General features: G+C 42.5%; 4 protein-coding genes and 1 pseudogene across 7 annotated transcripts in view; 3 read left to right on the top strand and 2 right to left on the bottom strand.

Moving 5' to 3' along the window:
* Positions 1–36,355: 36,355 nt before the first annotated feature.
* On the top strand, positions 36,356–40,271 carry LOC121576061 (perilipin-2). Of its 4 annotated transcripts, none has more exons than XM_041889355.2 (8): positions 36,356–36,591; positions 36,772–36,809; positions 37,059–37,254; positions 37,389–37,471; positions 37,582–37,828; positions 38,119–38,240; positions 39,177–39,242; positions 39,572–40,271. In XM_041889355.2, the coding sequence occupies exons 1-8, from the start codon at positions 36,504–36,506 to the stop codon at positions 39,968–39,970; spliced, it is 1,239 nt and encodes a 412-aa protein (XP_041745289.2). In that variant the 5' UTR covers positions 36,356–36,503; the 3' UTR covers positions 39,971–40,271. The 4 variants fall into 4 exon arrangements, with proteins under 4 accessions (XP_041745289.2, XP_041745291.2, XP_041745288.2 ...); XM_041889357.2 differs by having other exon boundaries at positions 36,373–36,572; positions 38,119–38,303; XM_041889354.2 differs by having other exon boundaries at positions 36,373–36,576; positions 38,119–38,303.
* A 35,969-nt stretch (positions 40,272–76,240) lies between these two features.
* On the bottom strand, positions 76,241–79,867 carry LOC123484444 (annotated as a pseudogene).
* A 9,485-nt stretch (positions 79,868–89,352) lies between these two features.
* Positions 89,353–128,073, top strand: LOC123484447 (alkaline ceramidase 2-like). Its single transcript, XM_045214809.1, has 4 exons — positions 89,353–89,401; positions 98,050–98,191; positions 124,246–124,383; positions 126,798–128,073. The coding sequence occupies exons 2-4, from the start codon at positions 98,097–98,099 to the stop codon at positions 126,985–126,987; spliced, it is 423 nt and encodes a 140-aa protein (XP_045070744.1). The 5' UTR covers positions 89,353–89,401; positions 98,050–98,096; the 3' UTR covers positions 126,988–128,073.
* A 6,258-nt stretch (positions 128,074–134,331) lies between these two features.
* LOC123484451 (cerberus-like) lies at positions 134,332–135,122 on the bottom strand. The gene is made up of 2 exons (XM_045214814.1): positions 134,862–135,122; positions 134,332–134,778 (listed from the first exon to the last, which is right to left on the bottom strand). Exons 1-2 carry the CDS (start codon positions 135,117–135,119, stop codon positions 134,494–134,496), a joined length of 543 nt encoding a protein of 180 aa, XP_045070749.1. The 5' UTR covers positions 135,120–135,122; the 3' UTR covers positions 134,332–134,493.
* A 7,932-nt stretch (positions 135,123–143,054) lies between these two features.
* LOC123484450 (tetraspanin-5-like) overlaps positions 143,055–144,179 on the top strand; it is a gene marked incomplete at its 3' end in the record, with an annotated part of 5,772 nt that continues 4,647 nt past the window's right edge. The window contains exon 1 of the mRNA XM_045214813.1: positions 143,055–143,363. Coding sequence (XP_045070748.1) covers positions 143,280–143,363 — 84 coding nt within the window. The remainder of the gene's footprint in view (positions 143,364–144,179) is intronic.

The following is a 144,179-nucleotide window of genomic DNA, read 5'->3' as shown; positions in this document are numbered from 1 at the left end:
CACCTTGATTCGACCTGGCTGTGTGGCATGGCGCATTGTCCTGCTGGAAAAACCAATCCTCAGAGTTGGGGAACAATATCAGAGCAAAAGGAAGCAAGTTTTCTTCCAGGACAACCTTGTACGTGGCTTGATTAATGCGTCCTTCACAAAGACAAATCTGCCCGATTCCAGCCTTGCTGAAGCACCCCCAGATCATCACCAATCACCAAATTTCACAGTGGGTGCGAGACACTGTGGCTTGTAGGCCTCTCCAGGTCTCCGTCTAACCATTAGATGACCAGGTGTTGGGCAAAGCTGAAAAATTGGACTCATCAGAGAAGATTACCTTACTCCAGTCCTCAACGGTCCAATCCTTATGGTATTTTGCAAACCTCAGCCTGGCTCTTCTTTGCTTCTCATTGATGAAGGGCTTTTTTCTAGCTTTGCACGACTTCAGCCCTGCCCCTAGGAGCCTGTTTCGAACCGTCCTCGCCATGCAATTCACTCCAGCTGCCGTTTGCCATTATTTTTGTAGGTCACTTGATGTCATCCTACGGTTGTTGAGTGACATTCGAATGAGTTGGCGGTCATCCCGGTCAGTAGAGTCGTTTTCGCCCTCTGCCGGTCTGTAGCTTTGTTGTCCCCAATGTCTGCTGCTTGACCTTGTTCTTATGAACCGCCGTCTTTGAAATGTTAAGGATGGAAGCAACCTGACGCTCACTGTATCCCTCTGCCAACTCTTTTGGCATGCTCAATAGTTATTTTTTTGATTAATATTACTTTTGAGGTATTAGCACTGTTTTTGCCACATCCAGCTGGTCCTATTGCAAGAGGATAGTGATGACCACAGCAGTGGTTTTTATACTTTTCCTCGTTAAATAAGATTTGGGTCAGGTGATCACCTAATCAGTACCTAATTCAGATGAATGAGGTGTGCCTGTGTTGTAATTCAACAGACACTGGAATGGAATAGCTGTCATACATGTAGAGATGCTGATTTAAGAAAACAATTTAGTGGTCTCTTAATTTCCAAAAGAAATTAGACCCATTGTATCAAATTAAAGTTTATTCATCGTATACATACAGTGGGGAGAACAAGTATTTGATACACTGCCGATTTTTCAGGTTTTCCTACTTACAAAGCATGTAGAGGTCTGTAATTTGTATCATAGGTACACTTCAACTGTGAGAGATGGAATCTAAAACAAAAATCCAGAAAATCACATTGTATGATTTTTAAGTAATTAATTTGCATTTTATTGCATGACATAAGTATTTGATCACCTACCAACCAGAAAGAACTCCGTCTCTCACAGACCTGTTAGTTTTTTCTTTAAAAGCCCTCCTGTTCTCCACTCATTACCTGTATTAACTGCACCTGTTTGAACTTGTTGCCTGTATAAAAGACACCTGTCCACACACTCAATCAAACAGACTCCAACCTCTCCACAATGGCCAAGACCAGAGAGCTGTGTAAGGACATCAGGGATAAAATTGTAGACCTGCACAAGGCTGGGATGGGCTACGGGACAATAGGCAAGCAGCTTGGTGAGAAGGCAACAACTGTTGGCGCAATTATTAGAAAATGGAAGAAGTTCAAGATGACGGTCAATCACCCTCAGTCTGGGGCTCCATGCAAGATCTCACCTCGTGGGCCATCAATGATCATGAGGAAGGTGAGGGATCAGCCCAGAACTACACGGCAGGACCTGGTCAATGACCTGAAGAGAGCTGGGACCACAGTCTCAAAGAAAACCATTAGTAACACACTACGCCGTCATGGATTAAAAATCCTGCTGCGCCGCCAAGGATCCCCCTGCTCAAGCCAGCGCATGTCCAGGCCCGTCTGAGGTTTGCCAATGACCATCTGGATGATCCAAAGGAAGAATGGGAGAAGGTCATGTGGTCTGATGAGACAAAATAGAGCTTTCTGGTCTAAACTCCACTCGCCGTGTTTGGAGGAAGAAGAAGGATGAGTACAACCCCAAACACCATCCCAACCGTGAAGCATGGAGGTGGAAACATCATTCTTTGGGGATGCTTTTCTGCATAGGGGGACAGGACGACTGCACCGTATTGAGGGGAGGATGGATGGGGCCATGTATCGCGAGATCTTGGCCAACAACCTCCTTCCCTCAGTAAGAGCATTGAAGATGGGTTGTGGCTGGGTCTTCCAGCATGACAACGATCCGAAACACACAGCCAGGGCAACTAAGGGTGGCTCCGTAAGAAGCATCTCAAGGTCCTGGAGTAGCCTAGCCAGTCTCCAGACCTGAACCAAATAGAACATCTTTGGAGGGAGCTGAAAGTTAGTATTGCCAAGCAACAGCCCTGAAACCTGAAGGATCTGGAGAAGGTCTGTATGGAGGAGTGGGCCAAAATCCCTGCTGCAGTGTGTGCAAACCTGGTCAAGACCTACAGGAAACGTATGATCTCTGTAATTGCAAAAAAAGGTTTCTGTACCAAATATTCAGTTCTGCTTTTCTGATGTATCAAATACTTATGTCATGCAATAAAATGCAAATTAATTACTTAAAAATCATAATGTGATTTTCTACTACACTGGCTCTGACGCTCGTCGGATGTGGCAGGGCTTGAAAACTATTACAGACTACAAAGGGAAGCACAGCCGCGAGCTGCCCAGTGACACAAGCCTACCGACGAGCTAAACCACTTCTTGCTCGCTCGAGGCAAGCAACACTGAAGCATGCATGAGAGCACCAGCTGTTCCGGACGACTATGTGATCACGCTCTCCGTAGCCGATGTGAGTAAGACTTTTTAAGCAGGTCAACATTCACAAGGCCGCAGGGCCAGACGGATTACCAGGACGTGTACTCCGAGCATGTGCTGACCAACTGGCAAGTGTCTTCACTGACATTTTCAACATGTCCCTGACTGAGTCTGTAATACCAACATGTTTCAAGCAGACCACCATAGTCCCCGTGCCCAAGAACTCTAAGATAACCTGCCTAAATGACTACCGGCCGTAGCACTGACGTCTGTAGCCATGAAGTGCTTTGAAAGACTGGTCATGGCTCACATCAACAGCATAATCCCAGAAACCCTAGACTCACTCCAATTTGCATACCGCCCCAACAGATCCACAGATGATGCAATCTCTATCGCACTCCACACTGCCCTTTCCCACCTGGACAAGAGGAACACCTATGTGAGAATGCTATTCATTGACTACAGCTCAGCATTCAACACCACTAGTGCCCTCTAAGCTCATCACTAAGCTAAGGATCCTGGGACTAAACACCTCCCTCTGCAACTGGATCCTGGACTTCCTGACGGGCCGCCCCCAGGTGGTAAGGGTAGGTGCAACACATCTGCCACACTGATCCTCAACACGGGGGCCCCTCAGGGTGCGTGCTCAGTCCCCCTCCTGTACTCTCTGTTCACCCATGACTGCATGGCCAGGCACGACTCCCAACACCATCATTAAGTTTGCCGACGACACAACAGTGGTAGGCCTGATCACCGACAACGATGAGACAGCCTATGGGAGGAGGTCAGAGATCTGGCCGTGTGGTGCCAGGACACAACCTCTCCCTCAACGTGACCAAGACAAAGGAGATGATTGTGGACTACAGGAAAAAAAAGAGGACTGAGCACGCCCCCCATTCTCATCGACGGGGCTGTAGTGGAACAGGTTGAGCTTCAAGTTCCTTGGTGTCCACATCACCAACGAACTATCATGGTCCAAACACACCAAGACAGTCGTGAAGAGGGCACGACAAAGCCTATTCCCCCTCAGGAGACTAAAAAGATTTGGCATGGGTCCTCAGATCCTCAAAAAAATTCTACAGCTGCACCATCGAGAGCATCCTGACTGGTTGCATCACCGCCTGGTATGGCAACTGCTTGGCCTCTGACCGCAAGCACTACAGAGGGTAGTGCGTACGGCCCAGTACATCACTGGGGCAAAGCTCCCTGCCATCCAGGACCTCTATACCGGCGGTGTCAGAGGAAGGCCCTCAAAATTGTCAAAGACTCCAGCCACCCTAGTCATAGACTGTTCTCTCTGCTACCGCCCGGCAAGCGGTACCGGGTGCCAAGTCTAGGTCCAAAAGACTTCTCAACAGCTTCTACCCCCAAGCCATAAGACTCCTGAACAGCTAATCATGGCTACCCGGACTATTTGCACTGCCCCCCCACCCCATCCTTTTTACGCTGCTGCTACTCTGTTAAGTATTTATGCATAGTCACTTTAACTCTACCCACATGTACATATTACCTCAACTAGCCGGTACCCCCCTGTATATATAGCCTCCCTACTGTCACTTTATTTTACTGTATATATAGCCTCCCTACTGTCACTTTATCTTACTTCTGCTCTTTTTTTCTCAACACTTTTTTGTTGTTGTTTTATTCTTACTTTTTTGTTTAAAATAAATGCACTGTTGGTTAAGGGCTGTAAGTAAGCATTTCACTGTAATGTCTGCACCTGTTGTATTCGGCGCATGTGACCAATAAAATTTGATTTGATTTGATTTCTGGATTTTTGTTTTAGATTCTGTCTCTCACAGTTGAAGTGTACCTATGATAAAAAGTACAGACCTCTACATGCTTTGTAAGTAGGAAAACCTGCAAAATCGGCAGTGTATCAAATACTTGTTCTCCCCCACTGTAGTTTATACCCCGCTGTAGCCTATGCAATGAAATGCTTACATGCGGGCTACCTCAACAGTGCAGTGAAATATAAAAAATTGCAAATTAAAGTAAGTTACTGATGCCAAATACCACAAAATGAACAGGAGTGAGTAGTAGTGAACACTGATAGCTCAACTTTTCATGGTACTTATCTCTACTCATTAGTTTACATATGTAGCAGTCATACCATCGGTCTGTTTTTAACCAAATCATTTTTCTATATTTTGTCCCCCCTCTAGAATCAAACTTACACTTTTGGGTTCACAATGTGTTTGACAAAATTATTTTCATACTTACAAATCAGGTCACGCTACCAAACATCCCTGCTAAAACATACCGTAGGTCTGTCTGCTGCCTTTTCGTTGTCACAGCCTAAATGCCAATCACCAAACGAGGGGAATAATGCAAGTGTGGATTAAATCGACATCAAAAGGCTGCATTCTGCAATGGGGACAGGAGTAATATAATGGTAAACAAAAATAATATCAAAACCCAAACCCTTGCAAGCAAATAATTTTAAAGCGAGAGCAAAACTCTATGACAAAGAATTGAACAAGTTATTTGAAAGCGAATGCAGAAATCGTTTACAGTTACAGTAAACTTTCCCAACAACCAAACCTATTGAAATTATTGTGCCTCGTTTAGAGGGGCGTATGTAATATTCATGTGACAGCATACTGAATTGTAATTGGATACATTCTACTGTCGTATCATACAGCGCTATGATTGGTTAAGACCACCCAGGTGGTGAGGTCATCTTCAGATGATCATGGCCGGAGACACATGAACATGCCAGTTATAGCTAGCTAATAAAGAGCTAGGTTTACAAAGATCCTGTCGTGCTGCATTTTATTATTTTGTACAAAGCATACAAAACAAGACATGGTGTCAGAGTAAAAGGACTAAAAATATGGATTTGGGGGTCTACAAATCTACCCGATGCATGGCGTAAGTTCAAACAACATGTGGAGCTAATGTTCACGGGTCCTCTGAAGGAAAGAGGAGAAGAGGAAAAGTGCAGTTACCTGCTCCTTTGGATCGTTTACAACACATGGACACTTAGAGGCTGAATCAAAGGTACTGAAAACATACTACGATCGTTTTGAAGCATATGTTGTGCCGAAGACAATACAATTTTCACTAGGTACAAATTCCATGAGAAAGTACAGGGAGCTAGCGAACAGTTTGTCACTACGCTGCATCTGTTTGTTAAAGACTGTGATTATGAAAACAAGGATGAGATGGTCAGGGACCGTATTGTATTTGGAATACACTCACCGCGAGTGAGAGAGAAACTTTTGAATGTTGGGTCTGAACTAACGCTGGACAAAGCTATCGAGCATAGCCAGATCTCACGAGCTAGCACAGGTTCAGATGAAAACCATTTCAGGCGGCAGCCACGACAAGCAGTGCACGCAGTCAGGCAGACATCCAAGCACAACTCCGGTGCCCATAGAGCATGTTTCAGAACGGAGAGAGACAGACTCCAAACACCCCAAACGGTGAATATTGTGGATACAAAGTGCATGTCGAACAGGGAAATTGCCCAGCTAAAGGCAAACGGTGTATTAAATGTGGAAAATTGAATAACTTTGCAAAAGTGTGCAGAGTTTACCGTGGAAAAACAGTACATACAGTGAGTGAAGAAGAAATGTCAATCAAAGAGTCAAATGCTGATGAACTGTTTATTGATTCATTGACACAGAAAAGTCAGATATCAGAGACAGAGCAAGCCTTTGCTGACATTGAGATAGGAACACAAGGCACAGAGCTAAAGTTCAAACTAGACACTTGTGCACAAATAAACATTATTCCTCTGAATACGACCCTGCCTTACAGGAAGCGCTCAGGTCCTAATCCAGGCACTTGTCATCTCCCGTCTGGATTACTGCAACTCCTGTTGGCTGGGCTCCCTGCCTGTGCCATTAAACCCCTACAACTCATCCAGAATGCCGCAGCCTGTCTGGTGTTCAACCTTCCCAAGTTCTCTCACGTCACCCCGCTCCTCCGCACACTCCACTGGCTTCCAGTTGAAGCTCGCATCTGCTACAAGACCATGGTGCTTGCCTCACGGAGCTGTGAGGGGAACGGCACCTCCGTACCTTCAGGCTCTGATCAGTCCCTACACCCAAACGAGGGCATTGCGTTCATCCACCTCTGGCCTGCTGGCCCCTACCTCTGCGGAAGCTCAGTTCCCGCTCAGCCCAGTCAAAACTGTTCGCTGCTCTGGCACCCCAATGGTGGAACAAGCTCCCTCACGACGCCAGGACAGCGGAGTCACTCACCACCTTCCGGAGACACTTGAAACCCCACCTCTTTAAGGAATACCAGGGATAGGATGAAGTAATCCTTCTACCCACCCCCTATAAGGTGAGATGTACGAATTTGTAAGTCGCTCTGGATAAGAGCGTCTACTAAATGACATAAATGTAAATGAATATACCGAAGCTTGACATCTGAGTCCGAGCTACAGCCCACCACGCGTAGACTGACTGGTTATGGTGGTGAACAGCTCCCAGTAAAAGGCACATGCACTTTCAAACGCAAATACAAGGAAAGTGACATGATGTTGAACTTTTACATGGTTGACACTCGAGCACCTGCAGTGCTAGGTCTTAAAGCATGTTTAGACATGGACTTCATCAAGCTAGTTTTATCAGTGACAGCACCAGTAGAGATAGAGAATGTAATGGAGGAGTTTGCTGATGTTTTTACAGGAATAGGACTATTCCCAGGAGAATGTACCATTCACCTTGACCCAGACGCAACCCCCTGTGGTCTACCCACCGAGAAAAGATTCCCCTTGCTCTCCGCGCCCGTCTGAAGAAAGAGTTGGAGAGCATGGAGCAATCTGACATCGTCACCAAGGTTACAGAACTGACGGATTGGGTCAACGTTTTAGTGGTGGTGGAGAAACCACGCACAGGCAAGCTCAGAGTATGTCTCGACCCAAGAGACTTGAACAAGGCTATCAAACACCCCCATTACCACTTACCAACAGCATGTGTACGAAAGCCTCGACGGAGTTGTGGAAATTGTGGATGACATCCTTGTCTATGGTCGAACCAAAGAGGAACACACGAAACCTCAGCGCGATGCTGCAAAGGTCTAGTGAGAGAGGAGTCTGGCTCAACCCTGAGAAGAGCACAGTCGGTGCTACAGAGGTCAGCTACTTCGGACATCTTCTCACATGAATGGAATCAAGCCAGATCCGCATGAAGATCTCAGCCATAAAGGAAATGGCGCCACCAAAGAACCGCACAGAGCTGGAAACAGTGCTTGGCATGGTCAACTACTTAGCCAAGTTCGCACCCAGCCTCTCCAATGCTAATGCACCCCTGCGTCAGCTGCTAAAACAGTCCAGTGAGTTCCTCTGGGACAAGCAACACGACATCGCTTTCCAGAAAGTGAATGACTTCATCACGAGAGAACCAGGACCAATCCTTGCTTACTACGACCCCAACAAAGAGCTCAAACTCCAGGTGGACGGCGTTGAAGTATGGACTAGGTGCAGTGCTACTGCAGGAAGGAAAACCCATCGGCTACGCTTCCAAATCTCTCACAGACTGTGAAATCAATTACACTCAAATCGAAAAGGAGCTGTACGCCATTCTGTTGCGTGTAAGCGTTTCCATCAGTATGTCTATGGACGACAAGTCATTGTGGAATCCAACCACAAGCCTCTCAAGTCAATCATGAGGAAACCGTTAGCCGCAGCCCCACCAAGGCTACAGAGAATGATCCTTCAACTACAAAACTACGACTTCACAATCACTCACCGTTCAGGCAAAGACATCCCTGTCGCAGACACACTCTCCAGGAAGTTTCTTACCTACAAGGACAGCAGCTTCAGTGAAGGCATGGATATGCAGGTGCACACTGTGTACAGCAACTTACCAGTTAGTGACACAAAACTGAAGGAGATCCAAGCAGAAAAAGACACAACTCACTCAGCTGAGGAAAGTCATACAGTCAGGATGGCCTGAGGAGAGAAGAAAATGCCCTCAGAGCGTCTCAGAGTTCTGGAACCATCGTGACGAACTATCACAGATCAACGGAATCATTTTCAAAGGAGAGGAAATCATCATTCCTACCAGTCTCAAAGAAGAGATTTTGACAAAAATCCATGCTGGACACATGGGCATGGAAAAGTGCAAACAGAGAGCACAGGACATTTTGTTTTGGCCGGAATGTGCAAACAAATAGAGAACATGGTTGGTAAATGCCCCACCTGTCTTGAACGACGCCCTTCAAACACCAAAGAGCTAATGTTACCTCACTGTATCCCAGACCAACCCTGGCAGGTCGTGGCAACCAATCTGTTCATCTGGAACAACGAGGACTACATTATAACAGTGGACTACTACAGCAGATACTTCGAACTCGACAACACCACATCTGCAGCTGTGATACACAAGCTGAAAGCAGAATTTGCCAGGCATGGCATTGTAGAGACTTTCATATCTGACAATGGCCCCTGTTACAAATCAAATTAGTTTGAATCCTTCACAAAAGCATGGGAGTTCACACAAGCCACCACAAGCCCACATTACCCTCAAAGTGCCTTGCTGAAAAATCTGTTCAGTTTGCTAAATCACTCATGGACAAAGCAAAAGCAGACGAGAGAGACCCCTACCTCAGTCTCCTTGAATACCGCAACACTCCAGTTGACAACTTCAAATCACCAGCCCAGCTGTTGATGAGATGCAGACTTCGCTCAATCCTTCCCAGCTCCAACCAGCAGCTGCAAACTGAGGTCGTCAGCTACAAGGAAATGCATGCAAAACGTGCAGCCAGCAGTCGTCATCCAACCAGTTGACACTGAACGTTCATATCACGTTTGCACCGCAAAAGGAGCGGTGTACCACCGCAATCGTCGTCACCTACTGAACACAAAATAACAACACTGACGAGATGAACTGTTGAAAGAGAATGGGATGGACTAAACACACAACACAACACAACATTCACCATACTTACCTGCAACACCACAATAACTGTTGACTGACACAGAAGCATGCTCAGCTTCATATCACACAAGGTCAGGAAGAGAGGTCAAGCCTAGAGCTGTCCTAGACCTGTGAAATGTCAAAGGGTTTAGGCAGATCGCTGCCCTAAAAGAGTTCCGGACTGTAAACTTGTTATTGAAAAGTTAACTTGAAATGCTTTGGTATTGTATTTGTTTGAAATGTTGAGATGTCATTGCTACAGTGAAAAGCTGAGTTGCTGAGAAATGTTTGTTCTAAAAGTAACAGTATGCTGAATCATTGTTTCAGAGTCTGTTATGTTGACGCAGTTGGTGCAGTATAAATGGTTACTTACCTCGAGTTCAAACTACAGAGCATGTATTCAAAAGAAACACTTAAAATATGTAGAACATTTTCCTCTTTTTTTTTTTAAGAAGGGGGATGTAATATTAATATGTGTCAGCATACTGAATTGTAATGCATTCTACCGTCATATCATACTGCGCTATGATTGGTTAAGACCACCCAGGTGGTGAGGTCATCTTCAGATGATCATGGCCGGAGACACATGAACATGCCAGTTATAGCTAGCTAATAAAGAGCTACGTTTAGAAAGATCCTGTCGTGCTGCATTTTATTATTTTGTACAAAGCATACAGAACAAGACAGCGTAGGCACATTTTTGGAGTGACTGTTCGTCTTAACCCAATCAATGAACATGATATAAAGGCTTTTTTCAATTGGCTACTTAACCAGACAGTCTGACTTCACCACTACACCCCAAATCTTTCCCCCCTGTGCCCGCATGTTCTAAACATGGTGAACCAGTTTCCAACACCTGTGCCGAACTTTGGGTAACAGGTAATTCATATGTTTACCTAAGTAGTTACATGGTTTGTCATTAAATGTATTAGAAAGACATCCTTCTAATATCCGTACATTATTGACCGTGACTGACAATTTTGAAGTACGTTAGCTTAGTTGGCTGGCTTTGGTGTCAGACTAGCTAGCCAAATGGAAATGGAATAAATCGCAAGACTGCATGTCTGTAACGTTACAACTAGCCACTGCCAGCCGTAGTGAAAGGATTGCCCAGAGTAAGTGAGTGAGTGATGGGGTGAGTGAGTGTGTGCGTGTGAGAGTGCCATACAATAGCGACAACACTAAATAGCTATTCCCAAAACAATACCTGTAGCCTAGATCCAATCTTGCCTGATACCATGAAATGTATTGTATAAAGATACGCTTAATATACTGAACAAAATTATAAATGCAACATGAAACAATTTCATTGATTTTACTGAGTTACAGTTCATATGAGGAAATCAGTCAATTGAAATAAATAAATTAGGCCCTAATCTATGGATTTTACATGACTGGGAATACAGATCCAAATCACATTTTATTTGTCACATGCGCCGAATACAACAGGTGTAGACCTTACTGTGAAATGCTTACTTTCAAGCCCTTAACCGACAATGCAGTTCAAGAAATAGAGTTAAGAAAATATTTACTAAATAAACTAAAGTAAAAAAATAAACAGAATAAAATAACAACGAGGCTATACATAGGGGGTACCGGTACCAAGTAAATGTGCGGGGGTACAGGTTAGTCGAGGTAATTTGTACATGTAGGTAGGGGTAAAGTGACTATGGATAGATAATAAACAGCGTGTAGCAGCCGTAAAACAAAAGGGAGGGGGCTCAATGTAAATAGTCCGGGTGGCCATTTGATTAGTTGTTCAGCAGTCTTATGGCTTATGGCAAAGTCTTATGGATCTTTCGGTCACAGAGACCTTTAAAAAAAATGGGCCTTAGGATCTCGTCACTGTATTTTTGTGCATTCAAATTGCCAACGATAAAAATGCTATTGTGTTCATTGTCCATAGCTTATGCCTGCCAATACTATAACCCTACCGCCACCATGAGGCACTCTGTTCACAATGTTGACATCAGCAAACCGCTCGCCCACACAAAGCCATACACGTGGTCGCAGGTGTGAGGCCGGTTAGACCTACAGCCAAACACTCAAGAAGAAGGTCTGATATCATTATTACTGAAACAGGATACAAGTGGAAAATATAAAGATCCAGTCCAAAATTCTAGCAAAATGTATAGGGCATAGAATTAAAAAGGTATTGTCGGACATTATTCATTCTAATCAGACAGGTTTTTTACATGGGCGATACATTGGAGATAATATAAGGCAAGTACTGGAAACAATAGAACACTATGGAAAATCTGGGAAACCAGGCCTACTATTCATAGCAGACATCGAAAAGGCATTTGATAAAGTACGACTGGGGTTTATATATAAAATCCTGGAGCATTTCTATTTTGGTCAATCTCTTATAAATTGGGTTAAAATCATGTGTAGTAACCCTAGGTGTAAAATAGTAAATAATGGCTATTTCTCAGAAGGTTTTAAACTGTCAAGAGGAGTGAAACAAGGTTGTCCACTATCGGCATATCTATTCATTATTGCGATCGAGATATTAGCTATTAAAATCAGATCCAACAATAATATCAAGGGATTAGAAATCCAGGGCTTAAAAACAAAGGTGTCATTGTATGCTGATGATTCATGTTTTCTTTTAAATCCACAACTTGAATCCCTCCACAGCCTCATAGAGGATCTGGATACATTTTCGAACCACTCTGGATTACAACCAAATTATAATAAATGTACTACATTACGTATTGGATCACTAAAAAATACAATTTTTACATTACCTTGTAGTTTACCAATAAAATGGTCTGATGGTGATGTGGATATACTCAGAATACATATCCCAAATGAAATATATCTCACTCCAATACATTTTAATAGAAAGTTAGCAAAATTATATAAGATCTTGCAAAATTAAACGGGCCTATTTATATAATGAATATGAATTCGGAGAACAGAAATTATTAAATATTAAAGCATTAGACCTATCACTAAAAGCTTCAGTCATACAAAAATTATACTTAAATCCGAACTGGTTCTCTAGCAAACTAGTAAGATTGTCTCACCCAATGTTCAAGAAGGGACTTTTTCCCTTTATTCAGATTACAACCCCCTCACTTTCAGGTATTTGAAAAGGGGAATAATCTCCCAAATATCACCTATTTCTAAAACAAGCCATAGAAAGTTGGTTACAATTTGGATTTAATCCTCCAGAAATGACAGAACAAATATTGCAACAAATATTGTGGTTAAACTCAAATATACTAATTGATAATAAAAAAACATTATTTTTTGAGAACATAAAAAAAAAGGTATAATCTTCGTAAATGATATTATCGGTAGAATTGGTGGAGTTATGCAGCTAACAAAAACATATGGAAATGTCTGCTCTACCCAAAATTAGAACCAAATAATTGCAGCATTACCACAAAAATGGAAGAGTAAAGTGGAAGGAGGAAAAGTAAGGAACTTGTCTGTCGGCCTTGCATTAAAGAACATTGGTTAAAGAAAATTGTGATAAATAACAGTTTTTATCAGTTTCATTTAAGGACCAAAAGATTGACAGCCGTCCCATGTAGAGTGCAAAATAGTTGGGAAGAGATTTTTAACGTACCAATTCCATGGCATAGTGTTTATTACATTTACATTTTAGTCATTTAGCAGACGCTCTTATCCAGAGCGACTTACAGTTAGTGAATACATATATCTTTTTTTATACTTGCCCCCCGTGGGAATCAAACCCACAACCCTGGCGTTGCAAACGCCATGCTCTATTAACTGAGCTACATCCCTGCCGGCCATTCCCTCCTCTACCCTGGACGACGCTGGGCCAATTGTGCGCCGCCCCATGGGTCTCCTGGTCGCGGCCGGCTGCGACAGAGCCTGGATTCGAACCAGGATCTCTAGTGGCACAGTTTGCACTGCGATGCAGTGCCTTAGACCACTGCGCCACTCAGGAGCTTTATGAACTGATACGCAAAACAACGCCGGATTCAAAACTTAGAATTGTTCAATTAAAATAATTCTATAAAATTCTTCCTACCAATAGAATGTTATTTGTATGGGGGATACAATCTTCCCAGCTCTGCAGATTTGGCTGTGAAGAGACAGAATCATTAGATCATTTGTTTGGGTACTGTCCATGTGTAGCTTGTTTCTGGACACAGGTCCAGGAAAGGCTGAAGGATTGCAATATTTGCATGGAGCTGACCCTGCAGATAGCACTACTGGGTGATCTGAAAAGTCATAGTCAATCGATCAATAATATAATAATACTTTTAGCAAAAATGTTTATTTTCAATTCACAAACTGTAGAAACAATGTGAATAGAAAGGTTCAGAACTTTTGTAAAACATCACAGTACAGTTGAAAAATATATGGCAAATAGAAATCCAATATGGATGGTGTTAAGAGATAGATGGGAGGTGTTGAATGGAGCTGAAGGATGGGACTAATAACAACAACAAATAACAACAAGATAACTAGTGTAAGACATGCTGTGTCCATAATAAGTATATAGGTTATATATTGTGAGCTTTTGTGTAAGAGTACAGTTAGAAAGATATGGCATATAGAAGCATACCAGATGGACATCATGAAAATGATCGGAGGAAGTTCAGGAGTAAAAACAAACAAAATATAATTATTGTAAAATTGTCTGTGTCCATAAAATGTATATAGTATGTATAAGCATGAAGTAGAGGCCTAAGCATTGTTGTTCACTAGTTTACTCCAATTAGGGAAGGGATGGTGGGGTTGGAAAGTAATAAAGGAAATATATATATATATTTAAAGGATATGTATGTATATATGTATGTATATGCGTATATGTATGTACAGTGAGGGAAAAGTATTTGATCCCTGCTGATTTTGTACATTTGCCCACTGACAGACATGATCAGTCTATAATTTTAATGGTAGGTTTATTTGAACAGTGAGAGACAGAATAACAACAAAAAAATCCAGAAAAAACGCATGTCAAAAATGTTATAAATGTATTTGCATTTTAATGAGGGAAATAAGTATTTGACCCCTCTGCAAAACATTACTTAGTACTTGGTGGCAGAACCCTTGTTGGCAATCACAGAGGTCAGACGTTTCTTGTAGTTGGCCACCAGGTTTGCACACATCTCAGGAGGGATTTTGTCCCACTCCTCTTTGCAGATCTTCTCCAAGTCATTAAGGTTTCGAGGCTGACATTTGGCAACTCAAACTTTCAGCTCCCCTCCACAGATTTTCTATGGGATTAAGGTCTGGAGATTGGCTAGGCCACTCCAGGACCTTAATGTGCTTCTTCTTGAGCCACTCCTTTGTTGCCTTGGCCGTGTGTTTTGGGTCATTGTCATGCTGGAATACCCATCCACAACCCATTTTCAATGCCCTGGCTGAGGGAAGAGGTTCTCACCCAAGATTTGACAGTATATGGCCCGTCCATCGTCCCATTAATGCAGCGAAGTTGTCCTGTCCCCTTAGTAGAAAAACACCCCCAAAGCATAATGTTTCCACCTCCATGTTTGACGGTGGGGATGGTGTTCCAAAGAGTTCAATTTTGGTCTCATCTGACCACAACACTTTCACCCTGTTCTCCTCTGAATCATTCAGATGTTCATTGGCAAACTTCCGACGGGCATGTATATGTGCTTTCTTGAGCAGGAGGACCTTGCGGGCGCTGCAGGATTTCAGTCGTTCACGGCGTAGTGTGTTACCAATTGTTTTCTTGGTGACTATTGTCCCAGCTGCCTTGACATCATTGACAAGATCCTCCCGTGTAGTTCTGGGCTGATTCCTCACCGTTCTCATGATCATTGCAACTCCACGAGGTGAGATCTTGCATGGAGCCCCAGGCCGAGGGAGATTGACAGTTATTTTGTGTTTCTTCCATTGTTCCAACTGTTGTCACCTTCTCACCAAGCTGCTTGGCGATGGTCTTGTAGCCCATTCCAGCCTTGTTTAGGTCTACAATCTTGTACCTGGAGAGCTCTTTGGTCTTGGCCATGGTGGAGAGTTTGGAATCTGATTGATTGATTGCTTCTGTGGACAGGTGTCTTTTATACAAGTAACAAACTGAGATTAGGAGCACTCCTTTTAAGAGTGTGCTCCTAATATCAGCTCGTCACCTGTATAAAAGACACCTGGGAGCCAGAAATCTTTCTGATTGAGAGCGTGTCAAATACTTATTTCCCCCTCATTAAAATGCAAATAAATGTATAACATTTTTGACATGCGTTTTACTGGATTTTTTTGTTGTTATTCTGTCTCTCACTGTTCAGTGGGCAAACTTACAAAATCAGCAGGGGATCAAATCACTTTTTCCCTCACTGTATGTGTGTGTGTGTATTTATGTATATATATATATATATATATATATATATATATATATATATATATATATATATATATATTGCGAGAAAATAAATAAAGAAAACATATGGGGGATTGGAAGTGATGCAGATAATTACATTGATGGAAGTTACAATCTATCTGCAATATTAAAGCTGATCTACCCCCTAAAAAAATCTCTAAAACGACAGAGGCAACAGTCTGGTGGACATTCCTGCAAGTCAGCATGCCAATTGCACGCTCCCTCAAAACTTGAGACATCTGTGACATTGTGTTGTGTGACAATACTGCATGGTGTTTAATCAGCTTCTTGATATGCCACACCTGTCAGCTGGATGGATTATCTTGGCAAGGAGAAACGCTCACTATGTCACGCCTACTCCCGCTCCCCCTCCCTGGAGCTCGAGGGCACCAGGCTACCCATCATTACGCACACCTGTCACCATCGTTACGCGCATCAGCGCTTCATTGGACTCACCTGAATTTCATCACGGCTTAATTACCTCCCCTATAGCTGTCTGTTCCTCTGTTTGATCCCAGTGTCAGCGTTAATGTTGTTTCGTTTTCCGTTGTCCAAACACTGTCAGTGTTTTGTTCCTGTCTGTTTTTTCAATAAATGTTCCTCCCTGTACTTGCTTCTCGTCTCCCATCGTCTGTCCTTACACACTATCAGGGATGTAAACAAATTTGTGCACAAAATTTGAGAGAAATAAGCTTTTTGTGCATATGGGACATATCTGGGATCTTTTATTTCAGCTCATGAAACATGGGACCAACACTTTATATGTTGCGTTTATATATTTGTTCAGTTTATAATTTTGAAGTACGTTAATTACATAGTTTAGTCAGCTGTCTTAAGGGGTCTGACTAGCTAGCCAAATGGAATGAATGCAAGACACTACATGCCTGTAACTAGTCGCTGCCAGCCTGTAGCTAGCCACTGCCAGCCATAGGGTTGTCCGTATGTTTTTATTAAACCAAGTCACGTCGAAATAAGCCATTGTGATTTTAGTCCCATCACGAATGTCTCCAGTTAACTAGATAGGTAACATTACATGTATCCACCATGACACGATAATACTCTTACATCATGAGATTGAAATCACATTTCGCCCTTTATGGACAGCTACTTGGTTTACGGAAAGCATATGTTCAAACTAGTCATACATATACAGTGGGGGAAAAAAGTTTTAGTCAGCCAAAAATTGTGCAAGTTCTCCCACTTAAAAAATTTGTAATTTTCATCATAGGTACACACATCAACTATGACAGACAAATTGAGAAAAAAATCCAGAAAATCACATTGTAGGATTTTTAATGAATTTATTTGCAAATTATGGTGGAAAATAAGTATTTGGTCAATAACAAAAGTTTCTCAATACTTTGTTATATACCCTTTGTTGGCAATGACACAGGTCAAACGTTTTCTGTAAGTCTTCACAAGGTTTTCACACACTGCTGCTGGTATTTTTGGCCCATTCCTCCATGCAGATCTCCTCTAGAGCAGTGATGTTTTGGGGCTGTCGCTGGGCAACACAGACTTTCAACTCCCTCCAAAAGATTTTCTATGGGGTTGAGATCTGGAGACTGGCTAGGCCACTCCAGGACCTTGAAATGCTTCTTACGAAGCCACTCCTTCGTTGCCCGGCGGTGTGTTTGGGATCATTGTCATGCTGAAAGACCCAGCCACGTTTCATCTTCAATGCCCTTGCTGATGGAAGGAGGTTTTCACTCAAAATCTCACGATACATGGCCCCATTCATTCTTTCCTTTACACGGATCAGTCGTCCTGGTCCCTTTGCAGAAAAACAGCCCCAAAGCATGATGTTTCCACCCCCATGCTTCACAGTAGGTATGGTGTTCTTTGGATGCAACTCAGCATTCTTTGTCCTCCAAACACGACGAGTTGAGTTTTTACCAAAAAGTTCTATTTTGGTTTCATCTGACCATATGACATTCTCCCAATCCTCTTCTGGATCGTCCAAATGCACTCTAGCAAACTTCAGACGGGCCTGGACATGTACTGGCTTAAGCAGGGGGGACACGTCTGGCACTGCAGGATTTGAGTCCCTGGCGGCGTAGTGTGTTACTGATGGTAGGCTTTGTTACTTTGGTCCCAACTCTCTGCAGGTCATTCACTAGGTCACCCCGTGTGGTTCTGGGATTTTTGCTCACCGTTCTTGTGATCATTTTGACCCCACGGGGTGAGATCTTGCGTGGAGCCCCAGATCGAGGGAGATTATCAGTGGTCTTGTATGTCTTCCATTTCCTAATAATTGCTCCCACAGTTGATTTCTTCAAACCAAGCTGCTTACCTATTGCAGATTCAGTCTTCCCAGCCTGGTGCAGGTCTACAATGTTGTTTCTGGTGTCCTTTGACAGCTCTTTGGTCTTGGCCATATTGGAGTTTGGAGTGTGACTGTTTGAGGTTGTGGACAGGTGTCTTTTATACTGATAACAAGTTCAAACAGGTGCCATTAATACAGGTAACGAGTGGAGGACAGAGGAGCCTCTTAAAGAAGAAGTTACAGGTCTGTGAGACCAGAAATCTTGCTTGTTTGTAGGTGACCAAATACTTATTTTCCACCATAATTTGCAAATAAATTCATTAAAAAATCCTACAATGTGATTTTCTGGATTTTCTTTTCTCAATTTGTCTGTCATAGTTGATGTGTACCTATGATGAAAATTACAGGCCTCTCTCATCTTTTTAAGTGGGAGAACTTGCACAATTTTTGGCTGACTAAATAAATGTTTCCCCCACTGTATGATTGTATCTGAATTACCCTTAGCAAAATGTTCTGGACTAGCTATCTATTTAAGCTTGAGACATTCAAATTTGGTCAAGTCGGTTAATGCTTTTCCCTTGTCCCTATATCCAGCTAATGTTGACTTTGTATTCAGCAGAGAGACTATTCAGAGGTGGTTTCGGCTGCACACAGCCTAATCTCTGTGCTGACCCAGACTATTAATCATGGTCAGAGTCCAGTGCCACCTCATCAGCAAGCTCAGGTGCATCAATTGCATAGTCAGGGCGGCAGGTAGCTTAGTGGTTAAGAGCGTTGTGCAGTAACCGAAAGGTCGCTGGTTCTAATCCCCGAGCCGACTAGGTGAAAAATCTGTCGATGTGCCCTTGAGCAAGGCACTTAACCCTACTTGCTCCTGTAAGTCGCTCTGGATAAGAGCGTCTGCTAAATGACTTAAATGTCAAATGTAATGTCAGGGGCATCAGCAGACAGAGGTGCAGGGACAGACCCAGAGACAATTGCATTCCTCCAGTAACCAGGAGATGGCCAGGTGCATATCAATGGTCCCAGAATACAGGAAATGTGTCATTTTGCTGTCTATACCCAACCCATCATGGGGTCTTCCCACTGTTTTGACGTTGATAAATTCATCCAATAATCTGTAAATTATGTATTATTTTTCTCATTATCATCCCTCGCTCTCGCTCTTGCTCTCGCTCTCTCACTCTGAAACTGTTATGCATCCCAAGTTGGTAGTTCTTAGTTTGGTACTTTACACATATGCTGACACAAAATAAGATTAGAAGATATGCTCTCTCTGATACATAGTGACGCACACTTACAACTCTCATATACCTCTTTTCCACTTCCCTAAACTGTTTCTCATTACAATTTTGAGATCAAATAAACTCAAATGTAGACTTATCAATGTGAATTTTGCTTTCCGAACCTCTTCTGGAGGCAGGCTGCCTCTGGAAAAATAAGAATAAACCCTTCTTCCAGAACACCAGGCAGGACTACAAAGGCCTGGAAACCTTTTATTTTCAGTGTATACCTCCTACATAAGTTGTACAACTTCCTGGATGTCCTTCAGAAGCAGTCAAATCTCTGCAAGAGTCTCTTTGTCCCTGGGTAAGATTGCACCCGTTTGTGAATTTGTTTTATTACTAGTTATGTTGTATGTCAGATATATTTCTAAATTTTATTTATCCTTTTTCAACCGGATGCTGACTACGTAGTCAGCCTCATAGCTCCTGAAATGAGCGGAAGAGGAACCTCCAGGACTGCCAGAGAGTCAGATAATAAACTACATTCAGGACTTTGTTCAAGATGTGGAAACTGCAGGTGAGCCTCAACCTTGTATTTTTTGTTGTTGAAATTGTCAACATTTGGTCATAAACCAACAGGGTTGGGATGATAACTGATAATGTGTTCAGTTGCTGATTACCAGTTTATAATGGTAAAATCTATTGGATTACTCACTCCAGTAACATAGTCCAATTACTTTGTTACTTTTGGCTTACTTGCCTTCAAAAGCCATAGACCATACTATGAACACAGCACTGTTTTTCACATTGATGTTGACATTGTCACTATCAAAAACACACACCTGTAACTGTGTGTTTCAGGAGGAATGGAGGAAAAGGAAGCAGCAGTGCACGGTGAACAAGTAGGGGAGGAAGAAGATGGACAGAACTGAAGCCATCCAGACTAACAGTTCCCACTGTCCCTAAAGTTATTCAATGGCTGACGGGTCAGGGGCACAAGCCACTACTGCTGTCTGAACAGCAGGCCTTTAGAATTGTCTTCAAATTTGATCATGAGTGTCAAGTCTGAATGCCAGTGCACACCCTATGCTACCCTACAGTCAGTGCTTGCTCAAACATAATCACATTCCCCATAGCACACCTGACCTCTTATGAAGATTTTAAAACCATCATGATACAAGCCATCACATCCGGTGGAGCATTCCACAGTCGGGGGATTTGATTATGCTGTGCCGCAGGACACTGCTCGATGGCCCATGAATTGTTGGTCATGTTGTCAACAAGGCAGCATGGTGCATCATAAACGGAAAGCTTAAAGATCATTTACAGTGGGGAGAACAAGTAATTGATACACTGCCGATTTTGCAGGTTTTCCTACTTACAAAGCATGTTGAGGTCTGTAATTTTTATCATAGGGTACACTTAAACTGCGAGAGACGGAATCTAAAACAAAAATCCAGAAAATCACATTGTATGATTTTAAGTAATTAATTTGCATTTTATTGCATGACATAAGTATTTGATCACCTACCAACCAGTAAGAATTCCGTCTCTCACAGACCTGTTAGTTTTTCTTTAAGAAGCCCTCCTGTTCTCCACTCATTACCTGAATTAACTGCACCTGTTTGAACTCGTTACACTGTATAAAATACACCTGTCCACACACTCAATCAAACAGACTCCAACCTCTCCACAATGGCCAAGACCAGAGAGATGTGTAAGGACATCAGGGATAAAATTGTAGACCTGCACAAGGCTGGGATGGGCTACAGGACAATAGGCAAGCAGCTTGGTGAGAAGGCGAACAACTGTTGGCGCAATTATTAGAAAAATGGAAGAAGTTCAAGATGACGGTCAATCACCCTCGGTCTGGGGGCTCCATGCAAGATCTCACCTTGTGGGGCATCAATGATCATGAGAAGGTGAGGGATCAGCCCAGAACTACACGGCAGGACCTGGTCAATGACCTGAAGAGAGCTGGGACCACAGTCTCAAAGAAAACCATTAGTAACACACTACGCCGTCATGGATTAAAATCCTGCAGCGCACGCAAGGTCCCCCCTGCTCAAGCCAGCGCATGTCCAGGCCCATCTGAAGTTTGCCAATGACCATCTGGATGATCCAGAGGAGGAATGGGAGAAGGTCATGTGGTCTGATGAGACAAAAATAGAGCTTTTTGGTCTAAACTCCACTTGCCGTGTTTGGAGGAAGAAGAAGGATGAGTACAACCCCAAGAACACCATCCCAACCATGAAGCATGGAGGTGGAAACATCATTCTTTGGGGATGCTTTTCTGCAAAGGGGACAGGACGAATGCACCGTATTGAGGGGAGGGATGGATGGGGCCATGTATCACGAGATCTTGGCCAACAACCTCCTTTCCTCAGTAAGAGCAGTGAAGATGGGTCGTGGCTGGGTCTTCCAGCATGACAACGACCCGAAACACACAGCCAGGGCAACTAAGGAGTGGCTCCGTAAGAAGCATCTCAAGGTCCTGGAGTGGCCTCAGCCAGTCTCCAGACCTGAACCCAATAGAACATCTTTGGAGGGGGAGCTGAAAGTCTGTATTGCCCAGCGACAGCCCCCAAAACCTGAAGGATCTGGAGGTCTGTATGGAGGAGTGGGCCAAAATCCCTGCTGCAGTGTGTGCAAACCTGGTCAAGACCTACAGGAAACGTATGATCTCTGTAATTGCAAACAAAGGTTTCTGTACCAAATATTAAAGTTCTGCTTTTCTGATGTATCAAATATTTATGTCATGCAATAAAATGCAAATTAATTACTTAAAAATCATACAATGTGATTTTCTGGATTTTTGTTTTAGATTCCATCTCTCACAGTTGAAGTGTACCTATGATAAAAATTACAGACCTCTACATGCTTTGTAAGTAGGAAAACCTGCAAAATCGGCAGTGTATCAAATACTTGTTCTCCCACTGTAGGTTTTCTCGAGAGTGTGAGACGTCATTGGTCCCAGATTTCTGTCTGTTTCAAGAGGAGATTCACGTCAGTCAGTCATTCAGATGCACCATCGTATACATCTTGTCGTGGAAATTCAACACCAGGGACACCTGAAGTCAAAATTAAATGAATAATGATTTATTATTAGCAAGCTGGAGAGGTTCCAGCAAACTTAATGTACCATAGTACCGTCGGTTGGGACCTCAGCCAGGGCAGTCCCGTTAGTTCTGTTATATACTGCTTACACAGACAAGTTATATTTGCATGATTTACATACCGTATTTTCCGCACTATACGGCCACTTAAAAGCCTTTAATATTCTCAAAAAACGACAGTGCGCCTTATAATCCGGAGCACTATATATGGATCAATTGGTTAATTGGTTGATCCATACTGGTTGTACACGGCGCTCAAGGCGCTCTGTCAAAATGTTTCAGTATGAAAAAACAATAAAAACAATTTAATAATAATGAAATGTTTCAGTACGACTGGTAAACTACAAAGCCGCACCGCTTGCAGCATTACGGCTACCGTAGTCAGTAAACTACCGGTACTGTGCTTACTCACAGTCCCACACCACTTGTGTGTGTATAAAGACCCCAAAATGGCACCTTTCAAGAGACACGCTTACGACGCAGAGTTCAAGCTCAAGGCTGTCGGTCACGCAGTAGAATATGGGAATAGAGCAGCAGCGAGATAATTCAACTATTAATGAATCAATGGTACGGAAGTGGAGGAAGCAAGAAGATGACCTGCGCCAAGTAAAGAAGACTAAACAGAGTTTCCGAGGGAACAAAGCGAGATGGCCACAGTTAGAGGACAAACTCGAACAGTGGGTTGTTGAACAGAGAGCAGCAAGTAGAAGGGTCTCTACAGTCACTATTCGAATGAAAGCAACAGCGCTCCTCTTTCTATTCTGGTTAGAGCCAGTTTGCGCTGTTCTGTGCAGGGAGTAGTACACAGCGTTGTACAAGATCTTCAGTTTCTTGGCAATTTCTCGCATGGAATAGCCTTCATTTCTCAGAACAAGAATAGACTGACGAGTTTCAGAAGAAAGTAATTTGTTTCTGGACATTTTGATCCTGTAATCGAACCCACAATTGCTGATGCTCCAGATAGTCAACTAGTCTCAAGGCCAGTTTTATCACTTCTTTAATCAGCACAACAGTTTTCAGCTGTGCTAACATAATTGCAAAATAGAATGTTATTTATATGGGGTACAATCTTCCCAGCTCTGCAGATTTTGCTGCGAAGAGACAGAATCATTAGATAATTTGTTTTGGTACTGTCCATTTGTAACTTGTTTTTGGACACAGGTCCAGGAGTGGCTAAAGGATTGCAATATTTACCTGGAGCTAATCCTGCAGATAGCATTACTGGGTGATCTGAAAAGTCATAGTCAATCGATCAATAATATAATAATACTTTTAGCAAAATAATTATTTTCAATTTACAATCTGTAGAAACAATGAGAATAGAAGGGTTCAGAACTTTTGTAAACATCACATCACAGTACAGTTGAAAAATATATGGCAAATAGAAATCCAATATGGATGGTGTTAAGAGATAGATGGGTGGTGTTTAATGGAGTTGAAGGATGGGACTAATAACAACTAACAACAACTAATCAACAAGATAACTAATGTAAAGCATACTATGTCACATAATATATATAGGTTATAGGTTGAGAGCCTTTGTGAAAGAGCACAGTTAGAAAGATATGGCATACCGAATGGACATCATGAAAATGATCGGAGAGGTTGAGGTTGGAGGAAGTTCATGAGTAAAAACAAACAAAATATAATTATTGTAAAATTGACTGTGTCCATAAAATGTATATAGTATAAATAAGCTGGAAGTAGAGGCCTAAGCATTGTTGTTCACTAGTTTACTCCAATTAGGGAAGGGGTGGTGGGGTTGGAAAGTAATAAAGGGAAATATATGTTTTTTAAAGGATATGAATATATATAAATGTATATATATGTATTTATATGTATGTGTGTATATATATATATATATATATTATTTGAAAAAAAAAAACATATGGGGGGATTGGAAGTGATGCAGACAATTACATTGATGGAAGTTACAATCTATCTGCAATATTAAAGCTGATCTACCCCCACAAAAAATTAATTAAAATAAAAACATAATTGCAAAAGGGTTTTCTAATGATCAATTAGCCTTTTAAAATTATAAACTTGGATTAGCAAACACAACGTGCCATTGGAACACAGGACTGATGGTTGCTGATAATGGGCCTCTGTACGCCTGTGTAGATATTCCATTAAAAATCAGCCGTTTCCAGCTACAATAGCCATTTACAACATTAACAATGTCTACACTGTATTTCTGATCAATTTGATGTTATTTTAATGGACAAGGACATTTCTAAGTGACCCCAAACTTTTGAACGGTAGTGTATAAGTCCCCCTCTCTGTAAATGTACATTCTGCCAGTGTCGGTGTGTACTAAGTTGAGGGTCTTAAATTCGAGTGATAGACTCAACGTGAAGCACTAGGGACTTTCATTCTAAATTTGGGTTGGATAATTTATCAATAGTTGTAGTTGTAATTATGACTCCGGAAAGGCGAGAAGGAGAGACAGAGCGCTGCCCCTAAACTGTGAGAGCACAAAGTGAGGGGATGGTACATTGGTCATCCTGCATACGAGTCCTTGTTGTAGGCTGCAAACAAGGTCACATCACAATACCGTCTCACAAATGCTGCTACAGCCTCATCTGGAATGTGGGGATTGTACATGTGCACAGTTATAGTGCGGAAGTTCCTTTTCTAAAGGCATGTCATGGTAAGAAGTGACAGTGGCCTTGCATTTGCTCTGGCATACAGTCCATTGCAGTGTGACACTTTGCCTCCATGTAAAACATTACATCATAGGACTCAAGTGAGTTCCCTTGCAGGCTAAAGCTCCCAATAGCACCGACCTTGCAAACATGTCTCTGGTCATGATCATTGGACTCCTTGTCCTTCATAGAAAAAGCTAACCGTGTTGTTGGCCATATATCCGGCATCTCCTGTAGAAAGGGGCTGCCGGGAGTAGAAATGGGTCCCTCGGTAGCAACTACCTGATCGACTCGTCACACTAATGTCTCTAAGGCCTGGTATTGAAAAGTGTGTTAGTTAGCCGGAAGCTGGAAGTTAAAAGCTGGAAGTTAGCCAAATGGCTAAGCATGCGTAATTGTGTGAAACCATAAAGCCAACTGAAAACCCTGGCTCTGGATTCCTCTTTTCTTCTTCTGTGGGTGTTTTGACAACTCGCAAACTAGGAGACAGGGTTTTCAAATGGCTTTACTGATTGACATAAGTCCACCTTGCCATTGTTTGAGACCCATCTTCTCTCTCTCAGTGCCTCTGCCCAACTGAGGCAGCAGAGAAGCTTGTGGTTCAAAGGCTGGCTGTTGGGTACTACTAACACATGTCCAGAGTGCATAAGAGGAGATTAACGTGACTCAACGGTCAGATAGAATTTTACTGCAGTCATGACTGCCGGTGTGGCGGTAATACTGCCACCGCAACAGCCCTAGAAGCCATGCTACTAGCTTCATGCCATGAATATGCATAGCCATCTCGAGACAACTCCGATATACATTTTTATTTTTTTAGTTGCCGGGATGTCAGGTGTCCTACTTATATCAGTACACTCGTAACAACTTAAGCATTACCAAACTTCTATTCGATCAAATAAACCTCACATAGCAAATAAGCCATACTTTTTTTGTTGACCAAATTCAACACTCTCTCATTGACCTTCAAACAATAACTCCTTGCTTGGTGGTTTAACAGCGGTTTGCATAGAAAATAGATGCAACAATTGCCTTCTAGGGTGCATTTCAGAGGAGGCTGGTGGGAGGAGCTATAGGAGGACGGGCACATTGTAATGGCTGGAATGGAACATATGGAACGGTATCAAACACAACAAACATATGGAAACCACATGTTTGTCTCCATTACATTTATTCCATTCCAACCATTACAATGAGTCCATCCTCTTAAAGCTCCTCCCACCAACCTCCTCAGAAATGCACCCTAGAAGGCAATTGTCACATATATTTTCTATGCAAACTTTTTAAATGTCTACAAAAAAATCACTGGTCAAGTTAATGAAAACATAGCTATTGTTGCAAGGTTGCCCACATACACCCATATTCATATAACAGACATTGGCCTGTTGAAGGACTGTTGAAGTGTGTGCGTCCAACCCGTGCATGTATGGTTCCATTTTGCCCACGCATAAAAATAATGAAACTGGTGGAGCTATAATGGATATTATTCTACAAAGGAAGATCATTAATCCAGAAATGTATGACAGGATTACTGTTGAAAACACATATTGTAGCCTACTGTAGGCCAACCTTTTGTACCTTTTCATTATTTACTGTATGGCTTGAGAACGTTTTTTATGCTTTTATACAGGAATTTCATATTTCCACTGATTTTATAAATTATCTTATTTGTATGGTAATGATGTAGCATTTCAACCACAATGCATTTTTTCAGAACACATTTCTTTTATTCTTCCACTTTGAAATAAGTATTGTTTTTATTACATTTTACATTTTAGTCATTTAGCAGACGCTCTTATCCAGAGCGACTTACAGTTAGCGCATACATTATTTTATCGAACCCACAACCCTGGCGTTGCAAACGCCATGCTCTACCAACTGAGCTACATCCCCTTTTATCAGGAACTAGTGTTGGTAATAAGGCTCTAGTCAAGGCTTTAGAGTTCCTCATATAAAATGTCTCAGTCAGATTGTTAATGTATTGTCTTCAATTTGCAGATCTTCAAATTACCTCTGAATACAAACAATAGGCAGTATATTAGGCATTATATTTCTGATGCAAGAAATAGCCCTGAACTCATATCTGTGATCTTTTGGCCTGGTACCTAATGGGTTATTTTGCCTCTGCGTAAGATGGCCGATCTGACCGGTCTGGTCTTGGCAATGTGGCTGGGCTTGGCACCGGTGGCTTTGGCAGTGGATGGATGTGTCACGCCCTTGTCTCCTGCCGACAAGTATGTGGACACCTGCTCGCTTTCCACTAGATGTTGGAACATTGCTGCGGGGACTTGCTTCCATTCAGCCACAAGAGCATTAGTGAGGTCGGGCACTGATGTTGGGCGATTAGGTCTGGCTCGCAGTCAGCGTTCCAATTCATCCCAAAGGTGTTCGATGGGGTTGAAACTGTTGCCACAATGTTGGAAGCACACAATCGCCTATTTGTATTTGTATTTATTAGGGATCCCCATTAGCTGCTGCCAAGGCAGCAGCTACTCTTTCTGGGGTCCAAACATATTAAAGCATTTACATTGCATATAAAACCAAATATAAAACAGTACATCATATGGCATTATTACACCACTACCTATCTACAATACAAAATGTTTAATACCACCAATCAACAATATCACAATATCGCATGTGTCTATACCCTTGTGTGTGTCTCTTCACAGTCCCCGTTGTTCCATAAGGTGTATTTTTACCTTTTTTATCTGATTCTACGGCCTGATTCAGTTACCTGATGTGGAATAGAGTTCCATGTAGTTATGGCTCTATGTAGTACTGTGCGTCTCCCATAGTCTGTTCTGGACTTGGGGACTGTGAAGAGACCTATGGTGGCATGTCTTGTGGGGTATGCATGGGTGTTCAGCTCGTCAACACCTCTTACAAAAACAAGCAGTGATGAAGTCAATCTCTCTTCCACTCTGAGCCAGGAGAGACTGACATGGATGTCATTAATGTTAGCTCTCCATGTACTTTTAAGGGCCAGCCGTGCTGCCCTGTTCTGAGCCAAATGCAATTTTCCAAAGTCCCTCTTTGTGGCACCAGACTACACTACTGAACAGTAGTCTAGGTGCAACAAAACTAGGGCATGTGGGACCTGCCTTGTTGATAGTGTTGTTAAGAAGGCAGAGCAGCGCTTAATTATGGACATACTTCTCCCTATCTTAGCTACTGTTGTATCAATATCCTTTGACCATGACAGTCTACAATCCAGGGTTACTCAAAGCAGTTTAGTCACCTCAACTTGTTCAATTTCCACATTATTCATTACGAGATGTAGTTCAGGTTTAGTGAATGATTTGACCAAAATACAATGCTTTTAGTTTTGGAAATATTCAGGACTAACTTATTCCTTGCCACCCATTCCGAAACTAACTGCAACTCTTTGTTAAGTGTTGCAGTTATTTCAGTTGCTGTAGTAGCTGACATGTATAGTGTTGAGTCATCCGCATACATAGACACACTGGCTTTACTCAGTGCCCTGGGGAATTCCTGATTGTACCTGGATTATGTTTGAGAGGCTTCCATTAAAGAACACCCTCTGTGTTCTGTTAGACAAGTAACTCTTTATCCACATTATAGCAGGGGGTGTAAAGCCATAACACATTTGTTTTTCCAGCAGCAGACTATGATGGATAATGTCAAAAGCCACACTGAAGTCTAACAAAACAGCCCCCACAATATTTGTATCATCATTGTCTCTCAGCCAATCATCAGTCATTTGTGTAAGTGCTGTGCTTGTTGAAAGTTTGTTGTCAATTTGTTTACAGTAAAATAGCATTGTATCTGGTCAATCACCATTTTTTCCAATAGTTTACTAAGGGTTGGTAACAGGCTAATTGGTTGGCTATTTGAGCCAGTAAAGGGGGCTTTACTATTCTTAGGTAAGCGGAATGACTTTTGCTTTTCCATCAAAGTTGTCAGACCCTGGTGGCTTGTCATTGTTACTAGACAACAATCAATAGACATAATTCATAATTACAATGCTTGTCTTTCATAATTTGGTCAGATATGCTTGGATGTGTTGTGTCAGCAATTGTTGCTGGCATGTCATGCCTAAGTTTGCTAATCTTGCCAATAAAAAAATTATTAAAGTAGTTGGTAATATCAGTTGGTTTTGTGATGAATGAGCCATCTGATGATTCAATGAATGATGGAACTGAGTTTGCCTTTCTTCCCAAAATGTCATTTAAGATGCTCCAAAGCTTTTACTATCATTCTTTATGTCATTTATCCTTGTTTCATAGTGTTGTTTCTTCTTCTTTTTATTCAGTTTAGTCACATGATTTCTCAATTTGCAATACGTTTGCCAATCGGTTGTGCAGCCAGACTTATTTGCCATTCCTTTTGCCTCATCCCTCTCAACCACACACATTTTAAATTCCTCATCAATCCACTGGGATTTAACAGTTTTTACAGTCATTTTCTTAATAAGTAACTGGAATAAGCAATTTCATAAATGTGTCAAGTGCAGTGTCTGTTTGCTCCTCATTACATTCCACAGACCAACATATATTCTTTACATCAACAACGTAGGAATCACTACAAAACTTATTGAATGACCTCTTATACACAATATTACGCCCAGCCTTTGGAACTTTGGTTTTCCTAGATATGGCTACTATATTGTGATCACTACATCCAATGGATTTGGATCTCTGCAGCATTAGCCTAGAATGTCATTGTATGCTGTAGCGTTAAGATTTCCCTAAACTGGAACTAAGGGGCTTAGACCGAACCATGAAAAACAGCCCCAGACCATTATTCCTCATCCACCAAACATTACAGTTGGCACTACGCATTAGGGCAGGTAGCGTTTTCCTGGCGTCCGCCAAACCCAGATTTGTCCGTTGAACTGCCAGATGGTGAAGCGTGATTCATCACTCCAGCCAACACTTGGCATTCCGCATAGTGATCTTAGGCTTGTGTGTGGCTGCTCGGCCATGGAAACCCATTTCATTTGGGTTCCTGGATCCTTTCACAGCATTATAAGGCTGCATTGAGACAATTACTTATCAATGACCCAAGCCCAGCCCAGCATTGAGACAATGACTTATCAATGACCCAAGCCCAGCTCAGTTAATCCCTACCATTGTGTCGCTGAGTTGTCATAATGCTTCAGAAAATTTACATTATCCCAGGGGCGTTGGAAGACACAATGTAAGTAACCTAATTTATGTCCCTCTAACTGCCCTGAATGCCTCTGCTGATCTTTTGCATGCAGTAATCATGTGCCTATGAACCAGAGTTATACTGTTAGCACTGAAGTGGTGTGCCCTAGTAGGATGTCCACTGTGTGCAGCTCACCCTGCACTAACATAAATAACATGAGCATGTCTACTTCTGCTAAGCTTCCCAGTAAAGCAATGAAAACAATCAAGCATCCCAGGAAAGTGCTAAAAATAGCCCAAGTTAACATATGAAGCTTAAGAAACAAGGTTCATGAAATCAATAATTTGCTAGTAACAGATTACAATCATATTCTGACAATCTCTGAAACTCACATAGATAATACCTTTGATGATACAGTGGTAGCAATACATGGTTATAACATCTACAGATAATACAGAATTCCAAAGGTGGAGGAGTTGCGGTTTATATTCAGAACCACATTCCTGTAAAGCTTAGAGAGGATTTAATGTTAAATACTGTTGAAGTAATATGGCCACAGGTTCATCTGCCTCACCTAAATCCCATTCGGGTGGGAAGCTGCTATAGATCACCAAATGCTAACAGTCAGTATCTGGATAACATGTGTGAAATGCTTGATAATGCATGTGATATCAACAGAGAGGTATATTTTCTGGGTGATTTAAATATTGACTGGCTTTCATCAAGCTGGCCACTCAAGAAAAAGCTTAAAACTGTAACTAGGGCCCGCAACCTGGTTCAGGTTATCAGTCAACCTACTAGGGTAGTTACAAACAGCACAGGAATGAAATCATCAACATGCATTGATCACATCTTTACTAATGCTGCAGAAATGTGCTTTAAAGCAGTATCCAAATCCATCGGATGTAGTGATCACAATATAGTAGCCATACTGTATCTAGGAAAACCAAAGTTCCAAAGGCTGGGCATGTTGTTGATGTAAATAATATGTGTTGGTCTGTGGTGTGGAATGAGGAGCAACCAGATGCTGCATTTGACACATTTATGAAATTGCTCATTCCAGTTACTAATAATCATGCACAATTAAGAAAATGACTGTAAAAACGGTCAAATCCCTGTGGATTGATGAGGAATTGAAAACATTTTATGGTTGAGAGGGATGTGGCAAAAGGAATGGCAAATAAGTCTGGCTGCACAACCGATTGGCAAACGTACTGCATATTGAGTAATCAAGTGACTAAACTGAATAAATATAAGAAACTACTCTATGAAACAAAGATAAATGACATAAAGAATGATAGTAAAATGCTTTGGAGCACCTTAAATTAAACTGTGTTATGGATTTACACCCCTTGCTACAGTGAGGGAAAAAAGTATTTGATCCCCTGCTGATTTTGTACGTTTGCCCACTGACAAAGAAATGATCAGTCTATAATTTTAATGGTAGGTTTATTTGAACAGTGAGAGACAGAATAACAACAACAAAATCCAGAAAAACACATGTCAAGAATGTTATCAATTGATTTGCATTTTAATGAGAGAAATAAGTATTTGACCCCCCTCTCAATCAGAAAGATTTCTGGCTCCCAGGTGTCTTTTATACAGGTAACGAGCTGAGATTAGGAGCACACTCTTAAAGGGAGCGCTCCTAATCTCAGCTTGTTACCTGTATAAAAGACACCTGTCCACAGAAGCAATCAATCAATCAGATTCCAAACACTCCACCATAGCCAAGACCAAAGAGCTCTCCAAGGATGTCAGGGACAATATTGTAGACCTACACAAGACTGGAATGGGCTACAAGACCATCGCCAAGCAGCTTGGTGAGAAGGTGACAACAGTTGGTGCGATTATTCGCAAATCGAAGAAACACAAAAGACCTGTCAATCTCCCTCGGCCTGGGGCTCCATGCAAGATCTCACCTCGTGGAGTTGCAATGATCATGAGAACAGTGAGGAATCAGCCCAGAACTACACGGGAGGATCTTGTCAATGATGTCAAGGCAGCTGGGACCATAGTCACCAAGAAAACAATTGGTAACACACTACGCCGTGAAGGACTGAAATCCTGCAGCACCCGCAAGGTCCCCCTGCTCAAGAAAGCACATATACAGGGCCGTCTGAAGTTTGCCAATGAACATTGATTGAACACATGAACACATGATTCAGAGGAGAACTGGGTGAAAGTGTTGTGGTCAGATGAGACCAAAATCGAGCTCTTTGGCATCAACTCAACTCGCCGTGTTTGGAGGAGGAGGAATGCTGCCTATTACCCCAAGAACACCATCCCCACCGTCAAACATGGAGGTGGAAACATTATGCTTTGGGGGTGTTTTTCTGCTAAGGGGACAGGACAACTTCACCGCATCAAAGGGACGATGGATGGGGCCATGTAACGTCAAATCTTGGGTGAGAACCTCCTTCTCTCAACCAGGGCATTGAAAATGGGTCGTGGATGGGTATTCCAGCATGACAATGACCCAAAACACACGGCCAAGGCAACAAAGGAGTGGCTCAAGAAGAAGCACATTAAGGTCCTGGAGTGGCCTAGCCAGTCTCCAGACCTTAATCCCATAGAAAATCTGTGGAGGGGAGCTGAAGGTTCGAGTTGCCAAACGTCAGCCTCGAAACCTTAATGACTTTTTGTTGTTATTCTGTCTCTCACTGTTCAAATACAATGTTGTCAGTGGGCAACGTACAAAATCAGCAGGGGATCAAATAATACTTTTAATAAATACTTTTTTCCCTCACTGTATATTGTGGATAGAGAGTTACTACAGTGAGTGAAATCACTGCAACACTTAACAAAGAGCTGCAGTTAGTTTCAGAATGGGTGGTAAGGAATAAGTTAGTCCTAAATATTTCTAAACTAAAAGCATTGTATTTGGGACAAATCATTCACTAAACCCTAAACCTCAAATAATGGCTGCAGCTAATGGGGATCCTTAATAAATACAAATACAAATGAAGCTCCCGACGAACAGTTATTGTGCTGACGTTGCTTCCAGAGGCAGTTTGGAACTCGGTAGTAAGTTTTGCAACCTAAGACAGACGCGCTTCAGCACTCCGAGGTCCCATTCTGTGAGCTTGTGTGGCCTACCACTTCGCGGCTGAGCCGTTGTTTCTCTTAGATCTTTACACTTCACAATAACAGCACTTACAGTTGACTGGGGCAGCTCTAGCAGGGCAGACATTTGATGAACTGACTTGTTGGAAAGGTGGCATCCTATGACGGTGCCACGTTGAAGGTCACTGAGCTCTTCAGTATGGGCCATTCTACTGCCAATGTTTGTCTATGGAGATTGCATGGCTGTGTGCTCGATTTTATATACCTGTCAGCAACGGGTGTGGCTGAAATAGCCAAATCCACTAATTTGAAGGGGTGTCCACATACTTTTTGCCATGTAGTGTACATTCTAATACCCTCCATTCACAGAATGGAAGACACAGCTTAGGTTTTTAAAAATCCAACACATTAATGCTGATATCAAATGACTATGGAATCCATTGTCACACATTTTGTAGATGCAGAAATCAAATTACTATGGAATCCAGCCACTTGTGATCAGTTAAATTGTCAGACAATTTACATACTGTACCAGCTAAGAATAATTCTAAGAATTTTCTTTACATATTTACTGTTCATGTTATGTAATGTAATGTGTTCTAATGTGTTCAATTTATTTGGAATATTGCCGACCATGCTGCTATCTTGTACCAGATCTGTCATGCAGAAGAGATTTCTATCTCAATGAAACTAACATGAGGCAGAAACTAACACAAGGTTTAATTTTTAAAAAGATTACATAAAACAGTCACTCAGACTCTGGATGATTGCAGCCAAGGCCATTCACACTGTTCTGTGTTCTCCATAGATTAGTCTCTCGGAGAGGTAAATCAAAATACATGATGAACACAGTCAATTACATTTACATTACATTTTAGTCATTTAGCAGACGCTCTTATACAGAGCGACTTACAGTTAGTGAATACATATATATATATATTTTTTTCATACTGGTCCCCCGTGGGAAATGAACCCACAACCCTGGCGTTGCAAACACCATGCTCTATCAACTGAGCTACATCCCTGCCGGCCATTCCCTCCCCTACCCTGGACAACGCTAGGCCAATTGTGCGCTGCCCATGAGAACACAGTGGGATTACTGTATATGAGAACACAGTGAGAACACAGCACATTCAATGGATAGCAGGAAAAAGTCAAGAACCCTTTACACTACACAGAGTGAGCATACCACCAAAGCACCAATAAGATTAAAAACCTTGGCAGAAATTCTGGTGTGCTTATGCCTACATACAGCATGGATGCCACACCATACCCCTCCTGCAAGAAAGCACACAAACCACTTCTAACACCAATGTAAGTAACACTTCAAGGGATTGGGGCAGTGGGGCTCATTCCAGGGACCCTAACTTATAAGGCTTGTACACTCCTTGTGCCAATTGTGTATAGTGCCTTCCATATAAGTGGGTTTGGCATGGCTCCATATGGCAAGGGACTCTACAATATGAACACTTTATAGGTGCCATAGTTTGTTAAGAAAACACGTTATTGTTTATTTTGTTTCGGTAGCATTATCCCAAGCCTATCTATTAAGCTATCATATATTAACTGCATGTCAACTGCATGTCTGTATCCTATATTGTGTTACCGTAGAAGGCCTTCTACTGTGTAGACCTAATTAATTGACTGAAACGAACCTGAAGGTGGTGGTATTGGACATGTGACCCTCCAATAGCTTGTACTTTTTTGGACACCCGAGGAGCCACAGTTCTTTTAGAGTGGAACTTGTCACCGTACTCTGTGCTCACAAAAAATAGTTGTTTAATCTTTGCAACTTGACAAGAACATGAATAAATATGAAAATAACAATTGAATGGGTAAACCTAATAACCAAAGAACATGAACAATAACATGAACTACAAAATTCTAATTATAGACTGCGATTGCATAAACCATTATCTGATGTAGCCGTGGTTAGGCTGTGTTAGGAAGTGATGTCACTCCTAAGAGATGATGCAAAGATACATTTAGAAAATTAATTTGTATTGATGTAAATGTACATTTACCGGCATGACCATAGTAGAAAAATAATTTGTCCCACAACACAGAATTGTAATTTGCCAAAGTGATCTTCTTTGATAGTTAGCCTACCATGCATAGCCTATCTCGTTCACTTTCTCGGCACAAGGCTACTTGAAAAAATACTTACCCGCAGGTTCAGATCTGGCATAAGCACTGGGTCATCATGTTTACACCATCTGAACGAGTCCCAGTGTCCTCAACAACATTGGAGGGGGTAGGTCAGGTGGGCATTTATATCACCTAGGAAGTTCTAAAGTATGGAATTAGATACTATTTCCTAAGCAAATAGCCTGCAAATAATAAGTTAGCCCACATTTCTTCTCTAGCCTATAGCGTAATTTTAGTTTTAGGCAATTTGTGTGTTTAAGACCAGGAAGCGCTGATGATGTAATAAACGGATGGCAGTTTATAGCGCGACTTATGACGTGGTCTCACATAAATAAATACAACTCCCAAAAGTTTAAACGTTTTCAAGGTTTCTTACATTACACTAGCTATTACTTTTTATACAGGCTTTTATTGTCTATCTGAAAGCCTTCGATCCTCTGAGTAAGAAATAGAGGACAGACAGGCTATGGACACGAAGAATGCGGACGTCTTTCCCGTGATCAGCACCATGTACAGCTCCTGCATATCCCCGTTGGCGATAGGACTAGGCTACCTTGTAATTTTTCACATGGAGACAGGTGAAATGAGACATTCATAAAATATGAACTTAAAATGATTAGTCTAAGCCTACGTATGATATAATTTAAGTGGCAAGCAAAAAACAAACACACACATAGTAACACACACACAGTAATCCTTCAAAGTGTGATTGACATCGCGTCTGTGTGTGTGTGTGTGTGTGCGTGTGTGCATGCGCGCGCATCTCATCCATCTTCTTCCTTTCCTCGTCTACGCTGATTCATAGTCACTAATTAGGGGGGGAAACAACAGGTGAAAGCAATAGCCTAATGAATATATATCAGGAATTGGGTTTCAGCTGTCGCATTTAATTCATAGGACCGATAAGGTAAAGGAAAGGACACCACTTTGTACCATAGAGATCCAGCCTGTGTGCGTTTTGTTTGCTATTAGCCTGACATATTATTGTTGCTGTCCAATTCTCCTATGCCCTATCGTCATTACGCCATGGTGCAAGGGACATCGCAAGAAAGAATGTGGTTTTACAAAGAACAGGCAGGTAAATGTTTGGCAGGTGAATGGACAAAGCAACAATTTCTAAAGCAAGTTATTAGTAATTAGTAATTTTGCTCAGGGGGCACATGAAAAGCGTTTATACTTTGAACCATCTCCTTTCTCATGCAACTCTGAAATTAAATGGATTTGTAAAATATCAATTAACAGTTAAATAACCTAATCTATCTTTAATTAATAGGGCGAAGTATGATGCCTGGGAATCATAACTCGAGTCCGGTTGGTTCAATTGAAATTCTTGCCAGACAGCCACTAAGCCTACACAGCACGTTCCCTATGTTTTGTATTCCTACTACTCAACCATGTTCTAGCTATATTAACTGCTTGCTTAGTGTTCGTGAGAGCACTGATGACCTAAAGTAGCCATACCCAGTGAAAGTGTTTTGCATTGGTTGTAGGCCTTTGATTGGTCATAGGTATTTTTATTAGTCATGACTTGTGGTCACAGTTTGCTATGTTTCTTGACAGAATGTGATCTTTCGTTTGGCTAACCTCCCCATGGTTAGCTCAGCGTGTGCACTCGTATCTGTCTTGTATTGTGACACCAAGAGCAACCACCCCTACATCAGATCGTTGTGTAAGGTGGTGGAGATTAGTGTGATGACCTTAACCTCTGTAGCCTGTAACAGTGCCACCCCCATCATCATTAAGCTGGAGCCCCAAAGTAAGTACATTGATGCTCTGTCACCTTCTTTCCACTGTTTCCACACTTACAGAATCACTTTGGTCCAAACCAGGGCTTGAATTGTGACAATTCTGTCTCACACCAAATCCAACCCCTCTGCTGTGCTCCCACAGTTTCCATTGTGAATGATCTTGCATGTAAAGGCCTAGATAAGCTTGAGAGTACGTTGCCAGTGCTTCAACAGCCTTCACAGCAGGTGAACTCAATCTCTATGTCCCAATCCTTTTATTTGCTGTCTTTTTGTGTTAAATATATTTAACATTACTGTAAGAACTGTCTTTGTGCTCAATTCTCATTATCACCCAGATTGTTTCAGATGTGAAGAATATAATGATGGAGGCCAAAGATGCTGTTGCTGTCCGCGGCGCAAAGAACTGCATGTATTACACCATGACTGGAATGGTTGCGATGACAAAAGGCGCAAGTGGTGGCAGAGTCAACGTGGTGTCCCTGGAGCATGCGGTCCAGCTGGTTAGCGTGGGACTGGAATCTGCACTGAGCCTGTCAGAAACCCTGGTGGACCAAGCCCTTCCTCCGACCTATGAAGAGATGGGTGAGTGGGGCTAATGCTTGGGTGTGTTCATTAGTGGCACACCATAGCAAAACACAAAATATTTCGCAACGGACACACTTTACTCCAAACGCTCTGCAACATGATGTAAAAGTGAGGGGCTATTTACACATGCATATCAAAGTGTAATCCACAATGTTTTGCACCTTAAACTATGGTTTTCCAAGGCCTCTGGTAACTTATACTGACAGACATAAAGGGCAACTGAAAGCTGATGTGTTCTTCTGTAACCTTCCATCCCTCATCACACTGACTTGTCGGTCTGTCTTTAGAAGACGAGGTAAAGACTGTGAAGGGCTTTGATGTTGCCGCCGCCAGGCTCAGCTCTCCTGTCCGACTGGTTTCCCTCACTGTCAAGCTGTGTAGACGAGCATACCACCAGGCAGAGGAGAAGGTGCGCTCTGTCAAAGTCTGTGGTCAGAAATCCCTCAACTTGCTTCAGTACACCATGAACTTGGTAAGCCTGGTAGATGCTTAAACCAGTGTTTTTCTAGAAGTCCATTTGGGAGAGGGACCCACCCACTGATGGGTTTTGGTAGCCTATTAGTTTCAGGTCAGTTTGGGGTCCTGGCTTGATTCAATTTGCTGATGTCAATGTTGTGAACAGTGCGCCCCATGGTGGGGTTATGGTATGAGCAGGCATAAGCTACAGAAAACGAACACAATTACATTTTATCGATGGCAATTTGAATGCACAGACGAGATCCTGAGGCCCATTGTTGTGCCATTCATCCGCCACCATCACCTCATGTTTCAGCATGATAATGCACGGCCCCATGTCGCAAGGGTCTGTACACAATTCCTGGAAGCTGAAAATGTCAGTTCTTCCATGGCCTGCATACTCACCAGACATGTCACCCATTGAGCATGTTTGGGATGCTCTGGATCAACGTGTATGACGGCGTGTTCCAGTTCCCTCCAATATCCAGCAACTTCGCACAGCCATTGAAGAGGAGTGGGACAACATTTCACAGGTCACAAACCACCTGATCAACTTTGTGACGGAGACGTGTTGCGCTGCATAAGGCAAATGGTGGTCTCGAGATACTTATGGTTTTCTGATCCACCCCCTTTACCTTTTTAAGATATCTGTGACCAACAGATGCATATCTGTAGTCATTTGAAATCCATGGATTAGGGCATAATTAATTTATATAAATTGACTGATTTCTTTTTATATGAACTAACAGTAAATCTTTGCAATTTGTTGCATGCTGCGTTAATTTTTCTTCAGTATAGTTGTCCTCCAATTATCGTATTCTTGAAATTGAAACACTGTACTTTGATTGTAAACTGACCATTATGCTTCTGATGGAATTGATGTGTGCAGGAAAATCTTGGCGCCTTGGTGGAATGGACTAGTAATGTTCAAGAGAAGGAAGACAAGGAGACCGAGGTATTATAAAATCTATTTACTAATGTACTGTGTTGGTGGACATGAGTCTTAAAAGCTGTGATTACTTTTACAAGCTTGCTCTAGGGGTTCTCAAATGTTCCTTCCCTAGAAATTGGATCATATTCATTATCTATTCAAGTGGCTAATTGAAAAATCCTTACTGAAAACATGTCAATTCCGGTACTGCAATGTTAAACAAAACAGAATTGCACTCAACCATGCTGTTGACAGTTTCCCAGACCAAGCGTTGGCTATATTCACTTGACACGTTCGCTTGCATGGTTCAGCTCAGTACCACATAAAGCAGTACATAACCTCTGTTTCTCCAGCGGGTGGTTATCCACAGCCTGGAAGTCTCTCCCAGTGTGAGTCACCAGCTGCAGAGCAGCTGTCTGAGCCTGGCCTGCAGCCTCCAAAGTCTCCCCCGCCACCTCCAGCAGCAGGCTGTGTGTGTGCTGCTTTCTGCCTCACAGATCTTACACAACTTTAGTTCCGCTGACCCCCACCCGGGCATCAGACCTCAGGGCATAGTGAGCGGTTCTCTGGATGCCATCCTGGACTACCTGGTCCACAACATGCCCCTCAATTGGCTGGTGGGGCCCTGGTACCCTCGGACGCCCCCCATTACGCCAAGAGCCCAGACCAATGGTCGAAGGAGGAAGAGGCCTGCCAAGAAAACCGGTGTTTTTGACCATAAGTGTACTGTCACACCCTATGAACAATATTGATGTGGTTTGTGTTGGGAATCAGTCGTCTCAGATATAAGTATCCTTCTGAAATGTAGTGGTGTCTGTTTTTTTATTAATATAATATTGGTCTAACACACAGCATCATGTTAATGCATTTGACCTGTGGGCATCTGTTCACATTTTCTAGACTTGGGTCAATAGACTCCGGTAAGGTCACAATCCATTTTGTTTGGGGTTTCTGTCACTGCTGTACTGCAAATCAATGTGTGGATGGCGCTGGAATTGTATGTTTCATGCTGTGGAAAGAATATGTTAAACCACAATAAATGACAATGCAAGTTATTTCCTTTGGCCTTGTCATTCATGGTTTGGTGTTCCTAAATGCTATTGTGATATCAAGATGACGTACTGCAATGCAACTAAATAAACAAAGAAATACCCCGTTCTAGGGCGACGGCAAAGACCATGACCCAACGTGAGTGCCCCAATGTACAAAAAGTGAACCTGTCAAGACTGACAACATATCCTTGTACTCTGTGTCATTGCCAAACCTGTTTTGCTTGACAATGGAGTAAGCGAAAGTATAAAAATCTGGGGATCAGTTAGGCACTTTCCTCACCTGGTTATATAGGTCTTTATTGGATACTAATTGAAAGGAAATGACAAAAACCAGCAGACTCACGCCTTACAACTGCGTTTCACACCCCTGCCTTAATGCCATAGTGGCCCTTCAAGTAAGGCATACTGTATAAACCCTTAAACTGCTACCTGGGTAATGTTCTGAGGCTTACTCTGTGCTCCCAGACTAGTGTGTCGGGATGGGGTACTGTGAAGGTAAACATGTATTTGAGTTCACACCGGTCAACCATATGATGATCATGGGAGATAAATGTGAAACTGGTATCTGACAGGTTCTTGAAGTGGAGCTTCCTTGTCCAGATTAGTTAGTGCCAAAGATGGAGAAAGACTGGCTGACTGTGATACAAAGCGAGTGAATGCTGAGACCCCAGTTGGGATATCTCACTGAAGGGAAGACTTAATCAGTTGATTCGGTGCAGTCATGATAGCGGGTTCCACTAAACTACCATATGGAATTGTTTTAAGATGGTCATACCAAGGATCATTTAGCTATGTGATTTTGAATTTTAGGACCCCTTTAGGTATCAAAAACAGTGATTTGATAACATTGAATTTGGCCGTGTGTGTGTATATATAGTGTAGCAGTATGTGGACACCCCTTAAAATTAGTGAATTCGGCTATTTCGGCCACACCCCTTCTCTGACAGGCGTAAAATCAAGCACACAGCCATGCAATCTCCATAGACACATTGGCAGTAGAATGGCCTTACTGAAGAGCTCAGTGACTTTCAACATGGCACCGTCATAGGATGCCACCTTTCCAACAAGTCAAAATTCTGCCCTGCTACAGCTGCCTCAGTCAACTACATGCTGATGTTGTGAAGTGGAAACGTCTAGGAGCAGTAACGGGGCTCAGCCGAGAAGTCGTAGGCCACACAAGCTCACAGAATGGGATTGCAGACTGCTGAAACGCGTAGCGAGTAAAAATAGTCTGTCCTCGGTTGCAACACTCACTACCGAGTTCCAAACTGCCTCTGGAAGCAACGTCAGCACAAGAACTGTTCATCGGGAGCTTCATGAAATGGGTTTCTAAGGCCGAGCAGCAGCACACAAGCCTAAGATCACTGTACGCAATGCCAAGCGTTGGCTGGAGTGGTGTAAAGCTTGCCCCCATTGGACTTTGGAGCAGTGGAAACACATTCTCTGGAATGATGAATCACTCTTCACCGTCTGACGGACGAATCTGGGTTTGACGGATGCCAGGAGAACGGGGCTGTTTTTCATGGTTCGGGTTAGGCCCCTTAGTTCCAGTGAAGGGAAATCTTAACACTACAGCATGCAATGACATTCTAAACGATTCTGTGCTTCCAACATTGTGGCAACAGTTTGGGGAAGGACCTTTCCTGTTTCAGCATGACAATGCCCCCGTGCACAAAGTGAGGTCCATACAGAAATGGTTTGTCGAGATCTGTGTGGAAGAACTTTTTTTTGATCCAAGATGGCGTAGCAGCGTGGTCGTGGTTTTATTCATTGTCCTAGTGTAAATATCCCGTTTCTAGTTTTTTTTGTCTTTTGTATATATTTCTCAATTTTACTTTTCATTCTTTAACTAAATATACTTTCCTGCAACCCGCCTCACCCAACGTGGAAAGGATTCTATTATTTCTTTATAACTTTCATCAAGAACCTTAAGCTGAAACTAGTTTAGCTGCAACTGAATGGCCACTTGCTATTAGTCACCGTTAGCGTCTTCACCATTGTCCGTGGCCTACACTATCCACCAGCCAGCTCTAACTCTAGCCTGGACAATTCGTCGGCCAGTCTGCACAGCGTGCTATCGACCCAGAGCTTATCGGACTTTCTGCCGGAATCACTGGACCCTAGCGCCGGATCATCGCAACCAGCTAGCTAGCTGCAACCTGTTGTTGGCTAATTACCATTGCCCCATAGCAAGCACCAGTTAGCCTTGAGCTAGCCTCAGGCCCATCTCCCGGCTATCTACCTCTCTGTCAACCGGACGGGACCTCCTAGTGTTGACACTGAGCCCCGCCGATCCAACACGACTGGTTTGCCGACGAAATCGTCTGATGTGGTTTCAACAGGCTTCCCGTTGCGACGACCACGAAGATCCATCTGCTAGCCCCGGCCCGCTAGCACACGCAAACTACAACTGTGCTCCCTGCTAGCTGTGCTGAAGCACCAATTTGAACTGCTCTCGGACTCACATATTGCTGTTACTGGACCTTATGATCACTCAGCTGCACAGCTGATGCCTGCTGGACTGTTCCTTTACACGGTACCCTGTCCTGTTTATTCTGTTTAGCCTCAGCCCAAACTTTATCTCCATTACCAGTTGTTGTCTTAGCTCTCTCTAATAACACCTGTGATTGCTTTATGCCTCTCTCCCATGTCAATATGCCTTGCCTATTGCTGTTCCAGTTAGTTCTTATTATACAATTTCACTGTAGAACCCCAAGTCCCTCTCAAACTGCCTCAAATAGTTCCTTTGTTCCACCCCCCATACACGCCGAGACCGGCTCAATCAGTGCCTCCAGTGATGCTATCTCTTTCATTGTTACCCAACGCTTAGGTTTACCTCAACTGTACTCATATCCTTTTCTGTACATAATGCCCTGAATCTTTTCTACAACGCCCGGAGAACTGCCCCCTTTATTCTATGTACCCAACGCACTATAAGACCAGTTCTTAAAGCCTTTAGTCGTATCCTTATTCTAGTCCTCCTCTGTTCTTCTGGTGATGTAGAGGCTAACCCAGGCCCTGCAGCCCCCAGTATCACTCCTACTCCCCTGGAGCTATCATTTGTTGACTTCTGTAACCGTAAAAGCCTTGGTTTTCTGCACGTAAATATCAGAAGCCTCCTTCCTAAGTTTGTTATTCACTGCGTTAGCACACTCCGCCAACCCTGATGTTCTAGCAGTGTCTGAATCCTGGCTTAGGAAGGCCACCGAAAATTCTGAAATGTCCATCCCCAACTATAACATTTTCCGTCTAGATAGAACTGCCAAAGGGGGTGGAGTTAGCCTGCAGAGCTCTATCATACTACCCAGGTCTGTGCCCAAACAGTTTGAGCTTCTACTTCTAAAAATCCACCTTTCCAGAAATAAATCTCTCACTGTTGCCGCTTGCTACAGACCACCCTCAGCCCCCAGCTGTGCCCTGGACACCATATGTGAATTGATTGCCCCCATCTATCCTCAGAGTTCGTACTGCTTGGTGACCTAAATTGGGATATGCTTAACACCCCGGCCATCCTACAATCTAAACTAGATGCCCTCAATCTCACACAAATTATCAACGAACCTACCAGGTACAACCCTAAATCCGTAAACATGGGTACCCTCATAGATATCATCCTGACTAACCTACCCTCTAAATACACCTCCGCTGTCTTCAACCAGGATCTCAGCGATCACTGCCTTATTGCCTGCGTCCGTAACGGGTCCGCGGTCAAACGACCACCCCTCATCACTGTCAAACGCTCCCAAAAACACTTCAGCGAGCAGGCCTTCCTAATTGACCTGGCCCAGGTATCCTGGATGGATATAGATCTCATTCCGTCAGTAGAGGATGCCTGGTTGTTCTTTAAAAGTAATTTCCTCTCAATCTTAAATAAACATGCCCCATTCAAAAAATACAGAACTAAGAACAGATATAGCCCCTGGTTCTCCTCAGACTTGACTGCCCTTGACACACACAAAAACATCCTGTGGCTTACTGCATTAGCATCAAATAGCCCCCGCGATATGCAACTTTTCAGGGAAGTTAGGAACCAATATACAGCAGCAGTTAGGAAAGCAAAGGCTAACTTTTTCAAACAGAAATTTGCATCCTGTAGCACTAACTCCAAAAAGTTTTGGGACACTGTAAAGTCCATGGAGAATAAGAGCACGTCCTCCCAGCTGCCCACTGCACTGAGGCTAGGAAACACTATCACCACCGATAAATCTACAATAATCGAGAATTTCAACAAGCATTTTGCTACGGCTGGCCATGCTTTCCACCTGGCTACCAGTACCCCGGCCACCAGCTCTGCACCCTCCGCTGCAACTTGCCCATGCCCCCCCCCGCTTCTCCTTCACACAAATCCAGACAGCTGATGTTCTGAAAGAGCTGCAAAATCTGGACCCCTACAAATCTTCTGGGCTAGACAATCTGGACCCTTTCTTTCTAAAACTAGCTGCCGAAATTGTCGCAACCCCTATTACTAGCCTGTTCAACCTCTCTTTCGTAACGTCTGAGATCCCCAGAGATTGGAAAGCTGCCGCGGTCATCCCCCTCTTCAAAGGGGGTGACACTCTAGATCCAAACTGTTACAGACCCATATCCATCCTGCCCTGCCTTTCAAACGTTTTTGAAAGCCAAGTTAACAAACAGATCAGCGACCATTTCGAATCCCACCGTACCTTCTCCGCTGTGCAATCCGGTTTCCGAGCTGGTCATGGGTGCACTTCAGCCACGCTCAAGGTCCTAAACGATATTATAACCGCGATCGATAATAGACAGTACTGTGCAGCCGTATTCATTGACCTGGCCAAGGCTTTCAACTCTGTCAACCACCGCATTCTTATTGGCAGACTAAATAGCCTTGGTTTCTCAAATGACTGCCTCGCCTGGTTCACCAATTACTTCTCAGATAGAGTTCAATGTGTCAAATCGGAGGGCCTGTTGTCTGGACCTATGGCAGTCTCAATGGGGGTGCCACAGGGTTCAATTCTTGGGCCGACTCTTTTCTCTGTGTATATCAATGATGCCGCTCTTGCTGCTGGTGACTCTCAGATCCACCTCTACGCAGATGACACCATTTTGTATACATCTGGCCCTTCATTGGACACTGTGTTAACAAACCTCCAAACGAGCTTCAATGCCATACAACACTCCTTCAGTAGCCTCCAACTGCTCTTAAACACTAGTAAAACTAAATGCATGCTCTTCAACCGAACGCTGCTTGCACCCCCCCACCCGACTAGAATCACTACTCTCGACGGGTCTGACCTAGAGTATGTGGACAACTACAAATACCTAGGTGTCTGGTTAGACTGTAAACTCTCCTTCCAGACTCACATTAAGAATCTCCAATCCAAAGTTAAATCTAGAATCGGTTTCCTATTTCGCAACAAAGCCTCCTTCACTCATGCTGCCAAACATGCCCTCGTAAAACGGACTATCCTACCGATCCTTGACTTCGGCGATGTCATTTACAAAATAGCCTCCAACATTCTACTCAGCAAATTGGATGTAGTCTATCACAGTGCCATCCGTTTTGTCTCCAAAGCCCCATATACTACCCACCACTGTGACCTGTACGCTCTTGTTGGCTGGTCCTCACTACATATTCGTCGCCAAACCCACTGGCTCCAGGCCATCTATAAATCACTGCTAGGCAAATCCCCGCCTTATCTTAGCTCATTGGTCACCATAGCAACACCCACCCGTAGTATGCGCTCCAGCAGATATATCTCACTGGTCATCCCCAAAGCCAACACCTCCTTTGGCCGCCATTCCTTCCAGTTCTCTGCTGCCAATGACTGGAACAAACTGCAAAAATCTCTGAAGCTGGAGACACTTATCTCCCTCACTAACTTTAAGCATCAGTTGTCAGAGCACCTTACCGATCACTGCACCTGTACACAGCCCATCTGAAATTAGCCCGCCCAACTACCTCATCCCTATATTGTTATTTATTTTGCTCATTTGTACCCCAGTATCTCTATTTGCACATCATCTCTTGCACATCTATCATTCCAGTGTTAATACTAATTGTAATTATTTTTGCACTATAGCCTATTTATTGCCTTACCTCCATAACTTGCTACATTTGCACACACTGTATATTTTTCTGTTGTATTTTTGACTTTGTTTTGTTTTACCCCATATGTAACTCTGTGTTGTTGTTTTTATCGCACTGCTATGCTTTATCTTGGCCAGGTCGCAGTTGTAAATGAGAACTTGTTCTCAACTGGCTTACCTGGTTAAATAAAGGTGAAATAAAAATAAAATAAAATTTAAAAACTTGACTGGCCTGACAGAGCCCTGACCTCAACCCCATTGAACACCTTTGGGATGAATTGGAACGCCAACTGCGAGCCAGGCCTAATCGCCCAACATCAGTGCCCAACCTCACAAGTCCCCACAACAATGTTCCAACATCTAGTGGAAAGCCTTCCCAGAAGAGAGGAGGCTGTTATAGCAGCAAAGGGGGGGACCAACTCTATATTAATGCCCATGATTTTGGAATGAGATGTTCGACGAGCAGGTGTCCACATACTCTTGGTCATGTAGTGTATTAGCCCATAGAAACGCATTGAACAACAGATTCATAGATGGAAAAACGGAGTCAAAAAATGTATCAAAAGTACGTTTGTTTTAAAGTGGATGTCATATCTGAGAGATGAGAAAGATCAGGAAATTTATATTTTCTACCCATATTTAACCCCTTTTTATGGGGCACTAAACTACTTATATATATATATACACACATCTTTTTTTTTTCTTTACTGGTACAGGGCTTCCTTCAGACGAGGCTTGTCGGCGTCCTAGAGCAAAATAACCGATGTGTTCGTGAGAGTCTCACCTTTCCATAGAGGGGTCATATTAGTGTGTAGCCCAAACTTTTCGGACTCTACAGACAGAAGTTGGCAGATCAACAGTACCGACGTCAGACGAATACCGTGACACTTGTGGGGGTCATAGCGCAAAACTGAGAACCATAATGTTTGTGAGTCAAATTTTTCCAGAGTGGATCGATGAGACTAGTTTATAGGCCAAACCGTTCAGACACTACAGACGTTTTCGTGAGAAGAACGATTAGCTTGGCCACCTTCCACCGCAGATGCAGATTTTGATGGGGATTTGTTAATGCTAATTCGATTTCCGCGGGGCGTGGACATCGACTCCAGGGGGTTAACTGCATCACGTCTTGGTTTGGAGACTTGGGCAGATGGACAGATGAGAGCTGTGCCACCAACCTCCCTTCTGCTACAGTAGCTAGGTTTCCATCCAATTGACGACAGATTTTCATGCAAATATCCTAGAATCCGCATAAAGAAAATATGCGCATTTGGACAAATGGACTTCCACCAAAAATTAGTGGGTGATGATGTATGTAGTGCACACAATGTACTTTTTTCGCCTAAGTTTTTGTGTACCGAATAAAAAATCGAAAGTTCAATGTGTTTCCATCTCATTTTCAACTCTACCGATTAGTTTTGCCAAAAACAACTGCGTTAACCTCTACGGGATCGGTGTCCCGTATATGGGACAGTTGAGCTAACGTGCGCTAATGTGATTAGCATGACTCTTGTAAGTAACAGCAAAATTTCCAGAACATACAGTGAGGGAAAAAAGTATTTGATCCCCTGCTGATTTTGTACGTTTGCCCACTGACAAAGACATGATCAGTCAGAATAACACCAAAAAAATCCAGAAAAACGCATGTCAAATATTTTATGAATTGATTTGCATTTTAATGAGGGAAATAAGTATTTGACCCCTCTGCAAAACATGACTTAGTACTTGGTGGCAAAACCCTTGTTAGCAATCACAGAGGTCAGATGTTTCTTGTAGTTGGCCACCAGGTTTGCACACATCTCAGGAGGGATTTTGTCCCACTCCTCTTTGTAGATCTTCTCCAAGTCATTAAGGTTTCGAGGCTGATGTTTGGCAACTCGAACCTTCAGCTCCCTCCACAGATGTTCTATGGGATTAAGGTCTGGAGACTGGCAAGGCCACTCCAGGACCTTAATGTGCTTCTTCTTGAGCCACTCCTTTGTTGCCTTGGCCGTGTGTTTTGGGTCATTGTCATGCTGGCATACCCATCAACGACCCATTTTCAATGCCCTGGCTGAGGGAAAGAGGTTCTCACCCAAGATTTGACGGTACATGGCCCCGTCCATCGTCCCTTCGATGCAGTGAAGTTGTCCTGTCCCCTTAGCAGAGAAACACCCCCAAAGCATAATGCTTCCACCTCCATGTTTGATGGTGGGGATGGTGTTCTTGGGGTCATAAGCAGCATTCCTCCTCCTCCAAACACGGCGAGTTGAGTTGATGCCAAAGAGCTCGATTTTGGTCTCATCTGACCACAACACTTTCACCCAGTTCTCCTCTGAATCATTCAGATGTTCATTGGCTAACTTCAGACGGGCCTGTATATGTGCTTTCTTGAGCAGAGGGACCTTGCGGGCACTGCAGGATTTCAGTCCTTCACGGCGTAGTGTGTTACCAATTGTTTTCTTGGTGACTATGGTCCCAGCTATCTTGAGATCATTGACAAGATCCTCCCGTGTAGTTCTGGGCTGATTCATCACCGTTCTCATGATCATTGCAACAAGTTTTTCCCCACAAAAGGGCTTTTTTACAGACAGAAATACTCCTCAGTTTCATCAGCTGTCCGGGTGACTGGTCTTAGACAATTCTGCAGGTGAAGAAGCCGGATGTGGAGGCCCTGGGATGGCGTGGTTACACATGGTCTGCGGTTGTGAGGCCGGTTGGACGTACTGCCAAATTCTCTAAAATGACGTTGGTAGAGAAATTAACATTCAATTCTCTGGCAACAGCTCCTGCAGTCAGCATGCCAATTGCACACTCCCTCAAAATTTGAGACATCTGTGGCATTGTGTTGTGACTTTTATTGTCCCCAGCAGAAGGTACACGTGTAATGATCATGCTGTTTAATCAGCTTCTTGATATGTCAGGTCGATGGATTATCTTGGCAAAGGAGAAATGCTCACTAACAGGGATGTAAACAAATTTGTACACAACGTTTTAGAGAAATAAGGTTTTGTGCGTATGTAACATTTCTGGTATCTTTTATTTCAACTCATGAAACATGGGACCAGCACTTTACATGTTGCGTTCTATATTTTTGTTCAGTATAATTTTACAGAGACAAAAACATCCCACCATGTCGACTGGACAAATGATCTGTTGGAATGTTTCTATCGCACCTGTTCTGATTATTTTTTTTATACGATATGACTTTACTCGCATAAAAACTGTGGATGGAAACGTGGCTGGTGGTCAGTTGATTTGGTGCTTCAGAAGTGTGTTGTCCTCTTTTCTCTGACGGAATTCACAGAATGGATTTAGCATTTTTTTCAGCAATAACAACAACAATGACCCCAACAACTGAACCACTACTGACAACTGAACCTGCAACGACTGCACTACTGACAACTGAACCTGCAACTACTAATAACTGAACCTACAGCCACCCCGCTACTGACAACTGAACCTCAACTGAACAAACAACCACTGCACTACTGACCACTGAACAAAACCACTTGACTTTTTCCACATTTTGTTAAGTTACAGCCTCATTTTCCTTTCTCTCTCTCCATCAACTCCATTCAAATTGCATCCAAAATAGATAATCCTGTTCTAGATTGATATACATTATAGCCCAATATATAGATGTCCTAGCCTACCTCTTTCAGTTAATAAATTCAATGCAGTATTAGCCTTATATTTATCTAATTAATGATGGGTTATGCATAATAAGCTTCTAACTCTCTTGTGCAATATGCAAGCACCTGTGCTCCGCTGGCCTCTCCTTAAAAAACGCTCCTTAGCTCTTAGAGTCCCATGCAGGAAAAGCTAGACTAGAATAGCTTGCTGGACATTTTTTTTGCATTTCTTATACCAATTTAATATATTCGAAGAGGGATGCAAGCTCTTTTTTGCTGAATGTTAAATACAGTCGCCAATAGAAATCACGTGTTAATAATTAACTCATTAGGATTTGGGGCACCTTGAGAGGTAACTCTTGTTTAAAGAGTTACCATCTCCCCGAATTAAACTCTAGAAGGTTTATACCTATCACATCGATATACAGTCAACTTATTAATCATAACCACTTATCATATCATCATTCTGAACGTTGTAACCTCCTTGCACCTGCAAAAAACCCAGCCTTACTTATGATTCAGTACTACACAAATTGGTTTAATTATTTATTTACTAGCTAACTAAATGGTAACGCAGGATAACATACACACTCAATACATTAACAACAGGTCCCTAGTGGACTGACAACAACATGACTGCTTGTTACAAAAGAGGGAGAGTTAGAGAGACAAGGACAGAGACACAACGTTGGTACATTTAGAAACTACTCTCACTTATATTTCTCCTATACTTTGCACACGAACCGCCGCCTGCTTGGAGTAAGAAATCATGAATGTATTTACATGAGGTGCCGCCGTGTAGCTCTCTCTCTCGGAACCGGGCCGCCCTGGAAAGGGAGTTGGTTGGGCATTCTCGCAGCTCGCTCGTAAGGCTCTGATTGTCCAACCGTTACAACAAGTCTTCTACTGTTGTGGTCCTCTGTAGTTGTCCGGTGACTTGTTATGAAGTCCTAAACAGAACTACAGAATGGATTTTCCTTCCACTCGTTCTGGAAGATTGCTTCTTTGAAGATAGGCTAGCCATCTGTGTTGATGGTTCCTCAGTGGGATGATGTAGGATGGCTTGAATAGAGTAGTAGAATGGTCCCACTTAACTTCACTTTCCAATATACTGTATTTAAGACAGCTAATCAGCCATACCAGTGATTATCCGGGAGGGAGTTTTCTTCTCCACCTCGTTTTGCAATTCAGAGTTCAAACCACTTTAGACGTGCAGCTGCAGCTTTACGTCTTTCTGGTCTGAATGTTAATTTCTTTACCGATCCTTTATGCACTCTGGTCGAAAGGGGCGGTTCCGTCAGGCTCACACGCTCTCTGACCTCACTCGGGGCGTGACTTGTCACTTGTACAAAGTTATGTCAAGCTCCTAAAATCATGTCCCTCTCTTAACAAAAACACTTTCATAATTTTTCATGTTTCATGCACAACGCATCAGATGGACACTTCACACATATAGTTTGTATACTTATAAAGTTAAAGTATTTCCTTTATAACATTTTTAATGACATCACAAAATAACCAACAATATGACATTCGTTTTCTATAGATCGCCTCTGACCATTCCCCCCATTCTCTGTTAGGAATATTGTTCCAGTATTCGCTTTTGAACGTGTTAAAGTTTCAGCTGTAAAAAGTATCTGGAGACAAAGCACATTCCTTTGTGAATTTGGAGAGGTAGACCCTGGATCTTCTCTCCTTTGATTTACAACAGGGGCGTGAAGTGTCAACCCCACACCAGTTCCCTCCTCCCCCCCTCTGCGGGTGAGAGGGGGTCTGGTGGAAATTATTCATTGCAAAGCTGATCCATTTGGATCGTCACAGGACAGTCATGACAGTCCCCCTCTGGTGAGTTCAATATTGGAAGGATTCTGCAAGTTGATTCCCTACCACCTCCACTTGTGTGGTGGTGATCCCATCTCTTGCTGTTAGTTTGGCTCTACAGCGTTCTTCGCTGGTGATAGGCTTAAGTCCACAAAGACGCTCAGTGTTATCCTTGACGAAGGGTTTGCTAGTACAAAGGTAGTGGACGTCTTTGGTTAGAGTACACATTAACAGGTTAGGGGTGAGATAGAAATCTGGATTGTGTTCCTGATAAGCTATGACTGGGGATGTGGTGATTTTCACATGGGTGTTGTCGCACCAAAATCCTACGTTTTAGAACCGTTTTCAACCTATAGATATTCTCCAGTTCAACAACCGGCAGCGTCAGTAAAAATCCCACTTAGTTACGATTAACATCAACATGTATTGGAATTGCAGACCCCAGACTATAGGCCAGGTGTGACTGTAATGGCTTTATCGTGGTTGTGGTAGCTGAGGTCAATATGTTGTGCACCATTGAGAGGGACACTAGATATGAGGGGATTCTATTCATAGCCAAGTGGTCCATAGAAGAGCTAACTTCACGGAGAAAATCTTCCAACAACAATCGAACCAATTGGACATGGGCATAGTCATGGTTCATGACCTCTACTAACTTTCCTACCGACAGGAGTGTTTTGTTCAAGAGAGAAGCGTGTGTGTTTATTCACCAGAATAGTGTCCTGGAGAGACCTTCCCACATGCTGCAACCTGAGTGCCTGTGATTGCATCTGTTGTTGGATAAGTGGCATCTCTTCAGTAATCTGGCTAGACTGGCTGCGTTGACGGCAGTGGTACCTAGAGCAAATAGTGACCCTACGGTTGCACCTATTGAGAGTAGCGCCCAGATGAATCGTTTTTCTCGCCTGGCTCTGCTAGTTCTGACTGGGTGACTGTGAACTTTTGGAGTTGGGCCAACATGTGGGCAGTCTCAAGCTGGACGTGCTTAACTGCCTGGGTGGTCAAATCAGCCCCGGCCCAACTCAAATGTGCCGCAGGTGGAATGTGTTGGCGGTACACGTTCTCTGCATCTAGGCGGACGTACACCCTCTGCGTGTATACTCTGCAGTTTGTTATAAGGAGTCCTGGATCATCACGGAGAACGATTCCCGTAGGGAGTCCACTCGTGAGTACATCTGCTGGTTTGGTTTTGACCAGGGCGCAGAGTGTCAGGATCAACCAAAGGAACTCCATCCTACAAAAACGCATAATTAGAGATATTATTTGTTTATTTCAGTTGTTTTTTTTGTGAAAGAAAAACGTTTTTGACACAACTAATTTAGCTGATTTTCCTATTTCAAACAGCACAACGCAGGACAATATCAACAATTACAATGAAACGTACAGTTGAAGTCGGAAGTTTACATACACCTTAGCCAAATACATTTAAACTCAGTTTTTCACAATTCCTGACATACAGTGAGGGAAAAAAGTATTTGATCCCCTGCTGATTTTGTATGTTTGCCCACTGACAAAGAAACGATCAGTCTATAATTTTAATGGTAGGATTATTTGGACAGTGAGAGACAGAATAACGACAAAAAAATCCAGAAAACGCATACGTCAAAAATGTTATAAATTGATTTGCATTTTAATGAGGGAAATAAGTATTTGACCCCTCTGCAAAACATGACTTAGTACTTGGTGGCGCTGCTGGATTTTAGTCCTTCACGGCGTAGTGTGTTACCAATTGTTTTCTTGGTGACTATGGTCCCAGCTGCCTTGAGATCATTGACAAGATCCTCCCGTGTAGTTCTGGGCTGATTCCTCACCGTTCTCATGATCATTGCAACTCCACGAGGTGATATCTTGCATGGAGCCCCAGACCGAGGGAGATTGACAGTTATTTTGTGTTTCTTCCACTTGCGAATAATCTCACCAACTGTTGTCACCTTCTCACCAAGCTGCTTGGCGATGGTCTTGTAGCCCATTCCAGCCTTGTGTAGGTCTACAATCTTGTCCCTGATATCCTTGGATTGCTCTTTGGTCTTGGCCATGGTGGAGAGTTTGGAATCTGATTGATTGATTGCTTCTGTGGACAGGTGTCTTTTATACAGGTAACAAACTGAGATTAGGAGCACTCCCTTTAAGAGTGTGCTCCTAATCTCAGCTCGTTACCTGTATAAAAGACACCTGCGAGCCAGAAATCTTTCTGATTGAGAGGGGGTCAAATACTTATTTCCCTCATTAAAATGCAAATCAATTTATAACATTTTTGACATGCGTTTTTCTGGATTTTTTTGTTGTTATTCTGTCTCTCACTGTTCAAATAAACCTACCATTAAAATTATATATTGATCATTTCTTTGTCAGTGGGAAAACGAACAAAATCAGCAGGGGATCAAATACCTTTTTCCCTCACTGTATAATCCTAGTAAAAATTCCCTGTAAGTTAGGATCACCACTTTATTTTAAGAATGTGAAATGTCAGAATAATAGTAGAGAGAATCATTTATTTCAGCTTTTATTTCTTTCATCACATTCCCAGTGGGTCAGAAGTGTACATACACTTAATTAGTATTTGGTAGCATTGCCTTTAAATTGTTTAGCTTGGGTCAAATGTTTCGGGTAGACTTCCACAAGCTTCCCACAATAAATTGGATGAATTTTGGGCCATTCCTCCTGACAGAGCTGGTGTAACTGAGTCAGATTTGTAGGCCTCCTTGCTCGCACACGCTTTCTCAGTTCTGCCCACAAATGTTATATAGGATTGAGGTCAGGGCTTTGTGATGGCCACTCCAATACCTTGACTTTGTTGTCCTTAAGCCATTTTGCCACAACTTTGGAAGTATGCTTGGGGTCATTGTCCATGTGGAAGACCCATTTGCAACCAAGCTTTAACTTCCTGACTGATGTCTTGAGATGTTGCTTCAATATATCCACATAATTTTCCTTCCTCATGATGCCATCTATTTTGTGAAGTGCACCAGTCCCTCCTGCAGCAAAGCACCCCCACAGCATGATGCTGCCACCCCACGTGATTCACGGTTGGGATGGTGTTCTTCGGCTTGCAAGCGTCCCCCTTTTTCCTCCAAACATAACAATGGTCATTATGGCCAAACAGTTATATTTTTGTTTCATCAGACCAGAGGACATTTCTCCAAAAAGTACGATCTTTGTCCCCATGTGCAGTTGCAAACCGTAGTCTGGCTTTTTTATGGCGGTTTTGGAGCAGTGGCTTCTTTCTTGCTGAGCGGCCTTTCAGGTTATGTCGATATAGGACTCGTTTTACTGTGGATATAGATACTTTTGTACCTGTTTCCTCCAGCATCTTCACAAGGTCCTTTGCTGATGTTCTGGGATTGATTTGCTCTTTTCGCACGAAAGTACGTTCATCTCTAGGAGACAGAACGCGTCTCCTTCCTGAGCGGTATGACGGCTGCGTGGTCCCATGGTGTTTATACTTGCGTACTATTGTTTGTACAGATGAACGTGGTACTTTCAGGCGTTTGGAAATTGCTCCCAAGGATGAACCAGACTTGTGGAGGTCTACAATTTTTGTTCTGAGGTCTTGGCTGATTTCTTTTGATTTTCCCATGATGTCAAGCAAAGATGCACTGAGTTTGAAGGTAGGCCTTGAAATACATCCACAGGTATACCTCCAATTGACTCAAATTATGTCAATTAGCCTATCAGAAGCTAAAGCCATGCCATCATTTTCTGGAATTTTCCAAGCTGTTTAAAGTCACAGTCAACTTAGTATATGTAAACTTCTGACCCACTGGAATTGTGATACAGTGAATTATACGTGAAATAATCTGTCTGTAAACAATTGTTGCAAAAATTATTTGTGTCATGCACAAAGTAGATGTCCTAACCAACTTGCCAAAACTATAGTTTGTTAACAAGAAATGTGTGGCGTGGTTGAAAAACGAGTTTTAATGACTCCAACCTAAGTGTATGTAAACATCCGACTTCGACTGTATATCTTGTAGCTGGGAAGAGAATAAAATATGTGGACCCACTTGAACGTGGTGTTTTGTTGAACTTTGCTGATTCTGATTTGATAAGTGACAGCTATAACACATGTGGCCCTAACCAGTGGGGCAGGAACGTTTTCGCGACACCCACGAGTTTGGTGTACATGTAGTACCACACCTTATCCCCGACCGTCAAACTCCTGGTGTGAGGCCTTTTTGTCGTAATGGGTCTTGTCACCTTCTACACTTCTTTCCAACTTTCCTTGAGCGTATGCAAGGTAGTCTGGAGGTAGGTTCGCAAGTCCGTCACGTATTGATGAGCCGTGTATGCGGTGGCTGCGACGCACATCTCCCGGTTGGTACAAGAGATGCAGTGGAAGCGTCATTTGCCGGCCCGTCATCATCTCAAATGGTGTTATTTCCGTAGACCTGTTGCATGTGGCTCTGATCACCATCAGTACCAGTGGGAGTTTGAGGTTCCAATCTTTGTGTTTGGCTGCCACATATTTCCTCAGGATTCTGATGAGTGTCTGATCGCCCCTTTCTACACTGCCGGAGCTCCTAGGGTGGTACGCGATATGGAGTTTGGCTTTGACTCCCAGAAGCTGCCACAGTTCAGTCATTACAGAAGCCGAAAAATCGTTCCTCGGTCGCTGTCCACGATTTCTCCTGGCAGGCCGAATCGACTGAAAACGTGGTTCAGCAAGAGAATGGCCGTGGTTTTTCCTGTGTCATTGGTTGCTGGCAGGCACTCCACCCACTTTGTGAATGTGCAAGTCACTGTGAGGAGATACTTGTTGCCTCTTGCTGACCTGGCAACTGAGCCGGCCCAGTCGATCTGGATCGCGCTCCAAGGATAAGACACACTCTTGCGCTACAAGGGTGCTCTGTGAAGTGGCTTGGAGGGTTGAAACTGGCAGTAAACTAGACACCCCCTCACGTATTGTACCACGTCTTGTTCCATGTGAGGCCAGTGGGCCAACTGTCGCAATGACCCCCCTATGGCCTCTGCATGGCTCGTCGTGGACATGAGCTATCATTATCCCCCTCTGTGTTTTGGGAACCACCCACCTTTATGTGGCGCCGGTTTCCAAAACATGCACCAGTAGGTCATCTACAAGTGTGAGGTGCTGTTTAGTGGCATACAGCGACGCAAGTCGTGTGAGCCTGCCAAAGCCAGCTCGGTCACTGGGTGATTGACAGGATCAGGCGAGAAAGCCATCAAAGTGGCGAAGGACTCTTGGTGTTGCATTGCTACCAGGTCACCATTCTGGAATGAATGAGTTAGCAATACATTATGTTCGTGAGAAGAGGTTTCCTCTCGCGGTGCTACATGGCTACACGTTACCACAGACACCATGGGGGCACTAGTGATCAGTGTGTCCCGAGCATCGAACACCCAAGGAGTGCCGTGAATGCACGAGATTTTGCCATGCTGTCGGCATGGTCGTTGCCAAGTTTGTCACGACCAGGTGATTTGGAGTGTTCCTTGACTTTCTTCCAATACACCTGTATGTCGTGTTTGGGGGTGTTTTGCTGGTGACACTCTCTGTGATTTATTTAGAATTCAAGGCACACTTAACCAGCATGGCTACCACAACATTCTGCAGCGATACGCCATCCCATCTGGTTTGGGCTTAGTGGGACTATCATTTATTTTTCAACAGGACAATGACCCAACACACCTCCAGGCTGTGTAAGGAGTATTTTACCAAAAAGGAGAGTGATGGAGTGCTGCACCAGATGACCTGGCCTCCACAATCCCCCGACCTCAACCCAATTGAGATGCTTTGGGATGACTCGGACCTCAGAGTGAAGGAAATGCAGCCAACAAGTGCTCAGCATATGTGGGAACTCCTTCAAGACTGTTGGAAAACCATTCCAGGTTAAGCTGGTTGACAGAATGCCAAGTGTGTGCAAAGGGTGGCTATTTGAAGAATCTCAAATATAAAATATGTTTTAATTCTTTTTACACTTGTTGGTTACTACATGATTCAATATGGGTTATTTCATAGTTTTGATGTCTTCACTATCATTCTACAATGTAGAAAATAGTAAAAAATTAAGAAAAACCCTTGAATGAGTTGGTGTTCTAAAACTGTGTAAGTTCTCTTAAGTAGTGATGGTTCGAAGGCAACTTCGGAACTACAGTGTGGAGAACAAGTATTTGATACACTGCCGATTTTGCAGGTTTTCCTACTTACAAAGCATGTAGAGGTCTGTAATTTTTATCATAGGTACACTTCAACTGTGAGAGACGGAATCTAAAACAAAAATCCAGAAAATCACATTGTATGATTTTTAAGTAATTTAAGTAAGTATTTGATCACCTACCAAACAGTTAAGAATTCCGGCTCTCACAAACCTGTTAGTTTTTCTTTAAGAAGCCCTCCTGTTCTCCACTCATTACCTGTATTAACTGCACCTGTTTGAACTCGTTACCTGTATAAAAGACACCTGTCCACATACTCAATCAAACAGACTCCAACCTCTCCACAATGGCCAAGACCAGAGAGCTGTGTAAGGACATCAGGGATAAAATTGTAGACCTGCACAGGGCTGGGATGGGCTACAGGACAATAGCCAAGCAGCTTGGTGAGAAGGCAACAACTGTTGGCGCAATTATTAGAAAATGGAAGAAGTTCAAGATGACGGTCAATCACCTCTGTCTGGGGCTCCATGCAAGATCTCACCTCGTGGGGCATCAATGATCATGAGGAAGGTGAGGGATCAGCCCAGAACTACACGGCAGGACCTGGTCAATGACCTGAAGAGAGCTGGGACCACAGTTTTAAAGAAAACCATTAGTAACACACTACGCCGTCATGGATTAAAATCCTGCAGCGCACGCAAGGTCCCCCTGCTCAAGCCAGCGCATGTCCAGGCCCGTCTGAAGTTTGCCAATGACCATCTGGATGATCCAGAGGGAGGAATGGGAGAAGGTCATGTGGTCTGATGAGACAAAAATATAGCTTTTTTGGTCTAAACTCCACTCGCCGTGTTTGGAGGAAGAAGAAGGATGAGTACAACCCCAAGAACACCATCCCAACCGTGAAGCATGGAGGTGGAAACATCATTCTTTGGGGATGCTTTTCTGCAAAGGGGACAGGACGACTGCACCCGTATTGAGGGGAGGATGGATGGGGCCATGTATCGCAAGATCTTGGCCAACAACCTCCTTCCCTCAGTAAGAGCATTGAAGATGGGGTCGTGGCTGGGTCTTCCAGCATGACAACGAACCGAAACACACAGCCAGAGCAACTAAGGGTGGCTCCGTACAGAAGCATCTCAAGGTCCTGGAAGGTCTGTATGGAGGAGTGGGCCAAAATTCCGGCTGCAGTGTGTGTGCAAACCTGGTCAAGACCTACAGGAAACTCTGTAATTGCAAACTAAGGTTTCTGTACCAAATATTAAGTTCTGCTTTTCTGATGTATCAAATACATATGTCATGCAATAAAATGCAAATTAATTACTTAAAAATCATGCAATGTGATTTTCTGGATTTTTGTTTTAGATTCCGTCTCTCACAGTACCTATGATAAAGATTACAGACCTCTACATGCTTTGTAAGTAGGAAAACCTGCAAAATTGGCAGTGTATCAAATACTTGTTCTCCCCACTGTATGTCACAAGGGGGCGGTTTGAAGTCGGTGTCATCCTCACCACAGCGTTGACATACCGCCAAAGCCTCATCCAAAGGCAGGTTTTTCCGCATTTGCGTAGTTTACTACCACATCATGGCTCTGCAGTTTCATTAGCCAAGCCACTATCCTGCTGTTGTGTACAGCTCCCTCCCGGAATCGTTGGCTCATCAGGAAAGTCACCGGCTGGTGACATGTTTCTCTGATCACTTTTTTGTCCGCTTACATAACTGGTGAAGTGCTTGACCGCCCAGACTGTCGACAGCAGCACTTGTTTGCAGTCTGAGTATTTGTGTTCAGCAGGGTTGAGTGTTTTGCTCGTGTAAGCAACCACGGTTGTATTTTTGGTACAACCCAGCACTAAGGCAGTGCTCTGAGAAGCCTACTTCCAAAAATAACGTCTTGTCTTTGTTGAGGTATACCAGGCAGGGTGCCTCACAAAGCAGGTTTTTTCAAGGAAGTCACAGCTTCGTTGTGAGTGGTATCCAAAATGAACGGGGTATCTTTCTGAAGAAGATGGGTCAAAGGCTTTGATAAATCGGCATAATGTTCGATGAACTGACGGGAGTAATTACATACTTCCAAGAAGCTGCGCACCTCATGAAGGTTTGTAGGTGTTTTGATGTTAGGGACTGCTTGGATTCTGATAGATTGTGGGAGGATACCCTCAGCACCCACCGGAAGTCCAACGTAGTTTACCTTGGTCCTGCACCATTGTCCTTTCATGATAGCCAATTTAACCCCTGCTGCCCTTAGTTGGGTAAGAACGTGGTCCATCTCGTTGAGGTGGTGTGACCAAGTCTCACTCCTCATGAGAACATCGTCAACATAGATTATCGTCCCCCCTGGTGTCTGCATCCGGCATTGCCTTGTGCAAGAAGATGTTGAATTCTGCAGGGGAGTTTGCATACCCGAACGGGCAGCAAGTGAATGTGAAGAGCTTGTTCGAGAAAGAGAAAGCAAACTTGTGTTGGTCACAATGGTCATCTTTCATGGTCCAGAAACCATTTGCCACATCTACGGTGGAGAAGTACTTTGCATTTGTCACCTTTGGCAACTCTTGGTCGAGCTGTGTCATTGGCCAACGAGACAACTGAACCAGCTTGTTGAGTTGCCTATAGTCAATAGTATGATGCCATTTACCCATTGGTTTCAAAACAGGCCACACGGGAGCGCTGTATGTACTGTTACATTCCCTGATTATCTGTTTAGCTAATAGGGAGTCGATAATCTCCCGTACCTCCGAGTACGTTGCAAGTGGAATTTTTATTGTCTCACAAACATGGAGCTTCTCCGGGTGGCGTAAGAATACGCACCACATGAACACCCGTAACCCCGCAATCCAGCGAGTCTGTCGACCAGATATCCCTGTGTTAAACAAGTCCCGTTCAGTGTCATTGACAAGTGCGTCTGCCTCCGTCATTAGCTGCAGTACCTGTGAATGGAAACCAGGATATGGTTCAGCGATGTCGTACAGGTCTTCATCAGTTGGTGACGGTTTGTCAGTGGTGAGAGAACAAGTCCCGTTCAGTGTCATTGACAAGTGTGTCTGCCTCCGTCATTAGCTGCAGTACCTGTGAATGGAAACCAGGATATGGTTCAGTGACGTCGTACAGGTCTTCATCAGTTGGTGACGGTTTGTCAGTGGTGAGAGAACAAGTCCCGTTCAGTGTCATTGACAAGTGTGTCTGCCTCCGTCATTAGCTGCAGTACCTGTGAATGGAAACCAGGATATGGTTCAGTGATGTCGTACAGGTCTTCATCAGTTGGTGACAGTTTGTCAGTGGTGAGGGAAAATTTGCTGTTACCTCATCAGTGTGTACTTCAAATGCAGAAGAAGATGCGTTATCTTCAACAGGTCGTGGTCTGAGTCGACGTCCAGTCTGAACGTGGATGTGTCGTCAACTGGCAATACGGGAGTTATTGCAATTGCCTTTGATGGACAAGTAAAAATCGTCCCTCCCTCACCACATGGGTCTACGGAGGAAGGAAGTGGGTGAATTACGGGAACAACAAGCTCGAAATCATGGAAGGAGTAATCAATCAGTGTTCCTAGCTGAGTGTGCCGAGAAATGGAAACATCCGCTTGAGTCAGAATCTGCACCAAGAGGTAAGTATATCTAGCGTTTAGGTCCAACAGCGGGTTACCGTTGATAGTTAGCCCCAAGTCGAATAGTCGCGGAGAGGGTTGGAAGAACGCGGCAGTGCCTTCCATTCGGTAGCCGGGAGCCAGGTTCAGTCTTACAAAGACCCTGTGGTTCTTGCCGGTATCAACATGGCGGACTCAGTTACCACTTTGCAAGCTTATATAGAATAGTCTGCCCGGACACCAGCTGCACAGGGTCGAAAGAAGAGGGTGTGTTGAGCTGGCTGCGCCAAAGACCACAGCACTTGGTGTATGGTATCAAGTTTAACACCCAATCTCACCAAAATGTCCGCTCCCACATAGACTGTATGTGGGAGTTTCGCCCGACAACCATTAGGTAGTGATATACCTCCTTGGAGCCAATGCGGAGTGATAGCGCACACACCCCTAAAGCAGTGAGTGTCGTCTGGGGAGTCATTCTCAGTGGGAATCGGAACGTTTTTTGGAAGAAGGGGTTGTCAAGTTAGCCGCTTTTGAAATGATGTTGATTTCCAAATTGATTGCTGATGTTTCAGACCGGGTTGCCAGTATGGCATCCTCAACCATTGTGCCGTTTAGGCATACACCGCCTATCAGTGGAGGGCGGTATGTGTCGGCTGGTGATTCACCCAAGCCACACAGGAAATCCTCATGTTCGGTCAACTTCCGAGTTGAACTTGTCATTCTGTCATCTGCCACTAATGGCGGACTCATGACCAAGTTCACCACAGGTTTGTCTGTTGATGTCGCCGTTCCTTTGTCGTTGCGTAAGTTATTGCAGGTTGCCTGCGATGAAGGCGGTAGTGTCAGTGGAGGTGGCATAGTTATTTGTGACATTACTTGGTTGCTTCCCAATCCATTAGTGATACCAAATGGTCTATTAAATCTACCCCAATCAGCATCTGCTCTGTGTCAATTCTAGTCACGTACACAGGGTGGATAAGTGACACACTTTGTAAGTTCAGTTTTAGTAGGAGACGCCTGATGAGAGGTGAGGTAGCCTGAGTGAAACCTCTAAGTTTAGTGTCGCATCGTTCCATTTTTAACCAACGTTTTGCTGGGTCCACTGCCCTTTTGAGTTCGGTCCAGCAAAGTCTGAGATATGAGGGAAATTGTCGAACCCGAATCGATCAGCGCATCACAGGTCAAGCAGTCCTCTAAGACTGTTTTGAGGTATGGCCTGTTTGAGTTGTGTTTTCTCATCATATCACCGACAAAGTGGAGGGGGTTGGAAGAACGGTGTGGTGTGTTATCTGTGTCAATTGTCAAGACAGACTGCCGTACTTCGTGACCAAGTGGGTCCTCTATCGAAATTTGAGTGGAATCTGCTATTTCGATGTTGCTTCCTTGTGCGTCGCAACATTGGTATCAGAGTCTATAGTCAAAACCTGTGGGCTTGTTTCTTGATCGAGCAGGCCCTGGATAGGGTTTTTGAGTGAGCGGGGGTCATTTGATCGTTTACATCCTCGCAAATGGTGTTCATTTTGGCGGACCCGTTCTCCGGCAATTCCACGCCTAGTCATGGTGACTTATCTTTTTGCTTCTGTACTGCTTTTTAGCAGAACTTCTAGAGAGTATCGGTCTACCCTGACCCTTTGTGTGGGTTGGGTGCAGGAACGTAGTGGCCAGGTCGATCGTTCGCGGTACCTGTTTAGTTATCTTTACCACAGTGGTTATTGGTGTTGTGGTTTCGGTGGTAGCCACCCTTCTTGTCGTCAACTCTCACCGCTCCTATCTCTGACGCCACACCCTCTAACTGGAGTGTTTGTTCCTGGTCAATATTGAAAACCGAGTTGTCAGGGCTTTTAGCCATGCTCACTTTTGATGCTTCAAAAGCTGTGCCCGCAAGCTCTCGGAGTTCTGAGATTGGCAAACCAACGTAGTTAATGAAGTTGGGATACATGTTTGACAGAAAAATTGGTTTGAATTGTAATAGCTCTTCCATCCCTGTTTCAGTGAGTAGGCCAAAGTAAGCTGAACGAATCCTATGATAGTATGCTTGTGGGTGTTCATTCCGAGCTTGTTTGACTGTGTTAGCCAGCAAGCTGTGGTGTTTACAGTTGCAGAACCACTGAATTATATTTTCAAAGCCTTGGCAAGTTTAGCGTAGTTGTCAAGCACGTGTTGCTGTTGTAGACAGATGAAACTTGTCGTGTCTATTCGATGTTCGCTTCAACAGGTAAAGCCTGTCAGTATCCGTAGCGTTCGGGTAGCCATGTAAGGGCGTCCCTCTGTCTGCTAAGAACATCTCCAGTGTCGTTTGGCTTCCCTGGAACGGGGTCAAAGGTGCAGAAGTTTTTTATAATTTTGTCAAGGCGTTCCACGCCAAGTGTGCGGGGAGGGTTTGCTTCATCCTGTGGTGAATTATGGGCCAAAAGGCCAAGAGGAGAAGCCAAGCTTTGGCTTTGTTGGCGGAGGTGCCATATTACTCTGTGCCGTATGGCCAAGAGGAAAAGTCTGAGGGACCCCTGGGGGGGTAAAGTCTAACCTTCTTTCTTCCCTCCTTTGTGTACTGAGCTCTGGTTCCAGCTTGGTTGCTTGGTTGGGTAGTCACACTGTAGCGCATACTGTTCTGGAGTTCCTCCAGGTGGTACCTAAGGGTGGTATTCTGCTGCATAGCAGAGTCCACTTGGGGGCTATACTTATTTTAACACGTGAGTGTCACACTTCTCCGTTCAGCCTTGTCTTTTTGTCATCCAACTTGGTAATTGTGTTCATTAACTGATCGTCTTTGGTCTGCAGCTTTTGGAGATAGAACATTATTGCTTTGAGTGGTGTCATTCAAACTGCTTGCAGATATCTTCTCCCCTTGTTTTTAGCTTCTCGTCAGATTTCTCTAGTTTTGCGTGACTTCTAGTATTTATTTTTGGCTAAATCGAGTTGTTCCTGTAGAATTTTTCGTTTGTGCTTTGTCGTTATAAGTGTTTGCCAGGTCTTTTAATTATTCCGTTCTCAAACGCAGTTCCTCCTCAAACGCAGTCTCTTGTCTTTGCCGGCTTTTGTCATTAGTTTCCTGGTTCTCGCCACCTGTCCCTTCATCTCAACAGTTTCTTGCTCGTGCTTCTGCTGGGCACTGCGGTATTGGACCCATGTCAATCTCTGCTGGTGAGCATAGTTCAGGGCTAAACTAGAGAGAACCTTTACAAGGCCTGTGCCTGATGGTCTATTTTTGAGCGTCTGTCGCAATTCCTGCAGTTTTTTTCGCTTATGGCTTTGTGATCTAACATTCTTAGCCCTTCGGCATAGTTTGGGTTTATATCGCTGCTGAGGTCAGCGATCAATCTTTCAGTGGGTGAGGGTTCACTTATTAGCGGGGGAATGGGGCACCCCCTCTGATGCTTGCTCATTTATTTTTATTTTTATTTAGTTTTGTAAAGTTTGGGTTTTGACTCGTATAGGCTATCTGGGAATTAAACTTTCATTAACCTGAAAGCGTCGCTTATCTAGGTTAAGCTTGACAAGTATAAAATGTCTCATTGGTTGAACAAATTAATTTGGTCCTTATCCAAATGATCAACCTGGTAAAAAGATTTGTTTGACAAGTTAACTTCCTTGTTAAATCGAATGAAACAACGATATCCAATCAGTTGAGATTGGTTGGATATCATACAGTGTAACCAGTTGTTACAGATGTGAGAAGACGTTTGCCCTCACATTTTTCTTCAAAACATTACTGGATTCTTCACCACAAGGGGTCACTTACCCCTGAAATCTGAAATCCCATGGGATTCCAGCAAAGGTGGGACTTCCGTCGCCCAAAGCTTGGAATTTCGCTGTAACAAAGGAGAAAGGCTTCTCTGTTTGTTATCTTAGCTTCTAAGGCAAAGCTAGCTGTTCTTGTACAAGAATGTTCACTTCCAGCACAAAAAAGTTGTTGGCGATTCTTCACCACAAGGGGTCACTTACCCCTGAAAGCTGAAATCCCATTCCTGCAAAAAGCGGGACTTCAATGTAAACAAAGGAAAATGGCTTCTCTGTCTTTGTTAGCTTAGCCTCTAATGCAAAGCTAGCCGTTCTTGCATCCAAATGTTTACTTCAAGCACAAAAAGGGTTCCCTTCAATTCGGGAACGGGGTTTACTAACAACATCTCACGTTCAACCCAATCGACGTTTCTTGCTAGCAATGTTACCGGAACACGCGGTAACATAAAGAAATACTTGCCGCGTCTATTCACGCTACTGAAGCGCGAGAGAGAGCGATAATACTTCGCTTCAGCCCAACGAATATATCTTCTCAAATTTCCTTAATCTGCTTGCCCTTATGTTCTATCTCTAGAAATTAATACTGGCCACAGCTACTCACGCTGTTGAAGCGTGAGAAACAGAGATAATACTTCGCCTGGCCAAACAAATATATATTCTCAAATTTCTAATCGGCTGGCCCTTATATCTTAGAAATGTAGTAATTCACCCTACACACTCTGACCCTTTGTCAGGTATACAACACCAGTCAATCTCTCCAGTATCTTGGTCAAAAGGAATCACACACACCACTCAATGACAATCCCTCCTAATGTTTTTTGGTCTATAATTAGTTACAAAATTCCTGTAGGCTGAATTCAACAGTAAGGCCTAATTTTGTCTTAGATTCCTCGCACAGGGGCACCAATATGTCATGACATGACTTTTAACAATCGGATGACTGTTATTTCTCTAATTAACTAATTATTTTTTAATTGTTACCCGATCAAATTCATCATGTAACAATTAACTTATTAGGATTTGGGGAACCATGAGAGTGGTTGTTTAAAGAGTTTCCATCTCCCTAATTAAACTCTAGAAGGTCTATACCAGGGCTGCCCAACCCTCTTCCTGGAGATCTACCATACTGTGGGTTTTCAGTCCAACCCTAATTTAACACACCTGATTCTACTTATTAGCTGCTCAACAAGACCTTAACTAGCTGAATCAGATATGCTAAATTAGGGTTGGACTAACCTACTGACAGTAGATCTCCAGGAAGAGGGTTGGGCAGCCCTGGTCTATACCTATCACATCGATAAAAAGTCAACTTATTCATCATAACCTCTTATCATATCATAATTCTGAACACCGTAACCTCCTTGCATATGAAAAAAGCCCAGCCTTACTTATGATTCAGTTCTACACAAACTGGTTGAATTATTTATTTACTAGCTAACTAAATGGTAACACAAGATAACATGCACACTTAATACATAGGAGAGGTAGAGACAGGGACAGAGACACTTAACGTTGGTACATTTAGAAACGACTCTCACTTATATTTCTCCAATACTTTGCACACGAACCGCCGCCCGCTTGGAGTAAGAAATTATGAATGTATTTACGTGAGGTGCCGCCCTGTAGCTCTCTCTCTCTCAGAATCGGGACGCCTTGGAAAGGGAGTTGGTTGGGCCTTCTCGTGGCTCGCTCGTAAGGCTCTGACTGTCCAACCGTTACAACAAGTCTTCTACTGTTGTGGTCCTCTGTAGGTCTCTGGTGACTTGTCATGTAGTCCTAAACAGAACTACAGAATGGATTTTCCTTCCACTCGTTCTGGAAGATTGGTTCTTTGAAGATAGGCTAGCCAGCCGTGTCGATGGTTTCCCAGTGGGGTGATGAGAGTAGCTTAGTAGGATGGCTTGAATAGAGTGGTACAGGGCTCTCCAACCCTATTCCTGGGGAGCTACCGTCCTGTAGGTTTTGCTCTAACCTTAATATAGTGCACCTGATTCTAATAATTAGCTGTTGATAAGCTGAATCAGGTTTGATTACAACTGGGGTTGGAGCGAAAACCTACAGGAGGGTAGAATGGTCCCACTTAACTTCACTTTCCAATATACTGTATTTAGGACAGCTAATCAGCCATACAAGTGATTATCCGGGAGGGGGGTTTTCTTCTCCACCTCGTTTTGCAATTCAGAGTTCAAACCACTTTAGACGTGCAGCTGCAGCTTAACATCTTTCTGGTCTGAATGTTAATTTCTTTACCGATCCTTTATGCACTCTGGTCGAAAGGGGCAGTTCCGTCAGGCTGACATGCTCCGGTGACCTCACTGAGCGTGACTTGTCACTTGTACAAAGTTATGTCAAGCTCCTAAAATCATGTCCCTCTCTTCACAAAAACCCTTTCATCATTTTTCATATTTCACGCAATCGAATCGGATGGACACTTCACACTTCACAGTGTGTATACTTTTCAAGTTACAGTATTTCCTTTATAACATTTTTAATGACATCACAAAATAACCAACAATATGACATACGTTTTCTATAGATCGCCTCTGACCATTCCCCACGTTCTCTGTTAGGAATATTGTTCCAGTATTTGCTTTTGAATGTGTTAAAGTTTCAGCGGTAAAAAGTATCTGGAGACAAAGCACATTCCTTTGTGAATTTGGAGAGGGAGACCCTGGATCTTCTCTCCTTTGATTTACAACAGGGACGTGAGGTGTCAACCCCCACCAGTTCCCTCCTCCCCCTCTGCGGGTGAGAGGGGGTCTGGTGGAAGTTATTCATTGCAAAGCTGATCTGACCTATTTGGATCCTCACAGGATAGTCATGACACTGTTTAATCTGTTTCTTGATATACCACACCTGTCTGATGGATGGATTATTTTGGCAAAGGAGAAATGCTCACTAACAGGGATGTAAAGAAATGTGTGCATAAAATTTGAGAGAAATACGTTTTTGTGCATATGGAACATTTCCAAGGATTTTTTATTTCTGCTCATAAAACATGGGACCAACACTTTACATGCTGAGTTCATATTTTTGTTCAGTGTATTTTCCTAAGGGAGCATACAGCTTGCAACATCTATGGGCTTTTCTTTTTTCTGTCATGCATAATGTGCAGTGCATTTGGAAAGTATTCAGATCCGTTGACGACTTCTACATTTTGTTACTTTACAGCCTTATTCTAAAATTGATTAAATTGTCCCCCCTCATCAATCTACACACAATACCCCATAATGACAAAGCAAAACAGGTTTTTAGAAATTGTATTAAAAATAAAAAACGAAAATATCACATTTACATAAGTATTCAGACCCTTTACTCAGTAATTTGTTGAAGCACCTTTGGCAGTGATTACAGCCTTGAGTCTTCTTGGGTATGACACTACAAGCTTGGCACACCTGTATTTGGGGAGTTTCTCCCCTTCTTCTCTGCAGATCCTCTCAAGCTCTGTCAGGTTGGATGGGGAGCATCACTGCACAGCTATATTTGATCGGGTTCAAGTCCGGGCTCTGGCTGGGCCACTCAAGGACCTTCAGAGACACTCCTGCATTGTCTTGGCTGTGTGCTTAGGGTCGTTGTCCTGTTGGAAGGTGAACCTTCGCACCAGTCTGAGGTCTTGAGCGGTCTGGAGCAGGTTTTCATCAAGGATCTCGCTGTACTTTGCTCTGTTCACCTTTCCTTTGATCCTGACTAGTCTCCCAGTCCCTGCCACTGAAAAATATCCCCACAGCATGCTGCTGCCACCATCATGCTTCATGGTGCCAGGTTTCCTCCAGACGTGACGGATTGGCATTCAGGCCAAAGAGTTCAATCTTGGTTTCATCAGACCTGAGAAACTTGTTTCTGCATGGTCTGAGAGTCTTTAGGTGCCTTCTGGCAAACTCCAAGTGGGCTGTCATGTGCCTTTTACTGAGGAGTGGCTTCCGTCTGGACACTCTACCATAAAGGCCTGATTGGTGGAGAGCTGCAGAGATGGTTGTCCTTCTGGAAGGTTCTCACATCTTCACAGAGGAACTGGAGCTCTGACAGAGCTCCAATCGGGTTCTTGGTCACCTCCTAACCAAGGCCCTTCTCCCCCGATTGCTCAGTTTGGCCAGGCGGCCAGCTCTAGGAAGAGACTTGGTGGTTCCAAACTTATTCCATTTAAGAATGATAGAGGCCACTGTGTTCTTGGGGACCTTCAATGCTGCAGAAATTGTTTGGTACACTTGCCCAGAGATCTGTGCCTAGACACAATCCTGTCTCGGAGCTCTATTCGACCTCATGGCTTGTTTTTTTGCTCTGACATGCACTGTCAACTGTGGGACATTATAGACAGGTGTGTGCCTTTCCAAATCATGTCCAATCAATTGAATTTACCACAGGTGGACTCCAATCAAATTGTAGATGCATCTCAAGGATGATCAATGGAAACAGGATGCACCTGAGCTCAATTTCGAGTATCATAGCAAAGGGTCTGAATACTTATGTAAATAAGGTATTTCTGTTTTTATTTTTAATACATTTGCAAAACTTTCTAAAAACCTGTTTTTGCTTTGTCATTATGGTGTATTGTGTAGATTGAGGATATTTTTTATTTAATCTATTTTAGAATAAGGTTGTAGGAACAAAATGTGGAAAAAGTCAAGGGGTCTGAATACTTTCCCGAACTGCACTGTATGTATTTGATAACTGCAAAATCATTTAGGCTTTTGGGGCTTTGGCTCATTACATGTCATTAATGTGCGCTCATAAAATGTATTTCATATACGGCTCATCAGGCTCCAGGTAGCATCAGGTTAGCATTTTCATGCTGATCAAAGCTCTAATCAAATCCAGACATATTTATATGCTATAATGCTTTTGAATGACATACCAGGTTACCCGGGAGAAAAGTGATTTATTCTCGGATGGGACATTTGTAAAATATTCAAACCTGGTGTACGCAGCCATCTCCGTCTATTTCAAATCTTCTCTCATTGATAAAGACATTCATCATGACATGCAGCACTTTGGGGTGGACCCACCCGTCTCAATCAATGAGAGAAGATTTGAAATAGACAAAATGGCAGCGAACACATTGTTGGATTACTTATTTTCTTAACTAATGGAGCATTTTTCTAAATTCAAATGCACCACCTGCAACTGGACACATTTTAGAAGAAACTTTTGGGCGAATCGGGAATGAAGATAGTATTGCCAAGTTAATGTTGGTCGAAAATTTGCTGTGCTACACCAAACAGTACCTAACCTGTAACTCCCAGTAATGGATACCAAAAGCTTTGGTTAAATCACATTATCTGATGTAACAATCTGTAGCTACTGCAGGCCTGGAGTTCAGCTGAACAGCCACAGCTCTCTCTGAGTATGCACTTATCACCCGAGGTGTATGAACGATGTGACAAGCACTGGATCCGACAGTGCAAACACACACACACTACTGTCATGCAAAACTGTTTTTGGAGTGGAATGATGGCAGAAACAGACTGGTACCCAGGTTAAGCCAAATGTCTAGCCTGTTAACCAAGCCAGGCCAAACGATCAATGCCGAAAGGATCTGCGCACTGGAACAAAACTCCACGTTAATAGACGCGATCCCAGTCTGTTGACAGATGCTACAACACCAGTTATGTTACGTGCGTCTGTCCACGAGTTGAGATAAAACAGCCATGTAGTTTCTCCCTTGTGAGTCAGTATATCTGGGTCACCTTACTGGCTGCTTTTACACAGGCAGCCCAAGCTCGGATTGGTCAAAAGACCAACTGAGAAAAAGATCAGAATGGGGCTGCCTGTCTTAACGCAGCCTTAGTCTCTCCTGTGAAGATGTGCATCAGGAGTCAATCTAATGGAGCCGGAGGAGATGGCTGCCATTTTAGATGTGCATCAGTCAATGTAATGGCGCCGGAGGAGATGGCTGCCCCGTTTTACGGGCTTCTAACCAATTGTGCTATTTTGTGGGGTTTTTCGTGTTATTTGTAACTTATTTTGTACATAATGTTTCTGCCACCGTCTCTTATGACCTTAAAGAGCTTCTGGATATCAGGACAGCGATTACTCACCTCGTACTGGACGAATATTTTTCTTCAACGAGTCGGACACGAAGGATTTACTTCAGACACCCAACAAGGCCCAAATCCCCGTCATTCGCAGGAGAAAGAGACAGAGATATCGGGGGACGTAGGTCGGGGTGCCTTGTAAGGATCCAACAGTGAGTGGGTAATCTGCCTCTTCCATCAGTCCTATTAGCCAACATACAATCATTGGATAACAAAATTGACGAGCTACGATCACAAATATCTTACTAACGGGACATTAAAAACTGTAATATCTTGTGTTTCACCGAGTCGTGGCTGAACGACTTGACTTCGGATAACATACAGCTGGCGTGGGTTTATGCTGCATTGGCAAGATATAACAACGGCCTAGTAAGACAAGGTGTGGCGGTCTGTGTATATTTGTAAACAGCTGGTGTAAGAAATCTAATATTAAGGAAGTCTCAAGGTTTTGCTTGCCTAAGGTAGAGTATCTCATGATAAGCTGTAGACCACACTATTTACCAAGAGAGTTTTCATCTATATTTTTCATAGCTGTCTATTTACCACCACAAACCGATGCTGGCACTAAGACCGCACTCAATGAGCTGTATAAGGCCATAAGCAAACAGGAAAACGCTCATCCAGAGGTGGCGCTCCTAGTGGTCTGGGACTTTGATGCAGAGAAACTTAAATCTGTTTGACCTAATTTCTACCAGCATGTTAAATGTGCAACCAGAGGGAAAAAATACTCTAGACCACCTTTACTCCACACACAGAGACGCATAACAAAGCACTCCCCACGCCCTCCATTTGGCAAATCTGACCATAATTATATCCTCCTGATTCCTGCTTACAAGCAAAAACTAAAGCAAGAAGCACCAGTGACTCGGTCAATAAAGAAGTGGTCAGATGGCGCAGATGCTAAGCTACAGGGACTGTTTTGCTAGCACAGACTGGAATATGTTCTGGGATTCTTCCAATGGCATTGAGGAGTACACCACATCACTCACTGGCTTCATCAATAAGTGCATAAATGACGCCATCCCCACAGTGACTGTACGTACATGCCCCAACCAGAAGCCATTGATTACAGCCAACATCCGCACTGAGCTCAAGGGTAGAGCTTCCGCTTTTAAGGAGGGGGACTCTATACCTGGACGCTTATAAGAAATCCCGCTATGCCCTCCGACAAACCATCAAACTGGGAAGGCGTCAATACAGGACTAAGATTTAATCGTACTACACCGGTTCCCGCTCGTCGGATGTGGCAGGGCTTGCAAACTATTACAGACTACAAAGGGAAGCACAGCCGAGAGCTGCCCAGTGACACGAGCCTACCAGACCAGCTAAATCACTTCTATGCTCGCTTCGAGGCAAGCAACACTGAAGCATGCATGAGAGCATCAGCTGTTCGGACGACTGTGTGATCACGCTCTCCGTAGCCGACGTGAGTAAGACTTTTAAACAGGTCAACATTCACAAGGCCGCAGGGCCAGACGGTGTACTCCGAGCAACTGGCAAGTGTCTTCACTGACATTTTCAACCTGTCCCTGACTGAATCTGTAATACCAACATGTTTCAAGCAGACCACCATCAGTCCCTGTGCCCAAGAACACTAAGATAACCTGCCTAAATGACTACCGACCCGTAGCACTCACGTCTGTAGCCATGAAGTGGTTTGAAAGGCTGGTCATTGCTCACATCAACAACATTATCCAAAGAAACCCTAGACCCACTCCAATTTGCATACTGCCCCAACATATCCACAGCTGATGCAATCTCTGTTGCACTCCACACTGCCCTTTCTCACCTGGACAAAAGGAACACCTACGTGAGAATGCTATCCATTAACTACAGCTCCGCTTAACACCATAGTGCCCTCAAAGCTCATCACTAAGCTAAGGACCCTAGGACTAAACACCTCCCTCTGCAACTGGATCCTGTACTTCCTGACGGGCCGCCCCAGGTGGTACGGGTAGGTAACTAACACATCTGCCATGCTGATCCTCAACACGGGGCGCGTGCTTAGTCCCCTCCTGTACTCCCTGTTCACCCATGACTGCAATGGCCACAGGCCGCTCAACCACCATTATTAAGTTTGCAGTGACACAACAGTGGTAGGCCTGATCACCGACAATGAAGACAGCCTATAGGGAGGTCGTTAGAGGCCTGGTGTGTGGTGCCAGGATAACAACCTCTCCGCAACATGATCAACAGTTTTTAGACATTTTACATTTTAGTCATTTAGCAGACGCTCTTATCCAGAGCGACTTACAGGAGCAATTAGGGTTAAGTGCCTTGCCTTGCACATCGACTAAAGATTTTAATCGACCGGGCTGTGGTGGAGCAAGGTTGAGAGCTTCAAGTTCCTTGGTGTCCACATCACCAACAAACTATCATGGTCCAAACAACCAAGACAGTCGTGAAGAGGGCATGACAAAGCCTATTCCTCCTCAGATCCTCAAAGTTCTACAGCTGCACCATCGAGACATCCTGACACCGGTTGCATCACTGCCAGGAATGGTGAAACTGCCTCGGCCTCTGACCGCCAACACTACAGAGGGTAGTGCGTACCGCCCAGTACATCACTAGGGCCAAGCTTCCTGCCATCCAGGACCTCTATACAGTGGGGAAAAAGTATTTAGTCAGCCACCAATTGTGCAAGTTCTCCCACTTATAAAAAGATGAGAGAGGCCTGGTAATTTTCATCATAGGTACACGTCAACTATGACAGACAAATTGGAGAAAAAAAAATCCAGAAAATCACATTGTAGGATATTTAAAGAATTTATTTGCAAATTATGGTGGAAAATAAGTATTTGGTCACCTACAAACAAGCAAGATTTCTGGCTCTCGCAGACCTGTAACTTCTTCTTTAAGAGCTCCTCTGTCCTCCACCTTACCTGTATTAATGGTCACCTGTTTGAACTTATTTATCGTATAAAAGACAACCTGTCAAGCAACCTCAAACAGTCACACCCTCCAAACTCCACTATGGCCAAGACCAAAAGAGCTATCAAAGGACACCAGAAACAAAATCGTAGACCTGCACCAGAGCTGAGAAGACTGAATCTGCAATAGGTAAGCAGCTTGGTTTGAAGAAATCAACTGCGGGAGCAATTATTAGGAAATGGACGACATACAAGACCACTGATAATCTCCCTCGATCTGGGGCTCCACGCAAGATCTCACCACGTGGGGTCAAAATGATCACAAGAACGGTGGGAGCAAAAATCCCAGAACCACACAGGGGACCTAGTGAATGACATGCAGAGAGCTGGGACCAGCAAAGTACAAAGCCTACCATCAGTAACACTACGCCGCCAGGGACTCAAATCCTGCATGCCAGACATTTCCCCCTGCTTTAAGCCAGTACATGTCCAGGCCCGTCTGAAGTTTGCTAGAGTGCATTTGGATGATCCAGAAGTGGATTGTGAGAATGTATCATATGGTCAGATGAAACCAAATAAAACTTTTTTTGTTAAAAACTCAACTCGTCTTGTTTGGAGGACAAAGAATGCTGAGTTGCATCCAAAGAACACCATATCCTACTGTGAAGCATGGGGGTGGACATCATGCTTTGGGGCTGTTTTTCTGCAAAGGGACCAGGATTGACTGATCCGTGTAAAGGACAGAATGAATAGGGCCATGTATCGTGGAGATTTTGAGTGAAAACCTCCCTTCCATCAGCAAGGGCATTGAAGATGAAACGTGGCTGGGTCTTTCAGCATGAGCAATGATCCCAAACACACCGCCCGGCCGAAGAGAGTGGCTTCGTAAGGCATTTCAAGGTCCTGGAGTGGCCTACCAGTCTCCAGATCTCAACCCCATGGAGGTCTTTGGAGGGAGTTGAGGTGGAAGTGTTGCCCAGCGCGACAGCCCCAAAACATCACTGCTCTAGAGAGATCTGCACTGGAGAAAATGGGCCAAACATACTAAAGCAGACAGTGTGTGGAAAACCTTGTGAAGACTTTACAGAAAAACGTTTGACCTGTGTCATTGCTAACAAAGGGTATATAACAAAGTATTGAGAAACTTTTTTGTTATTACCAAATACTTATTTTCCACCATAATTTGCAAATAAATTCCATTAAAAATCTACAATGTGATTTTCTGGATTTTTTTCCTCATTTGTCTGTCATCGTTGACGGTGTCTAGAAAATTACAGGCCTCTCATCTTTTTGTGGGAGAACTTGCACAATTGGTGTGGCTGACTAAATACTTTTTTTCCCCCCCACTGTAACAAGGCCGTAACTCAAAGAAGACCCTACAAATTGTCAAAAGACTCCAGCCATCCTAGTAATAGACTGTTCTCTCTGCTGACCACGGCCAGCGACCGGAGTGCCAAGTCTAGGCATAGTCACTTAACTACACCTACATATTACCTCAACTAACCGGTACACCCTGTATATAGCGTCGTGCTGTTGTTTTACTGCTTTAAATGTTTACTTATTTTTCTTAACTGCATTGTTGGTTAAGGGCTTGTCAAAAGTAAGCATTTAATTGTGAAGGTCTACACCGGTTGTATTCGACGTGACAAATAAATGAGTCCACAATCATCGCGAGTTTTCAGAGCCTCCGTTTTAGCAGACGGTGGAAGTGCAGGACTATTTGATGCATTAAGGTGGCGGACAACTTTAGTTTAACGGAAAAGAGAATCTGCTATTTAGTTTATAAGTTAATGTTTTCCTAGTTGGTCTGGTCCCTGCTTCAGGCACATCAGCATGGTAGATGTCAACAGTTGTCTTTGTTTCATTACCCTGTCATCCAAAGGATGGTCTCTGTTTAATGAGAATCCTCCAGATCAGAGACTGCCTTAAATAGCAGTTACATTTACAATTGCCGTTTGGTCTGTGGCAATCATTAAAACAAATCTGTCTTGTTCTCTACACACCTTTGACAGATTTTAGTGTTCACCAATTATGTAATAGTTTTGGGAGCCATGGAGCCTCTTAGGTATGCGACAAGGATCAATAGAAATACAACCAGGATGTTTGTTTCAGGCATGGACATTGTTTGATGCATGAAACACTGAATACAAACACCAGAAACAGCAAAACATTTTTTTTATTCAATTCCACATTTCCACTTCTGGCTGGACTCAGACTTGGATGTGGAGGCCCTAAGGATGAGAGAGCGGGGCGTCTTTTGGCGATCTGTTCCTGGCGCTTCTCCCTTGCCTCCTGCAAACAAGGATGATTTATTAGTCTTCCCTACGGACTCACAAGTTACTCAATGGCAATATTGTACACTTCATGCAGGATTTTGTACCTATGGACATTTCAATTATTTGTAATATTTGATTAACCATTTTATGAGAACTTGCAACACCATCAATTCGCTCAGCAATCGTAGGAACTTGAAGTAATTGGTATTCGCATTCAGGGCAATTCATTGGGACATAACAGATAATGACTAATATTACAGCCAAATGCCTTAGTGGTCTCCCTTTCGTTACCTTCATCCTCTTGGCCAGCAGCTTGCGTCTCAGAAGCCTCCTCCTTGTTTTTCTGGGTCGCTGTTTCTTCAGGGCAATGCGGCGACCGCTTGTGCTGCACACACGGGTGTCACCAGCCTCTGGATCCTGGGAGCCTTGGTCCTGGGCTTCTTACCTGGAAAAGGCAGGGAGGAGAGGTGTTATCAGTGGCATTTACTACAAAGTCTGTGCACATGGGGAAAATAGTTAAGGGTTTCAATGTTTATGGAATGTATGGTCCAGCTTAGTGATAGTTGTAGCCGTTATTCATTCTAGCCGTATTCGAATGTTTTAGTAGTTTGACTGTTTTGTGCGTATCGACTAATTTGGGACTACAATGTTCACATGAAAGAAAGATGTCATACAAATGTATCAACTTGCCTCGAATCTGATTTGGTGCTATGCTACTTATTGAATGGCAACTTATTGGGGAGGCATTGCAGTTCAACCAGCCACTGGTCAGAGGGTCGGGTTGCATCTGGTAAAGCAGCTCTGCAGTTTCTGTGGCACAGCACTGTCCCCGGCTACGACCAGCCAGAAAGGGTCTACTGGTGTGCCAGACAATAACTCTCGAACAATTTGGCAAGCAGAAATATTAGTTTTCAAAATAAAATCACGCTGTCAAGAGTTTACAAGCGCCACACAAATGTGCTAAGCTCTTTACCGATCCATTCGATTAACAGGACCATTAGAAGCAGTGTTGGCCTCACCTTCTTTAGTCAGTCTCCTCACAACGTACTGCCTGACATCGTCCTCCTTGGCCAGTTTGAAGAGCTTCCGGATCTTGCTGGCCCTCTTGGGTCCCAAAGCGGCGGGGCACGGTGCTGTCGGTCAGGCCGGGATGTCCTTCCTCGCGCCTGGGATGCAGGAAAAGTGTCAAGACACTAGACTCAAAACACTATACAAGAATCACCACCAAAATGGTTAACCACATCCAAGCGCTGGCAACTGGGGAGCAGAACAGTACTAGAGGATGTTTCTGGTTGGTTTCAATGGTACACAGTTGTGAAACCAGGCACGTCTTTGTTTTCCTTAATATGTTTTGTAATCTTATACTGTATGACTTTGATGTATTTATGCAGGACTCATCTGTATGGGGCTAAATTAAAAAGACCTAGTCTCAGTGGACTTTCTGTCAAAATAAAGGTTTAACAAAAAAATGTATCACCTTTCTAAAAAAATAACCCATGTTAAAGGCCAGGGAAAGGATTGGGAGAGGCATTGCAGTTCAACCAGCCATGGTCAGAGGTGTCAGGTTGCATCTGGTAAAGCAGCTCTGCATGTTTCCGTAGCACAACACTGTCCCCCTTTGGAGGCTACAGATCAGCCAGAAAGGGTCTACTAAAGGAGCAAGCAGAGAAAATCATTACCACCGCTCTGTTTACAACTCATACCTTTCTTGATGATAACCAAGTTCAGCACACAGAGGTTGGCATCAACGATGCAGCCACGGACAGACTTGCGTTTGCGCTCTCCTATCCCGGCGGGGCGGTAACAGGAAAATGGCCCCTAGCAAGTAGCAAGCACACACGGCCAAGGGTCAGCACACCCTGCTTCATGGGGGAAGCCCCATGCTTGATACTCGTTTCTCCGCTGTCGCACCATTAGCCCTGGGAGAGATGAGCTAAGATTGCTAAAAAAACTTGCTCTGTACAAGGACCCATTGATCACAACAGACATTTACTAAGGTGTGGGAGATCATGTTCGAAACGAACACGATGCAGTATCAACGCTTCTGTTTCAAAGACACACTGGCATTAAATTGACAATTCCAAAATTACCCAAAGCTTAGTCAATACGAGCTTGCGCGTAATAGTGAAGACCACAATCACTTGAGTTTGGGACAAACTAATTGAACTATTAAAAAAAACTTAACCAGCAGGGTCTGGTCATAAGTTAGCTCCCTCAGACGCTAGGACATGCGGAGTCACTCCCACCACCTTCCGGAGACATTTGTGGTCCTACTCAAACCCCACCTCTTCGAGGAATACCTGGGATAGGATAAATAATCCTATTCTACCCCCAAAAAAAAAAAAAAAAACATTGTAAAGTGGTTATCCCACTGGCTATAAGGTGAATGCACCAATTTGTAAGTCAACTCCTGGATAAGACCCGTCTGCTAAATGATGTTAATGTCTGAATGCTTTGAGCTGCTTTCTTAGTGACTGGCTTACCTTCCATCATCTCCCAGGGATCAGCAGCCACTTCTGTGGCCATACGTTTCTCGTAGAATGTTCGCAGCTTGGCGCTCATCATCAACCTCAATCAGCTTCTGACAGCCGGTGGCAGGAAAACGAGATATTCAGCTGATAGAGACAGATATACGGTAGATCCAGTGTGTTGTAGATTGACCAGATGTAGTAAACTACCCTAGTTGAGAATGACTTGGCCAAATGTACATCAGGCAGTTGCTTGCTATCGGACTATCACCTTTCACCTGAAGCTACCCATCCATAACAAACTTTAGATGAGTTGATCCAATTAACTAATAAGCGGTGTGGAGCCTAACCAAAACAAGTCAGTATGGTGAGACAGCTGAATTGAGTGCAACATGATGCAGCTATACACGGGATGCTAGCAATGTGGCAGATACTACTAGTATGTTAACTAGTTGATGCAATTGGTTTAACTCGTTAGTTTCCTAGAAACAAGATTAGTTATACAGAACACGGGATGCACGTGAATCCGGCAGCTACACTATTTGAACGATCAATGACACGCAGTTAAGACACGGAACCAGTAGTTAAAGTAGCTGGTTTACCGATGTTGGACTAGCTGGCTTGGAAGCGGCGCTTGATAATGACTACGTTGTAACTAACGAAACTTGTAACTCATTGGCGAAATATGGATGTGTGGAACAAACCCACATCAGGTAATGTTCGTATCCCACCTTAAAAACACAGAGAGAGATACTTTGTTTTGCGGTTCTACTGGAAAGACGCCAAGCGACATGCATTTCTCTCAGGAGGCGGACATATTTTCAGGTTCACTTACTAACGTTGTAAACAGCCATAGCTAGCTAGCTAGCCAACTATTACCAACAAAAATCAACATGCATCTAAAAGACAATGCAATATCAGACAAACCGAGATACGGTTTTATAATATTGGAATGGACTACCTTCAATTCAGCCTGGACATTAACAGTTGGAGAGATTAGTTATTTTAAATATTAGTTGAATTTACTTCTCTTACCTTCATGTTGTAAAAACTGACTCGACAACACTCCGCCACCAAAAAGAGACCGGATGTTCGCCTCGCTGTCTCACATGTAGGCGTCATGAGCTATCGCGATAACACGTGATGAAGTTACAACGTTGCGTTTTTTCTCATATGAATCATTCATCAGCATTTAAAACTGCATGCACTAAATGTAATGGCAACATTCATTGAATACTCCTAAATGAAACGTGTAAATGTTTGCCCAAGAACACTATAACCTGCCTCAATGACTACGACCGGGTAGCACTTACATCTGTAGCCATGAAGTGCTTTGAAGGCTAGTCATGGCTCACATCAACACCATCATCCAGAAACCCTAGACCCACTCCAATTTTGCATACCGCCCCTGACAGATCCACAGGTGATGCAATCTCTTTTGCACTCCATGCCCTTTCCAACCTGGACAAGAGGAACACCTACGTGAAATGCTATTCATTAACTACAGCTCAGCTGTTCCACACCCATAGTGCCCTCAAAGCTCATCACTAAGCTAAGGACCAAGGGACTAACCACCTCCCTCTGCAACTGGATCCTGGACTTCCTGACGGACCCCCCAGGTGGTGGGGGTAGAGCAACAACACATCTGCCATGCTGATCCTCAACACGGGACCCCCTCAGGTGCGTCACTCAGGTCCCTCCACTCCCTGTTCACCCATGACTGCATGGCAGGCACAACTCCAACACCATCATTAGTTTGCAGACGACACAACAGTGGTAGGCCTGATCACCGACAACGATGAGACCTGGCCGTGTGGTGCCAGCAGGATAACAACCTCTCCCCCAACGTGATCAAGAGAAAGGAGATGATTGTGGACTACAGGGAAAAAGAGGACTGAGCACACCCCATTTCACCGACGGGCTGTAGTGGAACAGATTGAGAGCTTCACCAACATCACAACAAACTATCATGGTCCAAACACACCAAGATAGTCATGAAGAGGGCACGACAAAGCTTATTCCCCCTCAGGAGACTGAAAAGATTCGGCATGGTTCTCAGATCCTCAAAAAGTTCTACAGCTGCACCATTGAGAGCATCCTGACTGGTTGCATCACCCGCCTGGCATGGCAACTGCTCGGCCTCCGACCGCAGAGTCACTTCAGAGGGGTAGTGCGTACGGCCCAGTACATCACTGGGCCAGCTGCCCACCATCCAGGACCTTTATACCGGGCGGTAGTCAGAGGAAGGCCCTAAAAATGATCAAAGACTCCAGCCACCTTAGTCATAGACTGTTCTCTCTGCTTACCACACTGCAAGCGTATCGGAGCGCCAAGTCTAGGTCCAAGGCTTCTTAACAGCTTCTACCCCAGCCATAAGACTCTGAACAGATAATCATGCTACGCAGACTATTTGCATTGTTGGTTAAGGGCTTGTAATACGCATTTCACTGTAATGTCTACACCTGTTGTATTCGGCCATGTGGCAAATAAAATGTGATTTGATTCTGTTTAAATATTTTTAATGTCACTGAACCTGGTCTCTAATATCCCCATATTCCCCTCCAATGACTGTACAAACAAGGTATGTAATCTTTCTTTATTGTCAGCTATATGCCTTTCAATATACTGTACGATTCTACATTCATGATTTCATAATTTTAGTCTGTCTGGAAAAGTATACTTGTGCATCATCACGCATGTGTTACAATTTGTTGCTGTATTCAAGGGTAGGCCAACCAGAGATTACAGCACACTTCAGTGCCAGAAACATGGGACGGAAAGGTGGATTTATGGATAATGGGGTGGAAGAGCCAAGATTGGTGAAATGCTAAGGAAATCTTAAAAAGAAAATCCACAGAAGAAGAAGAAGAAGAAGAAGAAGAAGAAGAGTAGAAGAAGAATTACAGCGAATGAAATTGTGGACCAAGTTAGCCAAAATATATCGTTTATATTAATGTTCCACTGGTAGAGAGGGAGGCTAAATGTAAGATCAGAGCCATTTTGATAGATGTGTGGCAGAAGAGATGGGACTCTGAGCCCATTTATATGCCCTCCAAAGAAAGGTGCTTAGGACATTGTACATTGAACTCGTCATTACATCTGGTTGGCAGGCATGTGAATGGTTTGTGTCTGGACTGTATGGTCCATGAAACGGTGGAGCATGTGTTGTTATATTGTTGCAAGTATGTTGAAGAGAGGGGGAAGATCATGTAGGGTCATTGGGGTTGGGGGTTTGGAAGGGATTTTGGGGATGGGGGAGGGTCTATTAGAAGTTAGTAGGGCTCTTTTTATTTTCTCAAGTACTGAGTTAGGTATGGGAATTAGTGTAAACCGTGATTGACCACACACTCCAGCACAGTAGGTTGCGGCATGCACCTTTAACATTGGTTTGTGGACCGCCATTATATCATAGAAGAATAAGAATTACAGCGGTGAAGAGAGGTATTTAAAAAAAAAATTACATCTTTTTTTTTATTTTTTTTGGGGGGGATGGATCAGCTTAATATTGCAGATAGATTGCATCTTCTATCAATGTAATTGTCTGCATCCTTCCAATCCCCCAGTGTTTATTTTTATTTTTTATATATATATTCCCCTTTATTACTTTTCTACCCCACCATCCTTTCCCTACTTGGAGTAAATTAGTGAACAACAACGCCCAGGCCTCTACTTCGGTCTATACTTACTATCTACACCTTATGGACAGAGTTACTTTTACAATATTCTATATCTATATATATATATATATATATATATATATATATATATATATATATATATTTATTTATTTTTTTGCTCCTGAACTTCTTCTACTCTCAACCTCTCCGATCATTTTCATGATGTCCATCCGGTTTGCTTCTAAATGCCATATCTTTCTAACTGGCCTCTTTCCCAAGCTCCAACATACAACCTATATACTTATTATGGACACAGTATGCTTACATTATTAGCTATCTTTGTTATTATTTGTTGTTATTTGTTATTAGTCCCATCCTTCAACTCTATTCAATACCTCCCATCTATCTCTTAACACCATCCATATAGGATTTCTATTTGCCATATATATTTCAACCCGTACTGTGATGTTTTACAAAAGTTCTGAACCTTTCTATTCTCATTTGCTTCTACAGATTGTGAATTAAAAATAAACATTTTTGCTAAAAGTATTATTATATTATTGATTGATTGACTATGACTTTTCAGATCACCCAGTAATGCTATCTGCAACGTTAGTTCCAGGTAAATATTGCAATCCTTTAGCCATTCCTGGACCTGTGTCCAAAAACAAGCTACAAATGGACAGAACCAAAACAAATGATCTAATGATTATATCTCTTCACAGCAAAATCTGCAGAGCTGGGAAGATTGTATCCCCCCATATAAATAACATTCTATTGGTAGCAAGAATTTTATATAATAATTTAAATTGAAAGATTCTAATTTGAATCCGGTGTCGCTTTTGCGGTGTCAGTTCATAAACACTATGCCATGGATCGGTACGTCAAGATCTCTTCCCCACTATTTTGCAATCTATATGGGACGGCTGTCAATCCTTTGGTCCTTAAGTGAAACTGATATACTTTTTTATTTATCCAGTTTTCCCTTAACCAATTATGTTCTTTAATGCAAGGCCGACAGACAAGTTCCTTGCTTTCTCCCCCTTCAACTTTCCTCTCTCCCTTTTATTGAGGCTGCAATTATTTGGTTGTAATTTTGGGTAGAGCAGACATTTCCATATGTTTTTGTTAGCTGCATGTCGACATAACTCCACCAGTCCTACCATGATATCATTTACGAAGATTATACCTTTTTTAACATTCCTGTCAAAAAAATAAAGGTTTTTTTGTCAATTAGTATATTTGAATTTGACCACAATATTTGTTGCATTATTTATTCTGTCGTTTCTGGAGGATTAAATTGAAATTGCAACCAACTTTCTATGGCTTGTTTTAGAAATAGTGACATTTGGGAGATTATTTCCTTTTCAAATAACTGAAAGTGAGAGGTTGTAATCTGAATAAAGGGAAAAAGGCCTTTCTTGAACAGTGGGTGAGACAATCTTACTAATTTGCTTGAGAACCAGTTCGGATTTAAGTATAACTTTTTGGATGACTGAAGATTTTAAGCAGTGATAGGTCTAATGCTTTAATATTTAATAATTTCTGTCCTCCGAATTCATATTCATTATATAAATATGCTCTTTTAATTTTGTCTGGCTTGCCGTTCCAAATAAAATTGAATATTTTTTTTCTCATATAATTTAAAAAACTGTTTGCTAGCGTAGGCAAGACCATAACAAATAGGTAAACTGGGATAATACTAAAGAGTTAATCAGGTTATTTTTCCACAAATTGACAGGTATTTTCCTTTCCATGGTAGTAAGATCTTATCTATTTTACTAACTTTCTATTATAATTTATTGAAGTGAGATCATTTATTTCCTTTGGGATATGTATTCCGGTATATCTACATTTACATTTTAGTCATTTAGCAGACGCTCTTATCCAGAGCGACTTACAGGAGCAATTAGGGTTAAGTGCCTTGCTTATAGGCACATCGACAGATTTTTCACATAGTCGGCTCGGGGATTAGAACCATCGACCTTTCGGTTACTGCACAACGCTCTTACCCACTAAGCTACCTGCCGCTCTACATCACCATCAGACCATTCTATTGGTAAACTACATAGTAATGTAAAAATTGTATTTTTTAGTGATCCAATACGTAATATAGTACATTTGTCATAATTTGGTTTTAATCCAGAGAGGTTGGAAAATGTATCTAGATCCTCTATGAGGCTGTGGAGGATTCTAGTTGTGGATCTAAAAAGAAAACATGAATCATCTGCGTACAATGACACCTTTCTTTTTTAAGCCCTGTATTTCTAGTCCTCTGATATTATTATTGGATCTGATTTTAATAGCTAACATCTCGATGGCCACAATAAATAGATATGCCGATAGTGGACAACCTTGTTTCACTCCCTCTTGACAGTTTAAAACTTTCTGAGAAATAGCCATTATTTACTATTTTACACCTAGGGTTACTATACATAGATTTTGACCCATTTTATAAAGAGATTCTCCAAAAATTGAAATGCTCCAGGCATTTATATAGAAACCCCATCGAACTTTATTAAATGCCTTTTTCGAATCTGCTTAATAGCAGGCCTGGTTTCCCCATATTTTCCATAGTGTTCTATTGTTTCCAATACTTGCCTTATATTATCTCCAATGTATCTTCCATGTAAAAAACCTGTCTGATTAGAATGAATGAATGAATAATATCCGACAATACCTTTTTTAATTATATGCGCTATACATTTTTGCTAGGATTTTTGCATCACAACACTGAAGTGTAAGGGGCCTCCAATTTTGTAAATGGACTGGATCTTTATATTTTCCACTTGTATCCTGTTTCAGTAATAATGAGATCAGACCAGAGAGAGTAGTTGGGCGAAAGCCACGGTGGGGAGGTGCGGAAAAGCAAATAAGGAAGAAAGTGGAACATATGTGCTGAATAGAACATGGAGTGGGGGGATTGCATAGGCCTTCTGAAAGATCTGGTGAACGAGAAGATGATGGAGAAGAAAAAAAAGGAGAGACATGGAATATTTATTGAGTTAATATGGAATCGCACAGAACTTTTGGAATTGCTTGAGGAGGAAATGGGACAGGACGAGAGTGAGGATGAATTAAAAGTAGTGGCAGGTGCAGTGATGACTGCTGAGAAGAGGTTGAGTGTAGAGGGAGGTAGTGAGGTGAGGAGGTGGGCGTCAAATGCAAAAATGGGGATACGTGCTCCAGTAGTTCAGAGATGAAACTACCTGCAGTGAGGATCACGAGTTCGGACCTCGTCCCAAGGATGATATTGGTCCAGTGGGAGTGAGATTTGTAGAGAGAACGTGGATCCTTGCTGTTTGGTTGATCTATATGTGGTGTCAGTTGGGTGGAGGAGAAGTTGGGGACTGTTGAGTTGGTGAAGGTATCTCGGAGTGGACTCGTGATGATTTATTGTGTTTCCTCAGTCCCAGAGGGAGAGCGCTCCGGATTACGAGATTAGGGAGAAGAATTTTGACGTGCTTTGCTCTCCAGAGCAGGGTGCTGTTGAAAGGAGTGATAACAGGGGTGGCATTAAGTATTGAGGAGGAGCAGTTGAAATGGAAGATTCCTGATGTCTGTGATGCCCGCTGCTTGATGAAACGTTAGATCCGTTGGGGAGATGAGAGACATTATCTGTCATGCTGAGTTTTGATGCAGTCGTTACCGATAAGGTCAAGGTAGGAAGTGTCAGTTATCCAGTGAGAGTTCATGTACTGAAAATATTACAGTGTTTTTTGGTGTCCAAGGTTATGGGCATATTGCAGCAAGATGCCTAGATGTGATATGTGATAAGTGTGCAGGAGGGCATGAGGCGAAGGAATGTGTGGTAAGTATCGGTGTAGAAAGTTGTGTGTGTTTGTTGTGGGGGGTGATCATGGGGCTGGAGATCGGAGGTGTCCGGTGAAAGAAAGGCAGATTGAGTGCTTGCACAGAAAGTGTAGTATACGAAGCAGTGAATAGAGTGGTAGAGAAGGATGGGTCAGGGTGAGGATCCTGAGAGATTCCTGAGTAGGCAGAGGTCAAGAGAGAGTGATGGGAAGAATATGTGCTTCAGTAAGGTGGGCTTTTTAGAATGTATTTGTAACCGGTGTGAATGGCTAGCTACATTAGCGGTGCACCTAGTAAGCGTTTCAATCGGTGACGTCACTCGCTCTGAGACCTTGAGAGTAGTTGTTTCCCTTTCTGCAAGGCGTGGTCTTTGTGGAGCGGGGTAATGGTGCTTCGAGGGTGACTGTTGTCGATGTGTGCAGAGGGTCTCTGGTTCAAGCTCAGTAGGGGCGAGGAGAGGGACGGAAGCAACACTGTACATACCTGTTGTTAATTGTACTGCAAAATTAATCAGTCAGAAAATAGAGGTTGTAGTGTCAGCGGCAGAAGTACTTGGGATTGCGAGGATTCTACTACAGAACAGCTGCAGGGGTGTTGAGTGGTAGTGATATGTCCTCTCAGACCATTGGTCTGGGAGTAGGACTAGGTAGGGTTAAATAGTGGAATGGGTGTTTTTTTTTTTTGGAGGGCTAATAGGTGGTCGAGGTAATTTTCACTTTTCCCCAATTTTGCATTATTGTGGCCAAGAATGTGATGTATGTAGGCCGTGATGGCATCACACTCCAGTACAGTAGGTGGCGGTGTATGCACCTAGAAGTTGGATGCGATCCACCAACCAAATCCCAAGAAGAAGAAGAAGAAGAAGCAGAATTACGCACTCTGGCACTCACTTTAACACCCAGGTGCCTGTGTTGATGTTTGTCCTGAGTGATTAATTGGGTGGTCGAGAAATAAACAATGGAAATACGTTTTGGGACTGCAAAAGGGGAAAACATCTCGAGAAACGTTGTAGGGATGCCGAGTCCCCTGGTGCAAACCAGGAGTATGGTGGAAGTAACGTTAGACAAATGTTTGGTTGGAGAGCCTAGTAAATGCCGTCCCTTTAGAAAACAAGAACAAGATGTATGTTAGGTGAAGTACGGTATTATCGTAAGAGACGTATACTTGGATTACGGAGGGAGGAATGGAGGAAAAGAGAGGCAGAGGAGGTCTAAGATAAAATCTGCGGGAAAAGGGAGAAGGTTTGTTAAAGGTAGAATGGTAGAAAATGTAAGCGGAGTGAGTTGAAGACAGGAGGAGAAATGGAAGTGAATGAGGTGAAGTATTGGAGGTGGTAGGTTGCCCAACAATGTGAAGATTAGGATATAAAGTTATCCTGTACGAGCTTATGTGCCGAATACATTACGATGTTACAGGTGTCAAACTTATGGGCATGTGGCAGCAGTGTGTAGGAGGGAGGTTCCAAGGTGTGAGAAGTGGTGCAGAAGGGCATGAGACAAAGGAATGTGCAGCATTGGGGAAAGTAGTGGTATGTGCTAATTGTAGGGGTGCCCATGGGGCTGGGGTCAAATGTCACGTGCTAGAGAGGCAGGTTGAGGTTTCCAGGGTAAGAGTAGTGAAGAAGTTGTCATATGCTGAGGCAGTGAAGAAAGTAGAGGAAGATGGGTCAAGGGGGAGGAGTGGTGAGAGTAGTAGATATGTACCAGTACAGAGGGATAGGCCAACAAGTGATATATGTTTCAAAGTAAGATTGGATTTGTAGCATTTATAGCAATGGTTATTAATTGTACTGCAGGGGATGGAACGTAAGTCAAAGAAAATTGAGGTTATGGTGGCAGCTGCAGGGGTATTTGGGTGCGAGACTTGACATCAGAAGAGTTACAGGGTGTGTTAAGTGGTGATGTCCCATCCTTTCAGGTTGAGGGCATGAGGTAGAAATACAAAAATAATAATAGGGGAGTAGGGTGGTGTTCATTTCTTTATTGTTTTTTGTTGATTAAATTGTTTTTGAATTTGTGAGTGTGGTGTTAGATGGTAGGGTATTTCTTTATTTTATTTTTTCAAGCAAAATAAAAGGGAGTTGTACTCCAGTCTAGTGGTGGCGGTAATGCAACATATTGGATGCCAACTGCCGTTAAACCTCATCGAAGAAGAAGAAGAAAAGGAAGACAGACTCTCCCACTTTGTTGAGAGCAGGGTTGCACGACAATCTTGCATTGGGATATATCGGTGATATAAAATGCGATTGAATTTGGATGCACTTTGTATACAACTACGTGTCTCAAATTCTAGTAATTGATCATCTAGCGGTCCACCTGATTAGATCGTCGACTGCTTTATCTCAATAGTGACTGCGAGTCTGTCCGCTACTAGAACTAGTCGAGACATGACTAATCCTATGTTTAGGGACCAACTGCAAGCTGGTAGCTCCGAGGTGGACTGGTGTGAAGGCAATTACCTTATTTACCTAGTATTGCAGAGTTTTATAACACGGTTAGTCATTTATCTTTAAGACAATATTGTAATATGTTTTATGACAGCCATTGCTTAGTGCCTTTGTTTCAATATTTGGTAATGGAATGCCCTTGCTTTTCTGCATGACTGCTTCCCTTTATTTAGTCTATTGGGATTTCGTTTGAATGTTACTACCCCAGATTGGTAGTCGACACTCCTCACTGTTGAACAGTTTGATTTTTAGGACATAGAAAGGGGGTAAAGAACACAGGCGCATTGGCACCTCATATCTGGTTCAACAGCTGTCAGCTACTATCAGTACAGAGTTCTTTTTGTTGCCTATCAAGAAAACATATTGGGATTTAGATTAAACATTTTCATATTGTTCAATAGGCCTAGGCCTACTCCTTGTATTCATATCCATACTATGGCTATGTGTTCCTAAAGATCCCAAAATCTGTTGAAATACAGAGTGAAATTAATGGATGTGTGTATTGTATTTGTAACAAACATATCACTTGCTTGCCTACAATTCTGCTCACATTTTCATTCCCTTCATTTTTTTCTTCATTTCGGATCAGCAACATCTTGTTTTTTTGTTTTACCGCCAATATTAATGTGTCTTGTTCCTTGCCTGCAACACATTTCAACAGTGGAATATATCTCATTTGGATTCTACTGGTTGTGATTGGTGAAGTTGTTTTGACAAAGCATGATGATTCCTTCAGTTACTCGCCTCTGCTTTGATTTTGTGTGTGGCCTGAACCTAATCTTATTTTAAGAGCACTCATACTTATAGGTTTCGTCTGAGGAAAAGGTGCTCTAAATATTATGAGCACAGAAATATCACATTTACATAAGTATTCAGACCTTTTACTCAGTACTTTGTTGAAGCACCTTTGGCAGTGATTAGTCTTCTTGGGTATGGCCTTTACAAGCTTTACACACCTGTATTTGGGGGAGTTTCTCCCATTCTTCTCTGCAGATCCTCTTAAGCTCTGTCAGGTTGGATCACTGCACAGCTATTTCTCGATCGGGTTCAAGTCCGTGCTCTGGCTGGGCCACTCAAGGACCTTCAGAGACTTGTCCTGAAGCCACTCTTGCGTTGTCTTGTCTGTGTGCTTAGGGTTGTTCTCCTGTTGGAAGGTGAACCTTCGCCCCAGTCTGAGGTCCTGAGCGCTCTGGAGCAGGTTTTCATCAAGGATCTCTCTGTTCATCTTTCCCTCTGTCAGAGTGACCATCGGGTTCTTGAAAACCTCCTGACCAAGACTCTGGGTCTTCCATTTCTGTGGCGGTCCTCATGAGAACCAGTTTCATCATAGCGCTTGATGGTTTTTGCTACTGCACTTGAAGAAACTTCCCGTATTGACTGACCTTCGTGTCTTAAAAGTAATGACTTTCGTTTCTCTTTGCTTATTTGAGCTGTTCTTGCCATAATATGGACTTGGTATTTTACCAAATATGGCTATCTTCTGGATACTCCGGCTGTAGGTGCTTAAGTGTAGAGTGTACAATCATCAGCATACATAGTCATTTTAGCTGCTTTTGTAAGACATTTGGCATTACTTTGTAAAAATAGAGAAGAGTAATATCCCAAGACAACTGCCCTGAGGATACCACACTGTACATATCTCATGTTAGAGTAGCTTCCATTGAGTAACTCTCCAACCATGTGATGGCAGGTGATGTAAATCCCTAACAAGTTAGTTTTTTAATATACATATTTTGATCAATAACATCAAAGGCTGCACTGAAATCTAACAATACAACTATAATCTTATTATCAATTTCATTTAGCCAATCATCAGTCATCATCAGTTTACTAAGAACAGGCAGCAAACTGATTGGCTATTAGAGCCAGCAGAAGGATGTTTTACTATTGTTTGGTAGTGGAATTACTTTAGCTTCCTTCCACGCCTGTGGACAGACAATCCTTTAGGCTTTGGTAAAAGACATGGCAAATATGGGTGGCAATACAGTCTGCTACCATTCTCAATAGTTTCCCTTCTGGGTTGTCTGTACCTGGTGGCTTATCATTATTGATGGATAACAACCGTTTTTCCACCTCTTCCACAAAAAACTTGCCAAATTCAAACGGAAATCCTTCTCTTTCATTATTAGATCTTCAATATACAGATATGATGGTTCACTGTTCAATGTTGTCATTTCACTTCTCAGTTTGTCCACTTTACTGGAGAAATAGTAATTGAAATGATTGGCTATATCAAAGGTTTGGTCTAAATGACCCATCAACTTCAATAACGATGGAGATTAATTGGGTTTTCTGCTCATGATATCATGAGGTGTGAGGTCAAAACACACTCTTATGTCTCCATTCGCTTTTGGGGGCGACCACCATTCCGGAGCACCATTCTGTGGGCTCTGTCACTTTGTTATGACATCCATGTTCTCCATCCTGCCCAGTTCTTCATAAACTTTTTCTCTTGAGCGGAACACGTCGTGGTGCTGAAAGAGCACAGGGTGTGGCTCCATCTTTAAGCTCTATCTTGTATGAATCTTGGGAGTTTCCCCAGTCCTGGAAAGATGGATTCTGTGCAGTAACTGTAGGGCCTCTATGGCTGGTATGCCTATGAGTGGTTGTGTCAGTCCTGCTACGATGTACACCTCTTGTTCTGTGCTGTACCCTTTTTATTATCAGCTTGCTCTTACAGCAGCCTTTCACGTCAAGCAGATTTAGCCCCGGCCCGTATAGCATCTTGGTTGGTCTCACCAGACTGCCATCTTGTTGTTGTTTGAAGTATTTCTCTGGTATGGCTGTCACAGCTGCTCCTGTGTTGAGTTTGAAGCTGATGATTTCCCCATTCAGATACATTTTCTCCATCCACAGCTGTGTACCTTGTGAGGACAATAAACCTAGGAAAGCAAAGTCTTGTGATTCGGTGCTGGGCTGTGACTTTGTGTACAACTTGACAGAACGACAGACTGCTGCATAATGTCCCGTTTGCGACACTTTCTGCACTCAGCCTCCACTTTCTGCACTCACAGTCCTTCCATCCATGCTCTCGTCCTCCACATCTTTTGCACTCCTTTTCAGTTGGATTTCATTTTGTTTTGCCTTTTGTATGGTTTCTGTGGACTTTGTTGGAATTTGTTCCTATTATTAAATTGTGCTTTGGTGGTGTCCATATTTGTTGTGGTTTCTCCTACTACTGCATTACTGTGCAGTAATGTTTGCTGTTTCTTTACAGTTTCACTTTGTCTGACTCTTTGAATAGCTTTGCAAGTGTCACGTCTGAGTCTAACTGAAGCTGTTCTGAGTCTGACAGCCTCCTGTCTTTTATTCCAACAATTCTCTCTTATCAGTTCTTCCTTGTGCATTCCCAAAGTTACAATGCTCAGCCAGATGTGTACAACTGTGATGAATGCCTCTGCTCTCTCTCCTTTATCTTGACATCTCATGTTGAATTGAGCGCTCTCAAAAATAATATTGTTTTCCTACACGTGCTTCTCAAATGCTCCTTTTACAGCATCATACTTTTTATCTGCATCAGTCAATAGCAATGCTCCCAGAATATAATCGTAGCATCCCCATAGAATATACAGTAATTCAGAAAGTATTCATACCCTTTGACTTATTCCACATTTTGTGTTACAGCCTGAATTCAAAATTGATTAAATATTTTTTTTTTGTCACCCCATCTACACACAATCCCCATAATGAAAAGGCACATTTATTGAAAATGAAATACAGAAATATCTAATTTACATAAGTATTTACACCCGTAAGTCAATACATGTTAGAATCACCTTTGGTAGTGATTATAGCAGTGAGTCTTTCTGGGTAAGTCTCTAAGAGCTTTGCACACCTGGATTGTACAATATTTGCTTTTTTAAATTCTTTAAGCTCTGTCAATTTGTTTGTTGATCATTGCTAGACAGCCATTTTCAAGTTTTGCCATAGATTTACAAGCCGATATAAATGTCAACTGTAACTAGGCCACTCAGGAACATTCAATGTCGTCTTGTAAGCAACTCCAGTGTATATTGGCCTTGTGTTTTAGGTTATTGTCCTGCTGAAAGGTGAATTTGTCTCCCAGTGTCTGTTTGAAAGCACTGAACCAGGATTTCCGGGATGCTGACCTTCTAGGCAGAGTTGCAAAGAAAAAGCCATATCTCAGACTGGCCAATAAAAAGGATTAAGATGGGCAGTCTGAGATATAGCTTTTCTTTGCAACTCTGCCTAGAAGGTCAGCATCCCGAGTCGCCTCTTCACTGTTGACGTTGAGACTGGTGTTTCGCGGGTACTATTTAATGAAGCTGCCAGTTGAGGACCTGTGAGGCATCTGCTCAAACTAGACACTGTAATGTATTTGTCCTCTTGCTCTGTTGTGCACTGGGGCCTCCCACTCCTCTTTTCTATTCTGGTTAGAGCCAGTTTGCGCTGTTCTGTGAAGGGAGTAGTACACTGCGTTGTACGAGATCTTCAGTTTCTTGGCAATTTCTTGCATGAAATAGCCTTCATTTCTCAGAACAAGAATAGAGTGATGAGTTTCAGAAGAAAGTTATTTATTTCTGGCCATTTTGAGCCTGTAATCGAACCCACAATTGCTGACGCTCCAGATACTCAACTAGTCTCAAGAAGGCCAGTTTTATTGCTTCTTTAATCAGCAAAATAGTTTCCAGCTGTGCTAACATAATTGCAAAGGGTTTTCTAATGATCATTTAGCCTTTAATATATTGTTCTCTTTTCCATTAAAATCGTTTCTTTCAACTTCATGTCTAACCTTTTCTCTTTTTTTTTGGACATTCTTTTCTTTCAACAGGACATTTCTAAGTGAACCCAAACTTTTGAACGGTAGTGTGTATATATACAGTGAGGGGAAAAAAGTATTTGATCCCCTGCTGATTTTGTACGTTTGCCCACTGACAAAGAAATGATCAGTCTATAATTTTAATGGTAGGTTTATTTGAACAGTGAGAGACAGAATAACAACAACAAAATCCAGAAAACGCATGTCAAAAATGTTATAAATTGATTTGTATTTTAATGAGGGAAATAAGTATTTGACCCCTCTGCAAAACATGACTTAGTACTTGGTAGCAAAACCCTTGTTGGCAATCAGAGGTCAGACGTTTCTTGTAGTTGGCCACCAGGTTTGCACACATCTCAGGAGGGATTTTGTCCCACTCCTCTTTGCAGATCTTCTCCAAGTCATTAAGGTTTCGAGGCTGACGTTTGGCAACTCGAACCTTCAGCTTCCTCCACAGATTTTCTATGGGATTAAGGGTTGGAGACTGGCTAGGCCACTCCAGGACCTTAATGAGCTTCTTCTTGAGCCACTCCTTTGTTGCCTTGGCCATGTGTTTTGGGTAATTGTCATGCTGGAATACCCATCCACGACCCATTTTCAATGCCCTGGCTGAGGGAAGGAGGTTCTCACCCAAGATTTGACGGTATTGGCCCCGTCCATCGTCCCATTGATGCGTTGAAGTTGTCCTGTCCCCTTAGCAGAAAAAACACCCCCCAAAGCATAATGTTTCCACCTCCATGTTTGGGATGGGGATGGTGTTCTTGGGGTCATAGGCAGCATTCCTCCTTCTCCGAACACGGCGAGTTGAGTTGATGATGCTAAAGAGCTCCATTTTGGTCTCATCTGACCACAACACTTTCACCCAGTTCTCCTCTGAATCATTCAGATGTTCATTGGCAAACTTCAGACGGGCATGTATATGTGCTTTCTTGAGCAGGGGGGACCTTGCGGGCGCTGCAGGATTTCAGTCCTTCACGGCGTAGTGTGTTACCAATTGTTTTCTTGGTGACTATGGTCCCAGCTGCCTTGAGATCATTGACAAGATCCTCCGTGTATTTCTGGGTTGATTCCTCACCGTTCTCATGATCATTGCAACTCCACGAGGTGAAATATTGCATGGAGCTCCAGGCCGAGGAGATTGACAGTTCTTTTGTTTCTTCCATTTGCGAATAATCGCACCAACTGTTGTCACCTTCTCACCAAGCTGCTTGGCGATGATCTTGTAGCCCATTCCAGCCTTGTGTAGGTCTACAATCTTGTCCCTGACATCCTTGGAGAGCTCTTTGGTCTTGACCATGGTGGAGAGTTTGGAATCTGATTGATTGATTGCTTCTGTGGACAGGTGCCAGAAATCCTGGGAGCCAGAAATCTTTCTGATTGAGAGGGGTCAAATACTTATTTCCCTCTTTAAAATGCAAATCAATTTATAACATTTTTGACATGCATTTTTCTGGATTTTTTTGTTGTTATTCTGTCTCTCACTGTTCAAATAAACCTACCATTAATATTATAGACTGATCATTTCTTTGTCAGTGGGCAACGTACAAAATCAGCAGGGGATCAAATACTTGTTTCCCTCACTGTATATATATATATTGGCCAGGGAGGCATTGGAAAACCTCCCTGGCCTTTGTTGAATCTGTGTTTGAAATTCACTGCTCAACTGAGAGACCTTATAGATAATTGAATGTGTGGGGTACAGAGATGAGGTAGTCATTCAAAAATCATGTCAAACACAATTATTGCACACAGTCCATAAGTCCATGCAACTTATTAAGCACATTTTTACTCCTGAACTTATTTAGGCTTGCCATAACAAAGGGGTTGAATACTTATTGACTCAAGACATTTCAGCTTCTCATTTTTTAGAATTTGTAAACATTTCTAAAAACATAATTCCACTTTGACATTATGGGGTATTGTGTGTAGGCCAGTGAAACTAAATCTCAATTTAATCAATTTTATATTCAGGCTGTAACACAACAAAATGTGGAAAAATTGAAGGGGTGTGAATAGTTTCTCAAGGCACTGTATAAGAGAGTTCAACTGATATTCCTCTGGTTTTGCATTCAGTCCTGATGCCAGACAAAACCTCTCGAATCTTCTGATCCATCTGGGCCATTCTGCCATGTTTGAGAAGTCAAAGGGGTCTGGATGAGTTATATGTACAGCTGCCATTTCTATTTCGCTATGTCTCTGCGAAGCCTACACTGCAGATTCTTGTCCAGGCTGTGGGGTTACCTAAATCTACAGCATCACCCACAATCCCAAACAACATATTAAACTATGTATCCTGATCTATAAGTCTGCAGTCTAAAATGGATGACTATAAAGACATTAAAATAGGTTTAAGAGAGTTAATAGCATACTGCATTACACGCCTAGTGGACAGTAGCTGCACAGTGGCCACAATTCGCATAACCCCTGCCTCTCCTTACACAGTCTCTGGAGCTGAGTTCACCTCTGACCTGAGTTGGAACACAGAGCTGGAATCTAATTTAGAGCTGTGTGCCTGGTGTCCTGGCTCCTTCCTCTGTCTAGATAGGCCCTATCCAGTGTGTCTGCATGCAGTGAACACTGAGGGGATTTTTTTCCCCAATTCTGGTCCTTTTGACCCGAAGGGCAAAAACAAAAATGTGCACACTTTTTGGTTCCCCAGGACCAGAAATGGGAAACACTTCCTCTGTGTTCACTCTATGTAGTTCTGAAGGGACTGGATAGGTCAAGCAGTGTGGCAATGGCTCCACCTTGGTGAAAGAGCTTGGACAGCACACCATAAATAATCTTCAATGATTAATGTATTCCAATGTAGCCTAAGGGCACGTTTATGACGCAGGCATCCTCAGGCAGTGCACAGGGTAAATCTGAGATGGCACTACCTTACCTTCCCATAGGCAAAGGGAGATTTGCCACATTGTTCACACCTGGTTCCTTCAGATCTGGGGAGGTTATAGTTTAGGTGGGGGAAGGGTGGGGTTCGATGTCAAGGGGCTATATGGCTACCGATGATCCCAGAGTGGATTGACAGGTTGCCATGTTGGGCATTTATAAGGAGAAGTCCTGATTGCTGGGAAATTCCTTAAAGGGGTTGCCAGGTTCGGGTGGTGCCTCTTGGACAAGCACTGATAAATACAATAGAGTGTCTGTTGGACCCTGATAACAAGAGGCCATGGGCTACCGACCAGTCTGTTCACACTAAAACTTCAAAACACTACACTTAAAATATGTAAGTGTAAAACTCCTTCACATAATGAGTTATGATGTGGTCCTCTGTAGCTCAATTGGTAGGCATGGTGCTTGTAACGCCAGGGTAGTGGGTTCAATCCCGGGACCACCCATACGTAAAAATGTATGCACACATGACTGTAAGTCGCTTTGGATAAAAGCGTCTGCTAAATGGCTTATTATTGTTATTATTATTATTATTATTATTATTATTTGATTATTATTATTATGATAGGCCTAGGAAATTCCTGACTTATTTTATTGACCTTCAGCACCAAGCAGTCTGTCACACCATCTCAAGCCATGCTCAATTAATCATGTAAATCTAGATCGCAAGGGGTGTCTACCTTCACCCTGTAAATATAGAGACCAGTTGAACTGAATGGCCTGTTGTCATTTTTGTCAATATTCTTATGCTCCTATGGAAATTATAACAAGCCTTAGCTGAGATCCACTTAGCCTGGTCCCAGATCTGTTTGTGCTGTATAGCCAACTCCTTTTTGTCATTGTTATGGCATATACTGTAAATTGGCTATACAGCACAAACAGATCTGGGACCAGCTACATGAACAGTGGCTTAACATTAAAATCTAAGTCTTTGTGCTTGACTTGTCTGTGCTTTGGCTCAACATATTGTTATTAACAGTGTTCTCTTTCTTATGTTCCATTGAGAGACAGTAGTATTTCTTGTGGTCAGACTGAATTGCTGTGGATAGCTTAACGGCTGTAGGAAAGAACTGGGTTTCAGGTGAACTCTCCCACTGTTTTCAATTGACCTCCGGGTGAAATTGTGTTTCAAAACATCCTGCCACTAATCAGATAAGTTTGATTTCTGCAAGAGGGCGATGTTTCCTTGTTTTGAAAGAACCAAGACCATAATTTGATTAGGGAACATTTTTGGAAACTGATCACAAAGTAAGATAAAAGTTAATAAAATTAGTCTGAGGGAGTTGAGGAGCTCTGGGCGTCTGTAAATCCTGTGCGTCTGAAATGGCACCCTATTCCCTAGTCACTGCTTTTTGACCGGAGTTACAGCAATTTCATTCATAATAATATGACATTTAGCAGACGCTTTTATCCAAAGCGACTTAGTCATGCGTGCATACATTATTTTTTTTGTGTGTATGGGTGGTCCCGGGATCGAACCCACTACCTTGGCGTTACAACGCCGTGCTCTACCAGCTGAGCTACAGAGGACCACCTGTAGTATACCAGTAACACCTGTTCTCAACAGCTCCACATATGAGCAGCTGTTGTGCCTATTAAAAAGGCACAGTGTTGATTTTGTATGCCCTTGTTTTTGTATAGCATGTAACTTTGTGGTGTCTCTCCCTTGCCTCAGGTATTGGCTCCACATACTTTCATGCCACCCTCAGTTTCCTGGGTCAGATGCTGGATGAGTTGTCCATCCTGTGGGTGCTCATGTGTGCCATCGGCATGTGGTTCCCCAAGAGATACCTGCCCAAGATGTTCAGGAAGGACAGGTGAGTCAACAGTTTGCCTGGTCTCAATCCTCAATTCACTCCCTTCCCCTTGGCCCTTAAGCGTCGATGTTTGCAGATATGAAGGGTCTGCAGACCTCCCTTTTGGGGGGCCTGGTTGGTTTTCAGTTCCATTAAACTACATGTTATAAAATTAAAATGTTATTTGTCACATGCTTCAGTAAACAGTGATATGCTTACTTATGGGTCCTTTTCCAGAGTTAAAGATACAAAATTAAAATAAATATAGTGACACAGGAATGAATACACAGTGAATAACGAATATGAGTAAAAATAACATGGGTATATACAGGAGTACCAGTACCGAGTCGATGTGCAGGAGTGCGATGGTAATTGAGGTAGCTACAGTACCAGTCAAAAGTTTGGACACACCTACTCATTCAAGTGTTGTTGTTTTTTAAAACTATTTTCTACGTTGTAGAATAATAGCGAAGACATCAAAACTATGAAATAACACATGTAGTAACCCAAAAAGTGTTAAACAAATCAAAATATTTTATATTTGCGATTGTTCAAAGTAACCACCCCTTGCCTTGATGACGGCTTTGCACACTCTTGGCATTCTCTCAACCAGCTTCACCTGGAATGCTTTTCCAACAGTGTTGAAGGGTTCCCACATATGTTGACACTTGTTGGCTGCTTTTCCTTTGCTCTGTGGTCCAACTCATCCCAAACCATCTCAATTGGGTTGAGGTCGGGTGGTTGTGGAGGCCAGGTCATCTGATGCAGCACTCCATCACTCTCCTTCTTGGTCAAATAGCCCTTACACAGCCTGAAGGTGTGTTGGGTCATTGTCCCGCAGAATGCTGTGGTAGCCATGCTGGTTAAATGTGCCTTGAATTCTAAATAAATCACAGACAGTGTCACCAGCGAAGCACCCCCCACACCATCACACCTCCTCCTCCATGCTTCACGGTGGGAACCACATATGCGGAGATCATCCGTTCACCTACTCTGCAGTTGTAACCAAAAATCTCAAATTTGGACTCATCAGACCAAAGGACAGATGTCCACCGGTCTAATGTCCATTGCTCATGTTTCTTCTTCTTCTTAATGTCCTTTGGTAGTGGTTTATTTGCAGCAATTCAACCTGAAGGCCTGATTCACCGGTCTCCTCTGAACAGTTGATATTGAGATGTCTGTTACTTGAACTCTGTGAAGCATTTATTTGGGCTGCAATCTGAGGTGCAGTTAACTCTAAGGAACTTATCCACTGCAGCAGAGGTAACCTTCATGTCTTAAAGTAATGATGGACTGTCGTTTCTCTTTGCTTATTTGAGCTGTTTTTGCCATAATATGGTCTTGGTCTTTTACCAAATAGGGCTATCTTCTGTATACCACCCCTACCTTGTCACAACACAACTGATTGGCTCAAATGCATTAAGAAAAGAAATTCCACAAATTAACTTTTAACAAGGCACACCTGTTAATTGTAATGCATTCCAGGTGACTACCTCATGAAGCTGGTTGAGTGAATGCAAAGAGTATGCAAAGCTGTCATCAAGGCAAAGGGTGGCTACTTTGAAGAATTTTAAAATCTTTAAAAACTTTTTTGGATACTACATTATTCCATATGTATTATTTCATAGTTTTGATGTCTTCACTATTATTCTGCAATGTAGAAAATAGTAAAAATAAAGAAAACCCTTGAATGAGTAGGTGTGTCCAAACTTTTGACTGGTACTGTATTCGGAAAGTATTCAGACCCCTTGACCTTTTCCACTTTTTGTTACGTTACAACCTTATTCTAAAATTGATTAAACTGGACTTTTTTTCCCCTCATCAATCTACACACAATACCCCATAACGATGAAGAAAAGGTTTTAGAAATCTTTGCAAATGTTATAAAAATACTAAACTGAAATCACATTTACATAAGTATTCAGACCCTTTACTATTAATATTTTCTTTGATCCTGACTAGTCTCCCAGTCCCTGCCGCTGAAAAACATCCTCACAGTATGATGCTGCCACCGTGCTTCACTGTAGGGATGGGACCAGGTTTCCTCCAGACATGACGCTTGCCATTCAGGCCAAATAGTTAAATCTTGGTCTGAGAGTCCTTTAGGTGCCTTTTGGCAAACTCCAAGCGGGTTGTCATGTGCCTTTTACTGAGGAGTGGCTTCCATCTGGCCACTCTACCATAAAGGCCTGATTTGGTGTAGTGCTGCAGAGATGGTTGTCCTTCTGGAAGGTTCTCCCATCTCCACAGAGGAGCTTTGGAGCTCTGTCAGAGTTACCATCGGGTTCTTGGTCACCTCCCTGATCAAGGCCCTTCTCCCCCGATTGCTCAGTTTGGCCGGGCGGCCAGCTCTAGGAAGAGTCTTGGTGATTCCAAACTTCTTCCATTTAAGAATGATGGAGGCCACTGTGTTCTTGGGGACCTTCAATGCTACAGAATTTTTTGGTACCCTACCCAGATCTGTGCCTTGACACAATCCTGTCTTTGAGCTCTACGGACAATTCCTTCGACCTCATGGCTTGGCTTTTGCTCTGACATGCACTGTCAACTATGGGACCTTATATAGACAGGTGTGTGCCTTTCCAAATCATGTCCAATCAATTGAATTTACCATAGGTGGACTCCATTCAAGTTGTAGAAACATCTCAAGGATGATCAATGGAAACAGGATGCACCTGAGCTCAATTTCGAGTCTCATAGCAAAGGGTCTGAATACTTATGTAAATAAGGTATTTCTGTTTTATTAATTACAATTTGCAAACATTTCTACAAACCAGTTTTCACTCTGTCATTATGTGGTATTGTGTGTAGATTAATACTTTTTTTATTTAATCCATTTTAGAATAAGGTTGTAACGTAACAAAATGTGGAAAAAGTTAAGCAGTCTGAATACTTTCCGAATGCACTGTACATATAGGTAGGGGTAAAGAGACTAGGCAATGGCATATGTAATACACAATAGCTGTAGGCTATGTGGTGAGTGTGAAAGTGTATGCGTGGCGTCAGTATGCGCATGTTATGTGTGTGTGTGGGCGTATGTAGGGTGTGAGTGTGTGGGTAGAGTCCAGTGTTTGTGCATAGAGTCAGTGCAAGAGTAAGTCCAAAAAGGGGTCAATGCAGGTAGTCCGGGTAGCCATTTGATGAGCTATTTAGCGGTCTTGTTTAGCAGTCTCATGGCTTGGGGGCAGAATCTGTTCAGGGTCCTGTTGGTTCCAGACTTGGTGCACTGGTACTGCTTACTGTGCGGTAGCAGATAAAACAGTCTATGGCTTAGGCGGTTGGAGGTGACAGTTTTTTGGGCCTTCCTCGGACACCTCCTGGTATAGAGGTCCTTGGATATCCTGCAATAATTGGCTGTTAAGACTGTTCTGTTGTTTTTCTTTTCTTCATGGCAATTCACTTGAAGCTGTATTCTGTAGCGCCTTGCGGTTGGGTGCCTTACAGTTGCCGGACCAAGCGGTGATGCAGCCAGTCAAGATGCTCTCAATGGTGCAACTTTTTGAGGATCTGAGGGCCCATGCCAAATTTTTCAGCCTCCTGATGCCCTCTTCACGACTGTGTGGGTGTGTGTGGACCATGTTAATTCCTTAGTGATGTGGACACAATACCATGCACCCACTAGTGGTCAAAAGGTTTTGGCGCTCCATAAATATGGTACAGTACTGTATTCTGTCCAACTACAGTACGTCATCAGAGTGCGCTGCTGAACACTGTATGCTGGAAATGTATGGTTGAGAGGGATGAGGCAAAAGGAATGGCAAATAAGTCTGGTTGCATAACCGATTTGGCAAACGTATTGCAAATTGAGAAATCATGTGATAAATGACATAAAGAATTATAGTCAAAAGCTTTGGAGCACCTTAAATTAAATTTTGGGAAAAATGTCATTCATTGAATCAGATGGCTCATTCATCACAAAACCAACTGATATTGCCAACGTCTTTAATACTTTTTTTCATTAGCAAGATTAGCAAACTTAGGCATGACATGCCAGCAACAATTGCTGACACTACACATCCAAGTATATCTGACCAAATTATGAAAGACAAGCATTGTAATTTTGAATTCCGTAAAGTGAGTGTGGAAGAGGTGAACAAATTATTGTTGTCCATTAACAATAACAATTCACCGGGGTCTGACAACTTGGATGGAAAATTGCTGAGGATAATTGCGGACGATATTGCCAGTCCCTATTTGCCATATTTTCAATTTAAACCTACTAGAATGTGTGTGCCCCCCAGGCTTGGAGGAAAGCAAAGGTAATTCCGCTACTAGAATAGTAAAGCCCCATTACTGGCTCAAACAGCCGACCAATTAGCCTGTTACCAACCCTTAGTAAACTATTGGAAAAAAATTGTTTGACCAGATACAATGCTATTTTACTGTAAACAAATTGACAACAAACTTTCAGCATGCTTATAGAAAAGGACATTCAACAAGCACAGCACTTACACAAATGACTGATGATTGGCTCTCTTCACAGTCCTCAAGTCCAGAACGGACTATGGGAGGCGCACAGTACTACATAGAGCCATGACTACATTTGCTATTTAAGTGTATAGATTACGTATTTTTTCCCCGCCCCTGTTTGAGACAGGTGCATGATAATGGTCCATTCTAAATCAAACAAATTTCACACATATATGTATTAATTTGGGATCTATCGCGCGAATCCCACAACTCTCCCAGACTATGTTCACACAGAATAGAATAGTAGATTGACATAGGCTAGTGCTTTGCTGTTTGTTAGGCCTACTCATCTTGTTGGCTGACAAAGTAAATGTGGACAGTTGTTCCAATATCTTCAATATGCGCCTCGGAATTGGATAAGAATGCATGCAGTTGCGTACCCGATGTGTCTGTCTTCACTTGTAGCCTGTAAGAAAGACCCGATCACATGACGGAGAGCCATGTGAGTGAGAGGTGCTTCTAAGCACGCAGCAGGGAGAAGGTAATTATAATTATTATATTCAGCCCAAGGGCACAACAGCCACTGGCTGCATAAGGCAACAGTCATTAACATGAGGGGAAAGAGGGAAAAGTAAAGACTTTCTTACACAATTGTAAATGACCTCCGTTGTCATTGAGTTTCAGACCTTCACATCGTACACGCTTCATCACCACACACAAGGCAATTGCTTCGTTGATACTGTCCACATTGCCATGGGAGCAACATTTACATGACCCACGTCATGGGCATGGCCCTATGGACATGCTTCACCATTAACTCAATGTTTTTACCTTGGTGTTATGGATTATCATGTAATCAGGCATAGGAAATAAATAAAGTAAATAGGGTTCTGGAGCCTCTCCTTCAGGTGTCAGTAATGTAATGGTGAGAATAGTGTCAACGGTTTTGCTGCACAATTTCTTAACACAAGTTATAATAAGCATTATTGCAAAAAAGATAAAGCAGAGCTCATGCCTTTTCATGTGACTTTTTTCAAATCATCATTAGTCGCATCATGCAGCCTTAGAATGTATTAAAATTCAAAACATATAGCCCGTTTTGTATCATAACTAAAGTTACATAAATAACTCTAAATTAAGCATATAAGAGTACCTGTTTCTTTGTTTAACCGCTCAACACAGAATAGCCGCATGTGCGCACTCCTCAAATTGTTTGGAGAAAATATCCTTTCCATTTTATAAGTTTACAGCGCTGTAGAAGCTGTGTTTATTATGCTCTTGTCTAGGACAATATGGACAATCCGGCGTTCCAATGCGTCAATTGTTTGCTTGCGGAGTATTACAGGAATGAGGTGGCTATCCTTAGCAAGCAAATTTGAAATCTGCGCAAACTTATGGGGAAAACGCAAATTGGAACTTTCTCCTTCTCAACTCCTGTGGCTGGACGCCGCGCAGGTTTGATGGATCTATCCCCGTCTTGTCATCTGTCCCTATCCGAATGGCCTCAGCTACCGGGAACTTGCCTGCCAAGGAAGTAATCTCCATCTGCTTCTCCTCCTCCATCTTGTATTGGAGTAGACAGAGAACAGCAAGAAGATTGTTTCAATTAGCGCTGGTCACTTGTCACAAGTCGTGGAAACCAAAGGCAGCGGCATGCTGCTAAACGGACTAGAGTGTCTGTGAGAGGTCCGGAGCCGATTGACATGAAGAATAGCTTCGCCACCCTGGTGCCTGATCTGCCTGCGCCTTCATCGCTGGGACTGCCTTTGTCTGCGACAGCTGTGCTGACTCCAACTATGCTGACTCCAACAGCGGCTTCATCGTCGAGTTCAGCTCCTTTCCCTCTCTCTGGATCTGACGGGGCTCTGCCTTTTGTGGGAGGTCTGGGATCCACCCAAATCATTTGGGTTCCTGGATCCTTTCACAGCATTATAAGGCTGCGCTGAGACAATTACTTATCAATGACCCAAGCCCACCTCAGTTAATCCCTACCATTGTGTCGCTGAGTTGTCATAATGCTTCAGCAAATGTACATTATCCCATGGGCGTTGATAGACAACGGAAAGTATTCAGACCCCTTGACTTTTTCCACATTTTGTCACGCTACAGCCTTATTCTAAAATTGATTAAATCGTTTTTCCCCTCATCAATCTACACACAATAACCCATAATGACAAAGCAAAAACTGGTTTTACATAAGTATTCAGACCCTTTACTCAGTACTTTGTTGAAGCACCTTTGGCAGTGATTACAGCCTCGAGTCTTCTTGGGTATGACGCTGCAAGCTTGGCACACCTGTATTTGGGTAGTTTCTCCCATTCTTCTCTGCACAGATATTTTCAGGTCTCTCCAGAGATGTTCGATTGGGTTCAAGTCTGGGCTCTAGCTGGGCCATTCAAGGACGTTCAGAGAAGGGATGTTGTCCTGTTGGAAGGTGAACCTTGAACCACAGTCTGAGGTCCTGCGCACTCTGGAGCTGGATTCCATCAAGGATCTCTCTGTACTTTGCTCCGTTAATCTTTCCCTCGATCCTGGCTAGTATCCCAGTCCCTGCCGCTGAAAAACAACCCCACAGCATGATGCGCCACCACCATGCTTCACCGTAAGGATGGTGCCAGGTTTCCTCCAGACGTGACGCTTGGTATTCAGGCCAAAGAGTTAAATCTTGGTTTCATCAGACCAGAGAATCTTGTTTCTCATGGTCTGAGAGTCCTTTAGGTGCCTTTTGGCAAACTCCAAGCGGGCTGTCATGTGCCTTTTACTGAGGCCTGATTGGTGTAGTACTGCAGAGATGGTTGTCCTTCTGGAAGGTTCTCCCCATCTCCACAGAGGAACTCTAGAGCTCTGTCAGAGTGACCATTGGGTTCTTGGTCATCTCCTGACCAAGAACCTTCTACCCCGATTGCTCAATTTGACCGGGTGGCCAGCTCTAGGAAGAGTCTTGGTGGTTCCAAATTCTTCCATTTTAAGAATGATGGAGGCCACTGTGTTCTTGGGGACCTTCAATGCTGCAGACATTTTTTGGTACCCTTCCCCAGATCTGTGCCTCGACACAATCCTGTCTCGGAGCTCTACGGACAATTCTTGGCTTGGTTTTTTCTCTGACATGCACTGTCAATTGTGGGACCTTATATAGACAGATGTGTGCCTTTCCAAATCATGTCCAATCAATTGAATTTAACACAGGTGGACTCAAATCAAGTTGTAGAAACATCTCAAGGATGATCAATGGAAACAGGATGCACCTGAGCTCAATTTCGAGTCTCATAGGAAGTTGTCTGAATACTTATGTAAGGTATTTCAGTTTTTTATTTTTTTAATACATTTTCTAAATTTTCTAAAAACCTGTTTTGGCTCTGTCATTATGGGGTATTGTGTGTAGATTGCGGGGGAAAAAACCCAAAATAATCAATTTTAGAATAAGGCTGTAATGTCACAAAATGTGGAAAAAGTCAAGGGGTCTGAATAATTTCCAAATGCACTGTATGCCCCTCTAACTGCACTGAATGCCTCTGCTGATCCTACAGCTATTGTATGCAGTAATCATGTGCCTGTGAACAAGAGTTATACTATTAGCACTGAGGCGGTGTGCCCTAGTAGCAAGTCCACTGTGCAGCTCACCCTGCACTAACATAAATAACATGAGCATGTCTACTCCTGGTAAGCTTCCCAGTAAAGCAATGAAAACAATCAAGCATCCCAGAAAAGTGATAAAAATAGCCCACGTTAACATATGTAACATAAGAAACAAGGTTCGTGAAATCAATAATTTGTTAGTAACAGATGACATTCATATTCTGACAATCTCTGAAACTCACTTAGATAATATCTTTGATACAGTGGGAGCAATACATGGTTATAACATCTACAGAAAATACAGAAATGCCAGTGGTGGAGGTGTTGCTGTTTATATTCAGAACCACATTCCTGTGAAGCTTAGAGGATCTCATGTTAAATACTGTTGAAGTAATATGGCCATGAAGTAAGCTGCCCACTAAAGAAAAAAGCTTCAAACTGCAACCAGTGCCTGCAACCTGGTTCAGGTTATCAGTCAACCTACCACGGTAGTTACAAACAGCGCAGGAATGAAATCATCAAAATGTATTGATCACATCTTTACTAATGCTGCAGAAATTTCCTTTAAAGCAGTATCCAAATCCATCAGATGTAGTGATCACAATATAGTAGCCAAATCTAGGAAAACCAAAGTTCCAAGAACCTAATATAGTGTATAAGAGGTCATACAATAACTTTTGTAGTGATTCATATGCTGTTGATGAAAATAATATTTGTTAGTGTATGGTGTGTAATGAGGAGCAACCAGACGCTGTACTTGACACATTTATGAAAATGACTGGAAAACCTTTAAATCCCTGTGTATTGATGAGGAACTGAACCATTGTATGGTTGAGAGGGATGAGGCAAAAGGAATGGCAAATAACTGGCTGCACAACCGATTGGCAAACTTACTGCAAATTGAGAAATCATGTGACTAAACTGAATAAAAAGAAGAAGAAGCTGTACTATGAAACAAAGATAAAAGATATAAAGAATGATAGTAAAAAAGCTTTGGAGCACCTTTAAAGGACATTTTGGGCAAAAAGGCTAACTTAGCTCCATTATTCATTGAATCAGATTGCTCATTCATCACAAACCCGCTGATATTGCCAATTATTTTAATACTTTTTTCATTGGCAGGATTAGGAACCTTAAGCATCACATGCCAGCAACAAACGCTGACACTACACATCCAAGTATAACTGATCAAATTATGAAAGACAAGCATTGTAATATTGAATTCCGTAAAGTGAGTGTGGAAGAGGTGAACAAATTATTGTTGTCTATTAACAATGACAAGCCACCAGGGTCTGACAACTTGGATGGAAAATTACTGAGGATAATAGCGGACGATATTGCCACTCCTATTTATCATATCTTCAATCTAAGCCTACAGTAAAGTGTGTGTGCCTTCAGGCCTGGAGGGAAGCTGCAGTTAGTTTCAGAATTGGTGGCAAGGATTAAGTTAGTCCTAAATATTTCAAAAACTTAAAGCATTGTATTTGGGACAAATCATTCATTAAACCCTAAACATCAACTAAATCTTGTAATAAATAATGTGGAAATTGAGCAAGCTGAGGTGACTAAACTGCTTGGAGTAACCCTGGATAGTAAATTGTCATGGTCAAAACATGTTGATACAGCAATAGCAAAGATGGGGAGAAGTCTGTCCATATTAAGGCGCTGCTCTGCCTTTTTAACAACACTATCAACAAGGCAGGTCCTACAGGCCCTAGTTTTGTCGCAACTGGACTACTGTTCAGTCGTGTGGTCAGGTACCACAAATTACAATTAGCTCAGCAGCACGGCTGGCCCTTAAAGGTACACAGAGAGCCATGTAAATCTCTCATGGCTCAAAGTGGAGTAGAGATTGACTTCATCACTACTAAGTGTTGCCATGCTGAATGCCCCGAGGTGTCTGTTTTTAAACTACTAGCACACAGCTCAGACACCCATGCATACCCCACAAGACATGCCACCAAAGGTCTCTTCACAATCCCCAAGTCAAGAACAGACTATGGGAGGCGCACAGTGCTACATTTTTTATTTTTTTTAAAGATAAAAATACATCTTATGGAACAGCCGGGACTTTATAGAGACACACACACACATGATAAGACACGCACTCTACAAACACAAATTTTGAATTGTAGATATGTGATAGTAGAGTAGTGGCCTGAGGGAACACACTTAATGTGTTGTGAAAAGTGATATGAAATGTAATGTCATGTAATATTTAAAATTTTATGTAACTGCCTTAATTTTGCTGGACCCCAGGATTGGGGATCCTTAATAAATAAATACAAATACTATAAAATAATGCCACGGAATTCTAAGCAAGTCTTGACTGCTAAATTAACTAGTGTAGCCCCGTATGGCATAGCCAGATCAGGGCCTAACATAAGGACAACTCAGAGTATGCTATTCTGTTCTTCTGAAATAGACAACATCTGAATCAGTGGCTTGTAGGCTATGCGTGGAAAGCAGGATATGCTAAGTGTGTTTATGTTAATTAGCGGTCAATTACCGTGAGACCGGCAGTTATTTGCTTGACAATCACCAGGGTGATGAAATTTCATGACCGCCACAGCCCTAGTTGTGTTACAGCCTCAATTCAAAAGTGATTTCTTACCCATCTACACACAGTTCCCCATAATGACAGTTAAAACATGTTTTCAGAAATACATTTTCTGTCAATTAGGTTAGTATTGTGGAGTAACGGGGCTCTACTGCAAATGAGAAAATATCCCAATGCACTAGGGCAGTGATTGGGGACATTTCCCTGTGTAGGGCGCCATCTTTCGGATGGGCCGTTAAAACGTGTGTCCTGACTCTCTCTCTGTGGTCACTTAAGATCCCATGGCACTTATCGTATGAGTAGGGGTGTTAACCTCAGTGCCCTGGCTAAATTCCCATTGGCGTTGGAAAACAGTTGAATCTGTGTTTGAAATTCACTGAGGTTGAATACTTGACTCAAGACATTTCAGCTTTTCAGTTTTAATTAATTTGTAAACATTTCTAAAAACATATTTCCACTTTGACATTATGGGGTGTTGTGTGTAGGCCAGTGACAATCTGAATTTAATCAATTTTAAATTCAGGCTGTAACACAACAAAATGTGGAAAAAGTCAAGGAGTGTGAATACTTTCTGAAGGCACTGTATATCCTTCTTTGTAACCAAACCAATCACGTGTCTGAACTCCAGCCTGTGCTTGCACGTTACTGAACTTTTTTGACCTGCCATTGTACACTGCATTTTGATCCAGTGCATTTGGATTGATGTGATGCGTTTCCTGTGTTGCTGTTTTTGGACTGGTATCCAGGCTAAACTTTCGGACATCAAAATAAAGGATTTTTCAAATCCTCAGGTAAATTGCATCTCTTTGAATCGTCAATATACAGCTGTTTTTGGTTATTTTATACTGTTTGTCTGTTTGTTTGTGCACTATACTCCCATGTTGCATTCTTCCCAGTGCTCATCACATTCTAAATAAAGTGGATGCAGCTTTGCCAGTTTGTTTTGCTCTGTGGTGATATAGGTATCTTTGCCTTCCAGGTCAAGGTTCAAAGTGGTCATTGGCATCTTGTCCGGGATCACCACTGGTTTGGCCTTCGTTAAGCCCGTCGTCAACTCGGTGTCTCTGATGACTCTGGGTATCCCCTGCACTGTTCTGCTCATTACTGAGCTCAGAAGGTGAGAATGATTCACTGTTTACTTCAACAGGCGGGTTATTGAGAACAAACACCAACAAATATCACATGCAATAGACTAGCTGGTACATCCTCTGGCAGAGGTGGGACCAAGTCACTATTATTAGTCACAAGCAAGTCTTAAGTCACGAGGTCCAAGTCTCAAGTCGAGTCCCAAGTAGAACAGGTTGAGTCTCGAGTTGAGTGCCTGCCCCCGTCCCCGCAGGAGGCTTTTTGCTTCTTGGTAGGCCGTCATTGTAAATAATAATGAGTTTTTAACTGACTTGCCTAGTTAAATAAAGGTCCAAGTCGGGCATTCTAAGAGCAAGTCAATTCGAGTCAAGTTTTTTTAATTTGTGTCTCAAGTGAAGTAAAGAGAAAATCTATACATGCAATGACTTGTTCAACTACAAATCTTTGTCTATTTATTGAGGCTACCAGACAGTCATTTTCATTAGTTTGTCTACAACATGTTTTGATTATGTAATTGTAAAGTAGGGACCTTGTAGCAGTCGTAAGGGCATGAAATCAGCAGAAGGCAAGACAGGTTGACGTGCTCAGAGTGTATATGTGACCGACTGCCTTGATTCGGTCTTATGTAGCAAAATTTGAAATTGTGTTTTTTACATTGGATAAAATCAGAGACACAGAGCGACAAAATGGTATATCATACACTGCATGAAAGTAATTCTGCTTTGAAAGTTGATAAACTTGTAACCCCACTTTTGAGAAAATGGCACTTGAATGTTTTGGTACACTGGAGAGCTCTTCTTTGTCTACACCCATTCAGCATTGTTCACACCCTCTTAAGCCAGCCCCACCCATCTCTTTAAGGATTCACATGTGAGGTCATGTGCTAAACAGTGAGTAGTGTAGTAAAGATTAAGACTAAAAGTGGTAGCCTACAATAAGGAAATATTCCAGGTAAACAGAAAGTGTCCAGATAAAAATATTTTATAAATATTAGATGAAGCTTACCCAGACACACTTGTCTAAATTCATGGGTCATGTGAAAGAAATGCTATAACCCCCAGCCACATCTTGCTAAGTGGATGGGTCTCTACAGAAGGTGTAAATGGTACAGCGAAATGGTTACTTGCATAGTAGCAATATCAAAAATAGATAGTGTCAATATAAAGAAAAAAATAACAAGTGTCAATGCCAGTAGAGAAAGAACAAAATAATATACAGTATGTACAAGAACAATAACGATATCAGTGATACTGGTGATAGATGAGGTATTTATATGCATACAAATCAGGGGTAAAGTGGCTGAGCAGCAGGATAAAAAAAAAAAATAGTAGCGGCAACGTATGGCGTGTGTGTTAGGAGAGAGTCATGTGAATAGAGGCACTGCAGGTAGTGCTGATGACTGGGAATTCGCCCCCCAGTGATGAACTGGTCCGTCCAAACCACGCGTGAACAAGTGAATCTATATTCGGAGAACCTGTTTCTGTCCTGCCCTTGACTTTGGTGCAGGGCATGTGATGTCCATAGACTCTTCGTCGCAAAACTCCCTGATCTTCTCAAAAATAAAAAGTTTGTCAAGCTGTGTCCAGTCCAGGTGGTCCTTCTACAGGCAGACCATCTATGGGAGGGAGGATGTCAGCGTTGCGCAGCAGCTGAAATCTGGTCCCGACTAAGTCAGCGACAACAACGCCAGGCTCCAGAGCATCGAAGCTGTAAAACAGGAAATAACAAAACACATTGAGAAGACATTACAACCTTGCATAACATCAATTCACCTCCCAAGTTTAGATAAGAAGAATAACCTTAAACAATGCAATGAAAATGATATTCACCTGAAGTGCTGGTACTGCTTGATCTGTGGCAGCGGCCTGAAGTATGGAGTCAGGTGTTGCTGCCAGCCATAGCTTTCCACCAGCACCGTACCATCCTCCGGTCCAACTAGCTGTGGGATGTTGACCACTGTCACAGTGCTGTCCTTCACAACACCAGCAATCTAAGTGCTTGAGATGTGGGGCAGCAATTTTCTCCACAGATTCCTGAAGGAAGACAGCCCGACTACACGTGCCTCTGGAAAATACACAAATAATGAGAGATCAATAAAAGTAGTGCCAATCATGTTGGAGGTAAATTAAATAATCAAAACATGTTGTTTATGCTTTACATACCAAGTGTTGTCATCAATTCACACCACTGCTTTTGTCACATGAGATGGGAGCAACTTTCCACCAAAGTGTTTGTGTCCTGGGTGGCGTCCTGGTAATACTATTGCATTATCCTCTGCGTTGTTGTTGAAGTTCACAACTCGCTGCAAGTCATGCTTCAGGTGTAACCTGTGCTTGCTTGGGCCAGCTCTCTTTTTGATGGGAGGCATTAGACCATTCTCCTTGTATGACTGGTGGAGGAGAGTCAGGCGTGTTCTACTGATGCTGAAAGATAAATTCCAGATACAAATATTTTAGCATTATTAAACAATAGATGGCCGTAATCACAGTCAGACACACCTGGCTAACTTGATGGGTCATGTAATCATCTGGCCAATTGGAGTCTTTTGTTTAGACATGCACTAAACAATGAACCATAATCCCAATCCATAGAGTACTAGCAATACAAACCGATTGTCATAGCTAACTAAAGTTAACCAAATAGGTTCAATGTTAGCTAGCTAACATTAGGCTATAACTGGCATTGCAAATGGCTTTCTGAGATAATATTACTACAAAGATCATACACGTTATGTTAGCTAGCGAGCCAGCCACCTAACATCAGCTAGCTAGCTAACAGTACGCTTTAACTTGGGGTCTTTTGTTTAGACATGTAGCTAGCTAGATAGCTACAGAATTAACCATAATCCCAATCCATAGAGTACTAGCAATACAAACCAATTGTCATAGCTAGCTAAAGTTAACCAAATAGGTTCAATGTTAGCTGGTTAGCTAGCTAACATTAGGCTATAACTAACAATGCAAATGGATTTCTGAGATAATATTACTACACAGATCATACACGTAATGTTAGCTAGAGAGCCAGCCATCTAACGTTAGCTAGCTAGCTAACAGCAAGCTTTAACTTGCAATGAAAACAACTTTCAGACAAAGTTAGAAACTTATAATATCTAAATCTGTAGCTAGACTCTTACCCGTATACATGGATGAATGCTTCATGGCAAACTGCAACCCCTTTCATTGTTTGTACAGCTTGCTTGGCCCGTTGTCAAGTCACTCTGGATCACACTGACCGTGTGCAATGCCATAAGAATCATCCTCTTGAAAGTAGTCCATCACAACTTTTTCCCACTGACCTTTGTCGATAGCGCCTGATAAATTCAGGGCAGCAATGTTATTGAGGGCACATTTGCAGTTCTCCATGGCTAACGTTATATCTTTCTAAAAAAACTGCAGTAGAAAGGATTACACATAACGAGCAGCTCATTTTATAGACAGAAGATGCTACACAGCAGACCAATCCGAAACTCATCTCTCGGCATATCCAGCCCATTCATTATCTCAGCCAATCATGGCTAGCGGGAAGGTTCCTGTCTTTTTCTGTGGCTAAACAAACTAGGCTCGTAATTTAACCATTTTATTCGTATTTACAGATGACGTACAACTTTGTTATTAAGGCACATGAAAGTTCAAATGTTTCAGAAGGCATTTCTGCCAAAAACACATTTTGATCAAAAATAAAATAAACGTCCAAATGCCTCTCCTGTGAAGTCGTGACTTGCGACATACGCCTAGTTTCCTGAAACTAGTCACACATTTATTCACAGGTCTTGGTGATCCAATGGTGAAAGTGCCATATCATACAAAATATAGAAGTAGATTTACCAAATATAGATGGGCAATAGCCCAAAAGAAATAGCCTATGTATCAGGCTTAACCTGTGCTATCTGAACAGACACAGGTAGAGGGCAGTTGAGAAACCAAATCGATATTTCCTCACCATTCATACATGGAACAATAATTTTCTCTATTCAACGTACTGACTCCAAATCGTAGCACGCAAGTCAATAAGCCTATTCATAGGTGCACGCTCTCCTATTACGCACAACCAGAATTACAGAGACATATGACACATACGGAACAACAACAACAACCCGGAAATTATTAAGGAAACCATACATTTAATTAAATAAACAGAACTTCTACATGAGTCTTGCGAACGTTCATGTGCACAATAAACATCGCACCCACTCAAAGGGTAAGAAATGGTAAATTAAAATGTATCTATCAAACATAAAACAAATGTCTAACTGTTGCAATAAACGGTACAGGGATGGAGTGATGAAACGCTAGCAATTCTTGTAGGGTTAGATCAAATGTAGATTTACCACATAGGCATTTAAACGCGTGAAAGCAACATCAAACATTTCAACAAGAGAACAAAGCGCTCTCCACTGGCGGGAGTGTGGTGTGTCTTCACCACAGTTATTATTAATTTTAACAACAAAGTCCAAATGCAAGCTTCATAAGTACAGTTGAAGTCGGAAGTTTACATACACCTTAGCCAAATACATTTAAACTCTGTTTTTCACAATTCCTGACATTTAATCCTAGTAAAAATTCCCTGTCTTAGGTCAGTTAGGATCACCACTTTATTTTAAGAATGTGAAATGTCTGAATAATAGTAGAGAGAATTATTTATTTCAGCTTTTATTTCTTTCATCACATTCCCAGTGGGTCAGAAGTTTACATACACTCAATTAGTATTTGGTAGCATTGCCTTTAAATTGTTTAACTTGGGTCAAACGTTTCGGGTAGCCTTCCACAAGCTTCCGACAATAAGTTGGGTGAAGTTTGGCCCATTCCCCCTGACAGAGCTGGTGTAACTGAGTCAGGTTTGTAGGCCTCCTTGCTCGCACATGCTTTTTCAGTTCTGCCCACACATTTTCTATAGGATTGAGGTCAGGGCTTTGTGATGGCCACTCCAATACCTTTACTTTGTTGTCCTTAAGCCATTTTGCCACATCTTTGGAAGTATGTTTGGGGTCATTGTCCATCTGGAAGACCCATTTGCGACCAAGCTTTAACTTCCTGAATGATGTCTTGAGATGTTGCTTCAATATATCCACATAATTTTCCTTCCTCATGATGCAATCTATTTTCTGAAGTGCACCAGTCCCTCCTGCAGCAAAGCACCCCCACAGCATGATGCTGCCACCCCCGTGCTTCACGGTTGGGATGGTGTTCTTCGGCTTGCAAGCGTACCCTTTTTCCTCCAAACATAACGATGGTCATTATGGCCAAACAGTTATATTTTTGTTTCATCAGACCAGAGGACATTTCGCCAAAAAGTAAGATCTTTGTCCCCATGTGCAGTTGCAAACCGTAGTCTGGCTTTTTTATGGCGGTTTTGGAGCAGTGGCTTCTTCCTTGCTGAGCGGCCTTTCAGTTTATGTCGATATAGGACTCGTTTTTACTGTGGATATAGATACTTTTGTACCTGTTTCCTCCAGCATCTTCACAAGGTCCTTTGCTGTTGTTCTGGGATTGATTTGCACTTTTCGCATCAAAGTACGTTCATCTGTAGGAGACAGAACGCGTCTCATTCCTGAGCGGTATGACGGCTGCATGGTCCCATGGTGTTTATACTTGCGTACTATTGTTTGTGTCATGCACAAAGTAGATGTCCTAACCGACTTGCCAAAACTATAGTTTGTTAACAAGACATTTGTGGAGTGGTTGAAAATCAAGTTTTAATGACTCCAACCTAAGTGTATGTAAACTTCAGACTTCAACTGTAAATTAACCATTTCAAGCAATTTTGACATATCAAAAGACTGATAGGCATATGCTAGTAATTGTTGCTTGATGTCCCATTGCTTGTGAGCTTGCAAAGTAGGCTAAACAGTTAATCTTCTTAATCACCAATTTTTAGAGCTGCATATTTATTTATGGCAATCCTCTCTCCCTACAATTTGACGTTTGTGCTGCACACAATCCTATAGCTGTACAGCAAATCAGCAATCTGTTTGCTAGCTCACCCAACCTGTGTTGATTGACAGTTTACTGGTCCAATCAGAGGCTGAGTGTGTGTTTCACTAGCCAATCTGTTGCACGTGCGATTCTGTGGCTACTGTCTCTGACTGCGTGGAGAGTAATCCACGGATACTCTGCCACAAAATGAGTGACAAAATGTTACAAAACATGGCCAGATAATTTCAAATCATCAGTCTCAAATCAAAGTCGAGCCCCGAGTCTTGAGGCAGCAAGTCCACCAAGTCAAGTCTCCAGTTATTTTATTTTCTATCAAGTCGAGTCTCAAGTCATCAAATTTGTGACTCGGATCGGTCTCGAGTCCAAGTCATGTGACTTGAGTCCACAACTCTGTCCTATTGTATGGGGCCTACAGCTAGTTGAGTTTGCTGTCCAGCTAAATTATGCTTGAGAAGCCACCACAGATTAAATCATTGAGATCATTATGAATCCATTAAATAACAGATGGCACATTGACATTGGGTCGTTAGTTCTCTCTGAGGGGCTACTGTAGGCCTATGTAGAAACCAGGGTTGGGGTCAAGCCCATTTCAGGAAGAGCGTTGAAATGTAATGAATGAATTGGAGAAAAATATCTTCTCGATTTGAATGTCAATTCATCTCCTGAATTGGAATGTAATGAACCTGAATGAAAGAATACACCCTCAAATGTAAGGATAATTATTTTTATGAAAGACTTTGTGGCCTGTTGCTGAGTGAATGAGAAATGCATCTGAATGTTTTGACAGTTGTATCTAATGAGGCAGCCACAAGGTGTGTTTGGGTGTGTGTGCACATGCGACGGTGGACCTGTGTGTGTGTGTGTGTGTCCTCTCACTCGCATTGAAAATAGCGATTCACCTCACTTTGAGGATTCTATATCAAAACCTTATCTCAATGAATATGATTTACAAAAGTGACGGTGTAATGTTATAGTAATGTCACAAGTTTCATGGCAAGTAAACAACACATGAAGTGGACTTAATGAAGTCTTAATGTTGGAAATAAACAGCCTTATTTTGTCACCCAGAGGCACATTTTATTTCCTAGCTAAGCACACAATATGTGACCTAAAGCAGGTTGTTAAAGGACCATGGAGTTTAGTCTGCTTCCTGTTTCATAATACTGGTGTCGTGACAACACTATAATGTTATACTTAGTGTAGTAATTTTCAACCAGTAAAGGGCAAGACTGAAAGAGTTAAAAGTGCATTTAGAAAAGTTTTTTTCCTCCAAGGTCAGAGAGGCAGGCATGAGTGTAGTAGCAGTTAACACAAAGAAAACCATTTAGACACAGAAAGCAAGTGAGTCACATTTTGGAGAGTCCACATGTTTTACTATGGTTATGTGTCACCTATTTGAATGGAGATATTTTGTGCCATTCAATAGTTTGTTGCTGTCAATGTTGAAGGAACTAACATTCTTCCAAATAACAGCACAAAGGGCCATTCCTGTCGTGTGCTGGTTTGTCTATATGCAAGTGTGTGGAAGCGGGGTGCATGCTGTTTTTTAATTTTTTCCTATAAGACTGACTCACTTCTTAAAGCATTTAGCCTTGATTCATCCATTGTTCTACCTGTTTCTAATTCTTGATATAGCTCACACGGCCAATCATTGATATTGTTGTTTTGTTTTCGTAGTTCTGATAAGTGGGTGAGAGTTCCTGCAGTAGACCCTTTGAAACATGGCCTGCTGCCTTCTAGTACATCACAATTGATTTTGCAACTCCATTGACATTTCCCTCTAGTTTTGCAACTGAGCCAATAGTTTAGCATATTACCCACTCTCATTGAACTAAAACAGTTAGCGCTCATGTCAAATGCTAAGTGCATTTGTTATTTACAATTTGAAGTCCTTCCTATTGTTCAGAATGAAGGACTCATCTGTTATGTACACAATACATTTCAAACCAATTATGGGGCTTTTTCATTATCTCGCTAAGTGGGTAAATTTTACATTTTAAATGCCTGGTTTATGTTCTCTCATAGAGCCCAGTTTAGAATGGCCGCATCCTGAACTAAAGGAACATATAGGATCTCTGACTATTCCTGGTTGTAACTTCAGGGAAGCACTTGAAAAGGGAACCATTTAATCTATGTGCTGCATCTTACTTTGCTTCTATTATCTTTGGGTATGTCTTCCCTTTTTATCCCTTGGGGTGAGAGTAGCTTCATCAGACAGACAGTACATGAGGGATACAAAGTAAACACTGCATTCGGAATGTATTCAAACCCCCTTCCCCTTTTCCACATTTTTGTCACTTTTTACAGTCTTATTCTAAAATGGATTAAATTATATTTTTCCCTCATCAATTTACACACAATACCCCATAATGACAAAGCCAAAACAGGTTTTTAGAAAATGTATTAAACATAAAAACCAGAAATACCTTATTTACATTAGTATTCAGACTTTTTGCTATGAGACTCGAAATTGAGCTCAGGTGCATCCTGTTTCCATTGATCATCCTTGAGATGTTTCTAGAACTTCATTGGAGTCCACCTGTGGTAAATTCAATTGATTGGACATGATTTGGAAAGGCACACACCTATCTATATAAGGTCCCACAGTTGACAGTGCATGTCAGAGCAAAAACCAAGCCATGAGGTTGAAGGAATTGTCCGTAGAACTCTGAGACAGGATTGTGTCGAGGCACAAATATGGGAAGTGTACCAAAACATTTCTGCAGCATTGAAGGTCTCCAAGAACACAGTGGCCTCCATCATTCTTAAATGGAAGAAATGTGGAACCACCAAGACTCTTCCTAGAGCCAAACTGAGCAATCGTGGAAGAAGGGCCTTGGTCAGGGAGGTGACCAAGAACCCGATTGTCACTCTGACAGAGCTCCGCTGTTCCTCTGTGGAGATTAGAGAACCTTCCAGAAGGACAAACATCTCTGCAGCACTCCACCAATCAGGCCATTATGGTAGAGTGGCCAGACGGAAGCCACTCCTCAGTAAAAGGCACATGACAGTTCACCAAAATGTACCTAAAGGACTCAGACCATAAGAAACAAGATTCTATGGTCTGATGAAACCAATATTGAACTCTTTGGCCTGAATGCCAAGCGTCACGTCTGGAGGAAATCTGGCACCCTCCCCTACGGTGAAGCATTGTGGTGGCAGCATCATGCTGTGGGGATGTTTTTCAGTGGCAGGTACTGGGAGACTAATCAGGATCGAGGTAAAGATGAACGGAGTACAGAGAGATCCTTGATGAAAACCTGCTCCAGAGTGCTCAGGACCTCAGACTGGGGTGAAGGTTCACCTTCCAACAGGACAACGACCCTAGGCACACAGCCAAGACAACGCAGGAGTGGCTTTGGGACAAGTCTCTGAATGTCCTTGAGTGGCACAGCCGAGCCCAGACTTGAACCCGATCGAACATCTCTGGAGAGACCTGAAAATAGCTGTGCAGGCGAAGCTCCCCATCCAACCTGACAGAGCTTGAGAGGATCTGCAGAGAAGAATGGGAGAAACTTCCCAAATACAGGTAAGCCAAGCTTGTAGCGTCATACCCAAGGAGAATCGAGGCTGTAATGGCTGCCAAAGGTGCTTCAACAAAGTACTGAATAAATGGTCTGAATACTTAAGTAAATCTAATATTTCATTATTATTATTATTAATTTTTTTCAAAGATTTTGAAAAACCTGTTTTTGCTTTGTCATTATGGGTTATTTTGTGTAGATTGATGAGAATATCTAAAAAAAAAAATATCTATTTTAGAATAAGGCTGTAACAAAATGTGGAAAAAGTCAAGGGGTCTGAATACTTTCCGAATGCACTGTATTGAAAGCAGGTGCTTGCACACAGGTGTGGAATTACAATCCCATCATGCTTAGAGTGATGTATAAAAATGCTGGGCAGACCCAGTTGCCCATTATTTTGGCTACAATCACTAGAAGAAGAGATCTCAGTGACTTTGAAAGAGGAGTGATTGTAGGGGCATGTTTGGCAGGAGCTTCAGTGACGAAGACCGCTCAACTTGCTGATGTTTCACAATATGCCATGGCCGTCTCAGTCACCAGATCTCAACCAAATTGAACACTTATGGGAGATTCTGGAGTGGCGCCTGAGGCCAGCGTTTTCCACCAACATCAACATAACACCAAATAATGGAATTCCTTGTGGAAGGATGGTATCGCATCCCTCCAATAGAGTTCCAGAGACTTGTAGAATCTATTCCAAGGCACATTGAAGCTGTTCCAACTCCCTATTAAGACACTATGTTGGTATTTCCTTTATTTTGGCAGTTACCTGTACATTAGAGTTCACATCGCATTGGAGATTAGTCTTTTGTCTGTGAATTAATTGGCTTAGATTGGTACCCGTGTAGCTAGCAGGTGGGTCGTTCCACGAAATGAGTCCCTTTGATTTTTTAAGTAGAGATTGTGCACCAATATTTCATTTAAAAAGCCTGTTAAATTAAATGAAGTGCCCTTTAATATAGACCACATGAAAAATTCTATAAGTCAGATTTTTGAGTATTGACCAGATACTCAAGTGGCCGGTCTAACAATTAAAATACTTTTCTTAAAAAATGGAAGGCAGTTAGCCTGGGTACCAGTCTCTTCAGCTAATCCACTCCCTGTACCTGATGTCAAATGCCCCAAAAAAAACGCCACCTGTTGGAGAAAACAGATTTTGGTCCCAGTTATCCCTCTCGCTTCGCCTCTTCCTGTCTGGTGTGACTCACACATTTCAGTTAATTACTATAGCTAATGCCTTGAGCCAATCAGTGTAATTTTGTAAATGCCGGAGCTCTATGGCAAGACGCATCATTCACCCAATTTTCGTCAATATCGGGCCAGTGCTGTCTGATATATCGCGTGTGACTAACGTAAGGACAGATGGAAGGATGGAGAACGATCCACAGTCCCCTCCCCGATTTCATCATGGGGGACAAAGACTTGCTAAAGTGCAAAAATTCAGCATTTTGACATGTCCCTTGTGCACTCGCTGTGACTTCTAAGAAGATTTTAACCCACTTACCACCAACATTTCTCCATGTTTTCACCATCATTGGAATGCCGTAGTTATTTTGTTGCTTTGACAGTCATTTATGAAGATTATTATTTATTTCATGTGATTTAGTGATACATTCTTTTGTTAAAAAAAACCTGTCCCTCATTTTAAGATCAACCCTGTTCTATGAACTGAACTCTCATTTTAATATGGTGAAACTATTACAAAAAATAAATACAGTTGAAGTAGGAAGTGTACATACGCTTAGGTTGGAGTCATTAAAACTCGTTTTTCAACCACTCCACAAATTTCTGGTTAACAAACTATAGTTTTGGCAAGTCGGTTAGGACATCTACTTTGTGCATGACACAAGTAATTTTTCCAACAATTGTTTAAAGACAGATAACTTCACTTATAATTCACTGTATCACAATTCCAGTGGGTCAGAAGTTTACATACACTAAGTTGACTGTGCCTTTAAACAGCTTGGAAAATTCCAGAAAATGATGTCAAGACTTTAGAAGCTTCTGAAAGGCTAATTGACATAATTTGAGTCAATTGGAGGTGCACCTGTGGATGTATTTCAAGGCCTACCTTCAAACTCAGTGCCTCTTTGCTTGACATCATGGGAAAATCAAAAGAAATCAGCCAAGACCTCAGAAAAACAATTGTAGACCTCCACAAGTCTGGTTCATCATTGGGAGCAATTTCCAAATGCCTGAAGGTACCACGTTCATCTGTACAAACAATAGTACGCAAGTATAAACACCATGGGACCACACAGCCGTCATACCGCTCAGGAAGGAGACGCGTTCTGTCTCCTAGAGATGAATGTACTTTGGTGCGAAAAGTGCAAATCAATCCCAGAACAACAGCAAAGGACCTTGTGAAGATGCTGGAGGAAACAGGTACAAAAGTATCTATATCCACAGTAAAACGAGTCCTATATCGACATAACCTGAAAGGCCGCTCAGCAAGGAAGAAGCTCCAAAACCGCCATAAAAAACCCAGACTACGGTTTGCAACTGCACATGGGGACAAAGCATGTGCAAGCAACTGAAAAAGCATGTGCAAGCAAGGAGGCCTACAAACCTGACTCAGTTACACCAGCTCTGTCAGGAGGAATGGGCCAAAATTCACCCAACTTATTGTGGGAAGCTTGTGGAAGGCTACACAAAACGTTTGACCTAAGTTAAACAATTTAAAGGCAATTCTACCAAATACTATTTGAGTGTATGTAAACTTTTGACCCACTGGGAATGTGATGAAAGAAATAAAAGCTTAAATAAATAATTCTCTCTACTATTATTCTGGCATTTCACATTCTTAAAATAAAGTGGTGATCCTAACTGACCTATGACAGGGAATTTTTACTCAGATCAAATGTCAGGAATTGTGAAAAACTGAGATTAAATGTATTTGGCTAAGGTGTATGTTAACTTCCGACTTCAACTGTACATCTAAACAAACATTGAACATCTAATAGTCAAATCATAGTGTCAAATCAGGTGAGCTGGTTCTACAGTTTTTTTGCAATTTTCTGTTTTGTGGTGGAAAACGTAGTGGGTCGAGCATAACACATCAACCCTGTTACCCATAGATAGACAGGCTCTGATAAAAAATAATAATAATGAAGCTTGCATTCAATTGGCCCTCCCTGTTGCACGCAATAAGCTTCCATTCCCCCTGTCACAAGGGGATTTATGGCTGATGTAAGCTGAAATCGTCAACCCTGTTACAGTCAATGCTGTAACTTTATTTGGCACTAAATAGCCACTTACTATAGGCCAATTTTAACATGTTGAGACGGGACATCAAGTTTTTTTATGACGTTGAACATGTGCTTTTCATGACAATGTTAAAATCAAGTGTTTTTTTCAACAAGTTACACTCATTTCGTGGAACGACGCCATTGTCATTTCACTACCCATAGTCCCTGTGGTTTTTTAACATGTGTGTGTCTCCTTCAAGCTCAAAGTTGCATGGAAATGCGCTAATATGAGTTAATAGTTCTACCACAGTTCTTCTGACATTCTATTTCCTGACACTGTCTTTTTCCCCCGTCTCTTTATTTTTGCACTTCCTCTTTACTGCTTGTTCTCTCGTGCATGCGTTTCTCCTTCTCGGTGCTTAATTAGCCAGTTTTACAGACTAGAGCTCTGCGATATAAAAAACAAAATCCATATCGCGATACATTGCCTGAATTGATGCGATAACAATAAGTAGAACAAAAAATGTATAACAATGTGCACCACTGTTTTTTTAAATTATCCTTTAAACTACTACTACTAATAGTTTGGTTGTAGCCATCAATTGTCCCATTAACAATCACCCATATTAGCAACCTTATTTCATTTAAAACTTCACATTTCTCTAGTATAGGCTGCTTATTGTAATGAACAATATCAGCAAAATGCCTGCGATAAGTGATCGGTATGGTCGGTGTCGATGATTAATGGTATATTGTCCCAGTACAGACCGCTTGTCACAACACAGCCCATCGCCACACTTAATTTCCCCTGTCAGGGCGAGTCGCCCGTCAATGTGACACCGGACTGAGGCTCAGTTAAATACTGCTCATGCTATTTACAAATATAAACTACTGTCAGTGCACACGTGTCTGACTGACTGAACTGGAAGCATTTACCTGAGGGGAGTCTACCTGTGTCACGCCCTGGCTCTGGGGACTCTTAAATGTTGAGCCAGGGTGTGTAGTTTCTATGTTTAGTTTTCTATGTTGAGTTTCTAGATCGTGTAGATCTATGTTGGCCAGGGTGGTTCCCAATCAGAGGCAGCTGTAGCTCGTTGTCTCTGATTGGGGACCATACTTAGGCAGCCGTTTGGCACCAGTCTGTGTGGGATCTTGTTCTGTATAGGTTTGTGTTGTGTAACCTTTAGACTTCACGTATCGTTTGTTTGTTGTTTTGTCGTGTTCAGTACGTGAATAAATATGTACGCTTATCACGCTGCGCCTTGGTCCGTCTCATCCGTAAACGATCGTGACAACCTGCTTGTTATTATTTTTATACCAGATTCAAAATCTGTATGGGGATTTTAGTTGACTATGGCGGCAGGTAGCCTAGTAGTTAAGAGCAGTAGGCCAGTAACCGAAAAGCTGCTGGTTCGAATCCCCGAACAGACTAGGTGAAAAATCTCTGTGGCCTTGAGCAAGGCACTTAACCCTAATTGCTCCTGTAAGTCACTCTGGATAAGAGCGTTTGCTAAATGTGATATTTCATTGCCCATTGCTTTTTACATGCATGGCTTCCTATCGTTTTAAGCTCTTATTTGAAATGCAATGAAAAGTAACATGTATGGGCATTTACTGGAAGTTGTACTGGCATTTGCTTGTGGTTTTGTGTTTGCTGTAGTTCTTGTCAATATAGAACTTACATTAACAACAGCAAGCCGTGAAGTCACTGGGGAATGCAAGGTGTGTGTGTGTGATTGTATATGTCTTTGTGTGGGGACTTATGCATTGCCAATATGTTATTGTGTTGTGTTTGCAGGTGTGAGAACCCACGTGTACTCAAGCTGGGGCTGATCTCGGGGATCTGGTGGGCTCTGGCTCTCCTCTGCTGGATCAGTGACAAGATCTTCTGTGAGATGTGGTCCTCTGTCAACTTTCCCTACCTACACTGTGCTTGGTGAGCTTGAAACTGCATGAGAAGTCATTGAGAGAATTTGCATTTACATTTTGGTCATTTAGCAGACACTGTTATCCAGAGTGACTTACAGTCAGTGAATTCAACTAGGATAAATAAAAGAAATGAAACATTTTAATGTTTCCAGACCTCAAAAGTGGTCTAATGGTGAGATGAGTCCATGCACCACGCTGTCTGATGTGTTGATCCAGCTACTTTATATGCCTCAATCTCAAATGAGTGGGAAAGATGGGTAGCTACCATTTAATGTCATCCTTTTAAATGGGGTCACCTTGATATGTTCCATCACACATGGTGAACGCATGATGATCACAAATATTCTTATGACACTGGCTTTCAGAATTACTTTCCCTTGTGGTATTTTAAGAGGCTTGAAATATTTTATTAATCACTCTCTAATGTAGGGATATTCCATTCTAAGCCTAGGGGGATGAAACCTGCAACGCCTCTGTTTTGAATTCTCTCCTTCTAATCAGGGACTGATACTGATCTGTGTCACCAGATGACTCAAGCCAATTGGATGAAATTGCACCTGTTGTTTTTAAGAGGGAATTAATACATACAGTGGGGAGAACAAGTATTTGATACACTGCCGATTTTGCAGGTTTTCCTACTTACAAAGCATGTAGAGGCCAGAAAATCACATTGTATGATTTTTAAGTAATTAATTTGCATTTTATTGCATGACATAAGTATTTGATACATCAGAAAAGCAGAACTTAATATTTGGTACAGAAACCTTTGTTTGCAATTACAGAGATCATACGTTTCCTGTAGGTCTTGACCAGGTTTGCACACACTGCAGCAGGGATTTTGGCCCACTCCTCCATACAGACCTTCTCCAGATCCTTCAGGTTTCAGGGCTGTCGCTGGGCAATACAGACTTTCAGCTCCCTCCAAAGATGTTCTATTGGGTTCAGGTCTGGAGACTGGCTAGGCCACTCCAGGACCTTGAGATGCTTCTTACGGAGCCACTCCTTAGTTGCCCTTGCTGTGTGTTTCAGGTCGTTGTCATGCTGGAAGACACAGCCACGACCCATCTTCAATGCTCTTACTGAGGGAAGGAGGTTGTTGGCCAAGATCTCGCGATACATGGCCCCATCCATCCTCCCTCAATACGGTGCAGTCGTCCTGTCCCCTTTGCAGAAAAGCATCCCCAAAGAATGATGTTTCCACCTCCATGCTTCACGGTTGGGATGGTGTTCTTGGGGTTGTACTCATCCTTCTTCTTCCTCCGAACACGGCGAGTGGAGTTTAGACCAAAAAGCTCTATTTTTGTCTCATCAGACCACATGACCTTCTCCCATTCCTCCTCTGGATCATCCAGATGGTCATTGGCAAACTTCAGACGGGCCTGGACATGCGCTGGCTTGAGCAGGGGGGACCTTGCGTGCGCTGCAGGATTTTTATCCATTACTAATAGTTTTCTTTGAGACTGTGGTCCCAGCTCTCTTCAGGTCATTGACCAGGTCCTGCCATGTAGTTCTGGGCTGATCCCTCACCTTCCTCATGATCATTGATGCCCCACGAGGTGAGATCTTGCATGGAGCCCCAGACAGAGGTGATTGACTGATTGATCATCTTGAACTTCTTCCATTTTCTAATAATTGCGCCAACAGTTGTTGCCTTCTCACCAACCTGCTTGCATATTGTCCTGTAGCCCATCCCATCCTTGTGCAGGTCTACAATTTTATCCCTGATGTCCTTACACAGCTCTCTGGTCTTGGCCATTGTGGAGAGGTTGGAGTCTGTTTGATTGAGTGTGTGGACAGGTGTCTTTTATACAGGTAACAAGTTCAAACAGGTGCAGTTAATACAGGTAATGAGTGGAGAACAGGAGGGCTTCTTAAAAAAAAAACTAACAGGTCTGTGAGAGCCGGAATTCTTACTGGTTGGTAGGTGATCAAATACTTATGTCATGCAATAAAATGCAAATTAATTACTTAAAAATCATACAATTTTTGTTTTAGATTCTGTCTCTCACAGTTGAAGTGTACCTATGATAAAGATTACAGACCTCTACATGCTTTGTAAGTAGGAAAACCTGCAAAATCAGCAGTGTATCAAATACTTGTTCTCCCCACTGTACATTGTCTTCACACTTTCTGTATTAAGAAATGTCCTTCTTCCTGACACCCAGCAGGCAAAACTAGTTGAAATGATGTTGTTATAACCAGAAAATGGTTTAAATTATGTCATTATGAACATCCTTTCAACCATTTTTGCCCACTGGGCCAGATCTTTCACATCAGTGCAGATGAAAGAAAGGAGACGAGGAAAGGAAGCCACTCAAGTCTGTTGAGATACACCATTAGGGCCAGTTTCTCAGCTAGTTTTTAGAGAAACTGGCCCTAAATGTTTGAGGTCCTGACCCCATGACTCTCTTGTTACCACAGGCACATCCTTATCTGCCTGGCCTCCTACCTGGGCTGTGTGTGCTTCGCCTACTTCGACGTGGCAACAGAGGCCCCTGAACGAGGCCCGGTCATCATGTTCTGGCCCAATGAGAAATGGGCCTTCATCGGAGTGCCCTATGTCACCCTACTCTGTGAAACCAAGAAATCTGACTCTGTCAAGGTGACATAAGGTGTCATAACCTCCTCAGGGCCCACTGTGCTTGGAAAATCCCTCACTATGAGGTGTTCCCAAACACGAACACAAAATATGCCCTAATGTCAGACATTTGGAACAATGCATGTAGAATGTAATAAAAGGAAGTACCTCTAAAGTACTTCTCTGACATGGGTGACATAAAGGCGACATAATTTGTCCGTTATCGCCTCAAAATGTAATCCCCTCACTCACTCTCTCCCTTGTTACATATGCAATAATGTTTATGCAACTTAGTGTCAAAGCACAATCGTCTATTACAGTGACATAAGTGACGTAACCTCTATGCTAACCTCTATGCTAAGAAACTTGCCAAGTTGTGTTCATTAATCAACCCTGAATGTAATTCTCAGGCTTTGTTGAGGTGATTGGGAATATTTCAATTTCGAGTGAACCAGTAATATTTATAGGTATATTGCGGTGTTTCTCACAGAAATATATGTTTTGAAATGATATTTTTCAGCTCTGGATCTACTATTCAAAATGCTCACTGTCCTTGTATTTTCAGGCAACTTAGCACAAATGGGGAGGACCTTGCCAATGGTGTATGTTGTGCCGTATTTAAATTTACAGCGTGGCTGACTGATTGTTTATACTGTTATAGATGTGTATTAATTAACCCCTTACACTCATGGGAATTGACCTATGTGGATAGGGCTAAATTGAAATGTTTCTTACAGAAGAAATATGGAAAGCATAGGCATAACCATGGTAGTAATTAAAAGGGAACAGTTAGGAGATTATTGGAAAATTTTCAGACTAAAGCTGAGGCCACAACAGTTCTCCTGACACAAGACTGAATCCAAACATTACATTGTTGATTTGATGTGCATTTGACTTTCAATGTACTTTTCACCGCATTTGTTGATAACGAAAACAAAAAATACTCTGGATACATTCAGGAATCTGATAAGAATATTCTTGGAAAATGTGGGGTAGGTGCAACATAAGACAAGAAAATGGCAAGTGAGAGATATATATTGTGTTTCCAAGTGGCCACACACGTCTCCAAAGTGTGCACAGTTCCTAAGTAATTTCAATACACTTTTATGACTCAAAGAAAAATCTTCAACTATAAGCAGCTTTTTTTTTCTTCTCCTAGCTGCGCCGTTGAGGAACTAGAGCAAGCACAATTGTAGTTTTTTTGTTTGGAACACAGCCCTGCATCCCCGTCTTTACACAATTACTGTTGTTTACGCAATCCAAAAACAGTCCATTATAAATCGCAATCTGGGTCATCATTTGAAAGATTGTTCTATTGTCAACATGACTAGCTAAATTATAAAATATGATCTTACAGTGTTAGGCCTTTACAAGGCAATTCAGAGAAGCAGATAATAATTTTGGTGCGCATAGAATGGAGTCATGAGTGCATTCAGATGCGTGGTCCGCTGCAAATTTTCATCACAATACAACAAACATAGGCTCATTCTGTTCAGGACAACCCAGGGTATAACACCATTTTCATCTGTACATCAAACATGTAATATACACGTTGACACTGTATATTACGTGAGTTGATATGGAAATGTGAAGTGCACATTTGGACTCACAGGTGTTTGGCTTGCTTGTATGACATCAGAGTGGTATTTATTATTATCCTCAATGTCTCATCTTTCAAAATACATTGAGTCCTCATAATTTACAGCATTTCCCTCACTCAGACAACAAAACATTTGCAAAAGTTGCCCAATTAGCAGGAGGGATGGAGGCAACTCCTTGTCACGCGTGGTGCTCAAGTTCAGAACGGCTGTCAGTCAAAGCCCATACAGAGTTGTGAAGCGGAGATCCTGAACTCTGACGTCATGTATAGCATGTTACTGTACAGCCACTGCGTTCGAATTTAGGCTCTTAGCAGTATACAAATCTGCCATTTTCCACCCGTATACTGGGTACGAATGTAAAGGGTTAACAGACTTCCTGTATATACAGTATTATCTCAGTTATTGCATTATCTACAACTATATTTAAAAGCATTTGTATTATATATATATTTTAAAATGTAAAGGAAAAGTGAAAGCAAACAAATGTTCTCCCTGTTGAAGCCTCTGGAACACACGGGTACCTTTTTGAAGTAAGGTGTTTAGCTGAGTCTTATTTTAAACACTCAACCCCCCCAACCCTAGTCTTTACTGAATGTGGAGTATTAGAAGGGAAATGTAAGTCAAGTCTCAGATTGTCAGTTGTCATGAAAATGAGAGTAACAGAACTGAAATGTAAAATGCTGTCTTAACTGTTCATGATAGTGAATTGCAACAATATATACTCGCATAGGCATAAAAGGGATAGGTCTGTTACCATAGTTATTGTTTGCTGTTCATGTAACCCCACCTCTTTAAGGAATACCTGGGATAGGATAAAGTAATCCTTCTACCCCTCCCTTACCCCAACCCCCCCCCAAAAAAATAAAATAAAAAATTCATTGTAAAGTGGTTATCCCACTGGCTATAAGGTGAATGCACCAATTTGTAAGTCGCTCTGGATAAGAGCGTCTGCTAAATGACGTAAATGTAAATGTCTTTATGACGCCTTGACAGCAATATTAAGGCATTCAAAGCCTATCCAATTAAGAGGCACTGTGTGTGTGTATAGTGGCAAGCCTTGAGTGAACCTGGTTTGCTTTTTCAGTATGCCATGATCTGGCCTATCAGTTAGCCACCCTTTGCCTTTGACAGCTTTGCACACTCTTGGCATTCTCTCAACCAGCTTCACCTGGAATGCTTTTCCAACCGCCTTGAAGGCGTTCCCACATATGCTGAGCACTTGTTGGCTGCTTTTCCTTCACTCTGCCGTCCGACTCATCCCAAATGCAGCACTCCATCACTCTCCTTCTTGATAAAATAGCCATTACACAGCCTGAAGGTGTGTTGGGTTATTGTCCTGTTGAAAAACAAATGATAGTCCCACTAAGCCCAAACCAGATGGGATGGCGTATCGCTGCAGAATGCTGTGGTAGCCATGCTGGTTAAGTGTGCCTTGAATTCTAAATAAGTCACAGGCAGTGTCACCAGCAAAGCACCCTCACACCATAACACCTCCTCCTCCATGCTTTACGTCGGGAAATACACATGCGGAGATCATCCGTTCACCTACACCGCGTCTCACAAAGACACGGCGGTTGCAAACAAAAATCTCCAATTTGGACTCCAGACCAAAGGACAAATTTCCACCGGTCTAATGTCCATTGCTGGTGTTTCTTGGCCCAAGTAAGCAAGTCTCTTCTTCTTATTGGTGTCCTTTAGTAGTGGTTTCTTTGCAGCAATTCGACCATGAAGGCCTGATTCACACAGTCTCCTCTGAACAGTTGATATTGAGATGTGTCTGTTACTTGAACTCTGCAATTTCTGAGGCTGGTAACTCCAATGAACTTATCCTCGGCAGCAGAGGTAACTCTGGGTCTTCCATTCCTGTGGCGGTCCTCATGAGAGCCAGTTTCATCATAGTGCTTGATGGTTTTTGCGACTGCACTTGAACAAACGTTTTAAAAGTTCTTGAAATATTCTGTGTTGACTGACCTTCATGTCTTAAAGTAATGATGGACTGTTGTTTCTCTTTGCTTATTTGAGCTGTTCCTGCCATAATATGGACTTGGTCTTTTACCAAATAGGGCTGTCTTCTGTATACCCCCCTAACTTGTCATAACACAACTGATTGGCTCAAACGCATTAAGAAAATAAATTCCACAAATTTACTTTTTAAGAAGGCACACCTGTTAATTGAAATGCATTCCAGGTGACTACCTCATCAAGCTGGTTGAGAGAATGCCAAGAGTGTGCAAAGCTGTCATCAAGGCAAAGGGTGGCTATTTGAAGAATCCCAAATATAAAATATATTTTGATTTGTTTAACACTTTTTGGTTACTACATGATTCCATATGTGTTATTTCATAGTTTTGATGTCTTCACTATTGTTCTACAATGTAGAAAATAGTAAAAATAAAGAAAAACCCTTGAATGAGTAGGTGTTCTAAAACTTTTGACCGGTAGTGTAAGTGAATTGAAATGTAGTAATTGAATAAAAGTGCTCAACTTTTGTACACTACCATTTGAAAGGGAAGGTTGTTGGTTGGAGGAGGCATAGCAAAACACTATTGAGACGTCAATAATAGAGTTTTACCACAAGCCATTTAATCTCATATCAATTACCTTTTCGTGGATTCCGTTTAGAACTGTTCTGTTTAATACTAAGCTATACTATTATTTCTTTACAGTCAATTTATTTTGTATACAATTTGTTGTGTTGTGTGGTGTCAAAGTATAGGAGCAACATTTTACAAACAAGTGCAGGAAACAACTCTATCCAGTGGTATGTTTTGTTAGTACAGTATCTGAAGTATTTTGTTTAGCCAAAAAGTATATATTTTCCTAAATGTAGAGCACAACCAAATTCAAGACATGTTGTTTAAAAGGATGCATGACAAAAAAAAAACTCCTGAAGTATTATTATTTTGTATTGTCAACCATTGTAGTGAGTAGATGTCTCAATGACTTTTAAGGTATTGTATGGGAATGGAATACCGTAACATGCAGCGCACTGTTATGACAATGGCAACAAAAAAAAACTGTGCTAGTGTCTACAAACCTTGATACTCCCTACTTGGTTTTATTTAAAAACCTGCAGACATGCAGCATGGTAACTGTTTTTAGAATATGACTGTGTAGAATCAAGAATCACCATTCTGTCATGTAACTGTTACTTTCCAAGTATGAGTGATTTGACAAAGCGCAAAGCTTTTTTACTTGTCAAAATATGTGTCTTGATTCCTATGACAGCCTACTACAGATCTTTACATAGGCTAACCAATACCCCTTTCACACTATTGTGCAGACCCAAACAATTTTTTGCTGACTTCACATTGTCCTATTAAGCAAGGTTCCAGCAACTAGTAGATGTGTAACTGGGTCAACTGAGTTCGGCTTGGCTCAGTAGTGTGAAAAAACGTAGGACCTGTTTGAATGCTTTAACTTAAACAATGCAATCTTATTTCCCTTTTCAAAGTAATCACAGATGTGAGAGGGTTGAATTGGTAAAAGCAGTGGGGTTTAAACTTTACTTTTACTTATCCAATCACATGCATGTCAGTGATGGCCTCAAGGTTAGGGCGCAAAGAATGATGCATTTTCTATTCAAACGGCCTTGAGCTAGCCAACCTAAAGCCTACATAATTGTAACTCAGTTCAGGTGAAGTTTAATCTATAAAAATAGTATTCTTGATCCGTCTCTCTACCTGCAATGACAATACATACAACTTGCACAGTAATATTTATTTTAATATTTTATCCTGTTTTGTAGACAAATATTTTGAATGTGATTGAAGCATTTATAACATTATTTTTATTTTATGCAATAAAATATAAAATACTACAAAAAAATGCACTGTCCTGGCATTATTCGTTTTGAGGAATTGATTCAGTTGGTTAGATTTGGACATCAAACACATATTAGAACATCGAACACATAATGGAACATAATAGCGAGTCTGTCAAAATCCTGCCAAAATATGAGTTTATGTTTGATCACCATCATACAACTATGGCTCGCTTTAAAACATGTTGGCTGGAATTGTAGCCTATTTTCATTGTACAGTGAAGTTGATATGTTAAGCAATTAGCAGCTGTATATTGGGCCAAGGACAATGGGCTGTCTGATCTCAACTAAGACTACCTGTTGATCAGTGTTTATGCCACCAGGGGGGAGTGTGTTACAACAAAAACTAACCGACCACTGAAGCACAGATGAAGGAAGGTTCATTACCTTGTATCTTTTGACTGAGGTGTCAGCAACAGAACTCTGTCACCTCCATGTCATTGGAAAACCTTCATACACAGTGGGTTGTGAATTTGTCTGAAAGCTGTCTGTATGGGATCAATTTGTGAAGTTATTCTTTATTTTTATGTTTTATTTTACATGTAGCTACATTCCAAACTTCATGTGAGATTGATTTGCAAACGTTTACCTGATTTAGAATGCTGAACTTGAACTATTTAAACAATGACAGAAGAGCAGCGCTGCTTTGTGGAATTGGCAACTTCAACACAAACAATAACCACTAAAGAATAACATTTCATAGAATTCAAAATGTCCATGTGTTAGAAATGAGAGCAGACTATCCATGCCCACCTCATCTTGTTTGTAGATCAGAGATATAGTGCCAAATTTGTATGCCTATCGGGCATGTTTCTCAAGTTATTCCTTCTCTACTGTATAATAGTTAAGTTACTTTCTTATCATTGTTTGTACTTTATGTACAGTACATGCAACATTCCACTGCTGTACAATTGGTACAGAATAGAGTTGATAGGCTACACTTCAGCGTCAGACTCCTCACACCCCAGCCTGGTCTCATAGACTAGATGTAACCAGTGGCGTAAAAATACTTGGAAAGTACTACTTAAGTATTTTTGGGGGTATCTGTACTTTACTATATATATTTTTGACAACTTTTACTTCACTACATTCCTAAAGAAAATTATGAAATTTTTATTACATACATTTTCCCTGACACCCAAAAGTACTCGTTACATTTTGAATGTACATTTGAAATTTTGAATTTGAATTTGACTTTGACTTCTGATACTTAACTATATTTTAGCAATTACATTTACTTTTGATACTTAAGTATATTTAAAACCAAATACTTTTAGACTTTTACTCAAGTAGTATTTTACTGGGTGATTTTCACTTTTACTTGAGTCATTTTCTATGAAGGTATATTTACTTTTACTCAACAATGACAATTGACTACTTTTTTTCACCACTGGATTTAACATAGTAAATGTAAATCAGGGACACTCAAATGAGTATGATATGTTAGGTTTGGTATGATTATGTAAGACAAAGTTACTTAAGGCAAAAACGAAAGAAGGGTGGTTGGTCAGGGTGGCTGGATGGATGGATGGGTGGGTGTATAACGTGAACGTCTAGCAACCAAAATGTTGCGTGTTCGAATCTCATCATGGACAACTTTAGCATTTTAGCTAATAAGAAACTTTGCAACTACTTTTTAGCTACTTTGCAACTACTTAGCATGTTAGCTAACCCTTCCCCTAACCTTAACCCTTTTACTTAACCCTAACCCCTAACCAAGCTAGCTAACGTTAGCAACAACAAATTGGAATTTGTAACATATCATACATTTTAGCAAATTCGTAACAGTGTATTTTTAGCATATTCGTAGCATATCATACGAAATGGATGATGGACATCCACAAATTAATAATAATAATAAATAATAATAATATGCCATTTAGCAGACACTTTTATCCAAAGCGACTAACAGTCATGTGCACATACATTTTTACGTATGGGTGGTCCCGGGGATCGAACCCACTACCCTGGCGTTACAAGCGCCATGCTCTACCAATTGAGCTACCATGCAAAACGTAACCTATAAATGGAGTGTCTCTGATTTTTGTACAGAATAATATGAAATGCTCTGAGACCAGGTTACACATCCATACTGAATTTCCTTCATGGTATGTTTCAAATTAAGATTGGATCAAAAAGAGAGGGTCCTTGGCGGCTGTGGGAGCACAGTCCTTTCTTCAATTTGCACTGACAGTCCTCCAACACCGTCACCACTTTAGTTACCTGAGTGTTGTTCTTGCATTTCAACTGCACAGACTTGGTCAATTTGACTGGTGAGCAGTGAACGCAAGAAGCGTGGTCTCCGTCTTCGCTGTTGGTATTGCGCTCTGGACAACTACATTTCCCAAAGCAAATGTTGTCTTCCAGCACCAGGGTCTCGCAGTCGTCATGATGAACCCTCTAAAAAAGAAACAAATGATAATTGACTCATCCCAGTACAAATAAATTATAATACCTGTTGGGGTATTTGGTTGTATTCTTACCTGTGACGTTGGTAACGCGCGACACATCTGCTGGTTGATCTCATTGTGTCTTATAGGTATTATAGACAATAACTCAGATCTTCTTCGTAGCAAAAAGCTCTTCCAGAACGCTTTGGCATTCTTTTGACGAGAGTCATTGATCTGGCCTGGAAGGGATGTCTGTTTGAAGATGGAAGCAACCGCGGTGAGTTGGCTAACCAATGGCAAATGTCCATTATACGTGGCATCATTACGCGTACCATTATGCATCTCTTCCATTTCCTTTTTCAGATTCTCATGCTCATTATTGGAGACTTCACCCCTGTCGCATTGGCCTAAACCACCCGCTCCTCCCTAGTTCTCCAAATGGTCTTCCAAAACGCGTCTGAAATGTATATCCACATACTTATGTTTGCAGAACGCAAATGGATATGAAAGTTGAGAAAAATATATGCATCGTCTCTACTTACAAGTTACAACTGATCACAACCTTTGGCAGCCTGCAAGCAATGCTCCTGGATGAAAAAGCACAGGCCAAACGCGGAGGAAATGGATGTCACCGTTTTTTTTATGACCGGCCAAATGAAGTGCCCCCCCTTGACCGAACTTAACAGAGAACCTTGAGGTATTTAGTAGGCTACTAAAAAGCACGTGGTAAAATTGTCAGCAAACTGCCTCCTCAAGTTCCTGTTGACATGTTGTCTTTTGATGTCTTCTCACTTCAGAAGTAAAATCGTATTGTTAGTCTGTCTGTGTGTATTAACGGAATAGACATTACAATACATACGTAAAAATGTATGCACACATGACTGTAAGTCGCTTTGGATAAAAGCGTCTGCTAAATGGCTTATTATTATTATTATTATTATTATTACAATTACACATCGTTTAGGGATGCAATTACAAATGGCATATGCTTTACATGTAATAATGGTATTATAACGATAATTTTCCTGAATGATTTTTTGTTATTTTATTCATTGTTTTGTATTTGTCCGAGCAAATAGCCTATGAATCTATTTACTCAATATGTTGCATATAAGGTTATTATACAGTATTTTTTTAAGCTATGCTACAAATGCCACACCTTTCAGTAAAGAAATGTATACTTGAAGGGAAGTATGTATTAGGCCAAAACAAATATGAGCCTATTGTTGTTATTATGAATTATTATTATTAGTATTATGCAAAGTTTTACTAACAAAATACAAGAAGCCTCATATTGAGAGACTGTTTCAGACCTTAATAGAGGGCTCTAATGATACACAACTGGCTATTGGACCATATGAGAGGGATGATAATGGATCCATTCACAACTGTGAAAAAATGTCCTTAGTGCATTTGTACATTTGTTGCCTCCTGTGCTTGAATCATACTGCTATTTTCACTTCGATTGTTACACCTGTTAGCTATATATGTGTTTAAACAATTTTGCCTTTTCATTTTTATATATAATCATGTGAGTCCCATTGCAAACAACTAACTGTATTTTCATAATACACATCAAATGCAATGACAATAACAACAAATATAAAAACAAGAGTGTTACATTTAGTCTTTCAGATCTTGTCTGATGGAACATAAGAAATTAGAAAAAATAATTTAGTAGAATACTGTGTGTCACGTTCGTTGAATACAGGATTGGACCAAGGTGCAGCGTGGAATGCATACATGTTTATTAACGAAGTTAACACATGACAAAACCACAAAAGCAACGTAATGTGAAGCTCACAATGGCTACACACAAACAAGCCAAACAAGAGTCATGATCCCACAACATAGGTAGGCAAAATGGCTACCTAAGTATGATCCCCAATCAGAGACAACGATCGACAGCTGCCTCTGATTGGGAACCACACCCGGCCAACATAGAAATACACAACATAGATCTTCACATACATAGATATTCACACCCTGACCAAATCAACTAGCGAACTCTATGTCAGGGCGTGACAGTACCCCCCCAAAGGTGCGTACTCCGGCCGCACCAACCTGACTCATTAAGGGAGGGTCCGGGTGGGCATTCAGCTTCGGTGGCGGCTCCGGGCGTGACGTCCTCTCCCTTACTGCCTCCCCGTTGAATCCCTGGTCCGGTCTGGACCTCGGCGCGATGCTTCCCCTCTCAGTCCTCCCACGATGCACCAAGCCCTGTCTGGACCCTGGTGTGGGAGGCCCCGACCCTGGAGAGGGGCTGACGTCTGGGCCTGGACCGGCAATCCTCCCGTGATGCACCAAGCCCTGTCTGGACCCTGGTGTGGGAGGCCCACCCTGGAGAGGGGCTGACGTCTGGTTCTGGAGTGGAGCCGCGGACCGGAGCTGAACTGGACCCCGGTGGAGCGGACTACTCTGGCTCTGGACTGGAGCAGCTGACCAGAGCTGGACTAGGCACCGGTGGAGCGGACTGCTCTGGCACCAGCCGTACCGGGCTGGGGACACGCACCACTGGTCTGGTGCGAGGAACAGGCATGGGCCGCACCGGGCTGGGAACACGCACCACTGGTCTGGTGCGAGGAGCAGGCACGGGCCGTGCCGGACTTGAGACGCGCACTACTGGTTTGGTGCGAGGAGCAGGCACGGGCTGTGCCGGACTGGGAACACGCACCACTGGTCTGGTGCGAGGAGCAGGCACGGGCCGTACCGGACTGGATACACGCACCACTGGTTTGGTGCGGGGAGCAGGTATGGGGTGTACCGGGCTGGCGACACGCACCACTGGTTTGGTGCGGGGAGCAGGTACGGGCTGTACTGGACTGGATACATGCACCACTGGTTTGGTGCGGGAGCAGGTACGGGCGTACCGGGCTGGCGACACGCACCATTGGTTTGGTGCGGGGAGCAGGTACGGGTCGTACCGGACTGGATACACGCACCACTGGTTTGGTGCGGGGAGCAGGTACGCTTGGCGTACCGGTCTGGGGAGGCGCACTGGTAACCCAGTGCGTAGAACCGGAGCAGGATATACTAGACCGTGGAGGCCCACTGGAGGTCTGGAGTGTAAAGCTGGCACAACCCGTCCTGGCTGGATGCCCACTTTCGCACGGCACGTGCGGGCGCTGGCACAAGACGCACTGGGCTGTGAAGGCGCACTGGTGACACAGTGCGTATCTCCGCATAACTTGGTTCCTCAATGAACACACGCTTCTTCTGTTGCCTGGCCAGCTCCTCTCTCCGTGCATCCACTAATTCCTTCTCCCTTTGGGCCTCCTGCAGCGCCTCCTTCTGAAGTGAGAGCCCCTGCTCCCTCTTCTCTAACAGCCCCGTAATATGGTGGTCTCCTCTCTCAAACTGCTGATCCGCAGGTCTTGGAGGACCTCTACAATAGTGGCCTCCTCCTCCACAGTCAGCCCTTTCACGGCCTCATGCTGCTTCGTCGACCACCCTGTGTGCCCCCCAAATGTTTTTTCTTGGGGTTGCCTCTCGGGTCTCCTTCGTCGTTTCACATTTTGGAGTCGCCGTCGATTCTCCCTCACTGCCACTGTTTGCTCCCAAGGAAGGCGATCCATACCATCCTGGATCTCTTCCCACGTCCATGATCCTTTTCCTTCCAGTATCTCCTCCCATGTCCAGGCTTTTTGCTTTTCCTGGGCACGCTGCTTGGTCCATTGGTGTTGGGATCTTCTGTCACGTTCGTTGAATACAGGATTGGACCAAGGTGCAGCGTGGAATGTATACATGTTTATTAACGAAGTTAACACACGACAAAACCACAAAAGCAACGTAACGTGAAGCTCACAATGGCTACACACAAACAAGCCAAACAAGAGTCAAGATCCCACAACATAGGTAGGCAAAATGGCTACCTAAGTATGATCCCCAATCAGAGACAACGATCGACAGCTGCCTCTGATTGGGAACCACACCCGGCCAACATAGAAATACACAACATAGATCTTCACATAAATAGATATTCACACCCTGACCAAACCAACTAGCGAACTCTATGTCAGGGCATGACAGTATGTCTATTCAGTAATAGGATGTTCGTTTTTGAATAATCGACAGGCTGGTTCAGTGGGCAAGAAAATTGAAGCAATGAAGCCAGTAAGTGACAAAATGAGACCAACAGCTGTTTATTTTGCCATGTCATTTGCTGTGGGTAAAGTTCCTATCTGATTTGGTGACACTATTTAATCTGATTACTGCATGGGCTAATTATTCTTGTGAGTACAGTCTAACAAGTATTGTTATTAGTCATTTTTACACTGTACTTACAGCAGTAACCCTAAACCTTCATAATAACAATGAGTAATTGCAATGCTACATTTTCCTTACAGGAATAATTACACAGTAATAATTGCACTGTGAGTGTTACTGAGCTGTGTGACTATAGACTGGGGTGCCAATTTAGTTAGATGGCCAGTGACAGTATGAGGGTCCGGAGTAGGACTTTAGTTTGGACATTTGGGATAAAGCCCTTCAGCTCTTGCACCATAAGTGCCCTGGGACAGGCACGTGCACAGATAGAGGCCTAACTGTGCCTGAGCACCTCACTCTTTGCCCTCCCACTCACCAAGTGCCCCTTTGGGTCGTTGTATGGTCGTCGTCCGTCGTCAAGTTCGCCACCACCCACCCCGTTCATTGGTTGCGCCTTTTGGTCTGCCCTGGATCTCGCGCACGATCGGTTGCGCCTGTTTCCCGGTGTCCACGGAGATTGCGCGCGCCCGGTATCCAAACATGCATGTCTTGCGATGCGTGAGTGTGTGTGTGTGTAGCAAGCTACCTATTTTAAATATGAACGGTACTGCCACAGCAGTGTAACGTGATCAGTGGCGCTCCTGAAAAAAATTCTCAGGAGGGGCAATTTTTCTGATGATTTAGGTGACCTACACACATTTTAAAAAAGATATGTCCAGCAACAACATGAAGACAGGGGCAGCATATAAGTCAATACCAGAAGCATTTATTGACTGATCTGGGGAGATGGATTCCAGTTTCTGTGACAGATTATAAATAATCTCTGATGCCTTTGTTATATTAGCTTTTGGTTGAATGTACTGTCGTAGTAAATATATAATGTTATAGCTTGGTCTGACTAAAATCTTGTGCATGACCCATTTTGTGTTGGGCGTTTGTTTTCAATCAATGCTGTTCCTATCCTATAACAATGGACAAAAAGAGTCCTATCTTGTCAGCCTTGTCAGCAGGTGGCCAAGGGACAACACCCACGCCATAGGTCTCTCAGTTCTTCCAACTCACGAGTTCTTGCTCTGAGGACACACACACACACACACACACACACACATCATCACTGATAACACACACACACACACACATCATCACTGTTAAACACACACACACACACACACAAAAAATCCCCTCTCTTTAGGCTGAACATTTGAAGACAGAGAACCCGACTCAGAGCCAATGCAACAGTGGAGGGACCTCGCCAACCATCAGGACCAATCAGAAGATCAGAACTACTAGATTCAACCTACATCATTTATTGTATAAAATGTCTGCACACAATGTTTTCGGGCTCTCTTCAGATAGCTCCCTAAGAGTTTGACGAACGAGTCCGTGCACGCGTTCCAGATATCTTTACCTCTGAATAAACTGCCTTTATTATACCATATCCACCCTGTCCAAAGTCTCTACTTGGTCTCAGTTCTCCAGTAAACTTGTGATTATCAACAGTACACAACGGTAACAAACAATTGGGGGAACTCACGGGGCAGATAGTAAGGTCGCAGTGACACAGAAAGCAGTTCAATGTCGGGGGCTCGGGGGTACAGAGTCGCTCTCTTACCAGGATCGATTTTCCCTGTGACTGTCAGATCGCGGTCCGCTCTGACCAGGGTGAAGCCGGCCGGCTCCACTTCTCTGTCCGGGACTCTGTCATCCAGCCAAGTCTCCCAGCTGTATTGGATTCCGCTGCCAGCAACGTTTTCATTATTTAGTCCGTTCGTAGCGCGGTATGTACCACGATCAACAAGATCAGTCCAAAACCCACCACTGGAAATCCATGGTTGGCAGAATGTTTGTAAACTAAGTGTACAAATTAAAAACATAAAATAACGCCACTAAGTGTACAAATTAAAAACATAAGATAACGCCACACTGCAGGTCGCAACAGAGACGCTGCTAGCCGCTATTTTCTTAGTTCACGTTCATGGTTACGTCAGGTATGACGACAAGGCGTAAGTGCAAGCCCACAGACACCCATAGAGAATGTAAAGCTTTGAAATTTGAAAAAATAGATTTTACATGACAGGCTATGAGAGACTTCTGGGCGATTTTCAACCTGACTGAAATCGCCCCAAAAACGGGCGGGGCCATTTGAAGCACGACTTTAGCCTGATTTGACATTTAGTGGCAGTCAGATCAGATTACAACACTGATAACTACTGTTGCCGTGATATAATTGATTAGAAAAAAATCCCTTCCTTTTCCCGTTTGGCGGTGCGTCGCCCATATCGCCCTATTGAACAGGCCGTCCCTGAACATGATTAACACTTTATAACATTTAATTTACATCATCATCAATATTCGGGTCTGGTTGGCTGATACGTGCAGCAGTGAGCAAGAGAGGAAAGGCGCCGCTGCATCAACGACCCTCTGACCTAACTCCATCCTTTCCTCAGTCGGGAGTTGCACATGTGTCATCAGCAATAGAGGTAGTTGATTCTAGCTAACCACAACATAATAAAATATCCACACAGGCCACTAGCCAGCCAGACATATATCATGAGAGAATATTATACTATGAAGTCATTATTTAGGAGAATTGAAGATAAATCACAATCAGTAAAAAAATGATTGAGCTAGCTAACTAGCAGATTTACATCATTCATCAACATCAATGATCAGTTGATAGCCCACCCTCTTTTACCGATCTCAATCATGTCTTTAGGAGGCAACTAGCTTGCTTACCATTTGTGATGAGTGAGTATGTTGTTGCAGAAATATATAGGCATATTCTAAAAATAACAATTCTCTACAGAGGCGGTTATGTTATGAATTTCGAGATATTATTGCAGCACCTGCACCCTGAAATGTCTATGCACAGCCCTGCCCTGGGATACTTGTCCTCAGTCTGGGCATCAGTTTACAGTTTTAGCAAGGATGGCACCCTTTGAGAACAGTATCCTCATCACAGTAGAAACGTCTTCCAAAGCCCAACCTGGTGAAACCCTAGACAGCCGAAGAATGCCAGGTGATATGGCTGCTGACGGTACTTATCAATAACATGTCAAATTGCAGTTCCCCCCATTCACGAACACACACATAAACACACACGTCCCCAAACAACAATTTGACAATTGTCCCGATTACATATTTCCTAAACAATTAAACTAATTTTGTCAATTTATCATCACAAGGAGTGTTCGCTTTCTTGAATATGCAACTCGGCCGGGCTGCTTAAAAGTCACAACAAGGCACTGCTGCGCTTTGTTATAGGCATAGACATTAAAACCAGGGTATAGGCACAGAGAGAACAATGAGGCAGATATTTCACCAGATGTATAAATGTGAAGCATCCGCTTGGCGTTGCCACTCACTATCAAATATGGTGGTGAGAGGAAGCCCAGTGGCCGGCAGTGGGAGAAGATAGAACGAGATGGATTTTGGCCAACATTCTGCAAATGTTCTCATCGATTAAACATTTGATCTCAACACAGTTTTCTGTTCCCAAAATTTGAATCTGTTAAGAACAGAGTGGACTAAGTTTTGTAGACTTTACCCTTTGCCAAAAAATTAAATAAATGCGTTGTTTAGACGGAGTGCAAGGGCGAATTGAGTAGACATACCCCCACGGAAATATGCAAATACTAGAACGCTCCAATAGGATCTCGCTAGCTCGGGTTAGTTATAAACATCTTCGGTATAGGTCTATTGCCTCGTTAAAAACAACTGGGAACTCGGAAAAATAGGAGGTCAAATCATGACGTCAGTGAACTTCAGGTCGGAAAGTCGGATCTCTAGAAAAAGGAATTCCGAGTTGGATCACCGTTCAAATCCATTTTTCCCAGTTGTTATGAACGCACTGAAGTCGGAAGTCGTAGATTTCCGAGTTCCATGTTCCGAGTTCCCGGTTGTTTTGAACGTGGCATATATAGTATTGCAGGAATTCCTTTCTAGTCATGACAGGAAAAGCTCTCATTGGTAGGCAGACACGTCCATCAAATAAAGCCATGTCAAGATCATGGACCAGATAGACGAAAGGTTTTAATTGGTCTGGCTCATATACTGTAGGGTGAAAAATAAAATAAAATAGGATACGACATTCGATATTTGTTTTAAAGCAGATAGTTTGTGACCCTACGCATGTCAAAGAGGAAGCAAGATGTTGAACGTTATTACACGCTGAACAATTTTTGGAACATTTCTACTGGTTGAACCGTTAACTGCGGGTTTTTCCGAAACGATCTGCCGAACCCAAACCAGATTGGATGTGATTTAGCCCTATTCTGGTGGGCGACATTTGTAAATACGAGCCAAATGATGTCCGGAAAGCATTTCAAGGCTCATGAAGTCCGTTGCTGTATCAAATACTTCATATTTGGATTCAATATAATATTTTGGGTAAGTAAGTCTGCTATATGACGTTTTCGGTGTCTATCATGGTTTTATAGACTAGCCTACATCATATTGAAATGGTTTTCAACCTTGGCCTGCGTTTCACATATGGGGAAAATGGGCAAGGAATTTGTGTCATTAATGTTTTTTTTATGTCTTACATCAAGGGATGCAATAAATAAGATCATTGAACGAATTGAAATCTGAATGCAGTGCACATTAGGTTATTGGTCGACCATTATTAACATATTGAATAGGTGCTTTATCAGGAGACCAACGTACGCGACTCCAATAATAGCCGAATCGGTGGTAAGTGCGGCAATGTTGAACTGAAATAGTAGAATTATGGTTTATTTTGATAAAAGCGCGGTCCGGACCTAGATAAGCAGCTTTCCCCTTCCTGCTCGTTGTCATTATAAGTATCCATCTGTGATTACGTCATACTGTCATTTATTTTTTCTGTCATTAAATCTGTAGGCCTACTGCTCATGGCACTCCTTAAATTAAATGCAAGCTATAGCAGTTTACATCCGATAATATTATCTATTGTTTCTATTTTGTAACATCTTGGCATCATTGTGCATGACAATTATGTCAACATGCAGGCTATTGAGAAAAATAACTTTTATCTAATACAATGTTTCCTTCTGGCCTTACATCAAATCAATTGCCAGTAGGCTGTAGAATGCATGAACTGAGGCCTTGCCTCCAAATCTGTGAAAATGAATGGCATTCTCCACTGAACCCTATAGCCATACTGCATAGGGGCCTATATGTAATTATGGCCTATAGTAGATATACACTCACTGACCAGTTTATTAG

The sequence above is a fragment of the Coregonus clupeaformis genome, unplaced genomic scaffold (genome assembly GCF_020615455.1).
Source record: "Coregonus clupeaformis isolate EN_2021a unplaced genomic scaffold, ASM2061545v1 scaf0319, whole genome shotgun sequence".
NCBI classification, from domain to species: Eukaryota; Metazoa; Chordata; class Actinopteri; order Salmoniformes; family Salmonidae; genus Coregonus; species Coregonus clupeaformis.
Note: the sequence above shows the minus strand (reverse complement) of the source record. Positions and strands in the feature narration are given on the sequence as shown.

Bases quoted from the DNA above. Each gene is read 5' to 3' on its own strand.
- LOC121576061 (XM_041889353.2), top strand. From the start codon at position 36,504: ATGCCCTATCGTCATTACGCCATGGTGCAAGGGACATCGCAAGAAAGA. The intron at 37,829-38,118 runs GTGAGTGGGGCT...GTCTGTCTTTAG, and splicing joins TCCGACCTATGAAGAGATGG to AAGACGAGGTAAAGACTGTG. The intron at 38,304-39,176 runs GTAAGCCTGGTA...TGATGTGTGCAG, and splicing joins TTCAGTACACCATGAACTTG to GAAAATCTTGGCGCCTTGGT.
- LOC123484447 (XM_045214809.1), top strand. From the start codon at position 98,097: ATGCTGGATGAGTTGTCCATCCTGTGGGTGCTCATGTGTGCCATCGGC. The intron at 98,192-124,245 runs GTGAGTCAACAG...TTGTGTTTGCAG, and splicing joins AAGATGTTCAGGAAGGACAG to GTGTGAGAACCCACGTGTAC. The intron at 124,384-126,797 runs GTGAGCTTGAAA...TTGTTACCACAG, and splicing joins CCCTACCTACACTGTGCTTG to GCACATCCTTATCTGCCTGG.
- LOC123484451 (XM_045214814.1), bottom strand. From the start codon at position 135,119: ATGGAAGAGATGCATAATGGTACGCGTAATGATGCCACGTATAATGGA. The intron at 134,779-134,861 runs GTAAGAATACAA...TTTCTTTTTTAG, and splicing joins GCGCGTTACCAACGTCACAG to AGGGTTCATCATGACGACTG.